This window comes from Malaya genurostris, chromosome 2, assembly GCF_030247185.1.
Source record: "Malaya genurostris strain Urasoe2022 chromosome 2, Malgen_1.1, whole genome shotgun sequence".
Classification (NCBI taxonomy): domain Eukaryota; kingdom Metazoa; phylum Arthropoda; class Insecta; order Diptera; family Culicidae; genus Malaya; species Malaya genurostris.
Window position 1 is genome coordinate 322,462,775 of NC_080571.1, and position 114,050 is coordinate 322,576,824.

The 114,050-nt window shown below is 36.4% G+C and overlaps 2 protein-coding genes across 20 annotated transcripts; one reads left to right on the forward strand and one right to left on the reverse strand.

Annotated features, from left to right (window-relative positions):
• Positions 1-6,419: 6,419 nt before the first annotated feature.
• Positions 6,420-91,323, forward strand: LOC131431327 (uncharacterized). Of its 19 annotated transcripts, none has more exons than XM_058596962.1 (7): positions 6,434-6,735; positions 7,231-7,339; positions 36,784-37,178; positions 50,386-50,498; positions 74,269-74,981; positions 84,738-84,935; positions 90,495-91,323. In XM_058596962.1, the coding sequence occupies exons 3-7, from the start codon at positions 37,084-37,086 to the stop codon at positions 90,870-90,872; spliced, it is 1,497 nt and encodes a 498-aa protein (XP_058452945.1). In that variant the 5' UTR covers positions 6,434-6,735; positions 7,231-7,339; positions 36,784-37,083; the 3' UTR covers positions 90,873-91,323. The 19 variants fall into 19 exon arrangements, with proteins under 19 accessions (XP_058452953.1, XP_058452945.1, XP_058452947.1 ...); XM_058596964.1 differs by having other exon boundaries at positions 36,792-37,178; XM_058596969.1 differs by lacking the exon at positions 6,434-6,735 and adding an exon at positions 6,846-7,050.
• LOC131431331 (angiopoietin-related protein 2-like) lies at positions 44,885-46,815 on the reverse strand. The gene is made up of 2 exons (XM_058596983.1): positions 45,298-46,815; positions 44,885-45,230 (listed from the first exon to the last, which is right to left on the reverse strand). The coding sequence occupies exons 1-2, from the start codon at positions 46,005-46,007 to the stop codon at positions 45,107-45,109; spliced, it is 834 nt and encodes a 277-aa protein (XP_058452966.1). The 5' UTR covers positions 46,008-46,815; the 3' UTR covers positions 44,885-45,106.
• Positions 91,324-114,050: the final 22,727 nt, after the last annotated feature.

Sequence of the window (114,050 nt, forward strand, 5' to 3'; positions counted from 1 at the left end):
GTTCCGAAGAGACAATATCATTCGCGTGTTTCAAATTATTTACCACAACACGAATTTTATCGTTATTTACTTTTATGATCTCTTTGATTGAAGAGTATCGTGATGTCAAACCTTTATTAATTTGAAAAATGTTTAATGGCTTTGATATACGTCTAAAAAAGACTATCCAAGGCCCAGAAGAGCTCTCCTGATATTTTTTCGTTCGTGGGGGTATCGGATTCATGCTAGGATTTACGTCCATGGATTCATCCATTACATTAAAATTTTTAACTAAACTTTAAAATAAAATTTGAAACCAACACTACACAGTACTCAATCAAAAGGAAAAGCAAAAACTTCTACCTTGAAATTGTTGTCTATCTCCGTTGCACTGCCGTGTAGATCCTCGTTGCTCTAGATGTTCTTGTTGGATGTATCTGGACGTTGATACAATGCTGAAGCTCACTGTAGCGATAGAATATGATGTGATGCTACTGCTACCTGACATCCAGCACCACTCGAATTCCGATTTGCTTTCGTCTTCGCCAGCTGTAACCAGCGCAGGTCACCGGTGTATACCTGCGTGTTGTATGGCAGTGGAAAGACCGAGTTGTCTTGTCTCCTTCTTCCTAGTGCTCCGCACCGATATGCTTCTGCACCGAAGTGCCTTCGCACCGGTGTGCCTTTGCACTCTCCTGCTTCTATGTGCCTTTGCACTCTTCCTCTTCGATGTGCCTTTGCACTCTCCTGCTCAGCACTTGTGGCTGTATATTGCGGCCTGGGTAGAGTTTGGGAAACGCCCTTTGTTGTTTCCTTCACCAGCTTGGCCCAGCACTAGGGCTCTCTTATGCAGCACGACTATACGTTTTAACGGCTGCTGCCAACAGGTTTCTACCTGTAGTTCAACCGTTGTCGTTTTTAACGCGTGTAAACCAACCAGCGTTATTAAACTGTACGCTTCTATACACAACCTTCTCGGTTGAACGGCTATTACTGAATCATAAAACAATATTTTAACTCGAAGCATATCGTTGAATCGAAGGTGGCGCATAATGTCCGTTGAGTGATTGTTATGAGAAAACTCGTCTATCAGAGAAATGGCTTTGTTTCTTTGGATTTTTATACTGTTAATAGAAACATTAGCACTGCTAAAAGTTTATTACTAACTAGCAACCGACCATTAGACGTTTTACACGGTTAAAATGCTTGTTTAGTCGAAAAAAAACTTACATCCAAAAGCTGCCTAATGATATTTTCATTTTTTGCCTTTCTCATATAGAAAGGTTATGCAATCACTGTGAAAACCGACTTTTGAACCGAGGCCCGGCTTTTCTCGGAGATGGCTGAAAAAAAATCTTAGATCTGTTCAGCCATCTACGAGGCAAATGAGTTACACAGTTTTAATTTCGTTTCACATATCATCCTGTAGTTCCGGAACCAGAGGTCGGAACCAAACATAATTCAGGAACCTTGTTTGGGAGTATACGACTTTTCATATGAATCTGAGTTTGTAGAAAACGGTTGAGTCATCTACGAAAAAATTGAGTGACAATTTTTGTCACACGCATTTGCTGATCTCGACGAACTGATTCGAATGGTATATGGTTGTTATGATCTTCCAGCATTTATTGCTGTAAGTAGTTTAAAGCAATATAATTATGGAATTGCTTTCAACTCGAAAATTCTGCCATCATCTGGTTTACATATGGCATATTCGAACGATTATGTTCGATGTTTATTATCGGTCCGAGGCAAAATATCATACTGTACACAGTCTTTTGGGTACTTAGAAACAAATGTATGTAACAGTATGAATAGGGGAAAAAATCGCTTATACAAAAATTTCGATATCTCCGTTAAAAATGAACGGATTTTCACAATCTATGGCTTGTTGGATAGGTATTACCGTGCGGAATCTAACTCTGAAAACATATTTCGTTTTCAAGGTCAATTGTGACAGATACTATAAAAAAACTGAAAATTTTGACATAAAACTTCGTATAACTCAAAAAGTTAACATCCGATCTCAAAACCATTCAATAGCGTTCAGGGTGACGGGGAGACCTTTCATTTGCGACTAGTTTGATCAAAATCGCTCCAGCCATCTCTGAGATCTCGTCCTCTTAGTTGACAACACACATACACACACACACACACACACACACACACACACACACACACACACACACACACACACACACACACGGACATTTGCTTAGTTCGTCGAGCTGAATCGATTGGTATATGACATTCGGCCCTCCGGGCCACGGAAATTTTTTGTAAAGTTTGAGCGAATTCTATACCTATTTTTTGTATTTAACACAAAAATACTTTTCAACTTTTTCGAATTTGATTACAAAGTCTTTATAATTTCGTAAAACATTGCAATAAAAACTAAATCGTTCGGACCCGCAGTTTCTGCGATGTATATTATTGAAAATAATAAAAAATTGGTCTGATGATGCAAATTGTTAGCCATAAATAACGCTTAGGGGCTGTCCATTAAAGAAGTCACGCCGAAAGGGGGAGGGGTGTGTTTCACAAAACGTGACCTTTTGTGACAGGGAGAAGGGGGGAGGGTTGTTGGAATGTGACGTCCAATATTTTCAATTAGCGCATTTTTGAAATATCTAATTATATTCCATCTTTGTCCTATTTCTTGAACAAATCTCAACAATAAACTTTCTTATTCTTGAGCTTGAGCTTGAGCGACCACCCCTGGTTGCTACTCCGTTACTGATCGGGATTAGCTGAAATGTACAGGGAGTTTCTAGATGATCCGACCTGGGACTGGTAAATCATCCTTCAATATACATCTTCTGGTAATCCCAAAATTCATCGATCAGTACCGGCGCCGACCACGCCCGAACGTAGATCGTATAAGGAATGGGAAGGGATGTTAGTCCAACACTTGTTGTTACTAGAGGTCGTATATACTACTGCGCACTCCACAAGTGTCACGGGAGAAGGATATTTGTTAGTAAAAAAATCAGTATTGGTTTCGCGCGCGACTCAATATGTTCCGGTTTCAAGATGCTCGGATGCACCACTAAACTCACTGACTTCCCGAGTGAACGTTTCTACAATATCCTATATTGAAGTCCCGGGAAGTCTTGATTCACAGATTTTTTTTCGAGGAAACTAAAGAAAAATTTGCAATACTATCGCGTAAAGAATAAAAACTTCCCTATTTTTTTTATAAATGGAATTACGTGATACAAAATAAACGAGTGAATAGGATTTAGACAAAATAGTTGATTCATTGCATTGACATATCCTAAACAGTTGTTATAAAATCATTTTAAATCACCAAATAAAGGTCAACAGATTCCACGCGCGTCTTGATTCTGTATTATTTCCGCTTTATTATTTTAATTATTTATTAAAATTATTAAATTTTTATATTGGTTGATCTGGGCAGCCGGCTACCGAGAAAAATATTAATTTATTGTTTGAAATATTAATATCAAGTGTTTTTTACTATGTATTCGATATACCGATATATGTTATCTCTGTTAATAACTTTGTAATATCAACGGATTTGTGCAATAGTTGATTTTTATCTTTCAATTTATAATCCTGAAAGACAATCAATAACATGGAAAAAGAAAACATTCTAAATAAAACTTTTCTCCGTAGCTAGACGGAAATTGATAGGTTAAATGAAGAGATAATTTAGTAAAATAGAGTCATCAGAAGTGAAATATTGAAAATATCTGATAACTGAAAGGAAAAAGAAACTCCTGCAATTGTCGCCTTTTACGACATGGAAGCAGAAACCCAGTGGATCTATTCTTGGTTCATTTTTTTCCGCCGGATTCCACACGGCATCTAGGCTGGTACTGTCCGGAGAAAGCTAATAGGTACTATCAATCTCCTAGTGGACCCCAGCCCCTTCAACAATAAACGTTCTTATTCTATAGGAAATCGTGTATTTGTTGATTTAAAAGCTTCTTGTAAATTCGGAAATGAATGGTGCAGGAAATGATTTCTGTTGTGATCAGCAAAAGTGCACGGAGGGGCGAGTAAATTAGCGAAATTAATAAATCTGCCTAATATGAGTAAAAAAAAGACGCCTTCAAACGGTTTGACTTAAGTTATGCACTGCCAATTTTAGTCAATCTATATGAGTTTGGGTGCACCAATCGCTTGGATTTACGGATTTTTTAACATTCGGAAATCTAATGATAGGTAGTAAGCAGATGTGGATTATAAACCACACAAAGAATGAAAGAATTTCAAAAAGTTTGTTTGGTCGGTCGCATCGAAATTTCATGCTTCTTGATGTATTTAAAATTCATTCAGGCGGAGTAATATCAATAAAATCAGCAAATAACATTAACATATATGCTGTGATTATCAATAATTATAATGATAAAAAAAAAAGTTCAATCATAAAGCATGTCATGCAGCTGATTAATTTAACCTGTTTAGCTTGAATATCATACACAGAAGTAACTAACGATTTCAGACGTAGATCATGTCATGTCTTATCTTGATCATATATGGTTTTCCTCCACCAAGATCAAAGATGATCGAATCATCCAATGATTGAACGTACATGAATCAAGAATCATTTTAGCTCAAAATCACTACCGATTTTGTATGACGGAAGATCAGTACCGATTTTGATCGATGTGATTTAAAGATCACTGGTCAACTGATCTTGAAAAAATCAGATTAGAAGTGATCTTTATTGGGAAAGATCACAAGCGATCTTATTCGGCAGTGATCTCGATTTGATGAGGTTTTGATCTTTATTTTCTCAGCCCTGTATGCTACATCAAGGAAATATTATTCCTTAGCTAACGAAATAATATATCTATGTACCTCTAGGAGGCTTAAAACAGATGATTTAAATGTTTCATCAATTCCAATCAAATACTTTTGTTAAACTATATAATTAATTAATATTAATAAAATAATTTCGATGACTTTGTAGTTTTAGTGATATTTTTTAATCTAACGACAGCATGTAATAAATCGATTTTTCTCTCATATTCGTATGGTTAGTCATACATATTGAGTATGTATTGAGATGAATTTTTTTTTTTGAATTCGTGACATGTGGCATAGGAGGGATGGGGGGGGGGGTTCTTTGTTGTTGTGACAATTTCTGACAAAGGGGGAGTGAGGAGTAAAAAATTGCCAAAAAAGCGTGACGTCTTTCATGGACAGCCCCTTATGCAAAATTTGAGCCAAATAAAAATATACAAAAATAAAATTAAGAAAAAGTCTATCGCGAATTTTTGTCGAAATTTTCCAGCACAATAATGGACGACGAAACTTATGTGCTGGAATTCTTTAATCAGCTTCTCGGAACTTTTTTTCATATTGCACTGCAACGGAATGGCGTAGAGGAGCATTTCAGGACGGGGAAAAAGATCGAGATTCCCAAAAAACTACCGGAACGATAAATATGGAAATATACTGCGAAGAAAACCTAAAGAAGCAATTGTTACAATTCCTACGCAGCCATGATATTCCCTTGCTATTTTGGACTGTTTTGGCATCTTGTCACTACGCCAAAAATATTTCAAATTTTTATTTAATATCAATATAAATAACATGCTATAACTATAGAAAAATTTCGAAAACCTTAGACAAATGCAGCTAAATTGATTGCAGAGAAGACTGCACAGACTCTTGGTAAATTTGTTTTATTCCAAATTTAATTTGTCCAGATTTTGTCGCGAACAAACCTTAATCGGGAATCACGAATCTAACGTTTTCAAGCTCGCACTATGCACATTATTATTTTCACTAGTTAACGAATTCAATTAGAATACTAGTACTAGAATTGGTTGATTATGTTTAGAAATTGAATGCATATATTTACCTCGGTGTCTTTTTGTACGTTAGTAAACGCTACGGTACTCTGTTATTCCCCGTGGAATTCACTATTTCACTAGTGAAGTATGATTGCAAACTGAGTAACATAAACGTAAAAAAAATAAAAAAAGCTTTTCATTTTCATTGAAGATGCTTTTAGACACCGAGTCACACTAATGGAATTCAGGTCGCCTTTAACCATTTTTGTCACGCTCATGACTTCCGATTTCTTTTTCACAGTTAATGCCAAAATTATCACTTCTCCAAATAGCGATATCAAAACAAAACATCTGAAAAACAAACAACGGATGAAGAGAAATGTCACCTAACCTAATTTATAAACGGACATTCAACTATGTTTACGATAGCAGCTTACATCAAGCGCGAATTAAAAAAAAACGAAGAGGCCCCTTAGTAGGCTAGAAGACAGTGAACAAAACAAAAAACCACAAAATGACGGATCCACGCCACTGCGACGCCACCGCGTGCCGGTAACGGCGAGATTTTGCGACAACACGCGTGTAAGATGCCCGCGAATCGAAGCGTCGCGAGGCGTGCGGCTTCCTCTGAAGGAGAAGACACAAACAATCACCTAAAGTGATAAAACTTTGTGCAGATCGTACTCCGCTACTCAGTATAGCGTGCGAAGTTGCTGGAAGAAGGTCGTCAAGTTCAGATCAACTGATCAACGTCGATCATACACAAGCAAGTGTTGGTTGGTGCATCGCGATTGTGTTCCCTCTCTCTCTCTTTCTCTCGCTCGCTCGCTCGTTCGTTCTTTTCACTCGAGTTGTGGCAACCTGGCTGAGTACTTTTCAGCATTGTGAGACGGTTTGGTCACAGCTCACTTGAACTGGGTGAGACGAATTCTATTCGCAACATTGAATGGTACCAAGTGAAACAGTGCAAGTTGCGATTTAGTCGGTAAGTGTCGGAACACCACAAAATTCGAACCTACATGTAAACAGCTACCGGTACCGTGATACTAAACCTTTTCGTAGTGAAGCGTGATTGTCTCACCGGTCGATCCGCTGTACTTTACGTGCGTACAACTTACCGAAACTTTGGAGTAGTGGCGTTACCCTCGGTCGCAAACACGTGCTTCGTCTTCGGTGGTGGCTTTGTGCATGGCCACTGAAGTGAAGTTGGTGATCGGCACTGGCCTAGCCTTCAGTTGCACTTTCGAGCTTCGCGTGCACCGTCAGGCTTTCAGAAGCGACGCATGTTCTAACTTTCGCGGTGCGTTGTTCAGAGCGTGAATCTAACCGATTTTCCGACAAATATTTACGTTGAATATTTTCGAAATCCGTTATATTCGACTCACCGGAATAAACAGTATCAGATGTGCTAATTCGAATGTGATTTGAATACCGTCAATCGATAAAGACGCCAGTATTAGTTTTTTGTTTTGCATTCCAGACGTGGTGTTACATGAAAACAGCAATACCTGTTAATAAAAGGTATTGCTCTAATAGGTTGCTGCAATAAACACGCGGGAAGTGTGATTGCACACGAAGACAATTATACGGTTAGTGAAAGTAACGAACTAATAAGGACTATCGTGGCCATTAAAACGTGGTACTACTACTTTGAACGGGGTCGGAAGCGATATTGCGGCATTCAGTGTGAAAGAAAGTTGGGCGCCGAATTGTCGCCAACTGCTAGTCGAAGCTGGCCGGCGGGAGATTTTGATTGTATATGCATTGCTCAACGTTAGCACCTAGGTATGAATTCTTTCCAATTCTGATCGATGGATCAGCTGCAGAAGACAGTCGTCGATTCGAACGCGATTTCAGCGAGGCTGATGTTAAAGGCTACAACTGTGCGGAACGGTAAACAAACAGTGTGCTGTGTGTCCGCTGTTTGTCGAGGTGCTTGTGTTTGCTCGAATGATTTTCGGTATTTTTTTTTTGGCAAAAACCCGGCAAAAGCCCAGGAAGGTCATCAGATTGCCATTTGTGTGAGCGACGTGATCGTTTCCAGTAAACGATGATCCGGTGATCATTTGAATTGCGAATGATGTGTTCTGTGATGTTTTAAATCAATATAGCAGCTACGTTTTGCTTGGTACACTATATTTCTGGTCTTGGGTGTGATTAAAGATTTTGTTGATTTTTCTTCTGGTGCCTTGTGAAATTCAATACTATTCGTTATTAACGAATGTATGACCGTGGGGCAGAGATAGTGAAGCTCACAGTGAAACGAATTATAGAGTTTCGAATATTTTGGTAGATTGTTATTTCAATTCACTGCTCGTCGATATAAAATGAAATTTCAAAAGGGAATGATGTAAAAATCATACCTGTTGACGTAGGACTACACAACTATTGTAAAAATCACTGCCTAAAGTAGTTTTGCCGCATAAACTTATTTGTATCTAGGCAAAATATTTCTCCAAAATAATTCTTTAAAAATTGTGGATGACCTGAAAAGCACCATTTTGTTTGTTGGTGCTCCGTAATCGAGATCATCCATGGAAGGTATTTGAAAATTTCGTACTTTGGCATTTTAGAAGTACCACTTTATCTTCATTGAGTTTTGTTTTGTACACAGATGCTTTTGTAATTTATACATAAAAATTGAATTTTAGAATTTGTTGACATTTTGCTCAAAACATGCTTCATTTCGGGTGCCATGAGTCACAACTACCATTAACTATCATAATTGAATTCATAATAGTTTTAAAAAAAATTGTTCTTTACTGAAAGAACTTTTTTCCCAACTTTTAAGATACACACATTTTAAGTATTTTTGCTGAACATATTATTTATGTAAAAAATGGATTTTTTGAGCTATATTCCCTTTACTATAAAAACAGTTTTTCTGTTTCGTAGGATCAATTTTTATCACGTAGGTATTTTTTACAAAGTGTTAGATACTATTAAAATTCGTAACTTTTTTTTGGACACATCAAGTCGATATGACGCATGTTCATAAACGTAAAACAAATTGAGCATTTTTGAAATCATTTTTTTTTAATTGTGAAACTTTGTGAACGCATATTCGGTGTTATATGTTTCAGTGTACCCTATAGTAAAAGCAGGACAAGTAGGAAAATAGTGTCTTTTTGAGCTATTGATTTCATAAAATACATTTATTGCTATTCTAAGTTGTTTATAGACAACGCTTTAATTTCATTGCGTAATTTTGAGACAGATTTTTTTCAATGTAGGATATCTTTATTGAAGAAATATGAAAAGCTTGCTGCGATTCCATCTTTACTTCGTTTACATGAGTGTTTATCAACCAACGTATCGTGTATTGTTTGAACTGTAGAATGAAAAGGTGAAGTAAAATATCTTACCTGAAAAATTATGTTCTCAGTGCAATATTGCACTGATTGTGTTGATTGATTGGTTAGTGGATTTAAAATAAGGGTAGCAATACGGAACCCTGTAATGATGACAAACTAAAGAGTTTTTTTTTCAAAATAATAAGGAATATTTCAAGGTATAGAAATAATTGAATTGTAATCAATCAAAAGCCCGAAAGGTCACTATTCTCCAACTAGAGGTACGCTGAATAATATAACGCTTAGTATGCGTTTAAATAGTTTCACAATTTTGAAATGAAAAATTTGTAAGACATCAATTGGGTACTCTAGAGAATATACACTGAAAAAAAAGTTGAAACCTTTTTTAAGAAATAGAACGAACAAAAAACGCTTCTTCATTTTTACCTTTATAATTTCATTGCTGAAGAAACCGACTTTTGATCGGAGTTCCGGAGACCCCTAGCGTTACATAGACTCACCTCGACGAGATCGGAAATCGGTCTGTTTCATTTTTGTAGCTTGCAGACGAAAGAATCGTTATCAGTCTCAATTAGTCAAAATCCTATGTACTGTGGGATTTCTCATTGCCAGGTTCCTTTTCATCGACCCGGAGAAAATGAGTGAAATCGGATGGAAATTATAATTTCTTTTATATATGGAAAGTTTTGAATCACGTGTATGTGCCAAAAATGTGTACAGAAGATCGTGATCACAGAGTGAAGCGTGTTGAAAATTTCAGTATCAAGAATGTGTTTTCATGAATGGGAATGTTAAGAGGAGCGATATTTTTCAAATTAGTATTTTTTAAATCAGTAAAGAAACCTGTGAAATTACATTGAATTAGCTGTAACAAAACGCATCCATAATAAAATAACATAATTTTACGTGGGATTTGAAAATGACATGGCTCGAAAATCAATGAAATAAAAAAAAACAAACATATGATAACGACTGGGATTGAACCAAGAATCATTAGATCCCAAAGAACGTCTTTTTACCCATTGAGCCACAGAAGCACATATCAGCTGATCTGGTTAATTTATAAATATATAAAAATGGATGTAAGTTTGTATGTTTGTAACGCGATAACCTCGGAACTACTGAACGGATTGCCACCAAACTTGGCACAGGTACTTCTTGTATTTCAGAGATGGTTTAGGGAGTACATTTATATGGGAGGGAGCGTAGCAAGTGTCATTACCAAGGGGGGGTCATGGAAAAATTCATATAACTTGACAAGAATCGATACGTTTTGAAGATCGTAGAAACATTTTGCATACCTTAGATCTGACTATATGGGGGGTGGATGTAGCAAGTGTCTTCAAATAGGGGGGTGTAGTGTTTAAAACGGCATAATTCCAAAACTACTGAACGGATTGCCACCAAACTTGGCACAGATACTTCTTGCTCTTCTGAGATGGTCATAAGGATATTTTAATGGGGGAGGGAGCGTAGTAAGTGTTCTTTACAGGGGGAGGTCAAGAAAAAATTTCTCTAATTTGACGAGAATAGATACTTTTTTAAGACCATAGAAACATTTTGCATGTATTAGATATGATTATATGGGGGGTGGATGTAGTAAGTGCTTTTAAAAAGGGGGGTGTAATGTTTGTAATGGCATAACTCCGGAATTACTGAACGGATTGCTATCAAACTTGGCACATGTACTTCTTGCTCTTCAGAGATGGTCATAAGCGTATTTTTATGGAGAGATGGAGCGTAGCAAGTGTCATAACCAAGGAGGGGTCATGAAAAAATTCATGCAACTTGATGAAAACCGATATTTTTTGAAGATCTTAGAAACATTTTGCATACCGTAGATATAATTTAATGAGGGATGGGTGCAGCAAGTGCCTTTAAAAAGGAGGGTGTAATGTTTGTAATGGCATAACTTCAAAACTACTTAACGGATTGCTATCAAACCTGGTACATGTACTTCTTGCTCTTGGAGATGGTTATAAGAATATTTCCATGGGGGGAGGGAGCGTAGCAAGCGTCCTTAACAAAGGTGGTCAATAAAAATATTATCTAATTTGACGAGAATCGGTGCTTTTTGAAGACACTTTTTGCACAACTTAGATAAGATTATAAGGATATTCTGTGAGGAGAGGGTGTAGTAAGTGCCTCTAAAAAAGGAGTTTAATGTTTGTAAGCTATTGAACGAATTGCTATAAAATTTGGTACAGTTATAGCCATAAAGGTATTTTTATAGGGGAGAAAGCGTAGCAAGTATTATTAACAAGAGGGCCCATGAAAAAAAATTCATAAAATTTGACAATGGTCGATAATTTTTTAAGATCATGCAAACATTAGATATGATATATATGGGGGGTGCATATAGCAATTGCATTTAAAAAGGGGGATGTAACGGCATAGCTCCGACACTACTGAACGGATTGCTATCACACTTGGCATAGCTGCGTTTTGCTCTTCAGAGATAGTTGTAAGGGTATTTTTATAGGGGAGAGAGCGTAGTAATTATCCTTAACAGGGGTAATGGAAAAATTTATTTAATTTGACGAGAATCGATACTTTTCGAAGACTATAGATACTTTTTGCGCAATTTGTGACGGCGGAACTCCGGAACTACTGAACGGATTGCTATTAAATTTGGCACAAAGAAGCTCTTCAGAAATGATCATTAGGACATTTTCAGAGGAAAAGTGTGTAGGAAGTGTCCTTAACATGGGGGAAGATGGTCGATGACGAAATTTGAAGAGAATCGACATTTAGACTATGAGGAAGGGTTTTTGAAAATAAATTTTAAACTCCCATTTTTTATAAAACTAGAGAGTGGCAAGAATTTCAAGGTCGTATTTTTCTTTAAATAATTTCAAAAGATCTGGTTCCATTTTGCCGGGGAATTCAAAGAACTAAGGGAAAATCATCTTTGTCTGCTTATGAACGTGAGTGTATTCAAGTCTCAGCATAACTACATAACAACTAAACGAATCGCCATCAAGTTCGTCACATGTACCAAAGGTGGGAATCGACATTTTTTGAAAAGCACAGATACTTTCTACACTACTCAGGGTAATCATTTAGTAAGTTCACTGACAAAAAAGAAGTTAAATTAAAATAGATTATAAGGTTATTTAGAGGGTGCGAGAGTGGAGTAAGTGTCCCGAACATGGAAAGTGAAAGGGAAAATTGATCGGGTTTTACGAAAAATTGGTATTTCTTTACGAGTACAGTATATTTCTAGCAACTAAATGAGGTTTGTCGAGAATACCATGAAAATTATGATTATTGATAGATCTGAGATGGGGCACTGATCATTCGCAATCTGAACATGAACGGAGTATTGTTCGATCGGCTTTCCGTCTAAGTTATGTTTCACTACAAGAGTATTTCACTGAGCAGGACAACTTCGAGAAATTTTTTCGGTCTTTCCTTCACGAAACATTTCCGAGCAACGCCGGGTAATTCAGCTAGTGATACATATAAATTCATACAGTCGTACTAGTTAAACTAGACGTGTGAAAGCGCTAAGTAAAAATTACGTGCTCGAATTGTAAATCTCAATCAGTAATGATGTAAAATGCAGTTGATTGACAGAAGAATGAGTTTTATCTATTTTGAACTTTATGCGACTGGAAACAAATTTAATTTTAATATGTGAATAAATTTTTGGAAAATAATATTAGAGGAGACCGGGGCTAAGCCGGACACCTTTAGGAAATTGAAAAAAGCATCCAATACAACTAGGTTTTTAACCAAGTTACCTATGTTTAGGAACCAAAGGGGCTTATCCGGACTATGAAGTTTCACACAAAAGTGAAGAACGAATATGGTTTGGTGCTAAATGTTAGGATAACTTAATGAGGGCAAAATAATGAAATCGTTTTCAAATGAATTGTCTGTTGGTTTCAACCTTGCGTGAAACATAATCCTGCTCGCTGGAAACATACACACCAAAAAATTTTGAATTTTGCAGGTGACCTAATCCCTCATACGATGTAATTCATAAAGACCTAATATGTCAAAGGACGGAAAATCTCATTTGTAAAGACTTAATGTTAGATGAGCTTGATTGAATTTTACTGGTTTCGACTGTAACTTGCGTTCTGCTAGGAGGTGCGACTGTATGAATTTAAATGCACCTTTTACCAACCAAGCAGATGCATGCTTCTGTGGCTCAGTCGATTAACAGACGTACATGCGATCCAATGATTCTCGGTTCAAGTCGCGACGGTTGCTCTTTTTTTTATTTCAATGAATTTCATGTATGGAGTTTTAGACACAATATAAAATGTTCTTCCACGTAAATTTGCGTAAGCTGCGACGCTCCATTTATGTGCATCTAATAAGATGTAAAATCACAGGGTTTTTTTAAGTGTGTAGGCAAAGCAAAGTCTTGGCATTACATTCCTTTTGTGGAATTTGGCCTTTCTGTTTCAACAGACTTCGCAGCCGATTCTTAGTGTACAGAATCATTGCATGGCTAGTACTATGGATCCTACTGACACTAAGAATCCTTCCAGGTCGGGGCTCGAACATACGGCAGCTGGCTTGTAAGACCAGCGTCCTATGCATTGAACCGCTAACCCGGGTCAAACGGATAAGTGTGTAGGTATTAACCCCGATTCTGCAATCCGACGGATTTGTGATACGAATGAATCTAGACTTTCGTTCAAGTTCGAATTTTGCATTCTTTATTCCGTTCGACTTGTATGATTCGATCGACTGTCGTTCGGGAACACTTGAAATTTCGAACACTAACTTACATGTTTTATATTATTTACTTACACTACTTACACGTTCTATATTATTTATATAATAAACATCGTCACACTTCAATAAACAAATTAGAGCGAAGAAATGTAATACGTACGCAAGTCCATCGAGTAATGTTCGAAAATAGTACAACTCGAAAGAATGATATTCGAGTTCATACCCAACTCGAACGGAACCTAGAATGGAAATTGCACATTCAATCGGAATATTTCGAATAGATCGAATAAGTGAATAGAAGAAGAATTGAAATATAGATATCAATATTTATATATGTGTCCGATTGAGCCCCACTTTTTTTGTCCGGGTTAGCCCCGCACACACAATTCAACAGTTTTTTCATGCATCTCAGAGGTGATGATTAAGAGAGTTGGTTTATAGTAGAGGATACAGAAAGTGTCCGTAACGAGAAAATGACCATCACTTTGCGGTAAATTAAGACGGAGAACAGAATTTCATAATAAATATGAGTTCCATTTTAAAGTTTTGACGACAATTCCCGGTACTTTTGCAACCAAATTGTTGAGGACTGTTATGGCAGAAGTCTGTTCGTATGGTCATTTATTAACACAACCAATAAATAAAAAAAGGTTTTGGACATAAATTAGATGATATTGTTCACGTAATTTGCATCGTCGCTTTTAATGACGGTTTGAAATTATAAACTCACGTCACTCTGTAATTCAAAAACTCGAATTTGGATCTGGATTAAATTCGATAGGAATCTATGGGATCTAAATTAGTAAAATCGGCCTGAATTACCCCTGAAAAATCCACACGAGCACGTTTTGAAAAAGTCTGTTACACTTTATCGTGTACTTCTGGAGTCGGATCACGATAAAATTCATTGACATTCTATGGCATCTTAAGACCATTTATTTAAATCTTAGTTTGTGAAAATCGGTTCAGCCATCTCTGAGAAAATCGAGTGCATATTTTTGAATGTTTTTGTGCATTTACTCCTCAACTCCGGAACTGGAAGTCGAATACGGATAAAATTCAATAGCATCAACCATTCATCAGAAGTTTAAGAAAAATGGTCTAGTAATCTCCAAGATAATCAAGTACACATTTTTGTCACATACACACATGCATTTAACGATCTCAACGAACAGACTCGAATAATATATGGCACTCGGACCGATGGCTCTCGATTCGACAGATATTTTTCACAGTGATTGCATAGCCTTTCTTTATGAATATTAACAATTGCTCTCCAAACGTTTACCGAGAGATAGTTTTTAGAGTAATACCGACGAAACGACCTGCCATTCGTCTATCATAACTGTATCGCAAATTTAACTACCCCCCAGTAACTCGTAATGTCAAAATTGAATCGTTCGAAAAATATTAAAAACTGGCAACTAACAATGTTTGAACAATAGTTCATAAAACCTGGAGAATGAGGACAATACTGAGAGGAAAGGTAGTGATTATCGTAGACATCGTCAGTTGATTATTTCGATGCCACGACTGAACCGAACTAGAAAATTCGAAGATAAGAAGTTATTGCATGTTCTTCATATGCTTCAGATATTAAAAAATATGTGCATAAGCACCGGAGAAGACTTATGTTTGAAGATTTTAAAGCGTTCTCTTTGGAAGTGACATATTGGACATACTGGACATATTAATAATTTTAAATTATGATTGTTTCAATAAGCAGCATTGTAAATGTTGCACAAGAGCAATCATCGAAAAACTTTACATAAGATAGCATATGAATAAATGTGGATCAATTATTTGTATATTTATATAGTTTCCTAAAATATATTAAAAAAAATCAGTTGAAAATTCGTTGCAGTTCAAGGGTAGTATCGTTTGCTTTCGTTATCTTGATTCAAATAAAACATTCTCAGTTACTCGAAAACTGAGTAGAACGCATAACTAACTTCGTTTTAGTTAATATAACGTTTTTTCCTCAATATTACTAATATTTGTTTCACATGTTGAGCATACACAATGACAAGGATTGGCGGGGTTGATAACAGTTCTTCTCCTGCGTGATCTCATTCATTGGCGAAATTTCTTTTCCAGTTGTCTATGAAAGCAATATTTCGTTAGCTACGAAATGAAATTTCTCGATTTTTGAAAATAACTGTTGAAGCAAATAATTTGTATTTGGTTGAAGTATCTTGATTGTCCAGTATTGTATTTCTTTAAAGCCTCCGTTGCAAATTTTTTTGATTTCTTCGTCTACTTCTAGTACCGGTAATATCGAACCTGAAACCGAAAATGTTCTTCAACAAATAAGATTCGGGCTTCGTTATCCAGCTAGGTTATTGTCTTTACCCAAGTCATCCTAAGCCATACAGAAACAATTTGTTAAACCGAGCCTGTATTCCCGAAAATAGTATCCCGCTGAATATATAACTTTTCCATTTGTTTATGTTTATTTGTACTATTGGGATACCGTGGTAACAAGCTCGTAACAACAGTGTTGCTCAAGAAGATTATTTTCATCATTATCAAGGGGTCGCTATATTTGTGGTAACTGGTGGTAAATCGCTCACGGACACTTTTTATTCCAATTTTTCTTCTGAGTATCTGGTCGTGTCGTCGGTAATACTATTACATCGATATACAAGTATTCTTGGTGTTTTTGAAGCATAGTTATTTGATGAATCGATAGAAAAGAAAACAGAAAAAGAGTTTCAACTTGCTCGAAAGATTAAAATGTTCATAATTAACATTAGCGTACGAAAAATACATTATTGCGACGAAATAGTAATGTAAGATTCATAATTCAAGCATAAATTTGCTCAAAATAATGAAACTGTTCAAATGATTAAAATCAATTACAGTTAAAACTTGAAGAAAACACCCAACATGATCAACAGGCTTAAGTTTAGCGCATATTCAGATTTTGGAATACGAGTTGGCAAAAAAATTAAAATAACTTTCAAGGTGCAGAAATGTGCAGCATGGCACTAAGATTTTTGAAAACTAAAAAAATGCTCTCTGCCTCTCTCTGGTTTTGTGCCATACATTTTCTATGAAAGGAATAAAATATATCTCAAAGCACGCTCAAATAATTTTTGAGAGTTTAATTAACATTCAAAAACGTTCATATTTCGAACTATTACTCTATATTTTACTGAGAAATTTAATAACATTAATTATGTATATGAATAGAATTTTTTTTGATTTTTGCCACCGTCGCATCACTGTGCATCGGTAGCAATGTCATTACATCCGAACTGAGTGAATATTTTGAATTTATTTTGGAAAACTCTGGTTGCTTAGTTTTTGTGGGTACCAACACCATTAAGCTGATGCAATGAAACCTATTTCATTCTCGCTGATTTTGATGTGACATATTGGCCCTTATTACCGTTCTCACTTCCACTTTCACATTCACTTCACTTACATGTCACTTCACTTGATTTTCCCTATTACCAGTATCACGCATTGTGAAGTGATCACTGTAGTGGAAAAACTCATTTTTTCAACGAAATGTTGGTGGCGTGATGTTCATAATGACATCAAAGTTCATTCAAATAATTACTTTTGTCTTTGAAGCGATTTCCGTGCTAAGGACCTAAATTCACTCGATTTTCACCTGAAGTGATACCGATAATAAGGGTCCCAATCACTTCATTTGGTTTTCACCGTGTTGTGATACCCGTAATAAGGGCCATTTTCTTTGGATTGTAGGTCAAGTAATTTATAAAGAAATGTGATATAGAGATTAATGTACACACAATGTTCCTTCGACGTGAAATTTAAAATTAGCGTTTGTCGTTCTTCTAGAAGTTCATTTTCCAAAAGGTAAACAATTTTTCCAATCATTATGAAACGAATTTTGCGGTGTACGTGTGCTGAAGCCTGAAGCACTCCATCATCGATGGTAAACACCGCATGTTTTGATTTTGATTGACTTATTCGCTTTTACTTTATGGCTTTACCTTGTTTCGTGCTTGGCTGAAGTACGCAGTATCAAAGTTATGCCGTACCTTATGATGTGTGCCTCGGAAAGCTGCAAAGTCGGTAGCATTATTGGTGTTATTTTACATGTACTCGTTAAATTAGGTGAATATGTTTAAACACGATATAATCACCTATTTCCAAGAAAACTTTACCGGGTGTCGTGTTTTTGGGTTCAATATGGTTTGGGGTTTATTATTTTACTTGTCATGTGTACTTCCTAGCTAGCTTATTTCGTTGTGATATAAAGTTGTTATCTCAAGCGGACGTTACATGAGATTATTTCGAGCAATTTATGCAAGTTAAGTGAAAGTATCTAACACATTAATTTAGTAATATTTTCTATTCATGATAGTCGTTGATCTGTAATGTAACTGAATAAATTAATATTATTGATTAGCTTTTGCTACAATAGCTCTGAATTGTTAGTGAATTTGAATAATCGATTACATTTGAATTGCTATGTGATTAAAAATTGAGGTTATTGTTTGTGGATAATGCAAATAACATACTGACCACTTTTCGTATCATGCTTATGCTTACCTACTGCCCGTCGTCTGAGCTGATATAAGAAGTGCAATTATCAGTACTCATAAGGTATAGTTTGAATGCAAACACTCAGACTGGAACACAAAAGTTTCCATCAAAACTGAGGAAACCCAACGAAACGAACCCATCACCTCCGAACCGAAAGGATCTGGTACTTCCCGATCTACGAGAGCACGAGTGACAAACGAGTTGGGCTTGAACGGGAAGGTGCTATGTTAATCGCATTCAAAAACCCGTTTCCCGTTTCTTCCTTATCATTTACAAACGGGTTGGCACAGATATCTGTTAGGCTACATAGACAACCAACCGTCTTACTAGGACTGACTTTGCAGCTTCCAATGTTTGTCGAATGATTGCCGACTTCGTAAACCGGTTCAATCAGCATAACAGCCCTAACGACAACAGCTGAAAGGAGAACGTCGCCACATTCTTACGATCGATTTGCTGGTCGGGATTTAGTCTTAGGAACATAGAGAATAAGATAGTACACTTCCTGAGACTGATGTGATGCTAAACTAAACGTCTGATTATATCGAGACGATGATGGGTTTTCAGTTGCAATAACGAAAAGACAAAGAATTTTCGCGAAGAAGGTAATTTTGCGCCACTCCCAATAACTTTTGATACTGCAAAAAAAGATCTTCGAGACACGAGAAGTGTTGATAGTCTACCTGCTGTTTAGTTTTAATTATTTGCACTAAGCAGTAAAACACATTGTTTTACGAGATGTACGTGTCTGATGTGCTCGCATCGAGTGGCAATCATTATATTTCAAGCAATAAAATAATCTGAACCATTCAAATAAACGGATAAAACGATTTCCGATTCCCAATCATGGTAATTTCAGAATAAAAAACAAAGCCATACACACTAGTAAAAAAATCCAACGCATGTTTATTGGTCTGCGGTATTGCAGGAAAATAGATTATGGCGTTGTTAAATTTTAAGCACAAGTATCGGATATTGGAATTCTATTCTATTTCTTCTATAACTATTTAATGAATTATTCAAAGTACAACGATGAAGCATTATCATTATTTCTTGAGTTTGAGTCACAGTCAGGGATGCCAAGTATTAAAATAAGAAAATCTGTTCATTGCGCAAGAAAAGTCTGGCAAAATCTGGAAACATTTTTGCTAACTTAAAAAGAAACGTATAAGCCGGTTTTAAACGTTTAGCAAAATCCGGCAAAAGGTCCTTATCTGTTGAGATAAGGAAATTCTGGAATACGCCAGATAAATCTGGAACATTGGCAACTCTGGTCACAGTACGAAGAGAGTTAAATTTTTACTAGATCAGAAAATTGCTAAATTGAAGTTATTGGACGTGATCAACTAGTCCTAGATAGTCAAAAACCATAAATACTGGTAGTAACATAACCTTTTTTCAAGCCCAACGATTACTTTCTACCTTTATATGTGCAACTTGAATTGTCATCTGATGTGAATCAATCCATAAATGTGACAATCCATAAATACGCATTATTTTCTAACCAAATGCCATTTAACATATGTAAAAAGTGTTGCGTCAAGTTGAAGTTGACCAATTTTTGATCGTAACACCCTTTAAGCGACTAAAACGTTTATTAGCTAGTATTCACTGTCATAACGAGGCATTGAGTAAGTAACAGGTAAGTTATTTAGAAAATTGTCAAGTTGGAAGAACTTGTCGATTTATCGTGACGTTCAGGCGCTAGTCATAAATGGATCTCTTCTGACATGTTTTGGATCATTTTTTACGTACGTTTCATTGTCTTTGATGATCTAGTAATAACTTTTGGCTCATGAAGCTTCTGAGTGCACTGTTAGACCTACACACTTAAAAAAACCCTGTGATTTTACATCTTATTAGATGCACTTAAATGGAGCGTCGCAGCTCACGCAAATTTACATGGAAGAACATATAATATTGTGTCTAAAACTCCATACATGAAATTCATTGGAATAAAAATGAAAGAATACTGAGATCAACCGTCGCGATTTGAACCGAGAATCATTGGATCGCAAGTACGTCTGTTAATCGACCGAGCCATAGAAGCATACATCTGCTTGGCTGGTAAAAGGTGCATTTAAACTCATACAGTCGCACCTGCTAGCTGAACGCACGCTACAGTCGAAACCAGTAAAATTCAAGCTCATCTAACATTACAAATGAGATTTTCCGTCATTTGACAATTTAGGTCTTTATGAATTACATCGTATGAGGGATTAAGTCACCTGCAAAATTCAATTTTTTTTGTGTGTACACAGCAAAAAATATGAAATTTACAGATGACGGAAATCCACATATGACACAATTCATAAGAACGCAATTTGTGAAACGACTGAATTTTACAAGAATTATAGAAATATACGTCAAACATACCCCGCCATTCAAGTAAACGTGTAAATTTACATGTTTTAGCACACAAAAATATGTCAAAATGCTTTAAATAAAAATTAGATTTACTGTAAAATTGAGCAGTTTTTCATATATGTCGGTCTCAGAAGATGTAAATTTTTACAACTTTTCCTAGGTGTGTAGTTTTTACGAATTTTATTACACTGCCTTCCGAAGTTACGCGGATTTCTTGTTTTGTCTTAGAAATGCAGTATTTCCGAAGTTACGTGATTTTTTTAAGCGGATTTCCGAAGCTACGCGGTCTTCAATTCTTTATGTCCCAAAGTCGATTGGAATTCTTTTTTTTGAGATTACACCAGATCTTGAAGATTCATGCATGTCTAAGACATTTGGTATGATTTTTTTTCAATTTGCGGTTTTCTTCTACCCGGATTTTCAAAGTCGTTTTTTTTCAAACATTTCTGGACGTTTCTTGAATTGCTAAGACATTTGACATCAAAAAAATTTCTTCAGTTTTGCGGTTTTCTTTTATGCGGACTTCCGAAGTGATGCGGTTTTTTACGCGGATTCCCGAAGCTAGCGGTTTTCTTGCGCGGTATTTTTTACGTGGTTCGATATGCCTTGCGTGAAAAGAGACCTCAGTGTAAATATTTCGCAACTCCGGTCATTTAAGGGGGGGGGATGCTTTTGTCATGCAAAACATTTTAATTTATTCTGTTAAACGATAATTCCGAAAATAAATCGCAAAAATTATGATTTTTTTCATCATTTAGACCCTACCCCCCTTAAATTGTACCTCGTGTCATATTCAAAATTGTATTATTTAATCTATTGATATTTGTCTTCTCGATGGCTGGATCCAGATACAATTCAATAGTGATCCAATAAATTTCTCTGCATACCATCGGCAATATGATCAGCAATTTATAATAAAATTTTCAGTAGTGTGAGATAACCACAAATAACTCAAAACTCGACTTTTTATTTATTTTGTAGTTGTTTTGACATATAAGTTCAGTTTTGCAAGGGCTGAGCGAAAACATATTTTGAAGATGCCAATTGAATGAGAAACTCAAAGAAAAGATGATTTTTTGGAAAAACATACGCTCAGAGGGTAAAACGCGTATGCACGGATTGCATAAGAACGCAGGTTCGAGTCCCGCCTCTGATCGTATCTTTTTCCAAAAAATCATCTTTTCTGTGAGTTTCTTATTCATTTTTTTTCTTCAGTACATGTTTCTGCTCAGTCATTGAAAATCAAAACTTCAGTTTTCTAAAATGGCATTAGAGATGAAATCATGACTCCTGTGGTTGCTAAAGCCTGTCATAATTTTAGGAGCATATATCTCAGAAGTTGATGATTATATATATTTAACTGTCATTCGATTCAGAAACATTTAACTCAAACACATATTGATACGTCGTTTTTGTATTGCAACAGGACACTATTGAAAAATTTGTCGATATTCGAATGGACCCATATTTAGAAGTGTCGCTCGCGCAGCATCGATGAACGCAATTGGAAGTAAATAATTGGTGTCGATTAGGTCTATGGTTAAGAAAAACCAGGGTGAAATGTATTATTGATTTGTTTCATTTCGTTTTAATTATGTATAGAAATCCATGCTCACAATCGAATAATATACCACCATTTCTCATACATTTCTGAAAGAATAATGCAGATTTTTTTTCATATGAATTTTGTCAAGGATATTTTCTGACCATGCTTCACGAGAACAATATGACAGTTTTGGGTGTGTTGATATTTTATCCAAATCGCTATATAATTTGTGTTTCCTGGTTAGATTAGTCAAGCAGATTTTTGAAATTTTTGTCATGCTCATTCCTGACTTCAATTTAGAAATCCGCGATGATGATAGGTGTACTAAATTTGAATGAATTTAAAAAATTAATAAATTTAAATTAAATGAAAATTTAATTTTTAATATCATTGTAATCAGTCTTGTATCGTACCCAATTCTGTAGTTTTTTGCTTTCGTTTGTTCTGCCTTGTTTAATTGTGTGGTAGAATATAAACCGTTACAATTCTGGAAGCGAACCACTCAAACGTTGTTAGTTTTGTTAGTATTCACGTCCTCCAGTTAAGTCTCTGACATAACCCACCCGCCTTTTTCACTTGAATGTGAGCAGTTCTCGCCCCTTAATACGGTTAGGACAATCGTCGATAGGTCAGCTAACGTTCATCCATCTTATTTTTCGTATTTTGTTGATGTTATCTGATCCTCAATCCTTCTTCCACAACTTTCTTCTCATCAAAATCCGTTAATTTTCAAAGACTTTATTTGTGACAATTCAGGGGATGGATCTTGTCACAAATTGAACATTGCTTTGTTGATACTACTAAAAACTGAAAAGTTCCGAATATCATATCAGGCTGAAACAATGTCGGACTGAAGATTTTCGGGTTAGTAGCAAGAAGTGTATTTGAAAGTTAAAAACGCGTATGATTTCACTCCACATTGGCAAATCGTCTGCCAAACCAGCACTTTTTTGCAAATGTAAGAAAATGTTTTTTTCCTTTCTCTATAGAAAGGTATTGGAATTGCTAGAAAACCTATTTTCGAACGGAGCCTCGGAGACCCATAGTGTTATATACCCTACGACTTAGTTCGGCGAGATCGCAAAATGTCTGTGTCTTAATTTTCTCAGAGATGGCTGAGCCGAATTTAACAAACTTATGCTTGTTTGAAAGCTACGATCGGAACATTGCACAGTGGTTTGAATCGTCAAAAGCGTGAAGCTGTTAAACCGTTGATCCGATATACATAGTTCTTTCGGAGAAGTCATTCACAAAAATATACCTCGTGATTTCATCACAATAAAAAATGTGCAAAGCATACTACGATAAAGGTTCGATATCACGAATAAAGGACTATTCACACATTTCAGTTCCGTGACGGTTCAGTGAAAGTGCCTTCAGTGCGCCATCAGTGTTCTTTTTTTATCGGAACCCTTCCGTTCCGTTTCCGTGCTGTTTCCGTTCCGGCACAGCCAATGGAATTACATACCGACTTCAGTGAAAATAAAAAATATCGGTGACGACGAATTTGAGTTTGCTGGACGGATGCTACACTGACGGCGAGCTGCACTGAAACGGCACGGTGCCGGATAGGTGTAAATGCGCGCATAGCAAACGAATGAAATATTATCAGTATCCGTGCACGGTGTCGTGCCGGCACTCAACCGGACCGGATATGTGTGAATAGTCCTTAACGCGTGATATGAAGATAAACAATTTTATTAATGTACATTTTTCCTAAGAAAATGGTCAAAAAAGAACTCTATATTTTGTTGTCTCATTCACTCAATTTAAAAAGGCCACGCTACACACTTCATAATTTTATATTACTTGATATAAAATTTCTTAAAAGTATATGTATGTGCCATTTGGTCTGCGACCCTGCTTCCTATTAGTAGTTAAAATTAGTGTATATAAAAGTTTAAATGTTAAATAACTTTTTAGGAAAAAGGCCAAATCGTGCACAGTCTTCAACAAAAATGTGTAATTTTACTTTTATCCCAGTAGGCTTTGCACATTTTTTATAGCGATGAAATCACGAGGTATATTTTGGTGAATGAGTTCTCCAAAAGAACTATGTATATCGGATCAACGGTTTAGCAGCTAGAGAAAAAAGTTCACGTTTTTTTCGATTCAAACCACTGAGCATTGATCAAGTTCAAAGATCAAATTGCTGTGACTTTTGGTTCCGGAGATATGATTATATAAGTGACGTAACCGACAAAACGTGTTGTTGTTTTACCGCGCAAGTTTCTCGGAGATGGCTGAATCGATTTTAACAAGTCTAGGCTCTTTTGAAAGCTACTTTCGAACCATTGATCAAGTTCAAAGATCAAATTGCTGTGACTTCTGGTTCCGGAGATATGATTGTATAAGTGACGTAACCGACAAAACGTGTTGTTGTTTTACCGCGCAAGTTTCTCGGAGATGGCTGAACCGATTTTAACAAGTCTAGGCCCTTTTGAAAGCTACTTTCGAGCCATTGATCAAGTTCAAAGATCAAATCGCTGTGACTTTTGGTTCCGGAGATATGATTGTATAAGTGACGTAACCGACAAAACGCGTTGTATTTTTACGCGCCCAATTTTCTCAGAGATGGCTGAACCGATTTTAACAAACTTAGGCTCGTTTGTAAGCTACTATCGGACCATTGATCAAGTTTGAAGATCAAAATGCAGTGACTTTTGGTTCCGGAAATATGATTGTATGAATAAGTAACCATCATCCCAATTTGGAGAATCACTGGGTGAAGTGTGTTTAAAATTTCAAACCGTCAGTTAGAGCGATGATGAAGAAAATGGGAAACTTGTACTAAATTTGGCACAAAACTGTTTCAAATCGCGGTCTATGTTAGTTACATAGAGTCACAGAATTATTTTGAATACAGTTTTAATGCAACAACTATTATTCGATATGTTGAATAACAACGGATACTTAAATCGAATACGATTTGTTCACATATGAGCCCTAAAATGTTTAAACAATGTCAAAAATTTAAAGTAAAATCTAATAAAATTTATCACTCGTTCCACTGGATGAGCTTTGCTTGTGCTCAGTCATTCGACCGTTGAACGGAATGATCTAAATTACATCCTCCTTCCGTGTACAATATCTAAAGTTTGACACAGTGGATGCAATCAACAAACCGAACGATTGAAGCTTCTGGCGGTGTCATAAAACTGGTAAAGCTGATGAATCACTTGTGGAACTTTTACCGTCTACTATCTGGTTTAGAAGCAATGTTAGGTACTATGAACTGAATTTAAATTACGCTCAAGTTCAAGTAGATAGAGGTGAGACTGTGAGACACTGCCAAAACTTTTCAGCGTATGTAGATTGAAAATTTTGCTTCTTTTGTCCCACTTTAAGCATTTAAACATACCAAACACGTACCAAGCTTATTGCAAATATGTGGTTTCTGCGGTCAGTGACTCAATCAATGAGAAAAGAACTCTTCTCAAAAACAACCGCAAAAAAATCCAATTGTTCATCTTAAAGTTATACCCGTCTGTTGTTGGCTGTTTTAGCGACAAAAACCTTGGGAAGATTTTTTTTGTGTGACTCCGAGTTGATCCAAATCCGAAGTGTCCTCAACCAAACTGTACACGTTTGTTGTTCTTCAAGCTCGAGTGCAGTACAGCCTTCAACTGATTCGAGGGAGGGTGGGCGTTTAAGCTGCTACTTTGCCTCTCGCCTGGCTTGCGAGCTGATCATGTGCCTTCCAAGTGTTCATTTTTTTTCTCTCTCAATCGTAAATGATCGGTACCAATATTCACGGTTGGTTGGTTGGTTGGTTGGTTGATCACCTGGTCACCCTAGCGACAGCAAGCCCCGTATGCAAGTTGATTCAAGCGTGAAGTGCGTTTTCGGCTCACCTATCTCAAGATCAAGTTCAATTCGAATATCACACTACGTTGCTGAAAAGTTCCGATCAATAGTCTGGGCAATCTTGTGGACAGCGAGGAACGCCATTCTCCTTGGGCACTTTTTGTGACACACTAACAATCATCTTGACTTTGCTGTCAAAACAATAACAATTATAATTCTCTCTTTTGTGCGCCGTAAGGACAGTGCGGAGATTCTGCTGCTGGATAAGCCATCATCAACTCGTGTCGCCCCGCAGAAAGGCGTAAAAGATCATTAAGAAGCAATTATAGTTTGATGATTGGCTGGTCAGCAACTGGCAGCTCGTTATGTTTTGCTTCGCAACGCATGAATGTTTGACAAATCGGTTGAGTCCGTCCGTTGAGGAAAAAGTGCCGAAGTTAGGACATTTGGATGTCATTAGAAGTCATGGGGCCTCCGAACGATTGAATTAACTGCTTGACACACAATGTATTAATACTGTACGGCCGTGTTCTGAGTGTTCGTGAAATTATTGCTAAAATAGTGATCATCTAATCGCAATTGTTTAATTGAACTTATTTTGCTACTCGAAGGTTCTACTGAAATGTCTGCAACATCGCAATCAATGAAAATTATAGCATATTGCAATGTGGCAATAAAGCTTAGCTAAACCAATCCGGTAAATGGCCATGGCCTTAACAAAGCACTACCGCGTGGTTTCCCTTCCAGTATGCACTTTTTGTAGATCGAAGAACCATTGTTCCTCTGGCCGGGGCTGCGGTGTGATTGGTGGAATTGAAGATACGAGTTTTTTTTGTGATGGTCCAGTTAGGTTCGCGTGCTTTGGGGATTTTTTTTTGTTTCCTGCTTCAATTGTGTAATTTCGATACTCGGCAATTTATAATGGTTATAACTTTCGACTATTTCAGTGGACGGGTTGAGTGGAACAAGAGATAGAAAAAACACTCGGATGATCAATAGCAGAATAATTGAAGACGATCGCAGAAGACCTTGCTTAGAACGATGAAAAAAAGTTAAGAGCTATCAAATTACCTGACAGTTGACAGCTATGACAGAGAGGAAGTCGTTTCATTGTGGCTTTGATGGTGAAAACATGCTGTTTTGATTACTCACTTGAGTTGAGTTCGATTTATTTTTCAATCGTTTTTTTTCAATATTTCAATGGTTCACAGTTGATTTGACTTCAAGAAAGCAAGTCGTTCTGAAAAGTTTCGTGGTATACTTATTAAATTTTGCCATTTTGCATGGTAACCGTTGTCACAGCTTAAGACAACTTCTTTTTTTTTTTTTTTTTTTTTTAAATAACTATTTATTGGAATATGAGTTAAAATTAAATTATTAAGATTTAAATTGGGTGTTCAGCCACAAGTGGTGACTTTTCAGCCCTGTTATATATATATATATGATTTGGTTATTACCATGAAGACATCATTTGCTTCCGCAATTCTGAGATTTTTGTGTAGGGAAAATTCTAAACCTACTTGTATTGTGTAATGGGGAAAAGGAACTTATATACTAACTTACTAACTAATACAGAGAGCGAATCGATTCAATTGAAGATTGCATCGATTTTTGTCGGAATTTGCTTATAATATTATGTGACATTACATCTAATGGTTCTATATTTGTGAGTCTGTGTAACTCATTTGTACTAAACCAGGGAGGACGCTTCAGAATCATTTTCAGAATTTTATTCTGAATCCTTTGAAGCGTTTTCTTCCTGGTGGAACAACAGCTTGACCAAATTGGTACCGCATAAAGCATGGCTGGTCTGAAAATTTGTTTATAAATTAACAATTTGTTTTTTAGACAGAGCTTAGAATTTCTGTTTATAAGAGGATATAAACATTTAATATATTTATTACACTTTGCCTGGATTCCTTCAATGTGATCCTTGAAAGTGAGTTTTTTGTCATACGTTAAACCTAAGTATTTAGCTTGATCAGACCATGTCAATTCCAAGCCATTCAATTTGAGAATGTGATTATTGTTTGGTTTAAGAAAAGAAGCTCTTGGCTTGTGAGGAAAGATAATTAATTGCGTTTTTGCTGCATTTGGTTTAATTTTCCATTTTGACAGATAATCACTGAAAATATTTAAACTTCTTTGTAGGCGACTGCAGATCACTCTTAGATTTCTACCTGTGGCTAACAGACTTGTGTCGTCACAGAATAGCGATTTCTGACAACCAACGGGTAGATTTGGAAGATCAGAAGTGAAAATATTATACAAGATTGGAGCTACACTCGAACCCTGCGGAACACCGGCTCGTACGGGTAGCAATTCAGATTTACAATTCTGATAGCTAACCTGAAGAGTACGATCAGTTAAATAATTTTGAATCATTTTGATCAAATAAATAGGAAACTGGAAATCAGACATTTTTGCTATTAAACCTTTGTGCCAAACACTGTCGAATGCTTTTTCTATGTCTAGAAGAGCAACTCCAGTGGATAACCCAGAAGATTTATTTGTTTTTATCATGTTCGTAACTCTTACAAGTTGATGAGTAGTTGAATGTTCATGACGAAATCCAAACTGCTCTGGTAAAAAAATTGAATTCTCATTTATATGAGTCATCATTCTTAACAAGATAATTTTTTCAAAAAGTTTACTGATAGAAGAAAGTAAGCTAATTGGGCGATAACTTGATGTTTCTGCTGGGTTTTTATCAGGTTTTAGGATAGGAATTACTTTAGCGTTTTTCCATCTTTTTGGGAAGTAAGCTAATGAAAAACACTTGTTGAAAATTTTAACCAGGAGTCTCAAGGCAACATCGGGAAGATTTTTAATAAGAATATTAAAAATTCCATCATTACCAGGAGCCTTCATGTTTTTAAGTTTTCTAATAATTGATTTAATTTCATCAAAATTCGTCTCAATAATGTCATCGTGTGATAACACTTGAGTTGAAATATGATCATATTTCAGTGAGACTTCATTTTCAATAGGACTCACAACGTTCAAATTAAAATTGTGGACACTCTCGAACTGCTGAGCAAGTTTTTGAGCTTTATCGCCATTTGTAAGAAGTATTTGATTTCCTTCCTTGAGAGCAGGAATAGGTTTCTGAGGTTTCTTAAGAACCTTAGAAAGTTTCCAGAAAGGTTTAGAATATGGTTTAATTTGTTCAACTTCTTTAGCGAAATTTTCATTTCGCAAAAGAGTAAATCTATGTTTAATTTCTTTTTGTAAATCCTTAACTATGTTTTTCATAGCAGGATCACGAGAACGTTGATATTGTCGTCGACGAACATTCTTCAACCGAATGAGCAGTTGAAGATTGTCATCGATGATAGGAGAATTTAATTTAGTTTGAGCTTTGGGAACTGAAAGATTTCTAGCTTCGATAATATAATGATTCAAATTATCAATTGCTGTGTCGATATCCGCAGAATTTTCTAAAATAGTTTCATGATCCACATGATTTTCAATGTGAGATCTGTAATCCAACCAATTTGCTCTATGATAGTTGAAAATAGAACTAATTGGATTAATTATAGCTTCGTTGGAAAGTCTGAATGTTACAGGAAGATGATCTGAGTCAAAATCAGCATGAGTAATCGGTTCACTACAAATGTGACTTTGATCTGTTAGAACCAGATCAATTGTAGACGGGTTTTTCACGGAAGAGAAACAAGTAGGATTACTGGGATGAAGAACTGTAAAGTAACCAGCTGAGAGTTGATTATGAAGTATTTTACCATTACTGTTATTTTGCCTACAATTCCACTGGACATGCTTAGCATTTAAGTCCCCTATTACGAAAAATTTCGATCGATATCTTGTAAGTTTTTGCAAATCGCCTTTAAAGAAATTTAATTGTTCGCCGGTGCATTGGAATGGCAAATATGCTCCAGCGATGAAATAAATTCCATGAATGGTTTCAACTTCGATTCCCAAGCTTTCAATAACTTTAGTATTGAAAGAAGGTAAAATTCGATGTTTAATTTGCCGTTGGACAAAAATGGCAACTCCACCACCAATTCCAGTAAACCTGTCAAATCGATGAACCACATAATGTGGATTACTTTTCAATTTTACATTTGGTTTAAGAAAAGTTTCTGTCACAATGGCAATATGAATTTTGTGAACTTTGAGAAAATTATAAAATTCATCTTCACTCGATTTCAAAGATCGAGCATTCCAATTTAAAATATTCAAATAATTATTTAACATCACTGTTAAATTTTAAATTCATTATAATATAATTTGCAAATTTCCATCCGATTTGAAATGCTTCAAAAAGTGATGAAGTCGAATTCATTTGGATGATCATTTGAAAAAGTTGATCTTGTAGGTAGATCATTTTATTTTCAGTTATATCGCCTAAATCGACTTCATTTAAAGAAGCGAATGGCATTGAAGGAATATTTGTAGGTAGACTGCCATTAGAAGAAGATGATTTGGCCGGTCTACCTATTAATAAATTGTTTTCGTTAGAAGAAGAACTGCAAGGTGGTCCTGTGTTTTGATTATTTACATTAGAAGAAATAGGAGATAGATTTCTACCTAATATACCAGCATAAGTGAAATTAGAAGAAGATGATGACGAGGTCGATCTACCTGTCAATAAATTGTTTTCGTTAGAAGACGAATTGGCAGGTGCCTTAGAAGAATTTTCAGGTATGTTCTGTAAATTTAAGGTCGTTGATTTGACTTGTTGTCTAAGCGAACGAGCGTTTAAAATTTTTTCCCTGACAGGACATTTCAAATAATTGGATTTATGATTTCCATTGCAATTTGAACATGAAAATTTATCAGTGGTTTCATTCATTGGACAAGCGTCTTTCGAATGCGATTTACCACAATTCAAACACCGTATATCCATATGACAATTTTTGGTTCCATGACCGAAGCCTTGGCAACGACGACATTGCGTTAAGTTTGCAATACGATTATGCCGTTTATAATGTTCCCAATGAATTTTAATGTGGGAAATGAAACGTACTTTTTCTAAAGTTTTCAAATTGTTTACATCACTTCGATTGAAGTGTATTAGGTAAAGTTCATGGGAAATTCCAGAGCGTGGTTTAGAAGTACCATTCGCTCTTTTTTTCATAAGTATTACTTGGGAAGGGGCAAAACCAAGCAATTCTTTTAGTTCATTTTTAATTTCATCAATACTTTGATCATTTGATAATCCTTTCAAGACAGCCTTGAAGGGTCTGTCTGATTTTATATCATATGAATAAAATTTATGAAGTTTTTCGGACAAATATCGAATAAGACGTTCGTAATCTTCCAATCCATCCACCAAGACTCGACATTCTCCTCTTCGTCCGATTTGAAATGAGACTTTTACTTCCGGGAGAAAAGTAGAAAGCTCAGTACGGAATGCTTTGAAGTCGGAAATCATCACCGTCACTGGTGGCATAGATTGATGTTTCTTCCCAGAACGACAAGCGTCCATTTTGGGAATTTTTGAAGAATTTTCTTCTATGTCGCTACAATCGGATTCAGGAAGAATCTCGTAAATATTGTTAGACGGCATAGGATCAACGGTAGGGAAATCCGTCCGTTGTCTTTTATTTTTACATTCAGATTCTATAAGATCGTGAATGTTATTAGAAAAATGTTGAATAACGGATTGTGATTTATTCCGTATTGAATTATTTTTAGCCTTAGGCTTGTTGCCTTTCCGGTTGGACGCAGGCATTTTTGAAATTAATGAAATTTTAAATTAAATTAACTAGGCTAAATTAGTCTTCGATTAGACTCCTAGCTAGCCTTAAAAAAGGCTGATTAATTTCTTAGTCACTCTAATATCACTCTTTGTATCACTTAGTCACTCTAATATCACTCTTTGTATCACTTAGTCACTTAGTTAGTGATTCAGGTAGCCTTGAAAAAGACTGAAGCCTTGAATCAATGAAACTCTAGGTAGCCAGAAAAAAAAATTCCAGGAGCCAAGAGCTATACGCGTGCGGTGCGAACGACTGTTCAACACCGACTGAAGACAACTTCTTAATGTCTTAACTAAACCATTATAATCTGTTATCAAATTATTAACAACACGGCATACTCGGACAAGAAGCCGCTCAAGCACGTGAGCACCTGTTTATTTACCATACCATTTGCTTGTTGCAACTACAGACATGCATATATACATACATACATAGATATAAGCTAGCATGCCGTTCTATTAATTACCTTCGTGAGAGTTTTTGTGTCGATACGTTTGCTGTTTTTGCTCGAAATATGTTCAATTTGTTTACTATGTACAGTGTCTAACAATGGTCAGCGGAACACTTATGCTGTGCGACACTGCCGTTCGAATGTTTTCGTAGCTGCACACCTAGAGAAAATCGTGAAAATTTACATCTTCTGAGACTGAGACATATTCGAGCGTCAAAAATGACTCATTTTCACAGTTGATCAGACATAGATCGTTATCGGCTGTACACCTTCTTGCGAGTTATTTTCTATCGAGCAGCAGAGATACCAGATCTGCTAAATTGTCTGTAAATCTGCAGATTAACAGACATTTTATGTATTATTGACTAAAAAAACGAACACTCAACTCAGCTCGTGAGCTAGCACATGAGTCAGCTCACGAGCTAGCTCCCCATTCCAGCTCATTAGCCAGCAGATGAGCCAGTATCGCGAGCTGGTTCTTCGAAGCATACGACTCTCGATCTAGTAGCAACACAGCACACGAGCGTGTGCTTCAGACTTCGTGTGCGTATTTTTGAAAAGGTACAACACACGGACTGTATGAGAGCTGGCTCGTGTGCTGGGCCATCACTGCGTGAAGTAAGACGTATTTACGTCTTTAGTTCCTAAAGGCTCAATGATACAGTGTGGGCCCTTGAAAGTGAAGTATCGAGCCATGCAAAATGATGTTGTGATGCCTATTGTTCGTAAAAATGGTTTGAATTGCTACTGGTTTCAGCAGGACGATACAACATGCCATACAGCTTGACTAACAATCGATTTGTTACGACTATTGTTCCCCGGATGAGTCATATCGAAAAACGGTGATTTTGACTGTTTATAATAAAAATTTGTTTTTGTATCAAGTGCTGATATAAGTCTGGTCTCATTAGTAGTTAAAATATCAAAATTTTCTAACAAGTATCAAAAAGAGAAATAGTTCAGATACGATATGTTGATCGGGAGATCACCCGATTCTTTTTTCGTGGGGCTATTTGAAATCGACGCCATATCGACCTATACATCAGCAAAAACTATGAAAAATGCCGAAAAAAAGACACATTTTCTACTCAAGCCCAAAGGTAACAATTTACGCGATATCATTTTCTAAAAAAAAATTGTAACATATCTTCTATTATCAAAAAAAATATGATCGAAATGAAAATGAGTAAAAATGTTTTTTACCTTTTTCTATAAATATAAAAAAAAGGTATAGAATTCGCTCAAACTATAGAAATAGGGCTGAGTGTCATATACCAATCAATTCAGCTCGACGAACAGAGCAAATGTCCGTGTGTGTGTGTGTGTGTGTGTGTGTGTGTGTGTGTGTGTGTGTGTGTGTGTGTGTGTGTGTGTGTGTGTGTTGTCATCTAAGAAGTCGTGACCTCAGAGATGGCTAGACCGATTTTGATCAAACGCAAATAAAAGGTCTCCCCGTCACCCAGGACGCTATTGAATGGTTTTGAGATCGAATGTTTACTTTTTGAGTTATATGAAGTTTTATGTCAAAATTTTAAAATTTTAAATGTATTTTTGGACAGTATCTTTCCCATTTGACCTTGAAAACAGAATATGTTTCCAGACTTAGATACCTTAGACGGTAATACCTATCCAACAAGCCATAGTATGTTAAAATCCGTCCATTTTTAACGGAGATATTGACATTTTTGTGTAGGCGACTTTTCCCCCTATTCTATCAATAGGAGTTTTGAGCATTGTATGACAAAGCAATGCTTGGGAGCAACGTGAAACACGATTTTTTATACTGTTACGTACATTTGTTTCTAAGTACCCAAAAGACTGTGTACAGCATAACATTTTGCCTTGGACCGATTTTAGCACGGTTCGTTTTTGGCAACATAATCGTTCGAATATGACATATGTAAACCAGATGATGGCAGAATTTTCGAGTCGAAAGCAATTCCATAATTATGTGGTTTTGAACTACTTACAGCAATAAATGCTGGAAGAACATAACACCCATCTACCATTCGAATCAGTTCGTCGAGATCAGCAAATGCGTGTGTGACAAATAATTTCACTCAATTTTTTTCGGAGATGACTCAACCGTTTTCTACAAACTCAGATTCATATGAAAACTCGTATGCTCCCAAACAAGGTTTTTGAATTGTGTTTGGTTCCGACCTCTAGTTCCGGAACTACAGGTTGATATGTAAAACGAAATTAAAACTGTGCAACTCATTTTTCTCGTAGATGGCTGAAGATTCAAATGGAAAGTTTTAAGATTCCAAAAAAAATATTGTTTCTCAGTCAGATCAAACTTCCGGTTTCGGAGATACAGGGTGATTAGTACAAGAATGTCTATTTCACATAAATTAATCAGGTTTATCGGGTTAGCAGATTTGGATAGTCGATAGCCAAATAAATTTATTTAATTTTTGTTGTATTCAGTTTTCTTTTCGGAAGGCACCCAAAAATTTAATTCGCACTACGATTCCTCAAAGATGTATACATTGATTTTCAAACATTTTGAAACAAATGCAACAGCTACTCAGGTGAATTTATCTGACTTCGTCTACACCGAATTTCGAATTCCGGTTCCAGTATCGAATCGTTTTTCATAACTCAATCGTTTTCTCAAAAAAAGCCAAACCGAATTTAAGAAACAAAAATTCAAATTAAAATAAACTTATAGTCCCATAAAAAATTAGTTAATTTGGTCCAATTCTGACTTCCGATTCTGGAATTACAGGAAGAAGATTTTTTTAAATTCAAACCGATATAGAAGATGACAATCCCTAAAAGCATTAAAGTTGGACTCAAAAATATTGCAATTTAATCGTCACATGGCCATACGATTCGGTTTGGGTTATGCTGGTTCCTGAATACCGGCTCTAGAAGTACCTTAAATAATCGTAAACTCATTGTACCGTAAGCCGATTGTCACACTTTTAGATTCAAATTCGATCCGATTTGCAGTTTCGACATTACAGAGTAATGAGTAATTAAAATCTCAAATTGTCACTTAAAACGACGGACATTAGAATAATATAATGAAAACTGAAACACTGAAGAATATTCATGCAAAAAACACATGTGGATTGATAAAAAAAGCTATCATCTCACTGATAGGTGGATTAAGCACGTTTTTCTTCATATATTTCGTTCAAATGCTTCCACTTTAAGTGACCCATCCTGTACATGGTAACTATGGACGATGGGAAAATTTGCAAGAATCCGATGTAACCTGTACAAACAAATCAACTAACATCGCACAAATCGTCTCTGAGCGGATTTCTATATTTAACTTACGCTCAGCACTTATTTGCTTATTGCTCGACACCACGATGTTGAAGCAATGTTTTCAATATTCCACGCCTCAATTGAGAAGGGAATTTATATCCAGTTACACCCAGAAACCCGTTACTTCGTCACCGGAATCCTGTCCAGAAGGAAATTCAATATTAGTTGATAAAATGATTTATTTGAATATTTTGTGTTTGAATGTTAGGAATCGTTATGGATGTCATCAATGATTTGCGAAGCATCTGCTACTAGACTTCGGAAACCGACAACGCTGTAGGACTTCAATTGAACATCAATATTGAAAATCTGCAAATATAATTTGATTTGATGTGCAGTATTTTAGATTAACATCCCGTAACTCCATAGGGGTAATATAGAGTATGAGGGAATTAATTATTTCGTTGGGAAAACTAAAAAATCGTAAGAATAATGACAGCAGAGGGGCCTCTCGAATGATTTTCCGTTGGGGCACGGAGTCTCGAGACATTGAGATATATATGCAACCTTGCAACATACCTCGATTTTGTCAAAAATCTAGCCGTAAATGAAACTACATATTTTTGTCTTTGTTGTCCAGACATTTTTTGTTCAAGATACAAGTTGAGCTTTGAGACTTAGAGTTTAATTCAGACGTAAATAAAGAATTTATTGCTTCTGAAAACGATTATGTTCATTTCTGGTAGTTCTCGTGCCGTGGAATATCGTCAGATTAGCACAATACTTTTAGCCAGTGGTGTACGTCATGCGAACCCACCAGCAAAGCAAAACTAAATTTCAAAGTCAATCACTCGGCTCGGCAGTGGCAAACGTAAACCGGTGATGGCAAAGCAGATCGGAACGACCTTACCGGGTAACTTGTGCGTAATTATCACTTGTGGGGTGCTGTATCGGTCGGTAAGCTCTTCACATTTTCAGACTGTAACAGGCCAAGAGTGGCTGAAGAAGTGTAATTTCCGAATATTCCGACTGTGAACTGTTAGCGGTGAACAGAAATTTGTGAAGCAACTTTTTCGTATGTGCAACTTATTAGCACCATTTTTCGTGAGTTTCAAACCGTTTGGGGAGGAATTGGTGCCGTTGGTTTTGGTAAAAAAGTTTACGGAAAAGGCATCCACGAATAATTGTCGTCCGTATCTCGTATTAGATGTATCTGCATCTCGAGTTCGCGTACGTGCGGTTACATGAATCCGATCGGCCCGGTAAACAAAGAAGTCTCCTGGGGGGCAAACTGCGCAGCTGATACAATCTCAATCTCCTCGGTGGCGGACCAGTTAAAGTCGTTATCAGATTGATTGTAATATGTTTGTTAATAAATTAGTTACATAGGTTTCAACGTGTAATTGTATGCTCGTGTGCAAAGCTGATCCTGTGTCTGGAGCGTTCGAATTGGGGAAACCCCTTTGATCTAAATCTCGATTCCCATGCGCCCGGGGGCGATTGTTGTTGGGGTGAGAATTGGAAAAAACACCTGTTGGTTTGCCGGAGAATGAAATAACCATAACAACGACGATAAAACAAGTGCGTTTCATGTGAGTGCAATATCTGTGAAGAAACGTGGTAACATCGCGGAAAGTTCATTCATTGCAGCAGTGAAGTGTGTTGTGAACAGTGGTGAAAGATGCGAAATGTCTGGATTGTGGTGGCCAGCGCATTGCTGGCGTTTGCCAACTTCGTCAAATCGCAAGAGACCTCTCGAACCCTGTACAGCTCGAGGTGAGTAATTTATGTATAATTTATTACTATATGTATTCATTCTAATATTACACAAAATATTCATTTTTCAAAATTCCAAATTTAAATTTTTTTCAAAATTTCATAAAAAAAGTCTGAATAACACATTTTTCTAAACAACAGTTTTCAAACAAAATTCGACACGATTATTCTTTATAAAAATTAAGAATATTCTGCGAAGTCTATCAGAATAAAACAATAGGATCCTGACCGGAATCAAGATTTTTTAGTCTTTATAAATGATATTATTTCACAGTAAAAAAACTGTTCATCGACGAGTTCCCATCTCATATAATTGATATTCAATATATTGGAAACTTTACGCCAAGCAAGGATTTTCGCATTGATTACGTATCTTATTCTACATGTCATAGAAAAAGGATGACTCAAAGTCGATACCCATCGAAAAAACACCTGCGAGTTCGAAGTGTTTTGATTATTTTGGGATTTTATTATTTATATTCTTTATTAGCATCTGGCGATGGGTAAAGCGTGATGAGCGAGTCGATGTGTTTCATAGAGTTGTGAAGGAAATATTTCACGAAGAATGAGTCTGTATGTCTGTGAGACTGTCCCCACAAAATCATGTTTCACTTTACAAGAATATAAATTCCATTTAATTCTACTATATGAAAATACCTCTACTATTTTATCACTAAAGTCACGAAATAGTAACAATCAGTTTTTTTCAATTTAGTTGAGAGGGCTGAAGACCCTAAGGACTAAATAAAATACAATTGAATCTTCTTTATTATTTTTTTTTGCCTTTCTCTATAGAAAGCTATTAGAATTGCTGGAAAAACCGACTTTCGAACGGAGCCTCGGAGACCCATAGTGTTATATACCATTCGACTCAGTTCGTCGAGATAGGAAAATGTGTGTGTGTGTGTGTGTGTGTGTGTGTGTGTGTGTGTGTGTGTGTGTGTGTGTGTGTGTGTGTGTGTGTGTGTGTGTGTGTGTGTGTGTGTGTGTGTGTGTGTGTGTGTGTGTGTATGTGTGTGCACTTTTCGAAGATATTTGAACGCTCTCAATTTTCTCAGAGATGGCTGATCCGATTTTAACAAACTTGGGCTCGTTTGAAAGCTACTGTCGGGCCGTTGATCAAGTTCGAAGATCAAATGCTTGTGACTTTTGGTTCCAGATATATGATGGTATAAGTGACGTAACCGACAAAACACGTTGATTTTTACCGCTCTTATATATATATAAGGGTGCCAACATTTTGGGATCAACTCTATTTTCGTTAAGTTCTAGTGCTCAGAAGTTTAAGCACCTCGAAAAAAGCCTTCATGCAAAATTTGACCTAAATCGGACATGCTTAAGGGGTGCTGCCCGGTGGTAAAGGTTTGACAATTTTCGATCTTGAAAAAGCACCATAGGGGGGAGTACATGAAATTTCCAAAATCGAAAATTTTTTTTGATGCCGAAACTCTTAAAACTGCATGAAACATCGAAATTTAGTGTCCTCTCAAAAAACATTTTTTGTTGAATAAATCTACTTTCTGGGACTTCATTTTCAATTTTCATATTTTTTGAAAGTCCCTAAAAGTCGACTTTTTCAAAAAAAATTTTTTTCGAGATGACACTAAATCTCAACGTTTCATGCAATTCTAAGCCTTTTGGCATCAAATTTTTTTTTCGATTTCGAGAATTTCATGTACTCCCCCCTATAGTGATTTTTCAAGATATATGAAAACTCCACTAAGTGGACTAAGAAGGCTTTTTTTAGATTAGCATCACTGATTACAAATAGGCAACGCAAATGTCAAGCACTAGTTTGGAAAAATAATGCTGACTGTGTGACATAAACACTGAAGCATGCTTTTGTGAACTACTCGAATCAATCTGCATCAATTGTTGTCAAAATTAGTCAAAATCATATTTTCATGAGACTGTTATGAAAGAAGAGAAAGGCATTATCACACCACTAGGTGGATTAAGAAGGGTTTTTTTTATTGGATTTGGTTTCCACTTTTCTTCTTTTGCGAGAGGTACTCTCATTGTCATCCAGTGAGGTTTGATGGGCATTTTGTTCGCATTGTTGGAATCATCAACACAATTTTGGGTGCAACATTCACTTCATGCTAGTTTTTTTATGATTTTTTTTTACATTCAGGCCAATTTGCGTACAAGCTTTACGTGGCCGAATGAGCCATGTTTTTTTTAGATAAAATATTTTTTTTACCGTTGGATCTCGTTGTCACCCTTTTTCTAGGGGGAGAAGAGCTTCCATTTTTATCTTGCAATGAGTGAGTGGCACTTTGTTCGTGGCTCGTCTCGTCATCCATTGCCGCATCGGTGGTATCGTTGTGGGTTTCCGTTTTTTCTTCGTTTTCCTTGTAATTCGCATTCTTGGGTTGGTTGTTAGTTGCTGTAGACGCGCCTTGTTGTGCATTAATTGCAGTTGCTGGTGGGTTTGATGGTACAACAGGAGTATTGCGCTCACTAGTTTCCGTTGTTGGGCGGTTGTCCTTATTGTTGTTTGAAGATGTCCTTTTTGCAGTTTCAGAGAAAGGTTTGCCGTAGTGTGCAGGTTATTCACAAAACTGACATGTAACCAGTTGATTTTCATACGTAATCAGCGTTTTACACGGATGTATCCCGTCTTGATCACAAATGATGTAAGATTGAATTGCTTTACGTAGTTGCATACGTACCACTCGCACGCCATTCCGGATACCCGGGAAAAAATTCCGCCATACTTCCCTTTCGATGGAAAGAACTTCACCGTACTGCGACATACTTTCCCGAACTAGAGATGGGAAATATCGACAATAATCGGTTATCGATAATATCGATACTGCTCAGTCCGATATCGATATTATCGATAAATATTGATAATTTTGTCAGCCAAATGGTATATAAAGAGCCTATTTTCAAAGTGATTGCATAGCCTTCATATATGAGAAAGGCAAAAACTCCTCTTCTTAATTTAACTAGTCCCGATTGTGAGGAATTCTGGCAACCGTCAAAAGGCTGGCTGCATTCCGGCTGCTGTCAAAATTGTCCAGGCGAAATTGCGTCATTATCTCGCCGTACGTGTCTTGTTTATTTCTCTCCTCTTTCTTTTTTCTTTTCTTTTTATTCGACTTCATTTGATATTCGTCAATCCCGCATGTACGTACAAAAAAACGAATCTTGAGACGAGGTAAATGAGATTGAAATATAGGTATGTTTGGTAGTGAGGAAGCAATGTTATTGTCAATAACATTTTCCATGATTAGTATATATGAAGAAACATTACTTATTGCATTTCATATGTATCTTTTATTGAAAAAATAAAACCAAGACGCTTAAAATGTAGAACCGATTCAAAACGATTCTGCCAATCTTGTATGGCAAGAATCCGACAGAAAAGAACCGTTAATAACCGCTAGGCGAAGTTCTCTGCCGGAAACGGTTGTTGCATAGTTGCCAGACTTTTGCCGGAATTCTGGCAGAATTCCGGCAAAAATGGCTGGCAGACATAGCCAACAGTCTGGGGAGAAATCTGCCCGCCGCTTACAACTGGAGTGCTGTAATAACCCACTTAGAAAAAAACGTTCAACGGTGGTCCTTCATTGGTCCAATACGTTGGATCATTGGTCCAATGAAAGTCCAATCAATCGTTCAACGGGAGGCCAACACGAGACTTTCGTTTGCCGATTTTGAAACAGACCGTTGAACCGAATGCCATTTTTTTCGTTCAACAAACCCGGCAGACAGAGGTCCATTGTTGAGGCATTTTTAACTTGTGGAGTTGGAGCCCCGTTGGACTAGTTTTAGTGCGAAATTTCTGAAGTTTTTTCCACTTATTGGTTTAAACTAACAATACATACCTGCACAATACTTCTACTTCACGTAGAATAACAACAAATTTTCTTTCTATGTAAAGGCAACACTTAATTTTAACACTATTTTTGTAAGAGATAAAACAACAACAAACCTTTCCAGCAAATTGAACGAATATTTCGTGCAATATATCGTTCAACAAGCGCTCAAAAACCAACAAAATTGAACGGCCTGCTGAGAGGGAATGCCTTTCTCTACACTGAAAATAATTTCCACCTATTTTTTGAGGAGAAATCACTTATTGTCGAGCTCTTCTATAAGCTTCCCAAAATTAGGTCGTTATCTACTCAAATTTTGAGTTGTTCATCGGCAAAAATGGGTAGTGTGCTTTGTTATGACATAACACTTGTACTAAACTTACATTTACCTAAATTTTGAGGTCATCACATGTTACCCAAAATTGGGGAGATGAGCTTTAGTTAATTTTGGGTTGGGTTCGACCCAAAATTAGGTAGCGGCTGGTAAGAGTGTAGTCCTGCAAACAGTCTCATTCAAACAGTTTTTTTTATTACGATAATTTCTGACACGGACTCGGGCTGATTCTTGACATAAATTCATCCAGATTGATTAGATTAGTGCACAAAAGAATGCTCCACAGTATTCCCAAAATCAAAAGTATCAGCAATAACAAAATTAAACTAAACCCTTGATCACTTCAGCGAATAAAAAACACACGATAAGTCGATTATGTCACTAATACAATCATCTCTTCGGAACCGGAAGTATCAGCGATTGGATCTTAGAAATTGATCAATGATCCTAAAGTCGAAATTAATTCACATCTTAAAATTAGCTTCCAAACAAGACTGAACTTGTTAAACTTGGTTATCATATCGACATACTTGAATATACATATATTTTCAGATCTCGTCGAGCAGAGTCGAATGGTATATAACCCTTGGGGTTCCCGCAGCTACGATGAGAAATCCGTTTTCCAGTAATTTTTATTCATTTCAATAGAGAACGACAAACAATTGTTGTTGAACTATGCTGTTTATTAACACATCGGGTTTGCTCGTGTACTTTTTATGGACACATGCCCAGGGAATACCAACATGTATTCAAGCTTATTTTTATAGGATCCCGAGAGGAAAATCAGTTTGAGACTCCTTAAAATTAAATCGTTGCATTTTCCTCTCGTTTTAAGAAGATTCAAAAATATTTAGGGAGCAAGATATCTCGAAAATGCGTAGGATTTTTCTTGTAGACGCTCTCGGATTACTCACTGTACCATTATCTAATACTCCGACTAAAATTGCTGGTTGCTTTTTTGTTGCACTTTGCTTGCTGCACAACGCAAACACACTTTGTACCATTGTCGTTGATCGAAAAATCGAGAAAGAAATAGCAGTTTACTCAATACAGTTTTCTAAATAAACTAAGAAATAAACTGCTTTTGTGTTTAAAACAATGACTATTCTGGGAAATTAAGTAGAACCTAAAGTACTTTACACCCTATAGAGGATCAGTAGAGACTTAATTTTAGGTTTACTTATTTCGGAGTAATCTCTCATTCAGTGTAATCTACGCAAGCGAAAACAAAACATGAAATTGTAATTCCGAAAGCAGCCATGGAAGCAATATCGAATATCGATTTTTTTGTCGCATACTTCCATGGCATTGTCCACCATGTACACAGGGATTTTATATTTAACATTGTCATGATCAATACTGTGCACCCCGTTATTAACCGAAGTAAATGCAATTGCATCTTTTTCACGTTTGAACATAATGTACACACAGCTAGACGCCTTGTTGAATTGAATCTCACTTACATCAGTAACGTTTTGATGCATTCGTTTCTTAAGCAAGATTTCAATTTCGGTTGCTGCTGGTCTAACTTTGCAGCGCTTGAAATCAATACAAATTGAATTTGGCCTTGTAGGCCAAGTTTCAGGCTTTGTTAAATCGTATTTGCCCATTTCGTACACTCTATTGTTCACTACACTGTATTGTCTTTGTTTCTATCGTCTCGACCGTAAGCAATTGTCGACTGTGTCTGATGAGATGCGAGCACGAACTGATGCTAGTTTTTTTGTTTTTTGGTTAAAATGACAAGTTTGTTTTATTCCGATCGAATTCTCTTGTTAATTATGCGACATGGAAAAAAGTTGCTTTTAACATTTAGAAAAATCATGTGACAAGTGTTAAAATTGTTGTAGTTGGAAGATTTCTATAATAGACAGGAGGATTTTGTTATCGTTCCGGAACGTAGTGGAACATCTTGAAAGATGGCGGCGAATAGTCGAGTAGGTGACAGTAGTGTTTCCAACGTATAGCAAATTTGAAATTTACACAGGATCTTAAAAAATTAGTTCGAGCCTGTATATATGTCATCTGTGTTTCGTCTTTCATTCATTAGGGCATAGCAGTTTCAAATAGTTTTGCATTACTCAACAGTTCAATTTGAATCGCTAAGCAGACGTAGAGTTTCTGCTACGTGTAGAACATTTTCTTGTTGACATGGGAAAGAAATTTTTTTGTGATCATATTTCCGATGGCATGTAGCAAAAATTATGTTGATTCGTTAGTTACAACAAGAGATATTCACGATCAAAAACTTATCACTCTCTCAGAGGGTAAATTTTGAAAAGGGGTACCATAGTAAAGTAAATCGTATTCAAGACAAAAGGTCCTGCTAACCCTCAGTTGTATAAACGTATACTGAAGGCGTTCGAGCAAAAGAAGGAGGTTTCAGTTCGGAATGTGGCCAAAACAGTGGGCACTTCGAAGTCAAATGTTCTTCGTGCTAAAGGACGTTTGAATCTTCGAAACAATAAGAAGCAGAAACAACCTAAACGTAGTCCGAAACAAGAAGCATCGATCAGGCCGAGGGTTCGAAAGCTGTACAATACGATTCTTGCTGGAAATTTGAACTGCATAATCATGGACGACGAAACCTACGTGAAACTCGATTACAAATCCTTGCTGGGACCACAATATTATACGGTGCGAGAAGGGCAAGTGTTGAACCAGTCCGAGACATCGATTGAAGTCGAAAAATTTGGTAAGGAAGCTATGGTCTGGCAAGCAATTTGTAGCTGCGGTAAGATTTCGAAACCCTTCATCACCACTGCTTCAATGAACAGCGAAATATACATCAAGGAATGTTTACAAAAACGACTTCTACCCATGATTCGAAGCCACAAGGATCCTGTTGTCTTCTGGCCAGATCTTGCTTCTTGCCACTACTCGAAATCAACGGTAGAATGGTAACATATACTACCAAAAATGTCACTTTCGTCCCAAAAGACATGAATCCACCAAATTGCCCACAACTTCGACCAATTGAGGAATTTTGGGCATTAACAAAGCCACATCTTAGGAAACATGTCTCGGCAGCCGAAACTATTCAACAGTTCGGAAAAGATTGGAAAAAAGTGTCAAAATTTGTCGCCAAGAAATCGGAATTTAGTGAGGAACGTTCGCAAGAAGGTGCGCCAGCTAGTCTACAATGGCTGAGGAGCAAATGTTTAGAATAATATTCTGTTGTTGTAGTGTAATATTATCAGCATATCTAATAAAATTTGAATATCTAACACTTGTGAATTATTCACAGCGAAATCAATGTGCGTCTATAGTTTCTGGGACAGTCTTTACTTTTTTGCCGAATAATTCCGAGAACGGGAAACGAATCATTAGACTTTACATACTCCGATTCAGATGAAACCTTGGGCACATCAGTTGTAAGCTAAACCATTTGTTTTGCACGGAACAAGAATTTGGAATTCGACTCAAGGCTAGTTTTTGAACAGTAGTATCAATTGCATGTTCTGATTCTCGAGTCTTGAAACGTCGAATATATGCCATTGTACTTCGAATATGTAATATGATTTACGGTGAACATTTACAACATAGTTCAAAGGGTGAACCTCATCGATTTTATTGCCTCGTTATAACATAGTTATGTTCCATTGATTTGGATGTAATTTTTTTATACATGTTCTTATAAAATGATTTGATTGTAAAATAATTAGCCATGAAACGGATTTCCCCGATTGTCTCGTTAGTATCTCATTTCGCCTTATTTAATTCACTAACGGTGGTAATATATAATGCGGAAGTTGTAACTCTGATGCTTAATTGCTTTCCGTCAGTCGAATCAGCATCTTGGCTTCCTGCAAGCACTCATGCGAATTGTTGAAATAGTACCATGACATGGTTTTCAGTACTCTGCCTTTCATATACATGCCGTTCATATTCCTAAGTGTAAAGTAAATGATTGAAATCAGTTAATCTTCTCAAACCTATCACAATATTCTTATCTTACGCCTCGAAACAATTTTTATGCCACCATCCACTGGAATGGGTTTGAGCGCAGTTTCCATCTCCAACGTCGTTATCCCGATCCACAGTGGAAAACATCATGCCATTGATTGCACTTAAACTATCCTTAGCCTCGCCACTCACGAACCGACCGAGATTAAGTTTATACTGTTCGAATTCACTGGCAACTGAAAAGTGACCATAAAGAGCACTTTTAGATGTTCCATTGAAATCCTTCAAAACTACCAGCAACTCATAGTTTCCTATACGAGTTATTTGATGCATCTTTTCCAGTCCCAACCAATATTCTCCTTGCAAGTTTCCGAATCCCTGTCGATATTCGGCCCAGTTGCGGTTGAAATTAAGACTGCCATCATATCGCCGATGAATCACCGTCCATCCTCCGTCACTCACGTTGTTATCACAGTACACAAGAAATGGTGGCACTATCGAGAGCTCCGGATTGATTCTATAAACTCCACTGACATTGGTGTTGGTGTCCTTGCACGAGGATACAAAGGTTGCATCGAATGTCCTATTTGTGAACCGGTGATCACTTTTCCCAGAAATAACTCGCGAAAGTTTATCATTAAATTTTTGAAGATCCTGCTCAAGTTGATCGAATTGTCCGAGAAGTAACTCGTAACCAAATCCCTGTGCATTTTGTGTCGAGCTTAGAGTTAAAGCTGCGAGTAGCAGCAGAATCCTTTTCATCGTGACTACTCGGTTCGGTCCGATTTCTGGATTTATAATCCTACCTTATTCTTGTTTATTTATTACAAAATAATAACATGCACCTTGGGTTTTTTTTCTATACATTTCACAATGATGCATAATTAGAAATTCCGGTGTTGATGTTTGATATACAGTTCCAATGGTGTGGCAGCTTTTGACTCAACGAACCCATGTCCATGGTAGTCTGTATCAGTGCTATTCGTAACCTACTTCTGGAGCCCCCGTATTTAAGAAGCTGATAAGATGATTGCGTAGTCGCGAATGTTCAGTTGATAACGAGTCAAACATTATTTTATTGTTATGTATGCGAGCAGTGTGGGAAATCGGTTCATCTACTAAACTGAATAATTTTTTCACTCTCTTTCTTTTGTGATGTTGATTGGCAGTAATTCTAAAAACCTGTTGTTTGTTCCACCTAGTGCTGTAATGATGCCTTTCTTATATCAATCACATTATTATATATAATATTGTGGTGTACTTCAAAATATTTTTTTGTTCACTTTAGAATTTTTTTTACCTTTTTCGATTCGGCTTTTGTCTCTCTAGTCGACTCGAAACGCGTTTCCCGAAGTGTTTTGACTTTGAAGAATAGCCGGAAGTCACACGGGGCCATATCAGGCGAATGCGGTGGTTGAACAATGATTTTTGTTAATTTTTTTTTTTTGCGAAATACTCAAATAAATTCAATGCAGTATGAGACAGTGCATCATCGTGGTGCAAAAACTAGTCGTTGTTGGCTCATAATTCTGACCTTTTGAGGCGTAAAGATTCAAACAAAGGACGCATAATACCTATATGATATTCCTTGTTGAAAGTTGAGCTGGGCGGAACGAATTCATAGTGAACCGCACCACGATAATCGATGAAAATAGTCCTAGAATGATCTACCGGTTTTTGGAAATTTTTGACCAAACAAATGTTGTTGGTTTTAATATGGCTTGGTCCCCGTACGCTTTCTGCACAATTCACAGTGTTTCCGCAGTGCTTGTTTCATTTGAGACCTATTTAAATCCATCTAGTGGCATGATGATACCTGTCTCAATAAACTCATGTTTTCATAAATATTACTAAGAGATTCTTCAAAAGAAGAACAAAAAGGCGGGTGGGTAATGTCAGAGATATAACTGGATGTCGTGAACACGAAAACAACTGACATGTTCCTTAACACTTCCGAACATCAATTAGTTGATCAATTGTATGAATTATGCAAGCATTCCCCTTTTCCACATTTTTCGCAAAAACAAAGAAGGCATCACTTGATCTCGATTACTGTGAATTTCACACAGCGAAAAGTGCACAAATCTAACCAAACTGTTCTAGATTTGCACTAAACTGAGGATATTTACCTTCGATTTGCGAACAACAAATCTTAATAGTTCTTTAGAAAACTTTTAGAGCCATTAGAACGGCTGATTTTGTGTAATGCTCTCCACCGTTGTTTTTTTCACCAATGCTAATGACTGGCAGCTGTGACGTAATCGTTCTTGTCGACAGCGAAACTAGTTGTGCAGATGACACAAAACATATCTGCTCGCAGTGGCGATAGAATCCAAACTGATTCAATTTTTGTTAAGAGGTTTCTTTTTACGCGATTTCGTTTGTAGCTTTTTTACTAATGGGCGGTCCTAACGGCTATAAAAATAGCCGCATACAGAATTTGAATGTCGATTATTTCCTTTTGGATTTGCATAATTTATTGAAAGAAACTATCAATATGCTGAAGGGATTCGTTTCTAGCATTCAGAAGGGTCAAATTGTGGAACTCACTGCGATATTAAGCACTGTTCGGAACTTTTTTCTCGAACGATTTGTTGTACATCAGCAGATATTTTGTTCTCTTCCTCTAGAACGCTTACTAATTGGCTGGTGTTGACATGGATCAAATGAGACAGGTTTTTCAATAGTGTTCTATTGAAATACATCAATGCTTTTTCTATACACGCTTAAGTTGAAAAATTTCGATTCTATTGGTAGTTGGATTATATAAATCCTTCCACAGATCACTGAGCTATGAGCTTTAAAAATACGAGAAAGGCAAACGCGCCTCATGAATTATCCTCTTTGATACTCGTTTATACCAAATATTTCAGAAAAGTTTAATTTTGAATTATTTGAGATTATGTCACACAACTGAATATTTTATCATAAAATTGTGATCATATTTCCGATGGCATGTAGCAAAAACTATGTTGATTCGTCAGATACAACAAGATATATTCACGATCAAAAACTTATCACTTTCTCAGAGGGTAAATTTTGAAAAGGCACCTCATAGTAAAGTAAGTCGTATTCACGACAAAAAGTCGGTTTGAGCATACGCTAGCATAACCTTTCCAATTTATAAAAAGGTTTGAGCCAAGTTTGTAGGAATTCTTCGTTTTCTTTTGCATTTTCTCTCCCCATGACGGTATAAATTTTCAACTTGTTCACTTCACTCTGTTGTTCCTAAACCGGAAGTCTAATACGAACAAAAGTGAGCAGTTTATGAGACCGTAAAACCCCTTGAGTATGAGTTTGTGAAAATCAACTAAGACGTATCCGTGAAAATGAAGTTTTGGCATTTTCGACCACAGTTTCCGGAACCGGGAACTGGGAACCGGCATAGCTGAAATCGGTTTGTTTGATTAGCAAACAAGCACAACCTATAAATTGAAATAATTTCGAGGCAAATTTAGAAGAATTTCCCCGTTTTTTGCATTTTCGCTCTAAATGACGGGTTGCAATTTTATACGCACTTAACCCTGTATATCCGGAACCGGAGGTCGGATCCGGACGAAATTCTAATAATACTTATCATATGAATGAAAGTTGAGCCAATTGAGCCAATTTGTTCTGATATCAAAAACATTTTTTTGCTCACTTATTGAGAAAAAAATTTGAACGCGTTTTGCTGAAAACCAATTTTTCGGAGTCCGTGAACACGATCCTGCAAAATCTACTGAACCGATTCTTTTTAAACTTGGAACATACTTTTCTGGTCTAAAAAGATATATTTCGCTGTTCATTGAAGCAGTGGTGATGAAGGGTTTCGAAATCTTATCGCAGCTACAAATTGCTTGCCAGACCATCGCTTTCTACCAAATTTTTCGACTTCAGTCGATGTCTCGGACTGGTTTAACACTTGCCCTTCTCGCACCGTATAATATTGTGGTCCGGCAAGGATTTGTAATTGAGTTTCACGTAGGTTTCGTCGTCCATGCTTATGCAGTTAAAAATTCCAGCAAGAATCGTATTGTACAGCTTTCGAACCCTCGGCCTGATCGATGCTTCTTGTTTCGGACTACGTTTTGATTGTTTTTGCTTCTTATATGTTCGAAGATTCAAACGTTCTTTAGCACGAAGAAGATTTGACTTCGAAGTGCCCACTTTTTTGGCAACATCTCGAACTGAAAATTGCTTCTTTTGCTCGATCACCTTCAGTATACGTTTATCCAACTAAGGGTTAGCAGGACCTTTTTGCTATCTTTCTCAGTGACAGTCCGCGTTCTGTGCACCATTTGTACACAATTTTTCGACGTTGTTCTGCTGAAAGTCTACGCATTTAGAAACAAACTAATGAAAACGAATTAAATACTGCACAAGTGGTTAGAGAAGAGTGTAAACAACAGGACGCAGCCATAAAAATCGACAGATTCTGAACCATTGCGAAATGGCAGTGGTTTTTGGTTGCGTCCATACTTTCTGGGACAGTCTTTATTTACTTGAATTTCATACAGAGAAGTAACAGGAGCGCAGTAGCGAACACATAAAAGTGTTTAAACCAGCCCGGTGGAAAGGTGTCGCTCGATCGTAGTCAAAATATCTTCTCAGCAGAGGGCAGGTTCAAACGTTGCGCAAACCTCTGCATTCCTGTTACTTCCATAAATCAAATTCATGCTAAATAATACAAAGTATCATTCGAACATACTACTGTGGGCAAAAAATAGTAAGACTTTGTTCATAATTTCAAAACTTATTCTTCCAAATCTATTTCGTCCCCCTCAAAGTAATCCCCTACTTCGGTCCCAATGCACTTGTGCTTTCTAAATTTTCTAAAAATAATAATTTTTCTTTGTATTTTATTAAAATAAAAATTTCAAAAATTTTCAAGCCAATCTTGGGCCTGTGGGATGGACTCGTGTCTCTTAGCAGTATAAGATAAGAAAAGATAAAGGTCCATAACTTCTAGAATGTTGTTCCGATAGGCTTGTAAATTTGACAAAACATTCTTGACATGTTTAACTATAAGAAAATACAGAACAAAATAAATGATTTTTCAAAACTGTTAATTGATTGAAAATAATAACCTGCGCAGTGTAAATTTTTAAGATACACATTGAAATAATTTGATCATTATATTTATGTTTATTACTTCCAGATATGACAACCTGGACATCGATACGATTCTATCGAGTAATAGACTGGTGAACAACTATGTTGACTGCTTGCTCAGTAGAAAGCCTTGTCCCCCGGAAGGAAAGGATTTGAAGAGTAAGTACTGTTTTGCACTCAATAAATTTTGTAGCCATCCCGATCAGATGGGAATAACAGAATAATAACAACTGGAGTAATTTATTTCAGAAATATTTTGTAACGAATTTTGAAATATTTCTGGCTGGTAAGCTGTTAAAATAACAAAAATCATAACAAAAAAGACTCTAGCGGGAACAAAATCGTAACAGATTTTGAAACGTTTGTATCACAATTATTATTGAATTTGATATAACTACAGAAGTCCGAAAGCAGGAATTTATAACAATAGTTGTAATAAATTAGATAGCAAATTTAACACAGAAAAATTATATCACAGTCAACTTTTAGCATCGTTTCAATCCAAAATTGTTGAATGATTTTTTTTTATTAATTGAAAAATTTATTTAGGGATCTGATTTCTTCTTTTAGTTTTTTGAAATTCTGATCATTATTGTTCGATATAAAGCAACGGAAGAACTCATTTTTTCTAATAATGAACGTTGTCATGAGTCTTGCAAATGAAAATTAAACATCATAACTGATTTTGTTATTATATTGTTATCATACGTTTTAACTTTCAACAGTTTTCATTTGTTGAATATCTCAAAATAACACAAATTGTTATACATATCAACTGTTGATATACTTGTGTTATGATTAAGTTATGTGAATCTGATCGGAATGCATACTGTGCCTAGTGAGGCATCCCGCAATAAATAACACTCAGCTAATTGTGAGCGAAAAGCGAGCAGAAAGATTAAATCGCCGTACTGTATTAAATCATCAACCAGGAAGGCATTATGTCGTGACTATCGCTATCGATCGGGTATTTGTTCTCTTTTAGATGGGATACACTATTCAAATAAAACAATGATGCTGTCTGGGAACATGAGTCTAAGGTCTGGTTCACTACATTCGATCGTATTGTTTTTTTTTTTAAATAAAGCAGTTTTCCTTGTGGTCTTAATTGGAATGACAACTTTCACTATTTTGTACCACTGGATTCTAGTTTATTAATTTTATTTAACGTCACTACACGTTTACAGAAGTCACTAAACTTTCACAGAAGTACAGCTAACGTCATGATACATATACGCGTATTTCGGAATGTTATTTACATTTACATCCTTTTTTCATTGTATCGGTTTTATCACAAACGAGTGAAAGTGTTCAAATAATTCTACAAACTGTTCTAGTTAAATTTAGTTGTTTGGAATGTTTTAACACCGATTTACTGGTTGATGATAAAGAAAATATGCTTATCAATGACTAATCTAATGACTGTTTGCGTGTTTGTGACAAAAATATTCTAAGTAGATTAGCTAATTGACCATATAACTCGAAAAACTAGATAATAGTGGCCTAAGGATGCTGAATTATAGCTCACTCCAATTTCTCATAGCTGGCTGGACAGATTGACGTTAACTTAATCATAATAATAATCATCAATACCCAAATTCGGTATCCGCCATTACATGCTAACAATAAGCGACGTTGCAGAAACAGGGACGAAATTTGTGAAATCGTAATAATACTATCAGATCTTTTTAGTTAAGGGGCGGGTAGGGTCTAACACTTTCGAAAAATCATTTTGTTTTCTTTGTATTTTATTATAGTAAAACATCTCAAGAATATTCTGTGACATTTTCAAGCCTATCGGAACAAAGCCAAGTTATGGGGCTTCATCTTTGCCGATCTCATACTGCGATGAAGTAAGAGCTCGGCACATAGGCCCAAGACTTCTGCTTCGATTGACTTAAAAACTTGACAAAACATTCTTGAAATGTTTCATTATGACGTATTATAAAAGAAAATATATGAATTTTTGAAAATATTAGACCCTACGGGATCCCTTGAGTAATAAATTGTTTCCATTGATTTTATAAACAAAACACTTTAAACGCGTTTTTCTCGAAAGCAGGTTTTGAAAGTCCGTGTCCATCGTCATTCAAAAACTACTGCACCAATTTTTATAAAATTTTGCGCACACTTTCTACATATAAAAAACCAAACCCCAACGTTTTCCTTTTTGTTGTTTGTTACTTTGGGGTGGTTTTACAACTACAAAATGGTGAATTTTTTCGTGAAAAATCGCAGTTTTCTCTTTGAACAACCACCAAAAATTCAATAAAATAAAAAAAAAATCAAACAGAAACGTTGGGGTCTAGAAAAACTTCTACTCTAACTATGCTGCTTTCAGTTGTTCACTTCGGATTAGTCTGCGCTGAGATACAGTGGACACCGCAAATCGTAATTTTTAAGAAGCGTCCTCAAAAATACCTCTTCACCGACTCATTTCTCCTACCCAGTGCTTTAGCGGAAAAAAGGGTCTAGAGCGAGAAGACTAGTGTGTTATTGTCTGATGAACAGAGTAGATGTTTGGATAAAGGGTACCGGTCATAAGGCGGCTAGAATTTAGATCATTGTTCGATGTACACTAACTAACTCGGTGCTATTGTAGAACTGTATCTACCACAGCTCAGGGTGGCGGAAATGGCAAAACGCGTTTTTTAAAATGTCGTTATTTCACGTGAATACGTCTCACTTTACTTTGAAGCGCCTTTTTAAAATTTACTCTCTGGAAAGATGATAAGCTTTTGATCGTGAATATCTCTTGTTGTATCTAACGTATAAACATATTTTTTGCTGCATGCCATCGGAAACATAATCAGCAATTTATGATAATTCAAAATCTAAGAGGAAAATTCATGACGGGTGTTTGCCTTTCTCATACCCGCGACGTCAGTTTTGAGGTTCTGCAATAGAGCAATTCCAGAAATACTTAGCAGATCATCTGACTCGACCTGCTCCGATTTGGATGAAACTTTGCACATGGCTTCAGTATGACAAACCATAATTTTTGAACCGATGATGAGGTCAATCCGACTCACGACTGATTTTTAAAAAAGGCGTATGTATTCTTGCATATCATGAAAATTGCCTTGTTCAAATCTTTGTAACTCGGAAATCGTTAATTGTACAAAAATGGCGTTCATGCCTATCGATTGGGAAGATGGGGTAAAACACACCCCGAGGCATAATGCACCTTTTGCTTTTCTCGAAAGTTACCAATTTTTTTCACTGAAATTTTAATGAAACTGAAAGTCCGCCATAACAACAGATTACTATAAAATTTTGGTAGCGATGGTTTATATCATATCTGGAAATAATAAAAAAAAACCAATTATGTCACTGTTATAAGTAATTTTTGATGTTTGTACACAGATAAAAATATTTTGTGATTTTACATTTATTTTCATGCACATATTTGGAGCAGGCAATTGAATGGAAATTTACATTACAAAACGAAGCGGTTTGTAAATATACAGTCTTGTTCAATGAAAAACTAAATGAATTTCAATGTAATTTTAAATCAAACATGGTTTTAAATTAGATTTTCGCTTCAACTGATGTCTATTTCATAGTACTATCGGTTTACATGTCGTGTAAGTTTCATCTTTTCTTTCTGTGTACCATAGTAATTTTGTAGGATGAGGAAGATGATTTTAATTATGTAACCAGTGAACTTCTTTGCAAATCATTAGGGTTTCTAAAATTAGTTCTAATGCAAACGATGGTATTAGCAATTTTATAGAAAAATCGTCAAATTTATCGTCTCATATTTTTGGGGGCAAAACGACCCGAATTGTGTGAGGCAAAATGCTCAAGAATTCGCTTACAAAAATTATGCATAAGTTATAAATTTAATGAATAATGGTGAACAATCTACCGCCTGGCAAATATTTCGTCAACGAAAAGTCAAAAGCTTTCTTTAAATATGAAGAAGAAGTTTTATGAGGGTGCATATTGCCCTGTGGTTGTCATGAGCTTTAATCCGTTGTTTTGATGGATATTTACCCGTTGTTTAAGATCATCCTGCCTCTATGTTCAGATAATCGTTACATCGCGTAATTTAAAATGTATATTTTTCATGTGTTCCACGATCGGGCGTCATGCCCCGCATATATTTCGATACACAATTTTTAAGGGTTTTGGAAAATAAGATATTTGATGTATTTTCCAATGCATTCAGCGAGTATTTGTACGTAATTTTGAGAAATCATGATTACGGAAGATAAACATGCATGAAACTCTTCCGTGTTATTCTTTATAGTTAAGATATAGCTACATTTCGTTAGGGGGTGCGTTTTACCCAATCTACCCCTAATTGTTTTACTCATCGCTTTTAGTAATAGTATACATATTTTAATAACCTTCATCCTGTAATTCCGTAACCGGAAGTCAGATCCAGATGAAACTTTGAAGCTTTATATAGGACTATGAGACCTTTCATTTGAATTAAATCGGTCGCGCCATCTTTGAGTGAAGAGATGAAATAATTTGACATTGTAATTTTTACGCTAATCACCCTATAATTCCGGAACCGAAAGTCGGATCTAAATGAAATTCAGGTACTTTGTATAAGACATTTATACCTTTTATTTGAATCTTAGTTTGTGAGAATCGGTGGAGCCAACTCTGAGAAAATTAGTGCACTTGTTTTCAATTTTTTGCACATATCATCCTGCAATTTCGGAACCAGAAGTCGGAATCGCATAAAATTCAGGAACTTTGTATAGGATTACAAGATGTTTCATTTGAATCTAAGTTTATGAAAATCGGTTCAGCCATCTCTGAGGAAAGTGAGTGCAAAAAAATGTTACATACATACACACACATACACACATACAGCCTTTTGCGTATTCGAGGAACTGAGTCGAATAGTATATGACACTCGGCCCTCCGGGCCTTGGTTCAAAAGTCGCTTTTCATAGTGATTGCATAACCTTTGTATATGAGAAAGGTAAAAATGCATTTTTTACATAATTTATATCTTCAGCAAAAATACTGGAAATATTTGTTTCTTCAAACTTTCAAAAACTAACTTTCGCTTAATTTTCTTTAATTCGAAATCGGTACTACCCCCTTATTATAATAACGATGTCACTTACAAATGAAGCGCTATATAATCTTGTGGAACTTTTTCGAAGATACGTAAGTTCTTAAAAATCAATGGAAGTCAGTACAGACTTTTGACCGTTCAGTTCCGGATCACTGTGCGATGTGGCGAAACTGCATTAGTCAATATGCGCTTGACTAACCGATAAGTACCAAAAATATTACTTGCCCATGTTTGTTCAGATTTTCTTCGTCATAAACAGTTGATACATTACACATCCACCCACAATTAAATTGGTGTGGATTTAGTATTCAGTAGTAAGAACTATCAATTAAAAACTTTACTTGGATCTACAAAAGACCATACAGGTACTTGAGAAAATCCGGAATGTATAAGATTTCGTGTTCCTATTACGATGAAAAATGCATTGGACAAACAAAACGAACACCAAACATCCTTTCAAGAAGCACAAGTATCTAAAACTTCTAAGGAATTAGAAAAGGGATTGTCATAGCAATTCAAGTCTAAAGCTTTAATTGAATTTCATGAATTTACGACGAATTATATAAAAAATTTAAGATTAATTTATAACTCTTGGAAACTAGACATAGCTGAAAATTTAGAACTATGTAAAAACAAATTTAACTCTTTATTAAACCCTAACCAAAGAAATAAATTCTCCTGGCTATTCAAGTTACTACTTAACTAAAAAGAATGATAATAAATAAATATTCTCAGTTGCTAACTACTATTAACTTTGCAAATTCAGTTACCGGTAAGCAGTGTTGGGAAAAGATAAAAATTTTGAAAATCGCGACTGAAATTTTTCAGATTTTCAAACAAAAAAATAATGATCATCAGAAAACTCACTGCAGAAAAATTCAGTACTGATTTACTGAAAACTCGATTCTCCCTGGAACTGATTTCACACGGCAAAAAAATCAGTTGTGAAAATTTCACTAACGAACATTCTTTTCGATAGTATTCAAGAGAAAAGTTCGCACATTAAATACATCTGATATGATTCCCGATCAGAAGATTTTTGAGAAATGAATTTTCTTCGCCGTTATATCTCAACCCTTTGCAGAATATATGTTGAATTATCGAGCTGAAGTAGATCGCCCGTAGTTGCACTTCGTGATTGACCGAATGAGTGGAAATGTACAATGAACCAAGAAAATGAAGCTTGGGAGAAGCAAATCATTTTCCTTGTACATACCCACTCACTCCTAACTTTTTATTAAATGATCAATAATGACGCTGGCTACGACCAAAGGCTGTGCTACTTAGGGAAAGGAAGGAATGTTAGTCCGATACTTGTTGTTTCTAGAGACCGCGGGTACCACTGTATCTCCACGAGCATCACGCGGGATAGGAGATTTGTTAGTAGGGAGGGAAAGCGAACCGGATATGTTTTGGTAAACAATATGATCTAGACAAAACATGATTTTCGATACTCAGGAGAAATATAATAAGTAAGAAAAATATAAAAGGAACGATCTCACCAGTATCCCTTTTCTCCTGCTCACTCTTCTGTCAGCAACGCGAGATGAAACACGATCACTGAAAGAATAAAATAAAAACACTCGCGAATGGGTCCGCTGCAGACCAATCCTAGACCTTCAGTTTGAATGACACGATCGACTTGTAAACTTTCACACATTCCATAGAAATCCGACAGCACCGACAATGACATACAGACGGCGCTTCGATCGGTTAACAGGTTAACATCATTGAATTTTGGGGCGGCAAATTCACAGTATCCGCCGCTTGATAAATATTATTCAATAAATAGCACTCTAACTACTAAACACATACTTGTCACACCTGCACTATCACTCAAAATAACTATTTCTACCAAATTTTTAACTATACGTATTGAACAACGCATTGAAATTATACTTTTTTGAGAGCAGCACCAGGACACCGCATCGCACTCCCAGTGATGCCAACTCTCCCTCCCAGAATATATGATGAATTATTGATGATCAGAAACTGAACCATTCTAAAAATGTTCACTAGTAGATCAATAGTGGTGACCTATTGGAAATCTCTTTGGCAAAAGCAATAGCAATAAGTGCTGATAACAATATTTATAATGATAATGAAAACGTCAATAGAAAACAATCACAGCGCATATTATGCAGGTGATAAAAAAATATTTGTCAATTTAGCTTGAATATCATACGCAGAAGTAACACCTACTGTGTGTTCGAGACATGCTGACAATGCTGCGCTCCTGTTATTTCTATAAATCAAATTCAGCCTAAATAGCGTTTTATTCGGTTAAATCTGAATAGTGCAGTGTCATCAACTAGCTGCACGGGCAAAATTCCGATTCTAGAAATGAGCAAAACGAGTCATGATTTGAGGAAAATAATATATTTCCATGTTATGATAATACACCATGATTAAAATTTCTCGGATCATGATACATTCGGGCTGATTTCGATGAAATTTAAACGTAACAAACTTGAGGTTGTTGGGTATAGCTTCAGGCGTGTTTCTGCTACGATAGAGATTTTTGCAACATAAATTCAGGCGTTATGTGTGATTTTTGCAACGATGGTCAGTTTTGCAATATAAATTCAATGAAAAGCACGACGAACTTCTTTTAAAATGAAAATATTCTGTTTTTGAAAAACGACGACGCAAGAGATAACGTGTTTACTTGCGTTCATTACTTCAGTTTTGATTTTGTGTTTCAGAATTTAAACACTTAAACGAACTGCATGAAAAAACACGAGTGAATCAAACCTCTAAAAAACGCTATGTCGAGTTCTTGCAAAACAAATCGTCTTATTTATAATATTTAGGTGAATCAATACAGATTGTGTTGTTATATCTTCGAAACAAATTAATCAAAGTGGTTGAACAAAATATTTTTGTGATTATCGTTAGATGGTGTTCCAAATTCACAATCGAATTAAACGCTAGCTCTCGGAATGTTATTGTATCAACAACGATCACATCAAATATCTAAGAATACATTCAAACAAAATGTAACATTAATGTTTGTCAAATGAAAAGTGTAGCCGTGCTTAGTCTCTTATGATGTCAATTTTCGGTTCATTATCTTTATTTTTATGTTATGTTGGTAAAACAACACGATTATTAAATAACATGCTTCAGGATCAAGAAAACATTTTCAGTAGGTCTTGCTTTTCAATGTCTCCTTTTTGCTTTACCATTAATATATTAATCTATCACATCACTTGAGGCAGAGGGTTTAAAGTGATATCCGGGTAGAAAATTAGAGTTACGAGCTTTGAAAGAAATGAATCTTCAAGTAACGCATTTTCGAACCATGATTAATTTTCATGGGAGAAGAGTTATTGCTCATGATTTCATGATAAGTTAAAATGATTGGTTTCATGATTTTCTAATCATAACAGCAGTAACGGATCGCTTTCCGTGTGGAATTAAAGCAGCATTTCGTCGCTATAATCCATGTTTGGACTGTACAGGGTCCGCCATGTAACTTTTTTTTAAACATGCAATAAAACACATACGGTTCATCCGACTTCAAAATTTATTTTTTCATATTAAAGTACAATCCTTCCGGTTAATTGTTGAATATAATTTCATTCAAATGACTGCCTCGGCTGGCCTTGCAGTACGCCATACGGTCGGTCCAGTTTTTTAGTACATTTTTGATTGTATGCAGCTTTATTTCAGCTATGGTTGCACGAATGTTGTCCTTCGAGGCTTGAATTGTCTCTGTCTTGTCCACATAACACTTATCTTTGACAGCCTCCCCAAAGATAATAGTCTAACGGTGTCAAATCACAGCTCCAAGGCGGCCAAACGACATCCGAATTTCGATTGATAATTCGATCTTCGAAGACTGTGCGCAGAAGGTCGATCGTAGCTTTGGCTGTGTGGCACGGAGCGCCGTCTTGTTGGAACCAAATGGTGTTCCTCTTCAAGTAACGGGAATAACCAATTGCTAATCATGGCGCGGTAGCGTTCGCCATTGACCGTGGCGGCGGCTCCTGCCTCATTTTCGAAGAAAAATTGCCCAATGCTGCCGCCAGACCAAAATCCGCACCAAACCGTCACTCTCTGAGGATGCATCGGCTTCTCCATGATAACGTGCGGGTTTTCCGTCCCCCAGATGCGACAATTTGCTTATTAACATACCCGCCGTGATGAAAATGTGCCTCATCCGAGAAGATGATTTTTTGGCAAAAATCGGCGTCTTCTTCAAAGTAAAACTGCACTGTTTTCACGCGTTCCTCAAACGTATACACAATCATTTTCGTTCAGCGGAAGGATAAAACTAAGTTTCTGTCAAATCAGAAGTGACATTAAGTTTACAAATGTCGAAATAATCACTAGTTCAAAAAAAATGGTAGATGGCGGACCCTATAGAAAAAAAAAATGTTGTTTATGTTGACTCAGTTGTGAATTTATTCAGTAGAGATTTTTTTATTAGTGAAAACATAATAATTAAGTCTTGCACGAATCTTTTTGGTGTCGAACTGAAGCGTACTGGAAATTTAGTATAGCGTTCAGCGATAGTGCTGTGAGTGAAACTTCGTCATGAAGTATCGCTGACACAAAAAAACACTTGTAAACTTCGAGGCTCAGAGTTTTGTGGATGTTTGTTTCATGAATGACAATCTCGGAAGTGATTTTTTCAGTTTTTTTAGAGAATCTAATCTCTTGAACTGATTTTTTCACGAATGATTTTTTTCTGATCTTGATTTTCCCAACACAGCCGGTAATAAAAATTAATGATTCATCTACAAAAATGATGATCTGCAAAAATAATGATTCAGTACAAAAAAGGCAGCATCTCACTTTTCCTACAACACACTAAGAATCGATACACTGAGAAGGTAGTGTCATTATATTATATCTCGTGACATTAGCGGCAAAATAGTAAAGATTTTATAGTGGAATGAAATGGAATTGACTTTATTTTAAAGCGGTCTGTTTACGGTTCCTGATGGATGAATCAAAGTAAGATGGTCGAAAGCAGCGAAACAAGCTCAATTGGAATAATTTCATGTAAATCTGAATTTCACCACCATCGAACATATAGATTTATGTTCTGCTAAAAAAACAAGATTGAGGAATAAAATTAGTTGTGTGAAGTTTTAAACCGCCCGACAAATAAAATCGAACGATACAACAAATTAAGAAGTTTAGATGAATTATTGTGCGTTTGTTCAATACATCCTTGTTCGGGTTCCACATCATTTTCTGGCGTGTTATTGTTAGCTCACGGCTGTTGTTTACATCAAGTGTACTTCTTCGTTTCTAAGTAAGTAATCTGATAGCGTTCGTAACATCAATCATCTGTCGACCATTGCTTCATTATCGATAAAATATATAAACTATTTACAAGAACCGCGAACTTGAGCTCGTCACTCGGAGCTACCCTACTTAGCAGTCTAATAATTATACACATAATTTTCCACGCTTGCCTAATTCTTGCTAATTACATTTGCTGATTTTGGTGGCTCTGCTCCTCCCCGATTGTGCGGTAAAGAAGGGTTTGGTATGTCAGTGAGCTGTAACTAGATTCCAGGCCAGATCAGTGGTTCCAACATACCTGTACTTTTGCCGGTAGTGTTATTCCATGCTCTTTGCCAATTTGTGGAACACAGTAAAATATTTAAACCCAACCTTCGCTATCATATGAATCTGGCACAAACAACGTGCTGCGTTCGTCGACACGCACTGCGACTTGGAGGATGGAGGGAGGAAAGGTTGCGCTGAGTTGGTGTAAAGTGAGAATTTAATTAAGTTAATCCAAGAACAATGAAATGTGCGACTTGAAAGAACATTCTTCTTGAAACTTATCTTGCCTGCTGGTATAGAATAATTACACAACACTTGGCATCGTTTTGTGAAGCTGTTGGAAAGCACACCCTCATACCTTAAGGTTAACAATGCATATGAAGCTTGCATTTGAAAGCCGTCCAATGTTATTCCTTTACTTGAGCTACTTGCATGATTTGAACCAGATTCAGTCCTTGTAATAATTTTCAGTGGGTCTTGCGCAACTTTCAACAGGGGGTAAGTCGGCAATACTATTTTCGATTGATCGATGATGTTCGTTCGAACTCGAATTGAAGGAATTCGACTATACTACGTAGAGACAATAACATAATCTCGTATAAAGTCTCTCATTCACCGTTCATTTCCTTCTTCTTATATGTCAGTAAATTCACGGCCAAATAAAAAAAATACATCAGTCACGATCGATTCGGATTCCCGTTAGCAAATTAAGCTGCACCTTCCGGTGTCTGTCGTAGGCCCAGGTCAGGTGTCGTGCGAGATATCAGATCGTTTAACTTTTTTTTCTATTTTGCATGCGTCTCATTGTTTCATTAAGCGATTTTGTAAAAACCGGGCTCCACCGATTATTTCTCCGATAAGTCCCATGCATTGAACAATGAACTAGGGAAACACTTCACTGCAGCCAATACCCCCTTAACGGTATTCAGTTGAACGCTGCATCTGTGATGATCGTTGTAATTTATGCTGCATTGCCAGACAGAGTGTGAGTACTTGAAAAAACTTGTATTGATTATTGTAAACGAGCCATTTGGCTTATTTTTGGCGGGTAGGGTATAACACATTCGAAAAATAATTTATTTTTCTATGTATTTTCTTATATTGAAACAATTCAAGAATATTCTGTGAAATTTTCAAGTCTATCGGCTATAAATTCAGCAAGTTATGGGCCTTTATCTTTGCTTATATCATATTGCGAAAAAGTAAGAGCTCGGCGCACATTTGTTTCAATTTTGTTTCAATTGACTTAAAATCTGGACAGAACACTCTTGAAATGTTTCATTATAACAAAATACAAAAGAGAGACCTTTTTCAATCCTAGTGGTGTAATGATGCCTTCCTCATATTACATATATTTCAAAACATCACTAGAAGATTCTGTGAAGATTTTTTGTTCAAACTTGAATAAAATCAAAAACTTTCTCTTCGATATAAACTACCATCACCTTTTTAATTTGTGAACAGTTATGTCAAGTTAATATAGATTTTAATGTGGCAACCCTGCACGCTTACAAATTTGAACAAAGCACACTGTCTGCTAGGCGGTGGTGTTTTCTTCTTCCTTATCAGCATGTACCGATGCGTACCGGTTTAGCATAATTTTGTATGACAGTTTGAAGGTTTTGATATTGCACAGTATCTTTTAAGATACTGAGAGCTTTGATTTGATTCATGATTTGTGAAGATCGGTTTAACGGTTGCTGCGAAATCGAAGTGAGTTTCGTTTTTGGAGCTTTTCTTCACTATTACCGGTGCGTTCGGAAGCGGAAACTGTGCACTAGTAGTCCCAAAGTAGATTTATATATCCACCGACTCACAGGACAGGTCTGCCAACTAGATGAATTTACCAGTAAAGTCCATAAAAATGTGCACCTCGTTTCGTTATCGCTTCTAAAAAAATACTCATGAATTTTAAAATTTTTACTAATCGCACTATAATACCGAAACCGGTAGTCGGATCTGGATCAACTTTGCGGGGACTTTTCAAATAATTTCAAGACCTTTAATTTGACACTTGGTTTGTAACAATCGATTTAGAAATATCCGATAAAATTGAGTTCCTCATAGCTTTGCACATATTATCTTGTAATTCCGGAACTGGAATCTGAGATTGTAAAAATTGGTTCAGCCATTTCTGAGAAAATCGAGTGACATTTTTGTCACATACACACGCATACATACACACACACACACACACACACATACACACATACACACACATACTGACATTTTCTCAGTTCGTCAAGCTGAGTCGAATGGTATATGACATCCGGCCTGAGTCGAATGGTATATGACTCCGGGCCTCGATTCAAAAGTAGATATAAAATATGCTTTCTGCCTTTCTCATATAGAAAGTTTATGCAATCACTGTGAAAACCGACTTTTGAACCGAGGACCGGAGGGCCGAATGTCATATACCATTCGACTCAGTTCGTCGAGTACGCAAAATGTATGTGTAGTGTGTGTTTGTGTATGTGTAGTGTGTGTTTGTGTTTGTGTGTGTGTGTGTGTGTGTGTGTGTGTGTGTGTGTGTGTGTGTGTGTGTGTGTGTGTGTGTGTGTGTGTGTGTGTGTGTGTGTGTGTGTGTGTGTGTGTGTGTGTGCGTATGTGTGTATGTAACGTTTTTTTTGCACTAACTTTTCTCGGAGATGGCTCAATCGATTTTAACAAACTTAAATTCAAATGAAAGGTCTTGTGGTCCCATACAAAATTCCTGAATATTATTTGGATCCGACTTCAGGTTCCGGAGTTATGAAAATATGTGTTCTAATTTTTCTCATAGATGGCGCGATCGATTTTTACAAACTTAGATTCAAATGAAAGGTCCTGTGGTCAAAATCGACCTCAAATCTTCTCCAATCGATAGTTTTATCAGTAGACGGTCAAACGGTTATTCTTTTAAGAATCGAAGAAAATTATTTTGAAGAATACCACACTATTATATATGATAGTATGATTTATATGAGAAATGCATCATTACACCACTAGGTGGATTAAAACAGGTTTTTGAGAATGTTAGAGCCGACGGACTCCTTAGAGTGATGAATTGTTTCGATTTTATAGACAAAAAACTTTGAACGCGTTTTTCTCGAAATCATATTTTGAAAGTCCGTGTCCATCTTCATTCAAAAACTACTGTACCATTTTTTTTTTAAATTTTACACACACTTTGTACATATAAAAGTACGGGTGTGTAATGTCAGAGACATAACTGGATGTCGTGAATACGAATAAAACTGACACGATTTCTTCATACTTTCGAATTGATAGTTGATCGATTGTGTGAATTGTGAAACTTTCCCCCTTTTCACTACTACAATTTTAAACAATTTTTGACGTCGATTATCTCATTTCGGATTTGCATATTTCATTGAAAGATGATCAAGCAATCTATCAAGATGCTGTATAGGATTCATTTCTGCCTTTTAGAAGAAAAAAATTGTGGAATTCTCTACGACATTTGGCACAGTTCGGAACATTTTTCTCGAACGATCTTCGCACAGCGAAAAGTCCACGAAGCAAATGAAATTATTTTGGCTTTATACTAAACTGAAGATTTTTTCTTTAGATGTGCAAAGAAGAAATCTTAATAGTTCCTTAGATAACATTCAGAGCCATTAGAACGGCTGATTTTATATAATGTTGTCCACTTTTCGTTTTCTTTCTCTCCAATGCAAACGACCAGAAGCTCTGTTGCATGATGCAATCGCTCTTGTTTGAGTTGAAACTAGCTAGCTTTGCGTACAAACCGCAAGACATCCGCTCGCAGTGCCACATTATGCTAAATGGGTTTAATGTAATGCGTCTTCTTGCCTTGACGACCGGAAGCAAATGAGAACTATGACCTGAGCGTTTGAGGTTTTTAACCACGCAGAAGGTGCGCTCCCCGATCTTGCTGTTTGAATGCGTCTTCTCGCCCCGACGTCTGCTTCCATCCAACGCACAAGATGAAATGATCGATTTTCGACCACGGTTCCTCTTTCATAACGTTCAGTTGAAGATATCTGCCTGACTGCCTCAAAATCGTCGTCCTTGCGCGAAAAACCCAAGCTTAAGACCATCGTCCAAGTACCATGCGCGCGGGTGGTTTTGGGAAATTTTCGATGGAAATTTTGAAAAATTTCCCAAAACCGAAAACATACAACCCTTCGAAATACTTTTATCTATCTACAGGGAGAAAATGGCTGGAAAATTCGGAGGATTTTTCGAGTCTAAAATAGCTCTGAAAAATGAGTGTTTTTGTAATCTTTCACAATTATCTGGAAAAATAATGCGATGACATAATTTTTTTTAAATAAACCTTATGATGGCTACAAAGATTACATTTGGACACATTTTTGGAAACGAAATCGGTTATATGAAATTCGTTGATTTTCCATGAAAAGCATGAAAAGGTTTTCCAAAAATGTATCCGAAAGTGATCCTTGTTGCCAGCATAAGATTTTTTGGAAAGAAAAAAATTTCATACCATCGAATTTTTTTTTTCAAATAATTGTGAAAAATCACTAAAAAGCTCATTTTTTCAGTGCTATTTTTGATAAGACTCGGAAAATCATCCGAATTTTCCATCCATTTTCACCCTGCAGATAGATAAAAGCTTTTCAAAGGTCTGTATGTTTTTGGTTTTGACTAATTTTTCAAAATTTCCATCGAAAATTTCCTAAAACCAGAGTTTTTCGCGTTGTTTTCAAATTTCGAGAAAACTTAATTTTTGAGTTGTTTGTTGTTATCTCACACTGTTCAAAATATTATCCTGAATTCCTGATCATATTTTTGATGAAATAGTGAAAGAATTGTGTTACTGCCATTAATACAAGTCGAGATATTCAAGATTAAGATCTAGAAAAGCATCTACTCTAGGTTCCAAACTACTTGTTTTTTAACCAGATCCGTCTTGTAGAAATTTCACATAAATTTATCGGGCTTATTGGGTTCTGAGAATCGATGAACAAATAGACTTATTTCAGTTTAACCTGTATTCAGTTTTCGATCTCGGTTGGCACCCAAAAATTTTATTTGGACTGCACAACGATTTCTCCAAGATGGCTACACTGATGTCGTTTGATGCCAAACCTAATCCAGTTTCCACCCTCACTGCTGTCAAACCGTTTGTTTGAAGCTAGTTTCGAACCTAGGTTCGAACCTAGTTTCAACGTTCTTGAACTGAAAAAAATCGAGGCATTTTCGAACCGTATTATATAACCATTTATATCAGGTTTGCTCAAATCCCCGTTGCTAAGTGCGAAACCAGCACAGTTTCGTGAAAAGTGTTTGTTTGATGAAACTACCCTGGGTCAGTTTCAGTGTTCTCAAGCGAAAACGACATAAGAAAATTTTGACACAAGGAAATAAAAGTAAGCTAAGCTCTTCTCTCTAGGGTAAGGGCTCCCTATTTCATCTGAGCTCCTATTTCCATCTCATGCGTTCAACTCATTACTTTGAGCATGAATAATATCTTAGAACGTACCTAAACCAAACTGTGAAATGTTTAAAAATGAATATTTAAGCTATTGTCACAGTTTTCCATTGGAAGAAATGATTTTAAATTCTTCTGTGATCGATTTTTTCATTTAAAACAAACTCACTTTTGATTTAGGACACATTTTCGTCTTAAGATTTACAGTTCGTCATGTTTCTGAATATCTAATAAACGATTCGTCTCAAAACATGATCACTGTTTTGCACAATTACACTAATTTTGAATGCTGGATGACTTCATAATTAGTAATGTTCACTTGCCACTTGTTTAATTAACGATTAAAAACTTTAAAAACTACCCGACAAGCAATAAAAGTCTTCAAAAATATGAGATGAAAGCTTTTCACTTGGTTCACTTTATTGCGCTTTGTTTTCATCTCATTATTTTCGCAAAGTTGCTAGGTTTTCTCATAATGTTACAGAACAAAATTGTTTTTCTTCTTCAAATTATCATCAACAAGTGATTTTTTTTGGTATCCGTGACATTAGTTTAATTATCTTATTGATATTTATATTTCAATAAAACTATTTCGGCTTCAGATATTAACAGAAAGAGCGTGTTAAATACTAATGAAATAACCATTGTGGCAAATCTAGTAGCACTGGTTTCTTTCCGCTATATGTCAACATAACGCTGTTAAGGGTGTGTGTTTCATCGGCTGTGCACAGAGATGCCAGATATTTTCACAGAAAATATGTATTGCCTTGCATAAAAAGTCTATATCTGCTCTATCTGTTTTCACTAATAAAATCATGTTAAAAGATAATTCTTCATATCTGCGAAGATTTCCATTTTAACATGCGATTTGTCCGTTGATTACTGAACTTTCAAAGAATTACTGCAATCAAATACTAATAGATACTCAGAGAGAAAAGTCTAACTTTTTACTTCTCACTTCTTATGAACCTGTATTACATTTAGGAAATCTGTATAAAATCTGTACTCTGATATAAATCAGTATGCGAACGCAAAAATCTGTACAATACAGATAAATCTGTATTAATGGCATCTCTGGCTTTGGATTTTGTTTTTAGAAGGGCTAATGCCTAAATAAAAACAATTCCTTTTTTGTTTTGTTTTTAAGTTTAGCAAAAAAAACAGTAAAATTTTAAATTTAAAACGATAGGTAACGAAAACGACCCAAAAAATTTTAAACGTCGAAATAGTTTAAAACTGGTTCTAAAAATATCGTGTATTATCTTATAGTTGGCATCAAGCCATTTTTAAGAAAAATTCGAACATTTTGAACCTGAGAGTGTAATAGTGGAATGTTTTGTTTCGATTGCTGTCGCAATTACTAATTAATAGGATGAATAAAGGACCAACGATAGGATGAACGAAAATCCTTTGAGTTGGAATTAGGAGCAGAGTAGTGAACATATCAGAAGTGTTTTTAGTTGATTTTTGAACATTATTTTAATTTCCAAGGATTGTGAATCCATTCTCCATGTGAAGCAAAGCGAATTAAGCAGGAATATGAAAAAAATCATAGTGATTTTAGTGGCTAACTCAGGTTTTTAAGGTAACGTCCTTACAAATGAGATGAAATAGGGAGCCCTTACCCTACTTGTTTCAATTTCATTGCAAAATCTAGGCGCACGAACTAAACGTGCCTACTTTGATGCATGTGCTGCTCAAATCTATCCAGTAAGAGCCGATTCAGCAACTTGATGTATTATATGGGCGATCTAGAATAGAACTTACACTGAAACAAACGTATCCCCAGCCAGCCGTTCTAGTTTTATTTATTCGAACAGTTCTACGGTTAAATTTAAAACTGGTATACACTACCGTTTTATTTTGTACTTTTGAAACACGAGTAAAACGCTGCCGAGGCTGCCAGTTTTTCTTGTTATAATTTTCAGATTCAAATTTTAAAACTGACATAAATTCTGCATCTAGAACTGCAATACTCCTGAACATGCCCTAATGCTTCAAATTGCAAGTTCGGTTATTCATTTGAACTCAATCGTTTTGATGTGGAACACATCTTTATTGTCTATATAGGGATGCAAATTAGAAACTCAAGGAAAATACACGTAGAAATGTGGTCAGGTTTCAAACACTTACAGTTCAGTGTATTTTGAATCAATTATTAATATTATTTCATTATTTGATTGGAAATATTTCTAAGATTCGATTTGAATGTATCAAGCCACGTATTTTTAATTATACATGATTGAAATTCATGCATCTATGCATGCCATAGAGAACGGTTCTGAAGGAGTAAGCGATATATCAAAGGGAAAGCTTCACTTTGATTAGTCAATCGGTGCAGAAGCGAAGCTGTTAGAAGCACGCGAATCTATAAATATAAGCGAAATTTTAGCTAACGTTTCAGTCCTATGCGTAGCATGCTAGAGGTAGGGTGTTGGTTGTTGCTAGACAGCAAGACAAAAAGTGCCATAAAACGATTTGAAGTTTTAATTTTTATGCTCTGATCTTGTGTCATGCAAGCTTGGATGAAATTCCATGTTATGTCGTTTCGCCTGAGAAATTGACAACTACCCCAGGGTAAATTCGATTGATAATGAGAAAAAATTTATCGCTTCAACCGAAATCGCAGAATGGTAGAGAAACTTAACGCTATAAAACGCTTGCACACAAAACTTGAACACTAGCTTGACGAAGAGAAGCTTTAATATCAAAATTCGTATCGCAAGTATGTACAAAGATATAATTGCATACATTTGGGATGTTGGTGTAATTTCGTCGGCTATAAAACAAACAATGTTCGGTGTTGGTTTCTAATCGAGATAAATCTAGGCAAACTCTCGTGCAATAGCGGATTCAAAAGTGTGACGATTGATTGAACTGTTTGATTGTAGATCATTAGAAATTTTGGTTGCCTTGTTCCACATGAATAGCTCGAACAACCACATGGGGTTGATTCTTGTAGTTTTTAATTGGCCCAGACACGATTATTGATTATTACGATCTTGTAAGTGCTTGAAATAAGTTCCATGCAAAGATAATTTTTTTTTTTCATAAATACGTTTATTTCTTAAGGCAGTTTACATAAGTTTTTCTTCGTCGTAGCATCACTTTTACATAATATTCTTATCCTAATTTAATTCTAACATAGTCACAACGTTTTGCATTTATTAAAACATATTCTCTTATTACTTAAATATCATCTTAGGTAACTCGTCATTAATTATGAAATCTACTCGGAAATATTATTTTAACCAAACGATTAACTTCTATAAATTATAAAATAAGCTGTTATTTTCAGACATTTTGTTAATAATTTCATAAACTGTTTCGAGTTTGTTTGTATCATTACATTATTTTTATTCTAATTTAGCTATTGGTTGAACTCATGGACGCAGCTGGGATCAGAACTAAGTCTTGAAAGGGGCCTTTATTAAATTGAAACTCCAGTTTTCTTTATGAAATGATAAATAAGTTTCATGTATGAAAGGTCACGACAAGCAAGAATGTCTCGAACTGGGATATTGGATAGTCTACCTTGGGTACGCAAAGAATTTATTAGTTGAGATCTGACATCACGATACTCCACGCATGTCCAAACGACATGATCAATATCTCGATAACCTTCGCCACAAGCACAATGATTAGTCTCGGAGAGCCCAATTCGAAGGAGATGTGCATCTATCGTGTAGTGATTGGACATGAGTCTAGACATCACACGAATGAAATCTCTACTCACATCCAGTCCCCTGAACCATGCCTTTGTCGATATTTTCGGAATAATTGAGTGCATCCACCGACCCAGATCATCTTTATCCCAAGAAGCTTGCCAGCTGGCAAGTGTTCTTTGGCGAGACGAGCTATAGAATTCGTTGAAAGCAATTGGTCTCTCATAAATTTCACCCTCAATAGCACCACGTTTGGCTAAAATATCGGCTCTTTCATTGCCAGGAATGGAGCAATGAGCCGGGACCCAGACTATAGTGATTAGATAATTATTGTTCAATATGTCGTTCAGGCACTGTTTTATTTTGCCCAGGAAAAACGGTTCAGTCTTGTCAGTCATGTTTGAGCGAATGGCTTCAATTGCACTCAGACTATCTGTGAAGAGGAAATAATGGTTTGGAATTAATGTGACGATTACACTCAAACTATATTGAACTGCTGCTAGCTCTGCTATATAAACAGATGCAGGTTCTTGAAGCCTAAATGAGGCCGAAACATTATTGTTGAACATACCAAACCCTGTCGCTTCTTCAATTCGCGATCCGTCCGTGTAAAACATTTTCTCAGAGTCAATATGCCTGAACTTACTTGAAAATATTTTTGGGATTTCCGTCGAACGTAGATGATCCGGGATTCCACGCACTTCGCGCTGCATGGATGTATCGAAAAATAAAGTTGAGTCAGGGACATTTAGGAGGCTGACACGGATAGGAATATATCTTGAAGGGTTGATTTCCTGTGACATATGGTTAAAATATACTGTCATGAATTTTGTTTGAGATCGAAGCTCGACTAGTCGTTCGAAATTATTAATTACCATGGGATTCAGCACCTCACATCTTATTAGCAGGCGTGATGAAAGCTCCCAAAATGATCTTTTAATGGAAGAACTCCCGCCAGAACTTCAAGACTCATTGTATGTGTCGAATGCATGCACCCTAAAGCAATTCGCAAACAACGATACTGAATTCGCTCCAGTTTGATAATATGAGAGTTTGCAGCGGAACGAAAGCAAACGCATCCATATTCCATCACTGAAAGTATCGTTGTCTGATACAATTTTATTAGATCTTCCGGATGAGCACCCCACCAAGATCCTGTTATTGTTCGAAGAAAATTTACTCTTTGTTGGCATTTTGTTATCAGAAACCTAATGTGTCCTCCCCACGTGCATTTGGAATCGAACCACACCCCGAGGTATTTAAAAGTTAAAACCTGTTGGATCATTCTTCCCATCATATGGAGCTGAAGCTGCGCGGGATCATGCTTTCTTGAAAAGACGACTAACTCTGTTTTCTCCGCAGAGAATTCGATACCAAGATGAACAGCCCAATCGGACAAGTTATCTAAGGTATCTTGCAATGGTTTATGCAGATCAATAGCTTTGGGTCCAGTAACTGAAACCACGCCATCATCTGCCAATTGTCTTAGTGTACATGGGGTTACTAGACAGCTGTCAATGTCATTTACGTAAAAATTATAGAGGAGCGGACTGAGGCATGAGCCTTGCGGGAGACCCATGTAACTATTTCTGAGTGTTGCCAAATCGCCATGTGAAAAATGCATGTGTTTCTCTGACAAAAGGTTGTGCAAATAATTATTTATAACCGCTGGGAGTCCATTTTGGTGAAGCTTGTCTGAAAGAACATCAATGGAAACTGAATCAAATGCTCCTTTAATGTCTAAAAATACAGATGCCATTTGTTGCTTTTGAGCGAAGGCAATTTGGATGTCAGATGAAAGTAATGCAAGGCAATCATTCATCCCTTTATTTCTACGGAAGCCAAACTGAGTATCTGACAACAAACCGTTCGTCTCGACCCAAGTGTCGAGACGTCGTAGAATAATTTTTTCGAACAATTTTCTGATGCAGGACAACATCGCAATGGGTCTATATGAGTTGTGATTGGAAGCTGGTTTCCCCGGTTTTAAAGATAATTTTTGATCGCTACAAATTTTACCAGGACAGCTACAGATACACCAATATGAGAAGCAAGTGCAGAATGCACAGGAGCAAGTGTTGAAGGTATAGGAATAGGTGCATGAAGTTTAACACATACAAGAAAAAGAAGAAAATAAAGAAAGAAGTGCAGAGAGGGTATGAACAATTACAGAAAGTATAGGTTATACAGGAACAAGTACTGGGACAACTGAAAGAAAGCATTGGAACTGGTACAAAAGACACAGAAACATGAACTGAAAGTACAGGAACAGCTTCATCAAATTAAAAAAAACGGTAAGTACATGAGTAAGTATAGAAAGTACAGGAAGAAGCGCAAAAAGTACAGTAACTATAGAAAGTTAAATAGTTAGTGGCAAATGTTATCGAGGCAAGAATTTTGACTAGCAAATGCAAAGGTGAAAAATTTTTTTTCCGCGCATTCCAATGATACCCACTGATATGCCATTTCTATTTAAGTGTAATTTTCCTAACCGTTTAGCTTTTATGTTACCGTCAATACAGCTCAAGGGCAATCGTTAAAAGTTTGTAGCGTGAAAAACGAATAACACAGAATGTTGTTTATCAAAGAGCAGCTATTTCTAACCTTTGGTCTTCGATACAAAAAGTTTGAGTGCCACTGTCATAGAGCATTTTTTCAATAATATTTTAAATTTATTAAAAGTAGTTTTGTTTTTTCTACATCTAATCTAATGTTATTGCGCAACAAAGTGTAGTATCTTATAAACGCAGAAGATCAAGCACACAATTTTTCCCAAAATATTTCGCTGATATCTGGAAATTATTACTCTCCATTGGTTTCCTTCATACACTGTTACTCCGGATCGCCCTCAACGATGAATTTTTGTTTTTGAGAGAAGCGTTGTAACTTTGACAATTTTCATTAGTTTCAGATAAAGGAATCTCCAAGAAAAGTTTATTTCAAATTTACTCTGTCCAGATGTTGTCTAACAAACGAAAACTCAATTTTAAGAAAATTGAATCATGATCGCAGTGTTGAAATCCGTTGACGTCGAATAAAATCGAACAACTCGTTTGAGCGTCAAACATTCTATTCATTTAGCTGGTGAATAATTCAAAAATTACTTTCAAAAATGTAACATCCATCGAAATTTTCCTGTATCAAAAACGGAACTCTCGCACAGGTCTCTTCGTTTCAAATTTGACAAACGGTAGAAGGCAACTGAACCACACTCAACACATTTTTTTGCATCAATATTCAAAAGGAATTAAAGGGTTAATAGGAGCGATTTGATCAGACAACTAAGCCTTGCTGTTGATGAAAAGGGTATAAAATAATTAAAATGACAACGTAAAGCACACCACACCCAATTCCCTCGCACGGCACGGCGGCACGAACGCTTGATGATGAGATTTCATTTCCACGAGGGATGCCGAGACCAGAATATTTAATTACTAGTCGAGACCCCGGGCGGTGGCGGTGGCGGCGGCGGTGGCGGCGGCGGTGGTTGCTTCGGAGATTTAATCAATGCCTTGTTCACACTACTTCAGTTTACAATTAACAGTCTTCCATGGCATTCCAGACGATGAGACTGACCGACTTGGATGACGGTTTTGTTTATTTCCATTTTAAAGTATTTATATTTTAAATGTAATTTGTCTTTGTTTTAATTTAGACATCCAATTTATACACTTCTGCTTTTAGGTCGGATCAAATGTTTTGAGAATCATTTAGGGGAAACAGCATTTTTTGTTTAATCAGTTTTCTAGTGATTCATAAAAACCCACTTTCTGTCGTTTTAAATCTACTTTCATGTACATCATGGAAAATCTTATATTCGCGAACAAATATAGTTCCAATTATCTTTTTAAAAATCATGCTTCTCAATTCAGTATTTCACTAATGCTGACATTCAATTACATTCTCAATTCTGAAATCGCAGTAATTTTCCTAGTTTTTTTTTGAATAGATAATCTTGAAGATTTTTTGTCGATGTCGCACTCAATGACTCTCAGAATATCACGTATCACAAGTTTTTGCTTCATTTACATTTTTTCTCAGGTTGATTGTCGCCTAATCAAAGTTTGTAGTGTTTAATAATGGCCCAGTGACTTACACTTTTAGCTTTCGTGATTCCTGCATTTTTTTTTCCTGTTTTGATTGTAAGACTTCGGAATAATCAATATTATTTGCAAGTCACTAAATTGTAATTTCAGACAAAAAGACACCTAAAGTCGTATCTCCTGATTTCATGCATGTTGAATAACTGTTTTTGTTTTCGGGTCTATTTTTCAGGAATCCTTCCGGAAGCCCTTCGCACAAAATGTGGACGATGTTCCGCCACCCAGAAGGAGAATGCCATCAAAATCATTACCACACTGTACAACAACTATCCAACTCAGTATCAGGCTCTCCGGGAGCGTTGGGATCCATCGGGTGAATATCATCGACGCCTGGAGGAGTACATCCGGGGACTGCAGTTCAACCAAATCGGTAGTAATGGTGGAAATGGCGTAAGCCCATCCGACCGTCCGGTAAGAAATGATTTCGATCGGGATCAGTCCCAGATACTGCTGCAGACACTGCTCCTGTCAACGACGACAGCAGCTCCGACGACACCGAGTCCGAATGTGATCCCCAGTGGACCTCAGCAACGACCCCAATTGGCACAATCACAGATAACACAACCGGTAGCACCTGTTTCAATTACATCTACTACCACATCCACAACCAGTACAACTAGTACTACAGTTACTCCTCCTTCTACTACAATATTTACTTCTACTATTACTACTACAACTCCCACTACAACTTCAACAACTACTACTACTACCTTACCTAATACCGTTGGTTCTGGTACCACTAGCAGTAGTAGAAGCAGCAGCGCTAGTAACGGGGGCTTCTCGGTGGAATCTAGTACTGCGGCAGCAACGACTAGTACCACTGGGACAATCGCTACTAGCTCGACGCAGCCGCCGACACTTGCGGATTCCCCGGCCATGGATTCGGTACATAATATGACACTGAACATTACTAATGGACCGATGAGTATTATTATGATAGTATTAAAAAACTAATTTCAAACTACTAAGAATATATCCTCTTTGCTGGAGGAATGCGCTATACTAACTGTTGAGCTTGTGTATGTAGAAATATTGTAGATATTATATCAAGAAGTAGTGCTAGAGCAGTATTGATTAATGCTTAGAAGATGGAACTTTATCGAATACTTGGTGCGGGCGAATTGAGTGCGAATAGTCTTTAATCTAAGAACATCGGTTACTAAATGTTTATATTATATATTTCTCTCTACTTTTTATTTACTCACATTGTCCATAAGTGTCATTCTGGTTTTAAGGTATGTAGTATTTAAATATTTGTCATGGCTGAACAACAACATGACCTTCATCGGCACATTCATAAACCGATTTCTAAGCATCTATTCGGTAGATAAATTCTAAAAACAAGTTTGCTAAAAGAATATATTCGTAAAATACGCTGTTGCTTTAATAAATTAAAGTCGAAATTTGTTGCCAATACTCCTTATAGAATAAGAAATCGAGTTAGGTGTTCGCCGATTAGGTTTTTTCAATGTCGTTTTTTTTTTGCTGGGCAGTTTATGTATCGTATTTATAAATAGCAAACTGTAAATATTTGGTGATTTTGTAACACACGTACACAATCTGCTGCTTCGGCGACGTATTTTTCACACGATTGTCCATCTAGATTTATTTTGTGACGGGTTATTAGATATACCTACTTTTTTGAAATTTGTCATTTTATGGTCATCCGTGTCTTGGTCAGAAAAAGTTTGTGGTCGAATCTCTGAAACTTGAACTTATGTTTTAACAGATCAATTCGTATGTTTACTGGGTCATTGCACGGATAGAACATACGACAACTGGCTTGCGAGACCTACTCCAATACTTTTGAACTACCGATCCTGGTTCCCTGCAACAATACACATAAGGCAATTATGAATATGTGTATCCAAAGAGAATTTATGTGGTCTTACATTAGCTAAACCAACAATTCGATCTAATTTTTTAACGAAATCGTTTGTATTTTCAATTGTTTTTTTTTTCTGAAATAATTGCGTTTTCCAGGTCCCGAGCTTAAATTTCATTTTCTCTTCCTGTCTTTGTAGTGACACACATTATCCTCTTAGCCATTTATGTTTGGGCCTGAAGCCGAATTGAAGAATGGAATTTGACTATATTGACTACTGTTTTGTAGTTGCTCGCATCGAGTCCCGTTCGTTGCAGTCATCGTTATTTTTGTACACCTCAATTCGGTTGACCCGCTGGGCTACCACTACGTTACTGTGTATGTAACGTTTTTTTACACTAATTTTTTCGGATATGGCTAAACCAATTTTCGCAAACTCAAATTCAAATGAAAAGTCTTGTGGTGAAAACTCCTGAATCTGACTTGCGGTTCCGGAATTATGGGATAAAATGTACAAAAAATGAAAATACGTGTACTAAATTTACTCAAAGATGGCGAGACCGATTTTCACAAAATTAGATTCAAATGAATTTTTTTTATGATTTCAAAGAAAATTCCTGAATTTCATTTTGCTCCGACTTCCGGTTCCTAAATTACAGGATAAAAAGTGTTGAACATTTCAAGCACATAAAAATGGGGTTTCTTGGGGCTCAAATTAATTCCAATCGATAGGCCTTGTCAGTTTTTTTTAAAATAAAATTTTTGTTTGGCTCATTTGCTTTAGCTTAACGTGGCCGATTGTCTTGTTGTTATAGGAAAAAAGGAACGCCGTATTAAGGGGGCGGCATACTCCCCTAGAGTTAGTAAAGGAATGTGAGGAGGGTGGGATTTACAAAATATTGATTTTGAATTACAATACATCATTCGTTTGTGGCACAAGTTTTTTAGAGTTTTCTGGATCTTCACGTTCTTCAGATTGTAACGAGAGAGATTATCCTTGGCTGGGATGCTTTGTTGGTGTGCTCTGACGTTGATGTGGCGTTTTTGGGTAGTGTTCAGCAACTCAGTCAGTTCAAGGCAGGTGCACGCTCTGAAGCATCGTTTATACAGGTCATACTTTCAGCAGCGTAAAGAAGAGTGCGATAGAGCTGTAGACGAGAGAGAGAGAGATAGGGAGAGCTCTAAATTTGGGCATTGATAGTTTTCAAGAAGTTATAGATGAGAGTCATATAAGGAAGATTTCGAGTTGCCAAGACGTCGCGGACTGATACGAAGGGTGGTATACCTCGGGCCCGAAGGGAACCTATGAGTTGGGACCTGGCATCACAATACTCGACACACATCCAAACAACATGTTCGATGTCATGATAACCCTCATCGCAAACGCAGACATCACTCTTGGCGAGCCCCACACGACGGAGATGCGCGATGAACATATAATGATTAGACATGAGCCTTGACATTACACGAATAAAGTCACGGCTCACGTCTAACCACCGGAAGCAAGCTTTCGTCGATACCTGTGGGCTCTCGCTTCCTTGAAAATACAACCAGCTCAGTTTTCTCCGTAGAGAACTCGATACCCAGAGACCATGTTGACAAGTTGTCGATGGTATCTTGTAATATTGTTCCACACGAACAATATTGTTGAATAAATTCGACAAGCGCCTTTTGGCAGAGTCAGGCAGATTTTTCAACAAGTTGAATTTAATTCTGTCTAACCCCGGGGCTCTATTGTTACACGACAAGAGCGCAAGTGAGAACTCTAGCATCGAAAACGGCGGTTCGTTTGTATTCGAAGTCGCGACGCGGGATATCTTCTGTTCCGTAACAGAATCAGGACATACTTTTTTAGCGAAATCGAATATCCAGCGGTTTGAATATTCCTCGCTTTCGTTTGCGTGATTTCGATTGCGCATGCGACGGGCCGTATTCTAAAGAGTGCTCATTGCTGTTTCTCTAGTTAATCCGTCAACAAACCTTCGCCAGTAACCGCGTTTCTTAGCTTTAATCAGACTTTTCATTTGAAATTCTAACGCCGCGTATTTCCGATAATTATCTGGGGTTCCGTTCCTTCTAAACGAGATGAAGGCTGAAGCTTTTTTCGTTTTCAGCTCTGAGCACTCTTTGTCCCACCATGGGTTGGGAGAACGCATACTAGTTTGCGCGCTGGGTACTCGTTTCGTCTGAGCTTGAATTGCGGTATCAAGAAACAAGCCAGCCAAAAATGTATACTCTTCCTCCGGAGGAAGCTCCTGTAATGTTTCTAGTTTCTCAGATATCGAGCTCGCGTAACTTTTCCAATCAATGTTGCGTGTGAAATCATACGAAACATTGATTGTTTCCGATGATCTTACACGGTTGGTGATAGAAACTATGATCGCAAGTGATCGCTACCGTGAGGATCACAGATGGCCTTGTCAGTTGCAACCGAACGTATCCATTCCGGCTATACCAGTTCCCGGCTCCGGTGCCACAAACACAAACTTTAAAATGGAACGAATTCGTTTTTCCCTGCGAAGGTTTATGATCTGATGATAACTCCTGAATTTTATCCGGATCTGACTTTCGACTCCCGAATTACAAGGTTATGTGTGCCCGAAATTTCAAACCGTCTTATAAAGCGCACCGTTACGAACATGCGGTGGTACGGCGAGAAGAAACACAACACAGCCTCTACGAACGAAGCACGCATGTGTGTGGTGTTCGATTTCGTACACGCGATAAAGAAAACTAAAACCAACACCGAAGCTCGATTTTGAAAACACAAGCGAGTCCGTTTGAAGAAAACACCATCACGGCACAGGCACTATGATTGGTGTGTGATTTTTGTTAAATACGGTATGATGAGGTAAAGACGGAAGAATGAAAGATAAAAGTTTCTAACCTTCATATAGTTAACACCACAAAAAAGTATGAAATTTTCTAACCAGATTATAAAACTATTCAAACCTGGCTATTCAATGACCCTTAAAACTTACTGCAACTTCGACAGTCTGCCGATTCCGGTTCTGCAAACAGTTATTCAAAATGTCCAATATGAAACTCGTGAAATGTTAATGGAAAAGGCACCATTACACCACTAGGTGGATTAAAACAGGTTTTTAATATCACTGTAGTTCGAAAAGACAAAAACTTTCTAGGAAATATACACTGAAAGAAAGTTGAAAGCTTTTTTCGATAATTAAAAATTTATCGAAAAAATCAAGTTCAAAAACAAAAGTTCTCCAATAAGTTTTCTTAAATAGTTTCATATTAAACATAAATTTCAAACCTTTATTTTTGGGACATACCTGTGGCGGGATGGGTAAGTGAATACCTTCCAACCAGCTCACCTAATTTCGAATTCCGGCTTCGCACATAGGGTCGGAAAGTTAACACCTATATAAACGGAACAAAAGAAAACAAATTCTGGATGTTTTGTTAACTTGATAAGCTTCGACTAGAAAAGTAAGCTGCTACAGGCGTTTTAGGCGTTTTCCGGTTTTAAGTTCCTGATAAAAAATAGTCATTGAGATAAACCGATTTTGGAAAAAATATCCCTTAAATTACACTATGAAGACAATGACAATGAAGTTTCAGTTCAGTTACACTTCAGTGACTGTCCTCCTAGCAGTTAACTGTTAACTTGTAGAATCGGCGTAATATATTAAAATTTTGAGCTCTTTGCATTTCATGTCTAAATATCTCGAAAACGGCTAATTCTAGGAGTGAGTAAATTGATTGCTTTTAACTTGCCGAATCATTTTCTATTGTTAATTGGTACCACAATGTTATGAAATTTAGTTAAAATTTATTTTGGTAGACAATTATTGGATTATTTTTAAGAAAAAAGGGACGGCGATGGGTAAATCGATGCCTTTCACGCAGCCTTCCTGGATTCGATTCCCAACCCCGCCCAAAAGCTCAGAAAATGGTTAAAAACTTATGGTTAAAAACTTTATAATCAAAACAGTAAAATAATTCGTATGAAAATTTTCAATTGATTAAAAACAAATTTTGGTTTTAAAAGGTATTGAAATGCGCTGTTCTGGCAATGTAATTTTACCTAAGCAGTTATTTTAGAATCTTAATACTACACTCACTGATAAAGGTGAACTCGAACCTGCGTTCTTATGCATTCCGTGCATTTTCCGCCTCCCTGAGCTGTGGCAGTAACCGTTCGATAACAGCCCCGAGTTGGGACAGCGTACATCGAATATATTCTAGTCACCTCACGACCGATCTTTTGAGCACATATGTGATTATTTTTCATTCCTGAAAAATAGTTAATGATAATCAAATGCGAAAAAAAAATTAGATTGGATGCGTTGAGAAATAATGTCGCTGATAAAATAAAGCATTGCATTCTTCAAGTGTTTGAATATTATTGAGCATGCAGCGTGCTTCATATGGTGGTAAAGGAAATGCTGCTCTACATGAAATTTCCGAAATCGAAAAAAAATTGTTGTTGCCAAAAGTTTTAGAATTGCATGAAACGTCGAGATTTAGTGTTATCTCCAAAAAAAAAATTTAAAAAAATCGACTTTCTGGGACTTGTGACATCAAAAAAAAAATTTCGATTTCGGAAATTTCATGTACTCCCTCCTATGGTGCTTTTTCAAGATCGAAAATTTTCAAACTTTAACCGCTGGGCAGCACCCCTTACCCATGTCCGATTCAGCTCAAAATTTTAATGAGGACTTTTTTCGAGGTGCTTAAACTTTTGAACAATAGCGCTTTACGAAATTAGATGTGATTCCAAAATATTGGCACTCTTATATAGATTAGAGCGGTAAAAAACAACGTGTTTTATCGGTTGAGTCACTTATACCATTATATCTCCGGAATCAACAGTCACAGCCATTTGGTCTTCGAACTTGAACAATGGCCTAACAATAGCTTTCAAACGGCCCTAAACTTGTTAAAATCTGTTTGGTCATCTCCGAGAAACTTGCGCGGTAAAAAGACAACGCGTTTTGTCGGTTACGTCGCTTATACAATCATATCGTCGGAACCAAAAATCACAGCCATTTGATCTTTGAACTTAATCAATGGGTCGACAATAACTTTCAAACGAGCCCAAGTTTGTTAAAATCGGTTCAGCCATCTCTAATAAAATTGAGCGCGTATAAATATCTTCGAAAAGTGCACACACACAAACATTTTCCGATCTCGTCAAACTGAGTCGAATGGTATATAACACTATGGGTCTCCGAGGCTCCGTTCGAAAGTCGGTTTTCCAGCAATTCTAATACCTTTCTATAGAGAAAGGCAAAAAGTTGCACCATTTTGTAGTATGTAGGTATGTAAAAAAAGAGTCAGGGTCATTTCGCCAGAAGGGTCTTCTCACCGAATCCTTCATTGGTCTTAATATCGTGATTCGAATTGAGCGTTTACGCCTGTTTTGTTGACCTACAATTGTACTACTGAAATATCTCATATTAAAAATAACGGATAAATTCATTTCCCCGCGTTCAAACCCGAAAGACTACTCTTTCGGATAAAATCAATCTTTATCAATCAATGATCCCCAGAACAGAGAGCCCAAGAAAATTTGTTGACTTTATTAGCTACTAAGCATCAAAGCATTTGCTTAGGTGTATCTACCAGACAAATGTTAGTGGTATTTTTCGTTGGTTGAGTGCAAAAAAAAACTAAAGCAATGAGACCTAGGTTTGAGTAGATCGGGCAATCGAGGCGATTACAGGTTTGAACCCAAGAGACCGCCGCTTCCGAATGCGGGTTGGCGGCCAATTCAGTCGGTGTCTGTTAGGCGGCACAAAGCGGCGACATGAACATTTCGGCGAAACAACTTTTAGAATCATAGATTCATAGAATAATAGAATCATAGAATCATAGAATCATAGAATCATAGAATCATAGAATCATAGAATCATAGAATCATAGAATCATAGAATCATAGAATCATAGAATCATAGAATCATAGAATCATAGAATCATAGAATCATAGAATCATAGAATCATAGAATCATAGAATCATAGAATCATAGAATCATAGAATCATAGAATCATAGAATCATAGAATCATAGAATCATAGAATCATAGAATCATAGAATCATAGAATCATAGAATCATAGAATCATAGAATCATAGAATCATAGAATCATAGAATCATAGAATCATAGAATCATAGAATCATAGAATCATAGAATCATAGAATCATAGAATCATAGAATCATAGAATCATAGAATCATAGAATCATAGAATCATAGAATCATAGAATCATAGAATCATAGAATCATAGAATCATAGAATCATAGAATCATAGAATCATAGAATCATAGAATCATAGAATCATAGAATCATAGAATCATAGAATCATAGAATCATAGAATCATAGAATCATAGAATCATAGAATCATAGAATCATAGAATCATAGAATCATAGAATCATAGAATCATAGAATCATAGAATCATAGAATCATAGAATCATAGAATCATAGAATCATAGAATCATAGAATCATAGAATCATAGAATCATAGAATCATAGAATCATAGAATCATAGAATCATAGAATCATAGAATCATAGAATCATAGAATCATAGAATCATAGAATCATCTCTTTTGTTTGCAATTTCCCACTTTTAATGATTCTAATCTCTTGTTTATATGAACTAATAATTTTAGTTTATTTTCAATACATATTTGTCAGGTTACCTTAATTTCGTTCGAAAAAGTGCACCTTGCTCTACGTTAAATAAATAACTCGGACAACCAACCCCAATGAACGTTTTCGTGAACAATCACGATTAACAAAAGTGAAAGTAGGGTTATACTGGAAAAAATATGCCATTTTGTGCAGTTTGTAATACCCTTTCCAATGGTACTACGTTTTTGGAAAACGGATATGAATTGATCCGCGTTATATGTTTTACTTTACACAAACAGAAATTTACTGATCGGCACCGAAAAAAGAACAAACGTGCTCGTGAACAAATGACAACACAAAAACATCTGAAACTACGTCGGTTCAAAGGTGTCCAAATACTCCATCAAAATCACTATTGGATGTCGCCACTACGCATAAGAGCCTTTTCAGAAAAGCCTACCTGCCCAGGTCTCGATGGCTGGATCGATTTTTACCAACTTAGTTTAGCCTGAAACTGAATTTTGCCCAGATTTCCGGTTCCAGAATTACAATGTGTAATGTGCAAAACGTGAAGAAAATGTGCGCATATTTGTCTCAGAATCGAAAATATAAGCTAAGTTTCCGTTATTTTTTTCACATTTATTTCGTTTTTTTTTGTATTTTTCTCACCATTCCACCCGAGACATCTGACCAAAATCCAGTTCGCTAGGAAATCGATAGAAAACGTAATGACCCTTTTTTTCATTTTATTACATCTACTTGAGCATAATTAATATTGGTAAGTAGTAGTTTGAGCGTTGTTTGAATTCGGTCGTTGTGGTTTTCGCGAAAAAAGCATGCTGCTTTCAAATTGTGTGCAAATATAGTGTCATATCGCAGGAACTGTTGTTTTCAATTAGCAATATTAATATAACATTTAGTTTCGTACAAGCTGCGTTTTCGCTTGGGTATGCTTCATATTCACCGTTGAATTTCGGCGTGATGAGACCATTCTAACGCAGCCCGGTTGCATTGGTTAATTAAATTGCAGCCAAGCGTCGGCGTCGGCGTCGGCGTCGGCATTTCACCAACTAAACCATGCACCGGCACGGTTTGCTCACGACCTGTGAGTTGAGAGTGAGGCAAATAGAAACGTTTCTCGTAATTGAACATGCCAATTGTGTCGTTTGTGTTCCACCTGGTTCCAGAAGCCTTCGAGAAATCTATTCTACATATAACATTGACATAGCTTAGAGTTTTACATGGTATCATTGATTGCCATTTAGAAAGCCACAGTTTGGAACGTGGTGAGTCGGATTGGGTTGATACAATCAGTGAACACATGAATGACGATACACTGAACACAGTGGTTTCGTGGTGATGTTGTTCATACTGGGGTTGTCGCAATAATAACTGGAAAAAACATAACCGTTGAGTTTGATTTTAGTTCGTGAATGTTATGTGTAGAAGCTTTTTTGTGTTAAACTGTTTCAGAGCATCCCTTGTGCCGGTTTTGCTTACCTAAAAAATTCGATGGTAATGGTTTATTACACATGAGGTTTGATAGAGGGTGCACGATTATATTTTCACAACGTAAATAATGCCGGTGATGGATAGTTGTTCCGTCGGTGTGGAATTTGGTAGATATCAATAGGTCTGCGTGTAAAATCGACGATTTGTTAATTTTCTGTGCGTTTCGCTACGTAACTAGGCTGAAAAATCGTCGATTTTATCATCACCGCCAATCGTGTAGTAAAACTCTGGTCTGGTTTCTTTCGAACCATCTATTTTTGGTTTAGCTCCTATCAACGGTATTCAATCCTCAAGTCCTACAGTCATCACAGCAACAGCCACTCACACAAATACTTCCGAGCCAGGCCGTTGCTAGCGGCAGTCAAAATTTTGCGCCTGTCAGTTCTGGTCCAAGTGGAAATCAAAATTTATTACATCAATTGGGTCAAATGCCAATCCTGCCAGAAACGACGGCCCGGATAACCACAACCACGACCCTCATCCTCAGACCGGTTGCCGCCGGTTTGAGCTTCAACATCGACGACACGGTAGATTTGCACTGTTAAAATTCAAAATTACTCCGCACACACTCCTCCCCATTCCATAGTTGCTTTGTGGCTCCTGCTGGTCCTAAATTTGCGATATATTTCATTCCTGTTTCTCATTAGTATCTCATCCTTGTACAATTAACATTACGAGCACTAATTTTCATATCGATCCAATTTTAGCTGCCAACGGTGGGAACCGTTTCCAATCGGTTTGGTGACGATGGTGAGAATGGTAACGGTGGCAACGTGCCGAATGTCGCGAGACCCACGATCCCGAACCCGACGACAGCGCGACCACAACCCGCACCGACCACGAAGCCCACGGTCAGACAGACCACCACCACTCGGACTGTAACCCAGCGAACCACCACTAGATTTGTGAGTATTGGGGATGGTTCGAATCACGGATCATTTAGTTTAATCGAATTGAAATTTGATGTTGATGGCCGGTGAGAGGAAAGGTGGATTTCTATTTTATCCAATTTTGCACTTTGACACTGTTTAGATTGCTTAGTATTTATCTGTTGATCAACTAATTTTCATTGCGTTACGGTTTTGAGACGTTTCGAGTAATTAAATTTGTCTTACGAGATGAGCGCTGGATCTATTTTCTTTGTCAAGTAAAGTCATTACACAAAATCTTATTTCGAGCAAAATTGTCTGATTTCATTTCTCGGAATCTCTGTTTTCTGGTATTCGTGTGTTATGTTCAATACATTGCAACGTACTGTATCCTGTCACTATTTTATTTTATTTATTTATTCGTATACTTGTATACAGCAGGTGATGAATAAAATTAGGGACTTTGTGGCTCGGATTGTTTTCTGTCAAGGCAGCTCGGGGAATGGATTTCATTATCAACTTTTCTTTCGATAGGCGTCTATCGATCGAAATTTACACCAAAATATGTAACAAATTTCTCTACCAGAAATTTCTCAGCTAATTAAATAGTATTTGACATGTGATATCAACAAAGATAAAATCAATATGAAGTGGTCTGCGATTTCTCATGTATCATTCAAATAGGACCTCTCGATGAGCTCGATTCACTGTCAGTTTCAGACTTTTGAAAAAAAAAACAGCAAGCGTCTGATCGCTACATGCATCGTAACTATGACAATGTTTGTTCATGTTTACAAAAATATCCGGTGTACAACTTTGCGAAAAAGTGCTTACAGATGTATTATTCAAAGTATTGTCCGTCACTAGCGACAACTTTCTCCCATCTTTCCGGCAATTTTCGGATCCCGGCTCGAAAAAAGGAGTCCTCTTTTGACGCTATCCATGAAGCAATCCATTTTTCCAACTTTTCGAAGGATTGAAAATGTTGATCTGCCAGGCCGTGTGCCATCGAACGGAATAGGTGGAAGTCAGAAGGGGCGACATCTTCGGAATACGGCAAGTGGGGCAAGACTTCCGGGTACTTTTTGACCACTTTTGCAGGTACTTTTTGACCACTTTTGCGACGTGAGGCCGAGCATTGTCGTGTTGGAGGATGACTTTGTCATGTCGCTCTTGATATTGTGGCCGCTTTTCTTTTAGCGCGAGACTAAGGTTGATGTCCGAGTGAACGCGGAACGCGATGCGATTCAATGCAATGTACTGTTATCGCATCGCATTCACTCTGACAGGTTTGCTTTGATCAAATGCAACTAGCTCGCACGCGCGCCTAGACGCATCGCGTGACGCCTTCACTCTGACAGCAACCTAAGGCGCATCAGTTGCGTTCGGTTGCGATCTTCTGTGATGGTTTCACCCGGTTTTAAGAGCTCGTAGTAAATCACACCGAGCTGATCCCACCATAACCTTGGCGCCGTGAATATTCGGTTTTTCCTTCGACGAAGTAGCATGCCCGGGCTTTCCCCATGATTTTCTGCGTTTAGGATTATCGTATCAAACCCACTTTTCATCACTGGTTACGGTTCGATGTAAAAACCTCTTACAATTTTGTCTTTGAAGCAGTTGCTCGCATTCAAATTGACGGCGCTCGATGTCCTTCGGTTTCAACTCGTACGGCACCCAGTTTCCTTCTTTCTGAATCATGCCCAGGGCCTTGAGACGTTTTGAAATGGCTTGCTGACTCACTCCCAACGATTCGGCAAGCTCTTCTTGGGTTTGGCACAAATCTTCATCAAGCAATTCATCTATGAAGGTTTTTTTTCTCTTCCACCACCATGTTTGTCTTCGACATCGAAATCACCATTTTTAAAACGTTGAAACCACTCCAGACATGTTCTTTTACTTAGAGCAGCATAACCGTAAGTTTCTGAGAGCATTCGATTCGCTTCAGTTGACGAGAATTGGGCACATAAACAGATATTTTTTAGCGTGAATAATACGAAAACAAGAACAACTGTCACTGAAACGGCGATGACAATTCGTTAGGAACTGTACACACTCACTTTAAAGGCATTATCATCTATGTATTTTGACCAGTCTCAGCCGGTACACCTGATACACCTTTTCTGCATCGATACCACTGCACAGTGATATTTGAAGCTTGACTAATTTTTGATAAAAAAGCAATCATAACTTTTTACCGGTGGCTCATATGAAAAAGCTTGGTTTAGCAAAATTATACGCAACAATTAGTTCAACAACTCTTCTGAAGACAACTTTTCCGTAGAACGTTTCACAAAAAATTTAGAACAAAAAAAAAATTTTCAGGAGCCACCCTACTTTTACTCGGGAAAATGATGTAACTCGATCGAATGAGAAGCTAGAGAGGTGCTTTTTTTTAGCAAGGCTGCCGAAAATAAAATTTCCTATAACTTTGTTGTACAAAAAATCATTTTTTAATTTCAATTACGAAAGTTAAATTTCAGATTTCAATCTAAATGAGGACCACCCTAGTTACTTTTTTCACCAAAAGGCCATTTGAATGCAAACAACTTTTGTGGAAACACCAACTACAAAAAACTAATATTTAATAGTGAAAATATTTTTGTCACGCTAATTTCCCATTTCGGACCATAGTGCACTGGTGTACTGCTCATACTCGCATATCAGTCCCATATCGATTTTCGCCAATTTTGAGTTCGCTTGACGAATGAAATCTATCCTCAATATACTCTTAGAAATTGCAATCAAAGTTGAGGGTTTGTTCAATGATATATGAAAATAATATCAACTCATATCTGTCCCATATGCAAAGTACTCGCATATCAGTCCCATTCAGTGCAAATTTCAATAATTTCATTTGTTGCATAGTTGGAATATCAAAGGTGTATTACCGATATTTCATGTAATAATACCATGATTTTTAAGTAGGTGACACAATAAATCAAAAAAATGGGAAATAAAATTTTGATCGTCTTTTTCTCGACATCCCGATTTTCCATATGGGACAGATATGCAAGTATGGGCAGTGCAGCACTCATCAAAAGTTTGGTGTAGCTCTGTGCAATGGAATCGTTCTATTGTAGTCAATGGTTATTGTTTATGTTTTCGTCATTTTTGTTCGTTTATTCATACCTCAGTGTAGCACTGCACCGGTGTAGTGCAAATTAAAAACGAAAACGCCATTAGAAAAAATCGTGTAAATTTACGTCTTCAGAGTTGCACATGAAAGGAGCGTCGTAGTTCACTTAAATTTTTAATTCAAATCATGTAAACAAAAGTTATATTACCCTCTATTAACTTTTGCAAATAGTTCAACGACATGTTCTCGAATGAAGGTATGGGGTTTACCATAGAAATCAAGAATTGCGGAATTTCTCAACTTGCAAAAAGATACTGACACATTCCACATCGTTTACAATGTCGTTCGTGAGCTCATTATCTTTCGGAAAAAGTAGTCCGCAATCAGAAAAGAATCAAGTGATACTCCAGTATGCTTACACATGATTTGAGTGTCATATTTCTGAGCTGGACTTGAAGATAAGCCTAGAATTTTCTCTAGAGGAAATTCGTCTCATAAAGACTGTCCCAGAAAGTATGGACGCACTTTGATTTCGCTGTAAATAATTTACAAGTGTTAGATATTCAAATTTTATTCGATATATTGATAATATTAGACTACGACAACAGATTATTATTCTCAACATTTGCTACTTTGCCATTGTAGACTAGCTGGCGCACCTACTTGTGAACGTTCCTCATTAAATTCCGTACAGACTTCTTGGCGACAAGCTTTGACCCTTTTTTCCAATCTATTTCGAAATGTAGAATGGTTTCGGCTGCCGGGACATGTTTCCTAAGATGTGTCTTTGTTAATGCCCAAAATTCCTCAATTGGTCAAAGTTGTGGGCAATTTGGTGGATTCAAGTCTTTTGGGACGAAAGTGACAATTTTGGTAGTATACCATTCTACCGTTGATTTCGAGTAGTGGCAAGAAACAAGATCTGGCCAGAAGACAACAGGATCCTTGTGGCTTCGAATCATGGGTAGAAATCGTTTTTGTAAACATTCCTTGATGTATATTTCGCTGTTCATTGAAGCAGTGGTAATGAAGGGTTTCGAAATCTTACCGCATCTACAAATTGCTTGCCAGACCATAGCTTTCTAACCAAATTTTTCGACTTCAATCGATGTCTCGGACTGGTTTAACACTTGCCCTTCTCGCACCCTATAATATTGTGGTCCCGGCAAGGATTTGTAATTGAGTTTCACGTAGGTTTCGTCGTCCATGATTATGCAGTTAAAATTTCCAGCAAGAATCGTATTGTACAGCTTTTCCACAAAATAGGCTTCACATTCAGTGAACATTTTTGTTTTAAGATCAACATATAGCTAGTAGTAACTGGGGGTCAGATCTGGAGTACACGGAGCATGAGAAAGAAATTCGAAGTGTAATTCGTTCAATTTAACCGTCACTGCTATCGTTTTGCCTTGTTTTTGCTATGTAGTATTCGGTATCGATTGTTTTTTCTTTCTCAAGATTGTCGATGAAGATTTCTGTTATGCCTTTGGACGCTTCGAACGTGGTTCACAGGCTGCAGTTCACTCAGATGATGATCGTTTCTATTCCAGATTGAATTGATCCATGATCCGTGGTTCATCCATTGTTACATATCGTCGCAAAAAATCTGATTTATTACTTGTAAACATGCCCTAATACTTCCCTGAATCATCAACACGTTATTGTTTGTGTGCAAACTCGACAGTGATATCGCCATCTGTGTGTCACACGACTTATTGAGTGTTGTGTTGGTTTCGAATAGCATGAAATTATCGAAAGCTAAATTTGACGTTTTCTTACATTTCTCCTCATTTCAAAACATTAATTTTCTAATTTTTAAGCTCGTCCACTACGTGTAACGTTCAGTTGAATTTAATAATAATAATTTTTATGGAACCGACTAAATTACTCACAGAAATGATAGAATACAGGAATACACTGAGGTCTTTTTTATGCGAATTTTTTATGCGAATTTTCAGAGTTATGCGGTTTTTTTTATGCGAAGTTTCAGAGTTATGCGGTCTTTTTTTATGCGAAGTTTCAGAGTTATGCGGTTTTTTTTTATGCGGTACGTAAATTCGCATAAAAAAATACTTCAGTGTACAGGAATTCCAGAGTGTGAACTTTGGTAATCATTTTGTGCTATCGATGTCTGAAAACTTAGTTAGACTGTTTGTCACCGAAAATAGACATTAATCAAGAACGTTGATTTGAGGCAGCAAAAGGTTCAACAGTGAATCAAATTTTGCTCTCCGTCCGTGCAGGTGTGAATCCTATTTTTTTAAAGAACTATCTCGCACTAAGACGAGTTTAAAAAAAATGTTGGTCAAGGGGCATAACATGATTTTACTCAAGCACTATATATTTTCCATGTGTTCACCGTTTTTTTTGAGTCAACATCATTTTCAAAGCTTTTACACTAGCACAAAGTTACATCTCGCACACATCACCAGTAACACCAACACATTTTCTTTTCCTGTTGTTTTTTCCCCTATCCCACCGCCTTGCCACTTCGGCGTTCCGTATTTCCTTCGCAGATCGAATCGGCTCCAGTACCAGTGGTTCCACTCCGTCCGGTCCAGGTCCCGGTACAGGTTCAGGTTCAAGTACTAGCACAGCGTCCCCAACCATTGGCACCGCCCGCACAAGCACAGCCCCGACCACAATTCCAACCTCAGCCGGTTCCGGTTGGCATGACAACACCGAATAATATTATTGATAACTTTTTTATTCCACCCGGTCAGGGCGGAGTGCCGGCGAACCCCAAGGGTAGTGCCTTCGTAGGATTGTTCAATCAAATTGGCACCAAATTGGCCACCACGGCCGACGCAATCGCCGGAATGCTGCGGAAGACGGTGGACGTGATTGTTACTTCGCATCTGCAGGCTCACCAACGAGCGATGAGAAGCTATTGAGCAGGTAAAATTGGAAAATCCGTACCATGCGTTTGCAGTTCTTGCCGTTTTAGGCATTTTTTCCGGAGATGCGAATGGAATTTCGTGTTGCTCTTCGGATGGCGGATGCTGTTATTAACTTATATTCTGATTAGGATGTTAAGAATATATACCATATTTGCTAGGGTTTTGATTGCAAAGTAAACTCCTCGGCTGCGTTTCAAGAAGTTGGGGTTAGGCGTGTTAGATAAAGGTACTGTGAAAAAATTTGAACTTAAATTTCGAACCAGAAAATTAGGTCTCAGAAAGGTGATTTTAGGAGAAATTTAGGGAAACTTATCATCTAGGCAAGCGAACCCAACTAACTAGGTTCAAAGAAAGAGTGCGATGATTGAGAACGAGGGAAACAGCATGTGTAAATGGAGGTTGTAATATCATTATTTCAATAAATCTTATCTTTACGAGTTGACAATCGTGTTTTTTTGTTTGAGAACGTCCCCGATTCTGCCAACATAATTAAAAATTCAATACTATAATACGATGAAGAAATATTTGGTAAGTTATCGAACTGTCGTCTTGTCCTGGATCGGATCAGATATCTGCTTCATGCACACTTAAAATATATTACAGAATTCGGTACTTTTTTACCGAAATTTCAACAACTGGACGTTCGGTAAAAATGTTCTTACCGAATGGATTTGTAATTCGAAAATAGCCAAGCTGTCATGATTACCAACCATTTCAGTAAGAGTCATATAAAACGGTCAAATCTACCAAAGTGCTCTGTAAATTATATAGTTAAATCTGTAGCTCGAAAAAAGTGAAGCAGTGAAATGAGACCGATCATTCCAGTTAAAATAAACGTTAAATATACCGAATCGTATTTCTGTACATATATTAAATATTTGTTTATTTGTTAAAATAATCCATCTCACAATTAAAAGTCTTGATGAATAACACGAAGTACAACGAACAAAATTAAAAAAAAAGGATACACTTAATAATTTCTGTGAGAACTTGTGCGTCGGTTCACCAAATTCAAAGAGATGGTCAACTTTGAAAAATGCACGTATACATGCTGTCATTGGTTCATATAGTCCGAAAGTAGTACGATGAAATCTTGGTTGAAGTAGACTCGTCGAGCGTAGAGATCGCTGCACGGAAGTCAAGGAGAGATAACAATTTTGGTGAATCAATATCGCCATTGATTACTTTAGCCACAAGCAACGCTTGCTGCATCTTTCTTCGTCGCTCTAACGATTTCAGGCCAATCAGACGACAGCGGTCAGGGTACGGTGGTAAATCCAGAGGGTTGGTACGAGTTGGTACGAGGACCAAACCAAACATGCATTTTCGAGTAATGGACGCACCAACGAACAGTATAGCGTTTTTAGACAGTACGGGTCTTTGAAGTCTCGTCTCATTTTCGCTATGAAGCCGAGTTGTCGTGTTGCTTTGGAAATCAAAGTTGATCGATGTTGGTTAAAGGTAAGCTTAGCATCCAGCAAAATGCCGAAGTCATTGACAACGTCGACTCTTCCAAGAGTTTGTCCATCGATTTGATAGTCGAATATTGTGGGGTTGGTTTTGCGATGAAATGTTATAACTGGACAATTCACGGTACTAATAATTATAAAATTTCTTCTACACCAGCCAACGAAAATATTTTAAAGTTCCTGGAGACGAACACAATCTTCAATAGACCGAACTGCCAGATACAGCTTCAGGTCATCAGCGTAAACCAGTAGGCATCCAACGCCAGGTAGTAAAGTAGCGTCGTTTAGGAACAGCACAAACAGTTGTGGACCTACGTTACTACCCTGAGGAACACCAGATTTATTCGTGAAAGGAGAAGAAATACTCGAGGCTAGCTGCACACGTAGCACTCTGTCGCATGAATAAGAGCTCAGACATTTAACAAACATTCTCGAAGCGCCTAGTCGGGATAATTTTGTTACAAGTATTTCATGATCTATTCGATAAAACGCTGCTTTCAGATCAGTATAAATTGCATCAATTTGAGATTTTTCTTCCATCCGAGTGGAACAGGTAGATGTAAAATCCAACAGGTTCGTTTTCACCGATCGTCCAGGCATAAAACCATGCTGATCAGTAGAGACGTACGTTTTAGTTTTGGAAAGTACGACAGTGCTAACTACCAACACAAAAAGCTTCGACGCTGCTGACAAACTAGTTATACCACGGTAACTTCGTACATTTAGGCGATTGCCACTTTTGAATACTGGGAACATATAAGACTGTTTCCAGATTGTCGAAAATATGACTTGCTCGAAAGACTTATTGAATATCACACACAAAGGATCTATGTACGTTTTCCTTTATTATGTTGAATGCTGATCTAAAGTTTAGCAGAACAGGAACTCTGTGCATTCCAATGTATATTGTGCAATCGTTTGAATCCTGCAGGAAGGAGCCTCGTACAAACGGTTTAGGGGGAAATACTTTTTTATTTTCGCTTCACATATCTTAGTTTTATTCCGTTGTTAGCTAGAAGTGAACACACTGAATCATTTAGGAACATAGTTGTTACCTTGAGTTGTTAAAGGTAGTGGAAAGTAGTAGAAAGCGCCCCTGCTGATGAAAACGCTCCCCTTTTTCCAAACATTCGTCAAAGTTTCATCACTAACATTATCCTTTTTCGTCGGATCTTTCTGCTATGCATGTTTGCCAGTTGTCGTCTGCTGCAAAATTGTGAATAAACCGAAAATGTCATTAGGCAGCTTTTCGATGTACGATTTTGCGTCGGCTTTTATTTATCGTATTTTATTCATTTCAAACGTCTCTATACGTACACACTACGAAAAAATCGTGTAAATTCACATTTCGGTAGATGCACATAAAAGGAGCATCGCAATTCACATAAATTTGCATCCCAAAGAATGTGAAAATGAATCATTTCATAAGCTGTACAACTAATGCAGCTCATTTTTACATCGAAATAGACACGAAATTTATTTTACATGTAAATAGATGCGATATTACACCAGAAAATATGGCTTTACGCCATGTGTTAGTTTTATTGAGTGTATTACTCTCAATTTAGCCGTATGTTTCATTTCAAAACATCTATGTATATAAAGGGTGATATTTTTGGCTGGTATCTCTTTGGCAACTCTGGTTTTGAAAGATCACGCGTGAATCGTGCCTTGTGTCACTGTCAAACTTGTTCAGTTTGGTCTATAATTTAATCATGAATCGACTTTTGAACGAACAACGCTTGCTAATTTATTGAATTTTACTATCAAAATTCATGCTCGGTTAAGAGATTAAGGGCTGAGGACAGTACCGTAAAGTAATAAGTTTTTTGCTATTTTCCCGTTTCAAATAAAATTTTCTTGGAAACGGTGCAGAATATAGAAAACCCACCTGACAATGTCTTCGAAATTTAGTTGAGAATATTCTGTCAAATTTTCAGAATGATTCATTGAGTTAAGCGGTCGTGTTGTATTTTTTTCTGACTGAAGAACTGCTGAAAATTGGAACTCTCGGAAATGTATAGCTCTACTTGTTCATCGAATATCTCGGCTTTGAAGGCTTGTATCATAAATCTACGGTGACAAAGTCTAGATTATTTATTTTAGATGCGATTAGTACATAACAACATATATGTTATCGCGATGAAAATAAAGTCTTGTATTTTTCTGTGAAACAAAGTCAGTTTCAATGCATCCGCCATTTTTTTCGCTTTGGTTTCCTGATAGAATTCTAAAAGGGAGAGAAATAAAATTGGCTGTCAAACATACAGACATTCTATCTTGGGGAAAGTTTGTATATTTTTTTATTGTTCATTGGAATCCATGTAATGTTCAACCCATACGATAGATTAATGTGATAAAACTTCTTATCAAAATAATAAAATGTGTGCTGGCAACCCGGTACAGTTTGCTCATATACGAGAGAGTACAAGAGAAATACGATGCGCAAAGGGAATTGAGCGAGCCACTTGGTCGATTTAAAACTCAACACGTGACCCTCTGTCCTTAGACCTTAAGAGCCCTTGGCATCTTAGAGCTTAAGCAGTGTTTTGCACTTTCGAGCAGAAATGCAATATTCTGACGGTGTTTCATTGCTATTTCTGCTCGAAAGTGCAAAACCAGAGCAATCCACGCCACCAGTGTTTTTCAATGAAAAACGGCATATGTTTAGGCCCATGCTCATGACATACTAGATCTTCGATGATTGTTCAACGAGTCGTGCAATGCTTGCCAACTGAAAAGCAAAATATGAATACTAGATTATTATCAAAATCATTTGGCGCCCAAAGAGCTGTGTTGTGTTGCTATTTTACTGAGCCTACTTGATCCATATGCTCCATAACTTCGTTACTAATGCTTAATTACAATACAATAAAATTGACTTTGAAGAAGTCAAGTGTAGACTAAGTATAGTAAATTGGCGGAACATACTGAGTACAGAAGGAAATGTCGACGTTGAAGTAAACAAATTCTATCACATTATAAACAAAATATTAGCCGAAACTTTGTCCATGAAAAAAAGAAGAAAAAATCATAACAGCAAATTACCTGTATGGTTTAATTCATAACTAAAACATTTGAAAAATAGAAAACAAAAAGCACACAAAACTTACAAACAAGAAAAAAGTGATGCTCATCTTCAAAATTACTTAAATCTATGCAATCAACTCAAAATAGCCATTAACACAGCACACGAAGAATACAACCGCAAAATTGAAAACGAAATAAAGACTTGCCCTAAGAACTTTTTTAACTACACAAAAACTAAACTAAAAAGCAACAATTTTCCATCTCAAATGCACCTTGACAAACATGTAGGGAAAAATAGTACAGAAATCTGCAATCACTTTGCAATTTTTTCCAAGAAGTATATACATCTTATTCAGAAACTGACCGTGACCGTGAATACTTCTCTTTCATACTAGCATTTTCCAACTCCATCTCTGTAAACTATCTATCAGAACATGACATCTCGGCAGCATTGAAAAACTTAGACGCCTCAAAAGGGCCTGGACCAGACAGTATACCACCAATATTTTTTAAAAATCTTTCTGAAGAACTTACACTACCACTACAACTACTTTTTAACTTATCACTTAATAATTGTACTTTTCCTAAAGCATGGCTATCTTCCTTTCTTGTACCAATATTTAAATCTGGTGCAAATTCTAACATTCGGAACTACCGTGGAATAGCCATTATCTCATGCATTCCAAAATTATTTGAAAAAATTGTAAACGAAAAACTTTTTCATCAACCTAAAAATGTAATAACAAACAAACAACATGGCTTTTTTAAAGGCCGCTCAACTACAACAAATCTCTTAGAATTCATGACATTCACTCTGAATGCAATGGACGCTGGCAACTACGTAGAAACTCTTTACACTGACTTTAGCAAAGCTTTCGACCGTACTGACATACCATTACTTCTACACAAACTACAAAAATATGGCATAAAACATACTCTTCTGGAATGGCTCAAATCATACTTAACGAATTGTGTACAGGTAGTCCGCTTCCAAAACATACTGTCTGAACCAATTAATGTAACTTCTGGCGTACCTCAGGGTTCTCACTTAGGGCCTCTCCTTTTCATTTTACACATGAACGACATTTCCTTCATACTCAAAAATCTGAAAGTGCTTATATATATGCAGACGACATGAAACTCTTCATGGAAATAAAAAATATCAACGACGCTGTAATAGTCCAGAACGAAATCAATCTATTCCACATTTGGTGCAGCGCAAGTCTACTCCAACTCAATGTAAAAAAATGTAACTCAATAACTTTCAGTAGGAAAAATGAAACTATATCTATAAACATACATCTAGGAAATCAACTTGTAGAAAAATGTAAAATTGTCCGAGATTTAGGCGTAATCTTAGACTTAGCGTAATTTAGGCGTAATCTTAGAGATTTAGGCGTAATCTTAGATCCTTAGGCGTAATCTTAGACTTAGGTCTGAGACTTAGAATCTCAGACCTATTTTGGAGTATTGCAGCCTAGTATGGAATCCATACAATATTATTCACGAAGAACGCATCGAATCTATTCAAAAACAATTTATTTTATATGCACTTCGTAAATTAAACTGGACAGCATTTCCTTTACCACCATATGAAGCACGCTGCATGCTCATCAATATTCAAACACTTAAAGAACGCCGCGACCTTGCAATGCTGTATTTTATCAGCGACATTATTTCTCAACGCATTCAATCACCTTCTTTATTATCGCAATTAAATTTTTATACACCTAGCTGTCAATTACGAACCAGGAAATTATTTTTAGAAAGAAACACTAGAACAAATTATGCAAAATATAGCCCAATCTATCGAATAATGCGCCACTACAATCGATATTGCGAACATCTTGACCTTGGTATGTCCAAAAATGAAATGAAATTCTAGCTTAGTCGAAGAAATAATGCGTAGTATCAAAGTAAACATTGTAAACCATTCATATGTAGTCTACATTTGCTTGACGAAATAAATAAATAAATAAATGAATAAATAAATAAATAAATAAATAAATAAATAAATAAATAAATAAATAAATAAATAAATAAATAAATAAATAAATAAATAAATAAATAAATAAATAAATAAATAAATAAATAAATAAATAAATAAATAAATAAATAAATAAATAAATAAATAAATAAATAAATAAATAAATAAATAAATAAATAAATAAATAAATAAATAAATAAATAAATAAATAAATAAATAAATAAATAAATAAATAAATAAATAAATAAATAAATAAATAAATAAATAAATAAATAAATAGATAAATAAATAAATGAATAAATAAATAAATAAATAAATAAATAAATAAATAAATAAATAAACAAATAAATAAATAAATAAATAAATAAATAAATGAATAAAATAATAAAATAAATAAATTGAGTATGGACACCAATTTAACAACATACATGATTTCTAATCAAAAGTCTTGTATGGATAAACGAAAGCAATATAGCAGTGTTACAAACAAATGAAGGGATAGTACTGTGAAGTTTTTTGAATAGTTCATAGATACTTGAAAATTCCAGGAATGTGAGTCTATCAACGTAATAGAAAGTCACGTTGGATAGATAAATTATCCTTTTGCGTTGGCCTGGTAGTAGAATTTTAAATCAATTTCATTTTGTCTATCACAATCAAATTCTAAGATCCTCTGTCACGCCATTTAACTACTTTTTGCAGTATTCATTAGTTCATACCAACAACATTATAAGACAACAAAAGATAGTTAGTAATTGGTATATTAATTGTAATTATTACAGCTTAGTGATGGTGTAGTGATGTGACAGTAGACAGTATAATTCAATGATTAGTGACAAAGAAAGTGAAATTGTTTCTGAATGATGGCCTCAAACTAAGCAATTGATTTGAAATAACCCCAAAAATAAAATGGTGTTTTTTTTAAGTTAAGCATGTTATCAATGTTTAGTAGGTTTTTTTACGAGATACCCGAAAGACGAAATGGCAACGATCAGAAAATTAAGCAATGGCTCATACAACCCGGATAATGCGCTGAAGGTGATGAATATGGAATAGAAGAACGTATAATTTGCTGAACTGTGAATTATATTGTTACGATTTTGCAAGTTTTTGTTACTGCAGTGCAATGTCATACGGAAGCTCAAAGATGTCAAATTCTCATCATTGACTCAACTGACAAAATCAATTTTTAAAAAAATTTTAATGTATCCTGCGAAAATGCGCCCACACACACACACCGAGATTTAAGGACGATTTACAATAAGATATCACGAAATAGAAGAATTGGGGTAAAATAGTCACCAGAACATTTCGTGCGGCCAGTGTAGGTTCTTCCATTCGATTCTCCAGACTTTTTTACATAACATAAGATAGTTTTTGTATGCTTTCAACGTGGTTTGCTAAAGACTTAAGGGTGATTTAGATGAAAATTTCACATATTGGAGGAATTGGGGTAAAATAGCAACCAAAACGTTTCGTGCGGCCAGTATAAGTTCTGGAATTCGATTTTACAGACTTTTTTTTACATAAGATAAGCTAGATTTAGTAAACTTCCAATAAGTTTTACCATGATTTAAGACCGATTTACAATAAAATACCATGAAATGGAGGGAATGGGGTAAAATAGTCATCAAAAAGTTTCGTGCGGCCAGTGTAGGTTCTTCTATTCGGTTTTCCAGACTTTTTTTTCCATAAGATAGGCTAGATTTAGCAAACTTGCAAGAAGTTTTACCAAGATTTAAGGACGATTTAGAGGATCTCATGAAATGGAGGAATTGGGGTAAAATATCCACCAAAATGTTTCGTGCGGCCAGTGTGGGTTCTTCTAATCGATTCTCCAGACTTTTTTACATGAAAGTAGGCTAGTCCAGAATACCGCACTCACCAGCCGGATTGCGATTCGTTTGGCCATTGTAAACCATTCCATTGAATTCCTTGGACATTTTTACATAAGAAACGCTTTAATTTGTTGACCTATCTCAATTAGTTCATGAGTTACCGAATTCTTTGCGGGTTTTCATAGATTTTTTCCCATTGTGGGACGTTTCATAAAACTTTACCCTAACTAGGGTGATTTCTTTTGTTGGTATCGTTCTGGCAACACTGTTTTTGACAAATCATGAATGGGCGTTGGCAAATTTGGAGGAAGATTCACTTTTTTTTATTTATTCAGGGGTTAGCCAAATTGAGTGCTAGGGCACATAACCGTTTTTATTATTTTATTGGAAAATTGTGTTCAGCGATGAAGTTCATTTATGGTTAAATGGATACGTCGACAAGCAAAATTACCGAATCTGGAGTGAAGACCAACCAGAAGCATTGCAACCCAAAAAAGTATTTGTGAAATACCGGCCGATATGTTGGAGAGACTGTGCCAAAATTGCATGACCCATCTAATACGAAGCAGCGGCCAACATTTGCATGGAATCATCTTCAAACATTGAATTATATTGACCGTTCTATCGATTTCAATAAAGATTTTATCGATTTTCTCAATTTTCTTGTATTTTTTTGAATCCTATATCTCTTAGAATATCACCCTTACTAGAAAAGATAAGTAATGTTACTAATTTCATGGCCACGATTTTTCATATCATCAACGATCTAAAACAGGGGTTCCCAAACTGGTCGATATAGACCCCTTGTGGTTGATATCCTTTTTGCGGGGGTCTACGTAAACGAAAACTGACTATGAGGGGTCGACAAGGTCTTGAAATCGACCCTCTATTGTTTGATATAAGTAATTATTTGAAATATTTACGCTAAAAAGTTGTGTAAGTTAATGTTAGTAAAGGGGTCCATGACCAAAAATAGTTTGGGAACCCCTGATCTAAAAGATGAATTTGCCTTTAACAATGCAATGGGTGAAGCATTTATGTTTTGAAGCAATATTTCAAGTTAGCGATATTGCTTACTTTATAAAATGAAGGCCCGCTTCCAATGATACAAATCCACACTACGCGTTGCATAACCAAAGGCGTTACACTATAGTAACTTCACGTTGGTAATTTTTCACCACTTTTCACAAACCAGCTACCCTTAAGGTACCAAAACCCCTAAATGTTGGTAGCTTTGTTTTAACATTCTGCATAAAATGTTCAAAACGACGTATGTAACAATGATAGATTCTCTTTGTTTACTTTCTGTTTTGATTATTACGGCACTCTTAGCAATCCTTCTCTCCAATCATTTACCGATAATAATAACTAAAGCTATCATCTTTTAAGGACCATTCACACATATCCGGTCCAGTTCAGTGCCGGCACGACACCGTGCACGGATACTGATATTATTTCATTCGTTTTCTATGCGCGCATTCACACCTATCCGGCACCGTGCCGTTTCAGTGCAGCTCGCCGTCAGTGTAGCGTCCGTCCGGCAAACTCAAATTCGTCGTCACCGATATTTTTTTATTTTCACTGAAGCCGGTATGTCATTCCATTGGCTGTGCCGGAACGGAAACAGCACGGAAACGGAACGGAAGGGTTCCGATAAAAAAAGAACACTGGCGGCGCACTGAAGGCACTTTCACTGAACCGTCACGGAACTGAAATGTTTGAATAGTCCTTTAATCTGCTCTGGAGAAATTACCGAAAAAAGCAGAAATATTTCGCAATAATCGAAAGAGAAAGTAAACAAAGAGAATCTCTCATTGTTACATACGTCGTTTTGAACATTTTATACAGCATTTCTCTTTGACAGAATGGTAGACTTATTAACGGAACAGGATATCGTTTTCTAATGATTGGTAGGGTCATAGGGATACGCGCTCCCGTAACACAATCAGCCGTTGCCCATTTTCGTTAAAAATTAATGAAATTGACGGCTATTGATCAAGTGCATGTAGGTAAATTAGAAAAATTCTAATTATTAAATTAACTTAAGGACGATCGCCCAATAAATACTTATTTGATGTATTATTTCTCAAAAAAGACAATTAATTTTTATTTTTACATAAACTTTCACTGAGTATGAAGTAATAGCTTAAAGTGTAGTAAAGTTAAGGTAAAATTTTCTCTTGCTGACTGTTTTTTTGCAGCTTATATTGCACAAATAATGCTTCAATTCCTCATACGTAATAATTTTTTTATACTTTGCAGAATTTTATCATTAAAAGAATTGTCTTTCCTTCCAAAAATTTGAGAGAGAATTTTTTTTTCTTTTTCTTTTTTCGAGAGTCAACTAGTTTCTTTTTAAGCTTGACAAGAATTCCCTAATACGAAACAAGATGCTTAGCTGCTGAATACGCTGCGAGAAATGACAAAGAAGAGAAAGACATTTTCAGATTTTCTTCTTTTCAAGAAAATTGAGATCACTTTCTTCTGCCAGTTACCAATCGACACCTAATCCACGAAGCTGTGTCACCCAAAAACGTGCATAAGGCGGTTTTTGGGCCACTTACCGACAGTTGTCAAACAAGTATTACGTTACATATATGTTCAATTTCAATTGCAGATATTTTTCCCATTCAATAATTAGGACTAATGATAACATAATAATCCGATAACCATAAGTGAAATATGGAATTCGAACTTGCGATGTATGAACGGTTGATAGAAAACATAATTAGGGTAGGGTGGTCCCATTCGTTGCCTCAATGTTTCTCAGCTCTCGTGTTACTACAAAACTTCTTGCAAGCTGCTAAATCACCGACAATTTGAAGGTAGCACGTTTTTCAAGCATTTTCACAGTCACGACATTTATTTAGAAGTGTAAGAAAAATCGCGTGAACAGTTCTTCTTAACATCACAAATAATCCAAAGGTAGATTTTTTTTTATTCTTTATAGCTTCGACTTGTAAACGTGGTTATGTATTTATGTAGCCTGTACTGAGTTCAACTTTTAAGATTTTTCAGACCGAATATGAGTGACAATTCTTGATTGACTTCCAGAATAAGCAAAAAGAAAATCATAAAAGAATCTAAAGAAGAAAAACGTAGAAAAAGCGAAACATGAAGTAGAAGCTTAAAAACATAAAAACAATAAGAAAAAGACGAGAAACAAAAGCACAAAATAAAAACAAAAATAATAGATAGGGGTTCTGAATGGGACCATAGGGGGTCGGTTTCGGACCATGACCGAATTGCTCATTTTCACTAAAACCACGCTACCGGAGAACCCTCCGATCATAAAATTGCGATATCGCAGTTTTTGATTTTTGCGATAGTTGATTCAACAAATTTCTTTTCGATTCAACCAATATGGTTTTTGACTTGCGTATATTCAAGTAGTTGAAAAATGTTTTGTTTTGAATACTGTCAAATGCCGGAGACAGCTGAAAGCAAAACAATAATTGCAATGGAAAATCAACATTTTTTTAGTTGAAATTGTGTTCATTCGATTTGAAGAAATTTATGATTCCATGACAAGTGTTTATCGAACAGCGGTGTTGCGATAAAGTTAACCTCAGTTGAAAAAGGTTTGGTGACAAATTAGAAAACGTTTACTGATTTGGTATTACAAAATCGTATGAAAATGAAAATCACTCATAGATCAGATCAGTTGTGATTTCGTAACGATGATTTATTCCTTGGTTAAGATCACTTGTTTTGAAATCAGTAGTGTTTTTTTATGTACGAGATCAGTGATCTTAAGATCAGCAGTGATCGGTGGTTTTCCCAGCCCTGTTAATAACTAATGATATTACTTGTTAATATAAATATAAAATACTTATTTCAAATTGATCATGACGTATATCAGTATGTATGTTTTGATTATTATCGCAAATCAATAACATTGTTTGAGTTGATTCAACTAATTGCAATGTCGAAAACAACTAAAACCGATTTGTTTTCCAACTAACAGAATTTTGTTTCAATAACAACACCAGTTAGTTCAACTAAAATATTTGTTGAAATTGAAAGGTATGTGTCCTCACTAATTGACAGCATTTTCTTTTCAACCAATTAAATTAGTTGTTTCAACCATCGTTTCTACTAATCGAAAAACAAAAATGACAGTTTAGTTAAAACAACAATCGATTAGTTGTATCAAATTTTAACCAATCAAATTCAGAAAATCAACTAATGTTCTGGTTGAAATGGGATCGCGGGTGGTTCCATGAATGAACAATTGAAATCCGAATGACATGTGCAGAGGCTTAATATATGTGTTTAAAAAAATAAAACACTTTTAAGCCGATCTTCCTTAGAGGGGTCGGTTTGGGACGTCCTTGATCTACTTATCTTGGGACAAATGTCGTCTAAATAAAAAATTGTGTTTTTTGTTGATATGAAATTTTATTTAAAAAAATGGAGTTATTTTGAGAAAAACACAAGTGAATCAATTTTTAGCAGGATTTGTTAAAAATACTTAGGATGTAGCTGATAGTTTATAAATATTTAAAAATAATTCAAACTTTTTATCAAACTATGACCAAGGAAATAAAGACTACTGGCATTTCAAGTTACTACCTAAATATGAAGAACGAACAAACATAAGAAAAACATAAATATCCCAAGTAAACACGGTAAACAAATTACCTGAACTAGTACAAAATCAACAGCATTGAACTTTTCTTCCAACAGACTTAATTTTTCATATTAAATCCATGATTTGTCATTGTTCAACTATTTGAAAAAAAAGGATAAAAATCAATTTTGGAAAAACATAGTATGAAACGCGACTTTTTGTGGATTGTTTTTCTGTGTATTTTAGAGTTGTTTTCAGGAGATACAGTCTATGTCAGAAGAGAGTGAGGGTACTTCAATTAGGCCTCTCACGTATTACTTTTCTGACGAAAAGCTACTGTGTAAATATAAACCATATGTTAGTATGCCTTGCCACCGTTCTTGATATCATGCTTGCTCGATAAGTGCGATACGGCAACACTTATTTCAATACTTTAAATCTGACATCAGCGTCGTACGTCAACAGTCATCTCATTAGTAGAGTTGCAATAGAACTATAAACGTATATTAACTAGCAATATAGCATAAGTTCCTGTGCCATCAACTGGGGTGTCATCTCAAGTGAGGTATAATATATTTGCTTCGGCTTTAAGAAACAATACCATGGGAAAAATTTTGCAATACTGCTGTAACCGAGACGCGAGAACTCGAAACGAATGCACCTGTTTTCATCTTAACCTTAAGGTCAAACTATGGAACAGAGACAGTAGATCTAACTCTTACTAAATTCGGTTCGGTAGCAAATGTAATTATCCCATGGAAATTTTCTTACTCTGATTCATTTTGACATTCGCCGTGGTTTATCTCAACAACAGTGTACTGCACAACTTGTTTCAAATCTTTGTTAAGAAGCACAATCGGAGGTCAATAGCGTTATGCTGGATTTCCCCGAATTCAATCATAATCGTTGTGCGTTCCAGGACGAATTTAGTGCGGCACGTTCAAATTCAGCTGTTGTGCCTGTAAACATTTATGCTGCACGTGACTTGATTCCAAAAGAACTATCAACTCTGAATTGTATATAATCTTTTGTTTACAAGAAGTTTATGGCAAAAATGACAAAACGAACCGCCAAAATAGAATTGAAGGGTCGTTTTACCGGAGTAGGAAAAGTGTTTTCGAATTTGTTTCAATCGCCTGCAAAAAAGGATACTTTGAGAAAGAATATTATTATTATTATTATTATTATTATTTGGAATATATGTAAAAAAAAGAAAAAAAGGTCCTGCTAACCCTCAGTTGGATAAACGTGTACTGAAGGCGTTCGAGCAAAAGAAGGAGGTTTCAGTTTGGGATGTGACCAAAAAAGTGGGCACTTCGAAGTCAAATGTTCTTCGTGCTAAAGAACGTTTGAATCTTCATTAGGAGCAGAAACAACCAAAACGTAGTCCGAAACAAGAAGCATCGATCAGGCCGAGGGTTCGAAAGCTGTACAATACGATTCTTGCTGGAAATTTGAACTGCATAATCATGGACGAGAAAACTTACGTAAAACTCGATTACAAATCCTTGCCGGGACCACAATATTATACGGTGAGAGAAGAGCAAGTGTTAAACCAGTCCGAGACAACGATTGAAGTCGAAAAATTTGGTAAGAAAGCTATGGTCTGGCAAGCAATTTGTAGCTGCGGTAAGATTTCGAAACCCTTCATCACCACTGCTTCAATGAACAGCGAAATATACATCAAGGAATGTTTACAAAAACGACTTTTACCCATGATTCGAAGCCACAAGGATCCTGTTGTCTTCTGGCCAGATCTTGCTTATTGCCACTACTCGAAATCAACGGTAGAATGGTATACTACCAAAATGTCACTTTCGTCCCAAAAAACATGAATCCACCAAATTGCCCACAACTTCGACCAATTGAGGAACTTTTGGCATTAACGAAGGCACATCTTAGGAAACATGTCTCGGCAGCCGAAACCATTCAACAGTTCGAAAAAAGATTGGAAAAAAGTGTCAAAACTTGTCGCCAAGAAGTCTGTACGGAATTTAATGAGGAACGTTCGCAAGAAGGTGCGCCACCTAGGCTACAATGGCTAAGTAGCAAATGTTGAGAATAATATTCTGTTGTTGTAGTCTAATATTATCAGTATATCGAATAAAATTTGAATATCTAACACTTGTGAATTATTTACAGCGAAATCAAAGTGCGTCCATACTTTCTGGGACAGTCTATATTGAAGATTTTTCTATGTTTACTTTTGGTTGCAATTAGTGTTGTGAAATTCCCTGTGCTTTCAAAAATTTCTTCTGGTAAGATGGAAAGATGATGACTATGGTCATAATGTAAGGTGGTAAACATGAAAGATTGTCAATTACATTATATCCAATAAACGAAAGTGAAAATAAACAGAATAAGACAACTAAAAAAATCTTACTTTTGCTAATTCAGATTTTTTAATTCTTATTCCCTTAATAAAAATAATAATAATAAAATATTTGTTGAAATGGCTAATGTCTAATTCAACTAAATTTTTAGTTGAATTAGTGAAATAGAACGTTATTTTCAACCAACATAAATGGTTGAATTGGATTCTGCAATTTGCAGCTATATGGCGCACTTTCACCGAAGAAACGTTAACACCGTAATGACTACTAGCCACTAGATGGCACACTACTACCGAAAAAAATTTCAGTCGCGGTTGTCTTTTCTGTATTGGCAGGTATAAATACGATGTTGTATTGGAGAAAAAGACATAAACGAAACATAAACTTCCTTTTGAAAATTTTTCTTCTTAATCGCTGTTTTCTTCATTCGACTTCGCGAAATCGATTCTCTCACTGAAAACTTTGAGCACTCGGAAAACAAAAACCGAATACAAGTAATCCACCGGACGGCGTAGCCCGGAATCGCTTCCAATGTGCACAAATTCTGAATAAATACACTTTCCACTAAAAGTTTACGTAATTTTTACGTATCGGTTTAGAAATTTATATATGGATATATCGTAACACATGCGAAAAACAGCAAAACAATTTGCAAGCAGTTTCAACAAGACTCTCCATTTTATCTCTTTAATGGATTGTTTTCCTTTGACACTTCTCATGAGTTTTTGGCTAATAAACTTGTTAATAAAACGAATTTCATTTTTGTTTTCTTTGTGCTGTCCTCCAGCAATGATGGTGATAGATAAATAGAAACAAATTTTCTGATATTGATAACAAAATTTGTTGTCAATGAGAATTTCGTGTTGGTTTGAAATATTGCTGGTTTGTGTCCAGAATATTCGTCACTCTCTAAAAATAAGACTTTTTTCAGCAAAATAAATTCTCAATTTTAACTAATTTTATAGTTATTTTGGAAATTTTGTTGTTAAAATCAACTAATTCAAAAACAGTAATACGAATTAGACGCAGAGCTAATTTCGGTCGTTCCGTGGCAGATGAAGAAATGTTATCGCGTCTTTAAATTGGGGTTCTAGAGACTATTTCATTTCGTTGTGCTTCGATTTCTTATCATTTTCATACACAGATTTTCAATGTAGATTGTGGATCCCCTGATAAAGATTTACAGATTTCTCTGCTGAAAAATACAGATTTTAATGTGGCAAACCTGCCGTCATCCACTTTTCAATTTGGATCTTCAAACAGAACGGAAGTGTAACAGTTTACAGTTCGTACAATTGAAAAGCAATCAAGAAACTCAAACTCATTCCTGTTAAGTGCTAAAACACACGAAAGTTGATTCGGTGAGAAATACAGAACGAATTAATTCGTCATTTAGACAACAAATTTGCTGGGGCAATATTTTTAATATCTTTTAACGACATTCCGGCTATGTGCTCAGCATTATTTTAAGTTTACTAAATGCGAATTATAAATTGAATTGTAATTAACTAACCCTCAACAAATCAGACGAACTACGGCAAGATATAGCTCTAATACCTAAACATTTCGTCCACTTGGTCTAGTTAATGCGTAGGCAGACTAGACAAACGGCAGCGGTTTTATTTTATATATCACAATTCCTTTTCCACTCGTGTACTTTTCGATCTCCTCAAGGTCAGTATCGTCGGTATGTTGATATTTTCTTTGGTATTGTAATAGCATCTCACTTGTGAACCGAAGAAGGTGATAAATAATCAACCTGTCCGTTGGAGGTGGAACGAAAACGTGGTACGTCAAAGTCAGTGACCTGAATTGTTCCGCTTTTCGGACGCGGCTCGTGAATTCCGGTGGGGAAAGATACACCAAGACAGGAAATTGACCCATGATTGCCGATTTGGCTGGTGTTCGACAGGCTTTCGACAGTGAATGAACGAAGTTGGTTTGTTATTTTTTTTTTTGCAATGCACCGCGAAACATTTGGAGGCTCGATATATAGAAGTCTTATACTGTTATTTGGTAGTTGGTTAAATGAAACCTAAAAATTTGTTATCTTGCCGGAAATACAAAAAATAGGGCATTCAATTGAGGCATTTCCTTTGATCAAATTCACCTATTGCATATGTTACGCTCTTATTTGTGACGGCAAAACGCAAAGATATGGCGAACGATTATTCGAACTGTTTCGGCAGGATAAATGAACATAGCAACTCAAGATTTCGTGTCCATAAAGGTTTTTAATGTTATAACAAAAAAGGCTGATAATAACTATTTTGTCATCTTTTATGTCGTTTTCGCTTGATGCCAACCCTAACCCAGTTTCCATTCTAACTGCTGTCGTTTGTTTAAAGCTAGATTCGAACCTAGTTTTAACGTTGTTGAACTGAAAATCGAGTCAGTTTCGAACTTGGTTGTTATATCGGGTTTGCTCAAACCCCCGTTGTTAAGTTCGAAATCAACACAGTTTCGTGAAAAGCGTTTGTTTGATGAAACTACTCTGGGTCAGTTTCAGTTTTCTCAAGCGAAAACGACATTAGTTATTTGCAAGCGCATAGCTAAATTTATTTTTACTGAAAAATAATATAAAACTATACTATAGTTGTCCCAGAAAATCTAAAAATGATTTTGTTACGCCACTGTTATTCCCAGATGACATTTAAACAGCTGATCACCACTGTGTACCGTTGTTTACATTATCTAAATTTAAATGTTTGTGATTTTTTTTATGAGACTATGCATTTAATTTTCTTGACAACGTGATACATTTCCCCGGAAAAAAAAGTGGTAAACAGCTCGTGCACAAATGGAACACTGTTTCGGGCCTTTCACAGAGTCAGTTGGCGAAAATGGAAGCCGTGCGTACCGAAGCAATCCGAAACGTGATTCGGAAGTATGTCGAGGAGTTTTCTTTTCAGAACGAGAAACAATCTGAACGTAAGCTGGGCCCAGTGAACCAAAACCTAGACTGGAAAAAAGTTTTTTCCCTCCTAGAAAGGATACTTCCGTTCGGGATGCTAGAATAACTGGGAACCTTGGAGAGTAATGTCGACCGAGAAAAGACATGAAATGTAGAGGACCTTGAAGCAGAACTTGTCAAACTTAGAAGGCTACGTGAAATTCCTCTATAAGACTTTACAGTTCGTGCTGGTCAAAGTATTGGCTATAACAATAAGTACTGATAAATTTGGTAAAAACAAATCATTATCCAAGGAGATAAATCCTACAAACTGTTCCAGTCAAGCAAAGTCTGAGCAACATTATTCCATTTGTTCAAATTTGCTCTCTAACAGGCATAAAACCTCCTTTTCTTTTGCATCAACTGATTATAATCATCCAAATGATACATTTTACTTAGAGTGTAACACGAATAATTTCGAATTTAAAAATACAAAAAATGGTTTGATAGATTTCACACTAAGGTCTCTTTTTGCACAGTTTTTTTCCCACGGTTTTATACACGGCTTTTTTACACGGTTTTCAGAACTAACGCGGTTTTCTTTTACACGGTTTTCGCAATTAACACGTTTTTTTAGCACGGCACGTAACCCCCGTGCAAAAAGAGAGCTTAGTGTACATTTATTTGAAAGGTTGATTCATGAAATTTAATATGAAAAATAATTTCGTTCAAATGACCCCCATGGCTGGCTTGGCAGTAGCCAATCCGATCCACCCAATTTCTGAGTACATTTTCAATTGCTTTTGGCCTTATGCATGGCCAATAGAAACTTAAATTTCGTGCTTGAGATCTTCAATTGTTTCTGGTTGGTTGGCGTAACATTTATCTTTAAACGTTCCCCAAAGAAATCAATCCAGCGCCGTCAAATTGCAGCTACTCGGAGGTCAATTCACATCACAATTTCTGCTGATTATTCGATTTTCAAAGATTGTTTGCTGTGAGGCACGTAGCGCCATCCTGTCGAAACCAAACATTTTTCCTAATTAAATATTTTGAATTACCCATTCAAATAAATGTAAAGATATTTGAATTTCATTCGATATACTGATAATATTAGACTACATCAACAGAATATTATTCTCAACATTTACTACTTGGCCATTGTAGACTAGCTGGCGCACCTTCTTGCGAACGTTCCTAATTAAATTCCATACAGACTTCTTGGCGACAAGTTTTGACACTTTTTTCCAATCTTTTTCGAACTGTTGAATGGTTTCGGCTGCCGAGACATGTTTCCTAAAATGTGCCTTCGTTAATGCCCAAAATTCCTCAATTGGTCGAAGTTGTGGGCAATTTGGTGGATTCATGGCCCTTATTACCGGTGTCACTACACGGTGGAAATCAAGTAAAGTGAATGTAGGTTCTTATTACGAAAGTCGCTTCTGAGACAAAAGTAATTACTTGAATGAACTTGATGTCATTATGAATATCACGCCACCAACATTTTGTTGAAAAATTTGGTTTTTTCCACCACAGTGATCACTTCACTATGCGTGATACCGGTAATAGGTAAAATCAAGTGAAGTGATATGTAAGTGAAGTGAATGTGAACGTGGAGTGAGAACGGTAATAAGGGCCCATGTCTTTTGGGACGAAAGTAACATTTTTGGTAGTGTTCTATCGTTGATTTCGAGTAGTGGCAAGAAGCAAGATCTAGCCAGAAGACAACAGGATCCTTGTGGCTTCGAATCATGGGTAGAAGTCGTTTTTGTAAACATTCCTCGATGTATATTTCGCTGTTCATTGAAGCAGTGGTGATGAAGGGTTTCGGAATCTTACCGCAGCTACAAATTGCTTGCCAGACCATAGCTTTCTTACCAAATTTTTCGACTTCAATCGATGTCTCGGACTGGTTTAACATTTGCCCTTCTCGCACCGTATAATATTGTGGTCCCGGCAAGGATTTGTAATCGAGTTTCACGTAGGTTTCGTCGTCCATGATTATGCAGTTCAAATTTCCAGCAAGAATCGTATTGTACAGCTTTCGAACCCTCGGCCTGATCGATGCTTCTTGTTTCAGAAAACGTTTTGGTTGTTCCTTCTTCTTATATGTTCGAAGATTCAAACGTTCTTTAGCACGAAGAACATTAGACTTCGAAGTGCCCATTTTTTGGCCACATCCCGAACTGAAACTCATTCTTTTGCTCGAACGCCTTCAGTATACGTTTATCCAACTGAGGGTTAGCATAACCTTTTTTTCGACCCGTTTTCGGTTTATCCTCAAAAGTGTTATCCTCACCGAACTTCCTGATTGCATTTCGCACGGATTTTTCACTTACTCCTTCCATTTTTGCTATATTACTCAGTGACAGTCCGCGTTCTGTGCCTCATTTGTACACAATTTTTCGACTTTGTTCTGCTGAAAGTCCTCGCATTTCGAAACAAACTAATGAAAACGAATAAACAACTGCACAAGTGGTTAGAGAAGAGTGTAAACAACAGGACGCAGCCATAAAAATTGACAGATTCTGAACCATTGCGAAATGGCAGCGAAACCCTTCATCCATACTTTCTGGGACAGTCTTTATTGGTATTGAAATCTATCAAACCGTTTTTTATTATAGCTTACTTACTTACTTTACTTTAATGGTGCACATCCCGTCTTCGGAACATGACCGAGCGATCTTGAGCCGCCGTATTCCAGTCGCTCTGTACTCCCGCTGCGCGTGCATCCTCTTCGATTGCGCACAGCCACCCCGCAGTCGACAACCTCTCCCAGGTTCTCTGCTGAACATCACGGAGGCCATTCTCTCTTCCGGCATTCTTGCTACATGTCCAGCCCACTGTAGTCTGTCGTGTTTTATAAGCCTTCCAATGTCCGCATCTTTGTATACTTGGTACCGCTCACGGTTCATGCGTCTGCGCCATTCTCCATTCTCTTCTTTGCCGCCGAGTATTAATCGTAGAATTTTGTCGTGAATACGACTTACTTTACTATGGGGCGTCTTTTCAAAATGTACCCTCTGAGAGAGTGATATGTTTTTGATCGTGAATATCTCTTATTGTATCTAACGAATCAACATAATTTTTGCTACACGCCATCGGAAATATGATCAAAATTTCATGATAAAATTTTCAGTTGTGTGACATAATCTCAAATAATTCAAAATTAAACTTTTCTGAAATATTTGGTATAAACGAGTATCAAAGAGGATAATTCATAAGGCGCGTTTGCCTTTCTCGCATTTTTAAAGTTCATAGCTTAGTGATCTGTGAAAGGATTCATATAATCTAACTACAAATAGAATAGAAATTTTTCAACTTAAACGTGTATAGCAAAAGCATTGAAGTATTTCAATAGTACACTATTGAAAAACATGTCTCATTTGACACATGTCAACACCAGCCAATCAGAACGCGTTCTGAGGAAGAGAACAAAATATCTACTGCTGCACAACAAATCGTTCGAGGAAAATGTTCCGAAAAGTGGTGAATATCGTAGTGAGTTCCAGAATTTGGTTCTTCTGAAAGGCAGGAATGAATCCCGTACAGCATCCGGATAGTTTCTTTCAAAGAAATGCAAATCCGAAACGAAATAATCGAAATTAAAATTTTATATGCTACTATTTTTATAACCGTTAGGACCGCCCATTAGTGAAAAAGCTACAAACGAAATCAGGTAAAAAGAAACCTCTCAACAAAAATTGGATTAGTTTGGATTCTATCGCCACTGCGAACAGATGTATTGTGTGTCGTTTGCAAAGCTAGTTTCGCTTCCCACAAGAGCGATTTCGTCACAGCTGTCAGTTGTTTGCATAGGACAAATCAGCCGTTCTAATAGGTCTAAAAGTTTTCTAAAGAACTATTAGGATTTCTTGCTCGAAAATCGAAGGTAAATATCCTCAGTTTAGTGCAAATCTAGAACAGTTTCATTAGATTTGTGCACTTTTCGCTGTGTGAAATTCACTGTAATCGAGATCAAGTGAAGCCTTCTTTGTTTTTGCGAAAAATGCGAAAAAGGGGATGTCAATCGATTCAGCTCGACGAACTGAGCAAATGTCCGTGTGTGTATGTGTGTGTGTCTGTATGTGTATTGTCAACTAAGAGGTCGAGATCTCAGAGATGGTTGGATCGATTTCGATCAAACCAGTCGCAAATGAAAGGTCTCCGCGTCACGCAGAACGTTATTGAATGGTTTTGAGATCGGATGTTTGCTTTTTGAGTTATACGAAGTTTTATGTCAAAATTTTTTGACCACATCTGTCACAATTAACCTTCAAAACAGAATATATTTTCAGACTTAGATTCCGCACGGTAATACCTATCCAACAAGCCATAGATTGTTAAAATCCGTCCATTTTTAACGGAGATATCGACATTTTTGTGTAAGCGACCTATTCCAGCAGTAGAAGTTTTGAGCGTTGTCTGGCAAAAAAATGCTTGGGAGTAACATAAAACACGATTTTTTATATTGTTACTTACATTTGATTCTAAGTACCCAAAAGACTGTGTACAGTATCCTTTTTCATGACATTTTGCCTCGGTCCGATTTTAGCACGGTTCGTTTTTGGAAACATAATTGTTCGAATATGACATATGTAAACCAAATGATGGCAGCATTTTCCAGTTGAAATCAATTCCATAATTATATTGATTTAAACTACTCACAGCAATAAATGCTGGAAGAACATAACAGCCATATACCATTCGAATCAGTTTGTCGAGATCAGAAATGGGTGTATGACAAATAATTTCACTCAATTTTTTCAGAGATGACTCAACTGTTTTCTACAATTCATATGAAAAGTCTTATGCCCCTAAACAATGTTCCTGAATTATGTTTGGATCCGATTTCTGGTTCCGGAACTACAGGATGATATGTGAAACGAAATTAAAATTGTGGACCCATTTTTCTCGTAGATGGCTGAACCGATCTAAAATTTAAATGAAAAGTTTTAGGATCCTGTAAAACATCTTGCTTTTAAGTTAGTTCCAACTTCCGGTTCCCCTAAACCCTAAATCCCCTAATTCAGAATGATTAGTATAAAA

Excerpts from the sequence above, each read along its gene's own strand:
- LOC131431327 (XM_058596970.1), top strand. The coding sequence starts at position 37,084 with ATGCGAAATGTCTGGATTGTGGTGGCCAGCGCATTGCTGGCGTTTGCC. Across the intron at positions 37,179-50,385 it reads CGAACCCTGTACAGCTCGAG|ATATGACAACCTGGACATCG; the intron begins GTGAGTAATTTA and ends TATTACTTCCAG. Across the intron at positions 74,982-84,737 it reads ATTCCCCGGCCATGGATTCG|CTGCCAACGGTGGGAACCGT; the intron begins GTACATAATATG and ends ATCCAATTTTAG.
- LOC131431331 (XM_058596983.1), bottom strand. The coding sequence starts at position 46,007 with ATGAAAAGGATTCTGCTGCTACTCGCAGCTTTAACTCTAAGCTCGACA. Across the intron at positions 45,231-45,297 it reads CATAAAAATTGTTTCGAGGC|GAATATGAACGGCATGTATA; the intron begins GTAAGATAAGAA and ends CTTTACACTTAG.